Consider the following 144179-nt stretch of genomic DNA (forward strand, 5'->3'; position numbering starts at 1 on the left):
GACTTTGCAAACATTAAAAAAATGGTCCTATCATAGAATTGTTTAAATTGTTTTCAGAGAAACAGTTTCTCATGTGAAATTGGACATAGTTAAATTAAAGTGCTCTGCTAAAGTATTAAAGAATGCACAGAGGACAACCTTCATTTTCAGGTATAGGCTATTGAACTTGGCCAATATTTTCTACAAATAAAATCATATTACAATATATTCACAAATAACTGAAAAAAAAAAAAAGACTGGAGCAAGAAAATTGAGAAACTGGGAAATGGTGGGGAGTTAGAACGTATTTGCTGCAAATGAAGTTAAGAGAAAGCCCTTCTCCTCACTAGCATATGAAATTAAATACAATGTTTGAAGCATAGAATAATTATATTCCCAATTTCAAACATACCATTTGAGAATAAGTCAGGACAATATGCATAATCTCAATTTTAAAATAATGGTAATGGCCAAAGTAAGTAAAACCTCTCTTAAGATTCACTAATTTTTCAAGCAAATTGACACTTTGTCTCTTTATACTCATGTAATAAAGTCTAAAAACCTTATTAGACAGTATTTTGCCTGGAACTTGAAAAAAATTTCTTCTTTTCATCTCGTGGCTAATGTTTTCCTATTATCAAGACTTTGCATGCTTTTAACACCCACCCAACCCCATCACATTATTATTTAATTTTGGTTGAGGTCTGAGTGACAAGTACATTGATACAACTGAATCATCCTTCTGCTGGCATGTTCTTGTTATCAGATTGGTTTTCAAGTAGATTTATACATTTTAAAAGTGCATCCGTTGAACAAGATTAGTCTTTGCAAGATATGACATTTATCCTAGCAATGGGTAATAGAATTTCATACTTTAAGCCTGTAAAGCAAACGAGATAGTAAGCTGACATATTGTTAAGTAGTTCCTTTCTTTCTGGTTATCAGATTAAACCACCAAAATGAAGCTGAAAGAGTGTTATCATGAAAGTTCATTGGATTAGGGCCAAGTTTCCACCCTCCTATGATGCCAGGATTTTCCAACAACCAAGTCAAGTTAGGTCTTGCCCTATTACAAAGGAGAATTTAGAAAAAGTGACAGCTGAGAGATGAAATGAAGAAGCAAGCAGAAGCTGATGTTTTCTTGGATTTCTATGGTGAGTCCAAAAAGCATTCCAAAGAGAACTGTGTAAAACACAAGAAAAGCTAGACGTTGTTTTCTATCATGCGTGTAATTTTAGGCAAGATAACACATTGCTATATAAAAACGATCGTATTAAATTATATTCTCTAATTAGGATGCTCTGTAAACATATATTAATAACATAATGGAAGATCTAAAATGTTAGTGTTAGGCAAAATGCTAGCAACTTCCATTTAAAGAGTCCTTTTGAGGGATATAAAGAGTTTGTGGACTTTCAAAAATCCAAGAATCCCATGATACCACATAGTGTAATAGTGTGAACAACTCTAGACAAGTTTTATTAGCTTTTAAAGAAGTAAAATGAAGTATGATTTCCCTCAAACAGCAGAGGATTTAGGTAGGGAGAATGAAATTATTTGACTTGGAATTTGACCAGGTTGTGGGGATATTAGCATACATTCTTCTTGAAGTAGTGTGTAATCTTTAATAAATACAAATGTGCAAAGAGCTCAAATTTTACTTATTTTCTGGGAGAGAATTCCCTTTCGGTTGATGGAGAAGTAAAAAAAAAAAAAAAAAAAAAAAAAAAAAAAAAAAAGAATTACGTGTAAATTCTGCAGGTCCTTTGTAAAGCTCTCTCCTTAACCTTCACTCACTAAACTCACATCTCCCTTTCGATATATTTTTCCCAACTTCTCATCTTCATGTTTCTCCTCCACTATATCTCATTGGCCTAAATTATGCAAAAATACATGGTCAAGGATTTAGCCCATGTCCTGGTCTTTTCCTATCTAAATTGCTACAATCCTAAAATCGTTGGATGCCTGACCTAATTTTAGCACTGGGTATGGTGTAACAGTTATTATCTACCCTTTTCTATGGCATCAAATTGACTTTATGATTTGTTTCCTTTCTCCTCTTATTAATCTGTCAACTTCTGGTTGCATTTTGGATGTAGGCCCCAACCCTCACCGTGAAGGTCAGTGTTATGCCTGGCTAAATCTATTTACTCATCTTGTCTTTTTTTATTCCATACTCTGTTTTTTTTGCATAATTCTCCATTTAGAAACCTATTACTTTCCCAAAACCAAGGTTTTTTTCAGTGTTTATTTATTTTTTTTTTGTTTTTTGTTTTTGCTGAAAATGTTTTCTTGGCTTTGTTTACTATTCAATTAAAAATAGAATCACAGACTAGAGATACATTAGCTCGTGCAAGGACATGTAGTCCAATCTCTTCCCAAATGAAGAAATATTCTTAAAAATTTCCCAACAAGATATTTTCCATAATGGGAAATTCACTGTCTCTGAAGACACACCATTCCATGGTTGGAAAACATTGTTTAAATTGTACTTATACTCAACTGAAACTTTCCTCTTTGTAAATCCCACCCTTCTAGGGCAACACAAAATATGTTGATCTGTAACCTACAGGGCATTTCTTAACATATTTGAAAATAGCAGTCATATCTTCCTTTGGTCTCCTTTGTCTAGGCTAGATAGCTTCAAGCCATTCAATCATTTTTTTCTAAAGCATAGTATTCACATTCTTGTATTTAGTCCCCAACTGTCTCTCAGTCTTCATGGCCCCTATGTATAATCCTGTGATCCTCATGTTTCCCTTTCATTAATTTCCAGAAAGCACTTATTTCAATATTATTTGATATTGAATTTTGATATTGAATAAATTTAATATTTATTTGGTTGTTTAACATAATTTTTGTGTTTTACTCATGTTCTAATTTGTATGTATTGACTACGACCAATTGTAGAACAGGGACTATACTGTTTTTTTACATTTCATTTGTATAGCGTATATTAAAAGACAGAAATGGGCAAATTTTTCAATTCTAAAATCATTATCAAGGTGGATAATCAAGATGAGACATTTCAAACAGCTTTTTATACGTGGAAATCAGTGCATTAGTATTTGCTGTAATCTATAAGGATGTCCTCATAGAGTTATCAGGACATACCAGGATTAAGCATTAAAGCTAGAAACTTGCTCTTATGTTCAGATCTAGTGAAGAACACTATATATATGCTTGTTTTACACTCAGAGATGACAGAAGTTGTTGCTGTTATTGAAAAATCGTAGAAATGTTAAACTGGAAAGAAACTTAGAGGTCATGTCATAAAACCTACTTAAACACAAATAAACAAGGGAGGGTAAAGTGGGTTACCTAAGATGCACAGTGACCTTTGAGTAATTACTGGGACAAAAGCTCCTAAAGGATGGTAAGTTATTCTTTCTTTGCACCAAGTTGCTCCTTAATAGGAAGCACAACAAAGGAGTCTCCCCATGCATTTCTTCTTGACAAAGTTTTCTCTAGTCACTGCTTATATTGATAAGTATAACATATTGATAAGTATATTGATAAGTACTGTACGTATGTCCCCTAAGACCCATGTTAAATACTGGGAATCTGCTACAATGTAAAGGACTCCAGAATTCAGTTCTACCACCGCTCAGGATAATCTAGTTTCTTTCTAAATCCCCCATTTATCACCTACTCTAGAGTGCCAATAGGAAGGCACATGAACTATTTCTAGATATCTCTCTTTCTTAAACATCTGTTCACTCCCAAAATGTTTTTTTCCTAAAGCAGAAGGAGCCAGCCAGAGGCAAAATCTCTATACAAGCTCAGAATTTAACAAGCCAATACCCCTGGGTCCAATGCTGAGAAGAAGAAGACAGAGAGGCCAATGTAAAGATTAGCCAGTATTTGGCCCTTTCTGTTGGGCTTGTTGGCCAAATTTTTTTAAAAATCATAATTTCAACATCATTTTCCTCTCATGCTTTTTATTGTTTTTCTCTTCTTTTTCATTGACTGTTATCAGGCTATGATTTACCTATATTTACCTATACATTAAAACAAATGTCTGTATACTAATATGTTCTGAGTGTGGGAAAAACATGATCTCACTTTCTGCCTAATCTAAAACACCTGGAAGGGGACAATTCTTTTTTTTTTTTTGTTTTAACTTTTTTTAATGTTTACTTATTTTTGAGAAAGAGAGAGACAGAGTTCAAGCAGGGGAGGGGCAAAGAGTGAGGGAGACACAGAATACAAAGCAGGCTCCAGGCTCTGAGCTGTCAGCATAGAGCCTGATGAGGGTCTCGACCCACAGACCATGAGATCATGACCTGAGCTGAAGTCGGACGCTTAACCGATTGAGCCACCCGGGTGCCCCAGGGGACAATTAATTCTTTTTTTTTTTTTCCAACGTTTTTTATTTATTTTTGGGACAGAGAGAGACAGAGCATGAACGGGGGAGGGGCAGAGAGAGAGGGAGACACAGAATCGGAAACAGGCTCCAGGCTCCGAGCCATCAGGCCAGAGCCTGACGCGGAGCTCGAACCCACGGACCACAAGATCGTGACCTGGCTGAAGTCGGACGCTTAACCGACTGCGCCACCCAGGCGCCCCATGGGGACAATTAATTCTTAAGCATCTTGAAGGATTAAAAATAGTCTTACAGAGAGTATTGTGTATTGAATTTTATTAAGACTCTCTTGGAGGTGTGGTTAATTGTATGCTGCTTAATTTCCTGCCATTCTTCTCATTCACGAATCAAAAAATGACTTAAGGAACAAACAGTCCTTGAGATAAATCTGAATAAATTATTAACACAATCAAAATGTAATAATACTGTAGAAATATTGTTTAAAAAAGCATGAATGGCCCACGTTAATATTACTTGAGAAAAAGACATTTTGTCAAAAGTTTCTTTGTCGAGTTGTGGTTTTTTAAAAAAGCATAAACCTTTGAATAAAATATTTGTTCCTTAAAGCTTTTCAGGCAATTAATGTGTTGGGTAACATGTTAAAGAGTGGAAACTACAGAATTTCATAACATAAATTTTCCAGTTAGAAAATCAAGTCTTTGTTACACTAGCCTTCCTAAATAATTTTAGTATAAATTATTAACAGAATGGAATAAAACGATCTTTTGTGATTATTCATGGTATACCTAGGAGGCAGCTTTCATAATTGTGACTAGTGACAAAAATTAAAAAAAAAAAAACTCACTTAAAGCAAACTTTCTAAACTTTTATTCTTTGTCATAGAAATGATCATAATCAATAGTGTTTATCATTAATTTTATTTAAACACCATTAGCATTTTTATAAATTATGAGAGTTCCTAGGCATGGTGCTCTTTTAAAAAAACTTGGAGATATTTATTGATGTCTCCTACTGAACTATTTTTGGGGTGATAATTATTCTGGCTATCTATTGCTACATAACAAATCACTCCAAAACTCATTGGCTTAAACAAAGACATATATTTTTGTTCATAACTCTGCAATGTGAGTAGGATTAGTGAGGACAAGTTTTTTCTATTTCACTCAGCATTAGTTGGGGTAATGGAAAAGCTGGGGACTGACATCATCTGAAGCTTCACGGTTGTGGATGCAGGCTGTCATCTAGACTCATCTCAGGCTAATGCTGGAACACCTACCTACACGTGGCTTTCCCATGTGGCTGGCTTCTTAACAAAATGGTGGCTGGGTTCCCAGGGTGAGCATCTCAAGAGGAACAGGTGGAAGCCTTATGACCTTTTATGACTTAGCTTGGGAAGACACAGAATGTGGCTTCCACTGTAGTCACAGATCCATCCAGTTTTAAGCAGGGAAATATAGACCCTCATCTTTCAATGAAGGAGTGCCAGCATCACATGGTAAGCAAAGCATGCTGGATGTGGAATACTGATGTGGACATCTTAGGAAAATATAACCTACCACAATGGTGATGAGAACTCATGAGAACTAATTGTTACTCAATGTTCTACTTGGAAAGGACTAGTGCTTATGCTGTTTATGTAAATGCAAATATGGGTATAAATCCTGTAGTCACACCAATGTGATTATGTAGATCTCAACCAAAGTCAAAGGAAGTCTTGCTTACTTAAATCATATCTGAAAATCACAAATCAGTATATAAGAAAAATGTTTAAAAATAACCAATCACATTGAATGTTTTCCTTAGGAGCCATTTAGGAGACAAAAGTCTTCTAAATGACCTTAGGTCAAGTTACACAAAAGTAATCAATATTAAGTGTCCTCTCTCAGTGTGATATTTTTCAGAACTGCCAACAAATTTTATGGGATAGTCTACAAAATTTGTGGTCCAAAATACTGGCAACATTGTTGTGTGATTGCCCCATATCCTATTTTCCAAGATGACCAATGCCTCCAGCCCTACACCTATAAGGAAATGAGGAAGAGAGAAAAGCTTCCCTTCTATTTTCCTCATTTTCCACCTTTCTCCTCTTACGGAATTCTAAGAAGAACTATCCCAAGTAGTTTAAATGGTTTGGATTTATATTGTCTTAATCTTGTCTTCTCAGAGTTTTTCCAGATTTAGGTTCCTAAACAATATATCCCATCTTCTGCCTTTCCGAAGAAAACATAGTATGACAGGTCAAGGAAGGGAAATTCCTCAAGCAGTTCACTGCTCTAAATGACTTGGAATGAGAACCTATTTTACCTTGTCAAACCCTACCTTTCATGTTTAAGCTTTTTTCTCCTTTACATTTGATTTGCAAATTTTCTTTGCTTTGAATTTTCCCTTGGCATTTAAAATGCTTTGCCCTTTGATTTGCTATTAATATTCCGTTGATGCCTTGGAGCATTTTGTATCATGGATCCATCTCTTTCCCATGGCTAAGGAGCCATGTGTATCCCTAAGTTAAAAAAAAACACGGGCAGCATTCAAGATGATACACAGAAATGGACAGTGCATAGATCCTACAGGAAGTTGTGTATACACTAACAATGTATGTCCAGCAAGCCTGGATTTAAACCAGGATGGACAAATCCACATTGCATCTTTTCACTGAAATATTCCCACCCAACATTTTTTTTTTTCTTTTCCAACGTTCTTCAACGCTCCAATCCAAACGACTACATTTCCCTTGGTCATGCTTCTTCCAAAAAGACAACAATCGGGTACCATCTCCCTTTTTTTTTATTTGGTAGATCCCCTACTACTTCCACATTATTCCTTGCGTAAGAAACTGCATCCTTTTAAACTGTAGCTGCTGACTGATGTTGAAGGGGAGGAAACTGGCATGTTATTTCAGATTATTTACCTGTGACTTTTCTCACTAAAGTAGATTCAGCTTTGGTGGAGTCTGTACCTTACTTAATTTGGGGGTCCTTCTTTAAGAAAAGAAACATGAAATTATTACAAAATTATTTCAAAAAGTAAGTATGTATTTAGATTGAGGAAAAGAATCTCAAAAAATTTGTAAATTTATATTAAAAGCTGACACATATCATGAATAGAATAAAAATCCATAAAAATAAAAATAACATATTTAGGAATTAATGGTCTATCATGCTTCTGTACTGCTTTTCCCTACATCTTGGCCTGCCTATAATTTGATCTCTCCTTCCCCAGACAATGATTTTATAATTTTTTGTAGAAGGAATAGAAAGGTAATTCAATAAGCATAAGCTGACTGAATTTTCTCTTTTTAGTTTTTTTGTTGAAGATCCAGAAAAGTTTCTTTCAGTTTCACATTGCATAGTGGCAATGTCACATGATGCTCCATGGCACTGGCAACATCATGGAAAGTTTAGGACTAAGTAAAATCTGGGAAAATTGAACTCAGGTTACTTTCATGCATAAGCTGAAAGGTTTCAGTGCATTTTGTGACTTCTTGACTGATCTTCAATATCCTTTGAAGTGACGATACAATTCATCACCTTATTGTATCCTCCTCGTAAAGTAGAGGTGAGTGTGAACAAAATAAATACGTTTCACAAGACTCCAGTAAAGCTATCCCCGTCTCCATTTTCCCTTAGCCAGAACCTAAAAATGTGTGTGGCCACATCATTGACACCTAACATGAGAGGAGTTGTGTTGCAAGGAAAATTGAAGTGAAGAGACACAAAGACACCAAGTGTGAGTGTACATGTTAGTTTTGAAATTTCACAGAACGCCACAGCTGTGTGAACAAGCTCATGGGGCCCCTCCCACGGCCTCAAGGGAGGAGTTCATAGAAGTTAGGGCTTCTGAAGCTTAATCTTACTGGTTTCATGGTAAACCCACCTCTGTTCCTCTTCTAATACTTGTAGGATTTTTTTTCAGTAAATATTTAAAAAAGTCTATAAGGTGCCTGGCATCGTGGAACACAAATACGAATTTATAGCTTGGGTGTGTTCAGACTTCTTCAAAACCTACTTTAAATCTTGATTTGTTGGCATTTTCGGGATTCTTTCAGCATGCATCTTTCTTTTTTTTTAAGTTTTTATTTATTTATTTTGAGACGGGAGGGAGCACAAGCAGGCGAGGGGCAGAGAGAGGGAGAGACAGAATCCTAAGCAGGCTCTGCAATGTCAGCGCAGAGCCCGATGTGGGGCTTGAATGCACAAACTGCGAGATCATGACCTGAGCTGAAATCAAGAGTTGGGAGCTCCACGGACTGAGCCACCCAGGCATCCCTCAACATGTGTCCTTCAAATGCATTTGTGCTTCATAGTGGAATCCCACAGGTCTGATTAAATGCATCCCCCTGTCATAAGCCAGTGAAATACACTTATTAACTATTGAATACAAGTACAAAATAATTTTGTGTAAAATGCATTTAAATACTAAGCAAATACCATTGGAAAGTGAATTTACATAAGAAAAAAGTCTTGGAGTTGTTGTAAGGGAAGTGACAGGCATGGACCGAAGAAAAGGGTTGAGGATGATGGGAATGAAACAAACAAAATACTGCAGAGACAAGTTTATCAAGGCCTGTTATGCATTTGAAGAAATTGGAGTCCTCAGAAATCAAGTTACTTGCTCAAGAGTCTATCACTTCTAGAGAAGGAACAACTTCTAGCAGCAGTGTGTTACTATGTGGTTTTAAATGTCTCCAATGTGGTTTATTAAATCTGAACACAAGCTAAACCAATGACATTGTATAGAAAAGCAGTGAATGGTAAAGGAACTATTTTTTTCTGAGGAATAATTGATATACAACATCACAGTTGAGCCTTGAACAATGTGGGGGAAGGGGTGCTGATACCCCACACAGCCGAAAATTCATATATAACTCTTGACTCCCCCAGAACTTAGTTACTAATGGCCTTGCCTTGACTGGAAGCCTTGTCAATGACATAAACAGTTGATTAACACATATTTTGTGTGTTTATATGTATTATACACTGTATGCTTACCATAAAGTAAGCTAGAGAAAAGAAAGTGTTATTAAGAAATCATAAGGAAGGGGAGCCTGGGTGGCTCAATTGGTTACGCTTCCGACTTCGTTTCAGGTCATGATCTTGTGGTTCATGAGTTTGAGCCCTGTGTAGGGCTCTGTGCTGATAGCTCAGAGCCTGGAGCTTGCTTTGGATTCTGTGTGTGTCTCTCTCTCTGCCCCTCCTGTGCTTGTGTTCATGTTTGTTCTCTGTCTCTCTCTCTTTCTCAAAAATAAATTAAAACATTAAAAAAAAAAAGAAAAACATAAAGAAGAGAAAATACATTTATAGTACTGTACTGTATTTATTGAAAAAAAAAATCCACATTTAGGTGGACCCATGCAGTTTAAACATTATTTCCAGATGAGCAATATAATTATTTTATAATTATTCTATATTTGTGTATAATGTGAAATGATCACTACAATAAGCCTGGTTAACATTGGTCACCACACATTGTTACAAAATTTATTTTCTGTGATGACAACTTTTAATATCTATTCTTTTAGCAACTTTCAAATATGCAATACAGTTATTATTGACTATAGTCATCATGCTGTACATCACATCCCAAAACCTTTATATTTTATAAGTGGAAGTTTGCACATTTCAACCACCTTCATTCATTCCACCCCCTCTTCCCTCTGCAACCACCAATGTGTTCTCTGTCCCTATGAGCTTGGTTTCTTTTTAATGATTCTACATGTAAGTGACATCATACGGTATTTGTCTTTCTCTGACTTATTTCACATAATATAGTGCCCTCAGGGTCTATCCATGTTGCTGCAAATGGCAAGATTTCATTCTTTTTTTGTGGCTGAATAATATTCTAATGTATAAATATACCACATTTTTTAAACCATCATCTGTTGATGGACAATTAGGTTGCTTCCATGTCTTGGCAACCATAAATAATGTTGCAATGAACACAGAGATGCATATATCTATTGGAGTTAGTATTTTCATTTCCTTTGGGTAAATACCCAAGAGTGGAATTGCTGGCTCATATAGTAGTTCCGTGTTAAATCTTTTTGGGAAACTCCAGCCTATTTTCTATAGTGGCTGCACAATTTACTTTCCCGCCAATAGTGCACAAGGGTTCCCTTATCTCCACGTTCTCAGTAACACTTGTTATAGCTTGTCTTTTTGATAATAGTCACTCTAATAGATGTGGGGTAATATCTCATTGTGGTGTTGATTTGCATTTCCCTGCTGATTAGTGATGATGAGTGCCTTTTCATGTACCATCTACATGTCTTGTTTGGAAAAATGTCTATGCAGATCTTCTGCCCATTTCTAATCTTTTTTTTTTTTGCTCATAAGTTATATGAGTTCTTTATTTATTTTGGATATTAGTCCTCTATCAGATACAGATATGCCCACTTTTTGGGAGCTTCTTATTATGCCACTTTTATGAAAGACCTACGTTAGTACCTGTTTCATTAACTGAAAGAAATAAGAAGAGGATTTTCGTTTTCATGAAAAAGGTGAAATGCAAAAATAGTGATCAGTGTTTGTTCTGCAACAAGCCACTAGAGAGGCAGAGCACATGCCCAGCAGTGAGAGTGACACCGCCATGCTGCTTCCCCAGGAACTATGCTCACCATCTTAGGACCAAGCCGCCATAATTTTGAATTATGTCTGTGAATATCTGTGCTTTATCTTAATTTATTTTATGTATTCATTAGCAAGATGTGTCCTAAGGTATCAGAAAAGCCTAAGGGAGGTTTTTGGGTATGAAAATGTTCAAAAAATTTTCCATATAAATGAATGGCATTTTGGCTTACAAAAGTTTTCATAGGAGCGCTCTACTTTGGGATAGCAGAGGAAAGTGGTATATAATTTTGCAAATATTGTCTCCCATTTGGTAGGTTGTCTTTTCATTTTGTTGATGGTTTCCTTTGCTGGGCAGAAGCTTTTTAGTTTGATGTAGTCTTTTAAAATTTTTGCTTATGCCGCCTTTGCTTGGTATCGAATCCAAAATCATCACCAAGACTGATGTCAAGGAGCTTACTGCCTATGTTTTCTCCTAGGTAAATGGTGATTTCAAAAAAATTTTTTTTAATGTTTATTAGAGAGAGAGAGAGAGAGAGAGAGAGCAAGCGGGAGAGGGGCAGAGAGAGAGGGAGACACAGAATCCGAAGCAGGCACCAGGCTCTGAGCTGTCAGCACAGAGCCCGACATGGGGCGGGGGAGCTCGAACCCATGGACTTCGAGATCATGACCTGAGCCGAAGTTGGATGCTCAACCGACTGAGCCGCCCAGGTGCCCTGGTAAATGGTGCTTTTAAAGCACATGTTGCAATGTCTAAAATATGGCAGGTGTTAAATAAATGTCAGCTATCTTTATTTCACTGATAATTAAAACAATAATTCTATCATATAACAAAAACACATTCAGAATATGTCCAACTTCCTTGCTAACTTTATGGTCTCATGTGTCCTTTCAAACTTTGTCCATACACATAGATAATATAAACATTATTATAGTAATATTGACTAAATTTTTCATATGAAAATTAGTTTGGAAGAACAATGAATATAAATTTAAATTTAAAACCAGAAACCTATGTTCAACAAGGATTGTTCTCTTCAACTTAGTGGGAGCTGTTACATTCAAGATTTCCAGATGGATTGGATAAATTCAGGAATATTGGGAGCTGTGCTCTGATTTTTTTTTGGAAGATAGTCTGGAGAGGCTGAAAATCCCTCAAGAAAGCCTCCTAGACATTGTTCTGAACCCAATGTTGAAAGTTGAGTAGCAGATGGTGCAGTATTACCTTGATGGGGACTAAGAGCCCTGACTGAGGACAGACATACTGAGTCTCACCTGCTGCAGCACAGAGCTGAGAAAACACATAAGAGTCATTAGCCCCGCCAAAGGACCAGAAGTACTAAAAGTTCCGATGGACCAAGAAGACTGAAGTAAGGATGGGAAGGCCTCATGGAGGCCTTACCATTGGAGGCAGTGGTAAAGTTCAAAAGTGTTGGTGGTGGATGTCAGCACCAAGGCACAAAACCATACCATTGCCATCTCAGTGGGGACCAACACAGCATTCAAGGGCCAGATGGGCTCTGTCCCTTCAAATTGGCTGAATATTTATTTAAAAGAGATAGAATTTCACCAAAGGAGCCTCTTTTTTTTTTTTAATAGCAGCCTTACTGATATATAATTAACATATCCTATAATTCACACATTTAAAGTATATAATTTAAAAAGTGGTTTTGGTATATTCTCAGAGTTGTGTAACCATTACCACATACATTTTAGGCCATTTGCATCATCCTCAAAAGATACCCCCTGCCCATTAGCAGTCAGTCCTCATTTGTCCCCTACTTCCTTATCTCCATAGGTTTATCTATGTTGGCATTTCATATAAATGGAACCATGAAGTATATGCGTTTTGTGCGTGTGTGTGACCAGCTTGTTTCAGTTAATGTAACGTTTTCAAGGTTCATCCATGTCATAGTATATCAATACTTTGTTCCTTTTTATTGTCAAATCATTTTCCACTTTATGAGTATACCACATTTTATACATCCATTTACCAGTTAATGGTCATTTCATTTGGTCCTACCTTTTGATTGTCATGAATAACGCTGCTATGAACATTTGTGTACAAATTTTTGTGTGAACATGTTTCATTTCTTTTGAGTTATATAAAAGAGACCGTTATAGTCTGGAAATTTCTATGCACATCCTGTCTTTCTATATTACCCACCCTTTCTCTCATTCCTTGCAAACAATTTTTTCAGAATCCTGTTGATAACGAGGTCTGCAAAGTCATGAAATTCTTCCACCTTACAAATATATTTTATATATTATAAATTTTTCAACAATCACTCAACAAAATATATTTTATTTATTCCAGCTTTGTACTAGCCACTAGTTTGGATGTTGAAGATACAAGATAAACTAAAGAGTGTCCTGCTTTTAAGGAATTTATATTTTGTTAGGGAGGTGGAGGTTATAGGCAAACAGATAATTAGAATATTATTAATATATTTTATAGCTGAGACTACAAAGGGTACTTTGAGTGCACACAGTAGGGGTGCTTATTCTGTTAGAGTCAAGGAAGATGTCACAGAATTGTGATGCTATTGAGGCTGTCCTTGAACAATATGAGAGAAGGTATGAATACAGAAGGACATTCTAGGCAGAAGGAATAGCGTGTGTATGTGTCTTTGGGCAGGAAGAGCGTGGCTGGACTTGAACTCCTAACGGTAGGAGATGTGGTATAGAGTACCTCAGGTAGGGTGGCGGACGGGTGGCAGATAAGGTGGGAAACCAGGCAACAGTGAAATCACAAATGGATTCCTATATCTTTCTAAGGATCTGGACTTATTTTGTAAGTAATGTGGCTACACGATTTTATTTTATTTTTTAAGTTTATTTATTTCGAAATAAAGAGAGAGTGCAAGTGGGATGGGGAGAGAGAGAGAGAGAGAGAGAGAGAGAGAGAGAGAGAGAGAGGAGGGAGACTCTCAAGCAGGCTCCACAATGACAGAGCAGAGCCAGATGTGGGGCTTGATTTCACGAACCGTGAGAACGTGACCTGAACTGAAATCAAGAGTTGGACTCAACCAACTGAGCTTTGGTGCCCCGAAACTCAAAGATTTTAAACTGGAGGATTAGTCACTACTAGGATATTTAAAGCAATATGAGCTCTTAAAAAAGTGAATGTTATGAAGAACACTTGAACCACAGTTATTATTATATTTCACGGTAAAATGCTTGGCAGCCAGACAGCCCAGGATAGGCGGTTTAAAGAACTTACCTGTGGAGGAAGAAGGTTTCGCCCAGGCACTATTGTTTTGCGGGTATTCCCCCGTTTAGTAGTTCATATCTACATATAGAGTTCTTTGACTTCTATTTTGTTCTCATAGGGAATTATTCTGCCTTATGAAGTTCATGACCCCACCATTACCTTTCCAAGGTTTTGATATGTTCTGCATTAAGCTCCATAATGCCACACAGGAATTAAAAACCAACCACTGACTCTTCTTTGAAGATCTGTCTCAGCTTCTCTGAATACCTTCTTGTTTGTTTAGTTGTGCTCTCAATACTTCTGTCAAACATGGAATCCCGGGAGGGCTTCAAGCTCTCTGGGGGCAAAGTTTTGTCCTGATGAAGTACCTATTCACTAGATCTTGCCAATTTTCACTCAACTAACTTTATGCCTTCAAAATAAAAGAAGAAAAAATGAAAACAGAAAGAATAATATATGAGGGAAGTCAGGGGAAATTCCATAGAGGAGGGTTAGAATATCATTAAGTCAGACAGAGGGTTCTAGAACTAATTTAGGTCAGGAGAAAAATTAAGTAACCTCTTTACATATGTTACAGATATATGGCAATAATAGTCAAGATGAATAAATTTATATTATTAGTTTATGATCACATTCATAGAATTGTGAAGGACCCCAAAAGTATCCTTCCAGATATCAGTGTCATTTTACAGTTTGTAGTATAGGCCACATTTTCTTAGGCATTTAATTAGAAAACTCCAGAACTTTTCTTATATACTGTGTCTAATGTCACAATTACAACTCTTTCCCCTCCCTCTTCTTTTCTTAATGATTATGCCCATTTCTTTCATTTCTGTTTAAGAATTGTGGACTGCAGACGTCACCATAATTTATTGACCAAAACTCCAGAATAGCTGAGTATTCAACTGCCAAAAGTAGTGCTATTTCAGCAGAAAAAAAAAAAAAAAATAGTCTAAATGGATGGGTAATTGCCCAGTTTGGAATAGGAAATGGAAAACAGATTACACTCCAGGAAATACTGATACATTGCTGAGTGAATTCTAACCCAGATATATGAGTTCTTAGCTTTTATTTATATCCTTAAGACAGGACATTATGAAGATTTCTTAAAGGAAACACGTGAAAACTATGTAGGTTTTCTTTTATTCCACATCAAAGATAATCTCGAAAATTCCATGGATTTCCCCCTATTTTTCTTTTTATTTATTTTTATTAAGGTATAAAAGCTGCATGGATCTTAAATGTACAGCACAAAAAATTTACACATGCATAAAATCTCCCTTGCTGCTTTTCAATGCTGTGTAGCTTCCTATTAAATGGATATGTCACAACTGATTATTCTGCTGTTCATAAATATTTGGTTTGTTTACATTCTTGGACTATTATGAAGAAAATTACTACAAACATTCTTGTACACAAGCACTAATTTTTGTTGAGTCTATACCTAGGAGGGGAATTTCTGCGTTACAGGGCACATATATGTTCGGTATTTAGTGATACCGCCAAACGTTTTTCAAAGTGGTTGTCCCAGTTTGCACATGCTCTAGTTGTTCATGAGTTGCTCTATATCCTTGCCAAACCTACTACTAAGTTTAGTCATTCTGGTAGGGATATACTCATTATGATTTTATTTGCATTTGTTTTTGATGATTAATAGTGTTGGGGACTTTTCAAATGCTCAATGCCCATATGGTTATTCTTTTTTGTAAAGTGCCTATTTGGGACTTAACCATTTATAATTTGGGGGGAGGAGCAAATATTTTGAAGGGGTGTAGAGGTTTCTCTTCATGTTCTAGACATGAGTTCTCAGTGAGACACATGTGCTGTAAGTATTTCCTCCTAGACTGCAACTTGCCTTTTTCTTTCCTTTAAAATTTTTTTTAACAATTTATTTTTGAGAGAGAGAGAGACAGAGTGTGAGTGGGGTGGGGCAGAGAGAGATAGAGACATAGACTCTTAAGTAGGCTCCAGACTGAGCTGTTAGCACAGAGCCTGACACAGGGCTTGAACTCACGAACCACTAAGTCATACGCTTAACCAACTGAGCCACCTAGACACCCCCTGCCTTTTTATCTTCTTGATGTTGTCTTTTGACGAACAGAAATTCTTAATTTTAATAAAGTTCAATTTATGAATATTTTCTTCTGTGGTGAGTGTTTCTGTACCTTGAGAAACTTTGCCCATCTCATGGTCATATAGGTATTTTCCTATGTTGTTTTTTTTTTTCCTAGAATTGTGATCAAACTATTTATTGACAGGGCCATTCTCTCTCCTTGTGAGCTGCAGTGGTATCTTAGTTGTAAATTGGATGATCACATGTGTGAGCCTGTTTCCAGACTGTTGGTAGTGTTTCCGTGGTGTCTCTGTCTACCCTTGTACCAATATTACACTGTCTTCCTTACTGTTACCGTTCAAGCAAGTCTTAGTGAGAGTGCAAGTTCTTCAACTTGAGAAGGACATTCTTTGTTGAGATTGTCTTGATTATTCCAGAATCCCTGCAGTTCTGTTTAAATTACAGAATCTGATTGTGAATTTCCAGCAAAGAACTGCTAGGATCTAACTGGGATAATATTGAATATAAATTCATCTGGGGGGATTTGACATTTCTTCCAGTTAACATGACATGGTATATTTCTCCATTTAATGTGATTTCCTTTATTACTCTAGGCAATGTTTTCTGGTTTCAGGTTAGGCCTTATACATGTTTCCTTATATTTATCATAGGTATTGAGGATATTTTTATGCTCATGTAATTTACTTTTACTTTTTATTTTTCTACTTTGTTCTTATCACACATAGGTACAGTGTCTATGGCACTATTAACTTATTAATTTTAATAGTGTAATTATGTACCTTTTCCTTGAAATTTTTAAAATTATTATCTTTGATAGAATAAATATACATGGAATAATTAGAATTAAATTATCAAAAATTGTGCAAGACTAGTCACTGCAAAATGGCAAGCACTATTATTTTTTTAATTATTATATTTTCTTTTTTTGAGAGAGCAAGCAAGCAGGGGAGGGCTAGAGGGAGAGGGAGAGAGAGAATCTTTTTTTTTTTTTAATATTTTTTAATGTTTTATTTATTTTTGAGAGAGAGAGAGTGTGAGTGGTAGAGGAGCAGAGAGAGAGGGAGACACAGAATCCTAAGCAGGCTCCAGGCTCTGAGCTGTCAGAACAGAGCCCAACACAGGGCTTGAACTCACAAACTGTGAGATCATTACCTGAGCTGAAGTCGGATGCTTAACCAACTGAGCCACCCAGGCACCCCTAGAAAGAAAATCTTAAGCAGGCTGAGTGCCCAGCGGAGCCTGACTCAGGGCTTGATACGGGGGAGGGGGGAGGTGGAGAGGAGTTCAACATGGGGCTCTATCTAACACCATGGATCATGACCTGAGCCGAAAATCAAGAGTCGGATGCTTAACTGATGGAGCCACCCAGGCACCCCTTAAGGGCAAACATTTGAGGGAAGTTAAAGATCTATGTAAATGGAGAGACATATGATGTGCATGTGTTGAAAGAGTACATATTTTTAGCGATGTTAAAATATCAATTGCCCCCAAATTGATCAGTAGATTCAGTAAAATATCAGCCAAACTCCCAGCAGGAATATTTGTAGTAACTGATCACCTCATTTAAAAATTCATGTAGGGGCACCTGGATGGCTTAGTTGGTTGAGTGTCTGACTTTGGCTCAGGTCATGATCTCACAGTTCATGGGTTCAAGCTCCACTTCGAGCTAGCTAATGTCAGCACAGAGCCAGCTCTGTCCTCCTCTCTCTCTGCCCCTTCCCTGCTTGTGCTCAAAAAATGAAAAAAATTCATATAGAAGTGCCAAGGACCTAGACTAGCTAAGAAAACTGAAAGTAAGTTGGAGGATTAACACTACCTAATTTGAAGATTTATGAAGCTACAAGTATCATGATAACATGGTATTGATGTCAAGCTAGATCAAAAGGATGGAGAATCCAAAAATAGATCACACATATATGGACAACTGAGTTTTGATAAAGACACAGATGAAATTCAGTGGAGAAAGGACCTTCTTTTCAACAATGGTGCTGGAACAAGTTAAAATATATATGTAAAAAATGAACTTTGATCCAAACCTTACGCCATACACAAAAATCAACTGAAAATGGTAAAAAATATAATTGTAGAATGCCACACTGTTAACCTTATTTAAAAAATACGAGAAAAGTTTTGTGACTTTGGGTTAGGCAAAGATTTCTTAGATACAACATCCATAGTATAATCCATTAGTTAAAAAATTGATGAATTGAGCTTCATCAAACCTAAAAACTTCTGCTATTCAAAAGACTGTTAAGAGAATGAAAAGACCAGTTACAAACTGGGAGAAATATTTCCAAATTGTATCAGGTAAAGAAGTTCTATCCAGAACATAAAAACGACTCTCTAAAGTAACAAATAAAAAAACAAACACCTCATTAAAGGTAGATGAGAAGATTCAAACGGATCCTTCAGCAGAGAAGCTATAGAAATGTCAAATTAGCAGGGGCACCTGGGTGGCTCAGTCAGTTAAGTGTCCGACTTTGGCTCAGGTCATGATCTTGCGGTTTGTGGGCTCTGTGCTTATAGCTCAGAGCCTGGAGACTGCTTCAGATTTTGTGTCTCCCCTTCCCTCTGCCCCGCTTATGATCTGTCTCTCTCTGTCTCTCAATAATAAATAAATGTTAAAAAAAAATTTTTTTTTAGAAATGTCAACTAAGTACATCTTTAGACCATAACAAGTGACCAGCAAGGATGTGGAGAAAATACAACTTCCCAGATGGCGGGAACATAAAATGTTACCACCACTTAGGAAAATAGTGGCAGTTTCTTAAAAAGCTAGAGAGAACCTGTCATATCATCCAGCCATTCCACTCCTAGGTATTTATTAATCTAGGAGAAATCAAAGTTTATGTCCATCCAAAGAGTTGTGCATGGATAATCATAGCGGCCCTATCTGTAGTAGCCAAAATTGAAAATGACCCAAATAGCTAACAATAGGTGAAGAGAAAAACAAATTGTGGTATATCCATACAATGGAATCCCCCTCTGCAATAAAAAGGAACGAACTATTGATTAGAGCAGCTATACGGATGAATCTCAAAGTTATTATGCTGAGGGAATGAAGACCTATAAAAAATACATATTATATTATTTCCTTATATAACATTTTAGAAAATACAAACTAATCTATAGTGACAGAAAGGAGATCAGTTGCTGTCTGGGGCTAGGGTGAGGAAGCAGAGAGGGGCAGGGGAGGATTATAAGGTACTTGAAGAAACTTTTGAGAATCTAAGTATGTTCATTATCTTGTTTGGGTTAATGGTTTCACTGGTAAATACATTATGTCAAAACATGTCAGATTGTATACTTTAAACATGTGTAGTTTATTGTTGTCAAGAATTTTTCAATAAAGGTATTAAACTTTTCAGTAATATATTTATTCTATTTTCATTTATAACTTTCTTCTTAAATTTTTTAAAATGTGTATTTATTTTTGAGACAGAGAGAGAGAGAGAGAGAGAGAGAGAGAGAAACATGAGCAGGGGAGGAGCAGAGAAAGAGGGAGAGAGAATCCCAAGCAGGCTCCATGCTGCCAGTGCAGAGCCCGATGCAGAGTAGAACTCATCCACCTAAGCTGCAGTCAAGAGTCGGACACTTAACTGTTGGAGCCACCCAGCCGCCCCAAGAGGCTTTAAAAAAATTATTTTATTTGAGTATAGTTGACACAATGTTACATTAATTTCAGGTTTACAACACAACGACTCAACGTCTCTATACATTATGTTGTGCTCCCAACAGAGTGTAGCTACCATTTGTCACCATACAACACTATTAGAATATCACTGACTGTAGTCCCCATACTGTCTGTGCCTTTAATTCTGGTGACTTTTTCATTCTCTAACTGGAAGCCTGTGTGTCCCACTCCCTTTCACCCATTTGCCCATCCTCCCTACTTCCCCTCCGGCAACTCTCAGTTTGTTCTCTGTATTTACACATCTGATTCTGCTTTTTGTTTGTTTATTCATTTGTCCCCTCCCTATACCAGGAAGAGAAAGAATCCTTATCGTCAGAGACTGGAAATTGATGCTGAAATGGATCTGTACAAATTTACTGAAATAACCCTTATCTTCCACTTGTTTTGCATCCCTTTGCCCCTACCCTACATTTCCTAGTTTCTTCCCCACAATTTACTACCCATAGCCCATACCCTTTTTTCTTAAAAATTCTTGACAAGTTGATTGATTGTTTTTTTGTTTAAAAGGTATCAAAACTTCCTGCTCTGGTCACTTAAGATATTCACTCTCTCGTGAAGGCTCCCATGCACGTGTAAGAATTTAAAACGTGTATGCTTTTCTCCTATTAATTTGTCTTATGCCAGCGTAAGTGAGACCCAAGGATAGTAGAGAATTTTTCCTCCCTTACAGAACTTATTATTGAACACCTACTTTTTTTTACATCCATCACTTACTTTTCACAAAACAGAAGACATATCTTTTTATACCCATTTTACAGATGAATAAATTAAGCCCAAAGAAGTTAATGGAAAGTGGCAGAACTGGCCCTGAAATCCATGTTTGACTGATTCCAAAATTATGGTACTTTCCATCAAACCACAATACAAGAATCACAGGTAAAGAGTTTGGGGAGGGGGCACGTGGGTGGCTCAGTCGGTTAAGTGTCCAACTTTGGTTCAGGTCATGATCTCACAGTTTGTGAGTTCAAGCCCCACATCCGGCTCTCTGCTGACAGCTCTGAGCCTGGAGCCTGCTTCAGATTCTGTGTCTCCCTCTGTCTCTGCTCCTCCCCTGCTCGTGCTCTGTCTCTCTCTGTCAAAAATAAATACACATTAAAAAAAAAAAAAAAAGAGTTCTGGGGGCAGAGAATAAAATCCCTAACTCTTTCTGAGGAAGTCACTGATGGCTTTGCTATTGAAGAAACCCTATTACTTGAGAGGTAGTCAAGGCTCTCAAGTATTTAGAATGTTGAGAGTGCATTATTGATGAACCAAAGGCAAATTATATACTATTCCTCAGGCAGAAGTAATGTTTTCTTCCCGATTGCTTCTGTAGTGCAATTTATAACTCATCTATTTCATATCTCAGTGAGTTACACTGAAGCTTGTAATTGACAATTACAGTGGACTAGAAGCTGCCATTTGTATTTTAATAATGCCTAATATTTTAAAGCACCTACTGAGATCTGTGTGAAATACTCTTAAAAAGATACTTTATTATTTACAACTCCGTGAGTTAGATACTATTAACTATCTCCATTTTAGAAGAAACAGACTGCAACATAAAAATTATCTACAAGTGTAAAATAAAGAAAACCCTTAAGCCATATAAAATTAGCAACTATTTTTGTGTATAATTTCGTCTTGGAGCTACATTAAACATCAGTGATAGTTAAGAACAAACACTTGGCAGTTAGACACACTCAAATGCATGTGTAAATTATATTTCGAGCCACTTACAAATACGAATTGCACTGGTATTATTATCTTTTTATTATGTATAATAAACTTGAGTAAGCTTTCAACTCATTTCTAGAATTTGATGTAAAGTAACACCATTTCAAAAACACAGGTTAAAACAAATGTAGTTTGTTCGGTACGATGTTAGTTTTTTTACATGGCCTTACTTTGTGTTCTTGGAGATGAGGATACCTAAAGCCAATGTTATGTCTAAAAAGCTATATTTAATACTCTTAGTATGCTGCACATGATTACGTGTTCAATGAATGCTTACAGAATTCTTCATGATGCTGATCATAATCCTCTGCATCGCTAAGGGCAGACAGCTGTTTACTAGAGATATTAATGCAGGACGGAGCACATACGTGAAACAGTAAATAACACACGAAAGTATGGTGACCTCTTGTTCCAGGTTCTCAACTTAACCATATATATTCATTTCAACAGTCCTTTTTTCTGCCTTCTGAATCTTGAACTAATTCTTAAACCAAACATGTACAAGTTTGGGAGTGTCTATCATGTCCCTACCTGGGCCTCAAAGATGAAAGCTACACAAGCTTCCTGCTCTTATTGGGCACACAGTCGGCTTCATTAGCAGAAACCAGTTTGGGAAATAACCTGGAACGCTGGCGTAGGTCACGAACTCACGCTCCAAATTGTTGTTCCAAATCGACAAAAGGTAGGCGCTGGGATACCCGCCCCCTGAAGCCCCTGTCAGTCAACCTGTCTGTGGGCGGGGCACGCCCAAGAGCTTTTTTTCGTGAGCATAACTGCGCATGCGCTCCGGGGAGGCGGGTGACCCTGAGAAGTTGCTGTCGCGCAGTGCGCGGCTTAAGACGTAGCGCGTGCGCAGGAGCTCAGCGCAGAGGCCTGCCGGAAGCTAAGATGGCGTGTGTGTGTTGTCCAGGCCGCAGTTGGCGCCTTATCAGTATCTAAGCCGTGTGTTTTGTGAGGGGCTGTGGCAAAGGCCCGTTCTCCCGCCATGGCCCGGCATCGGAATGTTCGAGGCTATAACTACGATGAAGGTATGTGGCAGGGTCTTGCCGGGACGTCATTGTCGCCGTTCCAGCTGGGATTCCAGCCCGTTGGCATACACTTTGATCTGTGAGTTTCTCGTTAGTGGTGCCAGGGTGGAATTCACAGCAGGCTCAGTTGGAGAAAATAACAGTTCATCTGAATGCCAGCGAGTGGCGTTGTTTTATGTCGTGATTTCTGCCCTCTGGGATTGGTTTTATTTTAGGGCAGGAGAGGTGCTGCACGTCGTCCTATGGGGAGGACATTTGCGGAGGTTGGGATTCGGTGATGTTTGTGCACGTCACCTCTCCCTCCCATTGTTTCCTCCCAGGTCGGGTACACAGTTGCCTACTTCTAGGTATTTTCTTCCGACCCCACTTTAAAAAATGCCCACGAAATGATGCTCGCTTGTAAAAGACGGATTGATTTCATGCTTACCTTCAGTTGTTAGGCTGTAACTATTAGATATACATGGTGAATCTTCTGTGTTTGTTCATGCATACATTTTGTGTAGAACCTGGCTTGAGCTAATTGAACTTATGTTGTATGAGTTTCAAGTTAAATTGGAAACTTAGGAGACGATAAAAAAGATATTAAAACGGCCTAATTAATAAGTGGATCACATGATCTTGAGGTGTATACTCCGTTCTTGGTTGATAATGCTCAATATAAATGTTTTTTGGAATGGGAAAAAAAGCAACACTAGAAGCAAGGGGGCTCCGGAAAGTACTTACTGATTTTTAAAAATGAAATAAAAAAATGTGCATATGAATGTTCTCTAGGAGTTTAAAAGGAGTTAGCATTAGTTTAGGATAAGTGGATCATCTCCTTGTAGTCAACAGTTCTAGGCATCACCAAGCATCATACAAACTAAAATTATAAACAAATATGAAGGACTGCAAAAAAGGAGTTAAGACCTGTTGCTTTTTAAAGTGCTAATAGTCTAAGTGTGCTTAATATGTTAGTGGTTGTTATTGGCACTGTCAACAGATTATTCTAGAACATCAGTATGCATAGCTAACCATAGTGAAGGGTAGCTAACACCCTGTACTGCATTTGGAGATTCACCTCGCCAGCCTGGCACATGTTAGGTTCCTGGTGTTCACTTCAGATTGGAGGTCGTTTTAAGTGTATGCAGTGGATTTATTGCATGTGGATCGCTGCTACCTGAGAGATGACTTTCGGCCCGAGAGATAGTTTTGCAGTTATGACAGGAAAAGTATGGATAGGCCTAATTGCAATGTACCCATTTCTTCAATAAGTATGCATAATCTCTTCAGCCAACATTAATTGAGTGCCTATTCTTCATTAATTGGGTGCTTGGAGTACTGCTCCAAGCTTTGGGGAAAAATAGTAAGATGTTTGAGGGACTGTAGAGGGGGAAATACACAAGTAACCGATGATTCGAGTATGACATGCTACAAAAAGTACTCCCAAGATGCTGTGGGAGCTACTGCTTAAGTGAGAACACCTTATTCCCGAGTGGGTTGGAGGAGTTTAAAGCAGGATTTCTGTGTGAAGGAAGGCTTCCTGGTTGAGAGGTGCGGGGCCTGTGGGAGTGAGTGCTAAATATCTTTTCACCTGGGCAATCCCAGGTCAGGTTGGTTTTTTTGGTCTTGTTTCTTTGGAACAATTGATGACGTCATAAACAAGCTGTTCCTGTAGCATGGGAGGTTCCTCCCCATTTCCTGCTTATAAAAGTTCTACTCATTTTAAGGGTCCAGTTTATTCCTCTTTTTTTTCCCCCTAGTTAATGTTTCCTTTGTATTACTTTCAAATAATAATTTGAAAATTCTCAAAAGTAATATAACTTTATTAGAGTATGTGCTTTAAAACCTATTGGTTCCTCAATTTAACTCTCACTTTGTTCTTCTCTGTTGTTTGGATAGTACCTTACATGACTGCCTTTAGCTAATGCTCAATTAGCTACTAATTTTTAATTTTTTTTTTAACGTTTATTCATTTTTTGAGAGACAGAGACAGAGCATGAGTGGGGGAAGGGCAGAGAGAGAGAGGGAGACACAGAATCGGAAGCAGGCCCCAGGCTCCGAGCTATCAGCACAGAGCCCGGTGCCAGGCCCGAACCCACGATCTGTGAGATCATGACCTGAGCCTGAGCCGAAGTCAGACACTCAACTGACTGAGCCACCCAGGCACCCCTCAGTTAGCTACTAATTTAAAAGTGCCAGGAGGGCATAGTCCATTCTTTATTGTTCTGTTTACTCTGTTACATTTACTCCACTAGCTGGTAAAATGCTTTATGTGCAGTAAATATTACAAAATTTTGTCAAGGAAAAGAACCACTTTACAAAAATCCTAGGACAGAATTCTCTTCATCTTTATTTTTTTATTGGGAAACAGAGTGCTAGCGGGGGAGGGGGGGGAGGGAGGGGGGCAGAGAGAGAGAGAGAAAGGGAGAGAATGAATGAATCCTAAGCAGGTTCCACCCTCATCTCACAACTGTGAGATCTCTTGACCTGAAGTGAAATCAAAAATCAAGAGTCGCAGGCTCAACCGACCCAGCCACCCAGGTGCCTCTCTCTTCATCCTTTTATATTGTGGCACTGTTGGGGCGCCTGGGTGGCTTGGTCGGTTGAGCATCCGACTTTGGCTCAGGTCATGATTTCGAAGTCCATGGGTTCGAGCCCCCACCCCATGTCGGGCTCTGTGCTGACAGCTCAGAGCCTGGAGCCTGCTTCAGATTCTGTGTCTCTCTCTCTCTGCCCCTCCCCCACTCATTCTCTCTCTCTCTCTCTCTCTCTGTCAAAAATAAATTAACTTTATTTATATTGTGGCACTGTTAGGGTCACTTTCAGTTGGAAAACTAACCTGGTAAAAAAGATTCTTGCCTTTAATGTCTAATTTTTTTTTTTTTTTGTAAATGACTCATTTATAAGTTGCTACCTTAGGATTGTGATCTAATAATTTATTGACTGGTACATATTTTTATCCAATAGTTGTATTTGTCTAATTTTTCTTTGCCATAAACATTTGGTTTCAGCATTTGAACATGCTGTTCCTGATACATAAATACCCTGAGAAACTAGGTACCTATCCTTTGGAGTTAGTTTCAATACTACTTTCCTGGGGATCTTTCTCTAGCCACCGCACTTCCAGTTCTGTTTTTGTTGTTCACGTGTGTGTTCCCAAATCAGTCTGTATTTCTCATGTCTCAGACACTTGTCATATAATTTTTTAATTGCCTGTTTTTTGTGTTTGGTTCCTGTTAGAGTTTAGGTTCCTATAGATCTGGGAATGTACCTGTCACTCACTGTCGCCCCTCAGATATCTTTATTAGTCCCTGGCATAGTCTATCATGTGAATAAATACCTTTATGTAAATATATTTATGTTTCTTGGAGGTTTTAGTTTTAAATTGTTTGATTCATTACTTTATAATAAAACAAGAATTAATTTAGTTCCAAACATGTGCTAGGTAGTTGGCTAAGACAAAGCCTTGCCCAGAAGGAGCTTGTAGTCTCATGGAATGACACAGATGTATAGTGCTTTGAAGACAGACAGTTGGAGGAGTGTGCTAGAGAGTACAAGTGGTAGGGGGCTTGCTGCTCTACAGGAATGGTCAGGGAAGGTAGTTGTCAGGGAAGATGTATGCAAACAGGTGACATTTGAGCTGGAACCTTAACTAGGAAAAAGAAGCAGCTTTAGGAAATCTGGGCAAAGTGCATATTCTGGTCACTAGGAAAAGAAGTCCAATTAGCGTGAACAGAGCACAAGGGAGTTTAGGATAAGATGGTTTTTATAGAAATTAGCTTGACGTGAAGAAAATCTGTTTTCATGGTCTGATTGTATACCCTGTGCTAGTCGATTGTATGGGAAATAAATGCTTAGGTCATAGAAAGCACTTGGTGAAAAAAAAATGAATGGATGGCTTATTTCAGGTTTTAACACCAGAGAGACAATTCAAATTTGTGGCCTGTGGTGTTATCATTTTTTGATTGCATAAAGTGAAAACTTGGAAAAGTTTTAATGAAACCCAATTAGCTTAAAAAAATGAAGAACTGTGTATGTCTTTTTTAAAAAAAAAATTTTTTTTAATGTTTATTTCTGAGACACAGAGAGACAGAGCATGAGTAGGGGAGGGGCAGAGAGAGAGGGAGACACAGAATCCAAAGCAGGCTCCAGGCTCTGAGCTGTCAGCACAGAGCCCGGCGCGGGGCTCGAACTCACAAACCATGAGATCATGACCTGAGCTGAAGTTGGTCACTCAACCAGCTGAGCCACCCAGGCGCCCCAGAACTGTGTATGTCTTTATGCATAAAGTCAGTAAGTACCTACTTTGTGGATAAAATTTTTAGAATTTTTTGGTAAAGCAGACATTCCAAGTTCCTGTAATTTTGAGGGATAGTTTAGTTTGGAGAAAGTTCTGATGCTTCCTTGTTAATAACTAAGAATATAAAAAGAACTTGTAAATAAATTTATCTTTTGTGTTTTTATTATAGATTTTGAAGATGATGATCTCTATGGCCAGTCTGTAGAGGATGATTATTGTATTTCGCCATCAACAGGTATTTGATTTCCATTATTTGGGGGTTTAAAAATGTTAAGTAAGTATCATTGTCATTCTAGGACTAGAGTGTTCCATAAGGCTATAATATTATGTAATGTTTAAATTGTATGTTAACTTTTAAAGGTGTGTAAAATCATTTCTTTACCTAAGAAAAGAATTTAAAGTATTGATTTCATCATTTAGCTTCCAACAACAATTTGAAGAAAACTTTGAAAAGTATGTTTTTTCCAACATTCTTTGTAACATGCAGTTAATCTAAATTGTACTGAAATGGTAGTTTAGGCAATAATGAAAACCTAAAACTTTTGAAAGCAGATAGCAATTAACTTTCTATACTCAGGGATCTCTTGAATATTAGAAACATTGAGGTGTTACACATAGACTACGTTTCATATAGTACCTCAGTTTACTGTTATATAGTTTGTTAAATAAACCAAATATATGTAGTTCAGACTTCTGATGGAGCCAAAGAGTCATGTAGAGTTCATTTTTCAGTAGGACTGGGCATCAGTTTGTATCTCCTGCCTACCTGCTGAAAGAGGTAGGCAAAGTGGCAAAGGCCACTGTATAAAGAAAACATGAAACATTCATATATTCTTTTCAGCAAATACATAATGTTCGACCAGACCTTTTCTCATAATTTCCCTAATAATATATTTGTCTTCAAATTTCATTCTGTTCTATAAACAGTTAGTTAAAATGCCCTGCTAAATTTTACTATGCTGTGAAAGGGTAAAATTAAATACAGTTAGGTACAACATAAGTATAATTCACAGCACTCATTCTCTACAAGTTTAAGGGCTCTGTATTAAGGGCTTAATATAATTAACATTCTATCAAAATCCACTTTGTCTTTAATCCCATTTAGTCTCTGAAGCTGCCCTGTAGACCTGTACCTGCTTTAATCTCACTTTCAGTCTCTGATGACCAAATATGTCCCTTCTGACTTTTTAGAATTCCTCTTCCCTATAAAGCAGAGATACTCCACAACTTGTCTTAGCACCTCTCCTTATTCCTCTGAAATGCATCTAGCTCTTGATTTCTGCTTTCCTCATTTAGCCTTACTACTAATCAGGGCCTTTCCAATCTTGCTCTAGTGTTACACACTTACCATTCAGGATCCTGTTAGGAGATAGAAATTGTACCAGTCATTTTGCCAGAGAGTATTTATTTATTTATTTATAATGTTTGTTTATTTTGGAGAGAGAGAGAGAGCACAAGCAAGGGAAGGGGAGAGAGAGAGAGAGACACAGAATCCAAAGCAGGCTCCAGGCTCTGAGCTGTCAGCACAGAGCCTGACGCGGGGCTGGAACCCACGGACCATGAGATCATGACCTGAGCCGAAGTCAGACACTTAACTGACTGAGCCACCCAGGCACCCCTGCCAGAGAGAATTTAATACCAAAAATTGTTAACTAGGTTTTAGAGAACAAAAAAGTGCAAAAAGGGCGAGCAAAGTGTCAGGGAGGTGGTAACTTCAGGAAACATTTACAGTTCTGAGTTCCTGGAGGAGCACGTGGGCGAGGTCAGACCCAACCTTTTAGAAGCTCCTGGAGGTGCTTCTAGCTGGAACTTAGACCTGTGACAGGAGGGTGCTGCTTTGCTTCTGAAGTTCAGAGGAGGGGCTGTGGAACGGAGACTCAGACCTCTGAGGAGGGGGACAGTGCATGGTTGGTACCGGTGCCTGCAAAAGGACCTTGTGAACCTGGGATTCAGCCTTTTCAACAGAGAGTTCTAGTCAGCAGGCTGGTCAGGGTGTCTGAGGGATGTGGGCAGGGGCACACTGAAGCTGGTTCTGGGAGTTTTGGGAAAACTGCTAACTGGTACTAACTGCTGTTACTGCAGCGTGCAGTGTTGCTGGGCTGATGGGGGATGGACAAGAAGCAGAAAGGAAAGGAGCACGTGTCTTCCTCTTCTGACCTTCCAGTCTCCCTCTAGCATCTCCCCATTGGCTGATCCTAAAAGGGAGCCAGCTGTCAAAGAAATGAACTTCCTAGAGACTGCAACCCCAGCATCACAAAGCAGAGTAAAGAAGACTGGGTTACAAGCTCAGAGATGGCTTAATCCTCATGCCTTTAGAGCTCCGTTGCTGGGATTCAAGACCACATTTTGTAGGGATGAAGGATAAAAGAAATTTCATTTTTTTCAAGGTACCTCTGAGACACTTGCCATTTGCAGTGTTAAAAAAACTTCGTGGGTTAACCCTTTGGGGTTCCTGCGATATACTGTCACAGTCGACTAGGCGATAAAGTGATATCTGGTAGCATTAACTTTATCACTCATGTTTTAAGTGCAGTGGAGAGCATGGCATGTTCATGAAACTGAGAAGATGATGTGGGTGATAATTAGATTGGAGTATTTTATTTTATTTGAGAGAGAGAGAGAGAGCAAGAGCGAGAATGCGCACTTGAGCAGGGGAGAGGGGCAGAGGGAGAGAGAGAGAGAGAGAGAGAGAGGGAATCTTAAGCAGGGGCTTGCTCCTGGGACCCTAAGATCGTGATCTAAGCTGAAATCAAGAGTCAGACACTCAACCAACTGAACCACCCAGGTGCCCCTAGATGGGAGTTTTAAAAAAAATCTCTTACATAGTAGAGACTGGATTGAAGGTAGTACATTAGGGGATGTACATAGATTAGCTTGGAGATGGGTTTATTAATCTAGAGGAGATGAGGATATTTGAGGACAGTGTTCTCAAAGTGTGGTCCAGGTACCATCAGCATCACTGGGGAATTTATTAGAAAAGTAATTCTTGGCCCTGTTCAGAGGGGGGCACAGCTGCTCTTTTATTTAATAAGCTCTCCATAGTCTGTTGATGTTTGCTTTGAGAATCAAAGTTTAGGACGAGGGTGGTAGCATTCGATTTGGAGATAGATTCAAGAGATACCTTACAGGAATTAAGGGCTACAGGATTTGGAAGTTGGTTGAATCTGGCTTGCACAGTGTGGAAACCTTTGTAGAGAGAGAGACTGCCGAAAGACATCTTAATCTTGCAGGCTAACACATTCATTTATCTAGGCTTATCTGGATAACGTATTCTTAATCTCGTGTAAGGAACTGATGGCATACCACGTCAGGCATTCAGAGGGTGTTTTTTTTTGTGTGTTCGTGGCCTCGCTTTCTTGAGGTCAGAGTTTATCCCTTTGTCTCTCATAGGTCTTGACGGTGTGTCTTGTGTGTGGTTCATTTTCAGGATAGTTTTACTCCTCGAGTTACTTCTGTACTATACGCCAAGAAGTCAGTGACTTTATTGAAGTGGGAGGTACAATGAAATGGTTTTGAGTTTTTTCTGTGACAAACTGTGTTTTTAACAAATGCATGTGGTTTGGGGACTTTTAGTTTTTCAAAACATGTATGCAATAGTGATGTTAGATCAGAAACTTATTTTTCTTTTTTAGTGATATATTTTCCAAGTGATTTTCAATAAAAAATGAATAGTGTTAGAAGGATGCTCTGTTCTTTTTTTATTAATTTTTTTTTTTTTCAACGTTTATTTATTTTTGGGACAGAGAGAGACAGAGCATGAACGGGGGAGGGACAGAGAGAGAGGGAGACACAGAATCGGAAACAGGCTCCAGGCTCTGAGCCATCAGCCCAGAGCCTGACGCGGGGCTCGAACTCACGGACCGTGAGATCGTGACCTGGCTGAAGTCGGACGCTTAACCGACTGCGCCACCCAGGCGCCCCTAGGATGCTCTGTTCTTAAAGAAGCAGCCAATGTCATTGAAGAGCTGATCATATTCACGGTCTTATGAATTCTGATAATTGAGTGATTTTTATCAATTAATAAGAATTTTTCTAAAATTCATCAGCACATGTACATTTTTGAACTCTAGGTAGGCACCGTTGTCCTGATGGAAAGGGAATTTCTAAATGTTACAGCTTTTTTTCCTTTGGAAAGATTGACTTTGATATTGCGTGTTGAACATAGTCAAGGAATTGAGGATGGCAAAAAGAGCCTATATATACAACTTTATTTGAACAGTTGTGGGTTTTGTTTTGCCTACTGTAATTGGAAGTGTTAAAGGATAAACTGAGGCATATTGCAATTAGTAAGAATTTATTCGAACAAACACCAGTTTGAATCAGGCAGCTCCAAACTGGAAGTGGTTATAGCCCCCCCACCAGATTGGACTAAGGGACAGGGTTTTTATAGAGAAGATAGGAAACAAAGCAAGGAAATTATTTGATTGACTATAGCTTAAAGGTTGCATTATTTGAGAAAGCCTAGTTGGATTTTTGTGATTGGTGGTTCTTTTTAAAAATTTTTTTTAATGTTTATTTATTTTTGACAGACAGACAGACAGACAGACAGTGCAAGTGGGGACAGGGCAGAGAGAGATGGAGACACAGTCTTCAGTGACTGTGCCTCTGTAGCACTCATCTGTACTACTCATTTGGCTTTTAAAATGCATCATTACGTTTTTTTCTTTGCTTTTACTACTAATCTCGAAGGCCATCGTTTATATAGTCTATGAATAGATAGCACTTATGCCACAGCTCTCTGAGTAGGGGTATTACACATAAGCCATAGCATTATCTAGTGTTTGTATGTGCATTATTTATATGCGTTGGTTATAGACTTTATGGTTAGTTTCTCTTTCTTTCATAGGTCATGCCTTCCTGAAAACATGCACAAAGGTTCAATGTGGGAACACTAAGCAGTAGACTTAAGTGTTATGTGCTCTTCCAGAAAGCTAAATACTATAAAATCCCTAGGAACACTTTGCGTGTAGAATACTGTATTTCTACCCTCTGTCTTTGTAACTTTCTATCTTTCTTAACTTATTCTCTAATTATATTTCTTCACAATTGAACACAAGCTGCAGGAATTGAGGTCAGTGGGCATCCAGCTGAGGTGGAAGAGTCAGCCCTGGGGGCGTTCATGATGATTTTTCTTCTTTGCTCACTTATGTTTGGTTGATGATACGCAGACATATATTGACACTTTCATACTTTGGCTTTCCTCCTTTTAATGAAATATACAATACCAGTTACACATTGAGGGATGACACTGAGTGCTATAGAATGGCACAGGCTGATGTCTGAAAGTCAGAGTTAGGTATGTGATGCTATTATGCAGTGTAGACAATGCGTGATTGAAAGGAGGTTTTCAAAAATTAAGGTCTATGATTTTGATCAACTGTTGGGTTCAGACAAAATTAGCGATTCTCAGAAAGTGAAGATTAAGTTTTTAGTATTTTCTTTTTTTTAATTTTTATTAAAAAATTTTTTTAATGTTTGTTTATTTTTGAGAGAGAGAGAGAGAGACACACAGAGCATGAGTGGGGAGGGGCAGAGAGAGAGGGAGACACAGAATCCAAACCAGGCTCCAGGTTCTGAGCCATCAGCACAGAGCCTGACATGGGGCTTGAACCCACGAGCTGTGAGATCATGACCTGGCTGAAGTTGGATGCTTAACTGACTGAGCCACCCAGGCACCCCTTTAGTATTTTCTTAATTGTACAAATAAGCAAGTTTGGTATGTGGTTTGAAATATTTGTTCCAAAGAAGAGAATATGGCAGGGAAGATGGGGTGGTAGGCAGGGATGAGGTGTTAGGAAAGGTAGTGTTTGAAAACCGTGGCGAGTCAGCTTGGTGAAGGTTTTGGAGATAAAAAGGAGGATGATTGTAGAGGCCAGTGAGTAGTTAGTAAGGACGTCTGAGCAGGATTTGGAGTATGGTGTGTTTTGTCCCTGTTTTGTTTTTAGCTATTACTACAGAATGTGGGTAAATAGCTGTAGGTGGTTGGTCAGCATCTTTTGTTTTTATTTTCACTTTAAAAAAAAAAGACTTACTGGAAAGTGGCTGTGCTACAGCATTCTTCCATCATTTTCTGTTCTAGCTGCTCAGTTTATTTACTCGCGACGTGACAAACCTTCACTTGTTGAGCCTGTAGAAGAATATGATTACGAAGATCTGAAAGAGTCCTCCAATTCTTTTTTGAACCATCAGCTAAGTGGAATTGATCAAGGTATAGTAAAAAGTAGTTTATCCGTGCTTCGTGTTTGAAAATGATTGGTAATCAGTATACCAGAATTTTTCAGTTTTCTTGTGATTGTTCATGATAGTGATGGTGGGAAGGAATGGTACAAATATATCTTGTCTCGTCAAGGGAAATTTACATTTTATTAAGTATATTTTATGAGGAATGTATGGTTAACTGTATGGCTGAAACATTGGTTGTGTGGCTATTTAACTGGAATTTTTGACTGAGATCTTTGTTTTATCTCTTCAGGAGAGAAACTTCAGTGATTTGTTTTCTTGTAGCAATATTTATTATTTCATAAGCTCTAATAGGGAAAGAGATATATTGTGGGTAAAAATATAATCATTATAAATAATTTTTGCCAAGGAAAGAGGAGAGTTGTACATCCTAATATAGTTTCAAATCCCTTTTTTTAGTTTTCAAGATTGAGTGTTCTTCCATGGCACCATTTAAGTACAGCCTTTTAATTATTTTCTGTTCTAGCTCGTCTTTATTCATGCCTTGATCACATGAGAGAGGCACTTGGAGATGCCGTGCCAGATGACATATTGGTCGAAGCAGTTCTGAAGAACAATTTTGATGTGCAGAAGGCCTTGTCACTGGTTCTGGAGCAAGATAAAATGCAGAATTTGAAGGTCAAGAGTGAGGGAGCAGCATCCACAGGGAAGACTGCAAAAGGTATGCTTTTCCTTGTTCTCCTTTAGTGGTTTTACAGCTAATGTTTTAAAAGAGGCACTGATTTGCTCAGGCTGTTAAGAAATATGGGCGGAACATTTTGCATGTTACAGTAATCCTGATTTTCATCAATGGATTTTCCACTTTGTGAATTTTTAAGCTGAGCGCTTTGTTTTCTTCCCTCTGTTACAGCTTGTTTTTTCATAATTTCCCTTTGTTTTGTAACTAGCAGGATATAGGGGAAATAAAATCAGACAAAAACAAGCCACTTGTTGCTTCTTGTCAGTAGCTTAGAGAGCTTTTTAATTATTGTTGTTTTTCTAACTCTAATGGGTCAGGAGGTGGAAATTAATAGCCAGACGATTAATTACAGAAATCCCTTTATTTTTATAGTATTTATAAATATGTTAGTTTTATTGAAATACCATAAGTATCATACTACTGTTTCATTTCAAAGCCAGATCTTTAATTTTAAATTTATAGAATTTGGGGTTAAGCTTGGAAATTGAATTGGCATAAGAAGGGAACTGAGGTACCTCTGTAATAATTGGTATGGTATCTGTCAGTACGACCATGGTGATTTATTAACTGGGCTGGTATTTCCTGTAACCTGAGGACTAGATTTTTTACCACATCAAAGTCGTATGCAATCTGTTACTATGAAACAAGGATGGGTTTTATTATCTATTTAAATTAAAAAAAAATTTTGATGTGGAGGCATTTGTAACTGACCCTATGAAAATGAGTCTTTAATATTTCATCTTTATTAATAGTTTATCCCAGAGATGACAGGATGTTATTTGTTTGCTTGTTTTTAACACATTAAAAATATAGGAGAAGATAAACCTAGTTCTTTTCATTGGTCTTTTAATTGTTTTGAATTTGAGATAACCATGACGATAATTTAAGTACATTAAAACCTCACATTATAAAATTTGTGAAAAGTAGAATATTGACTAACTTGATATTTACGTTTGTATATATTAGTGAACAAAGTATGAAGGTCACTGTAGATGGTTAAAGGAAGGTAAAATTCCTTTATTATTGTTTTTTTTAGAGTGTTCACTTATTAAATAATGATCAAATATTTGATCGCTTTATTCATGCTGTAATCATAAGAAACATTTAGTAATTAAATGCCTCATTTCATGTTTCCTTTTGGTTGCTGTGACTGTCTTCTGCATATGTCAACCTATTCATCTGAAAATTAATGGCTTTTGTAAGGTAAGGAGTCTTATTATCTTCCTCTCAAGTTTCAGCTGATAATGTTCAAAGCTCTTGTCCTCAATCCGCAAACCATTTGGATTGTAGTAGCAAACCCTCTGATTTTTCTGGCCCACTAGCAAAATATGGATTATATCATAATTCCTCAGTTGTACCAAGTCACTCTTTACTCCATAAAAAAAAGAAACCTGACAGACCTAAAAGTGAAAAGAAACTAGAATCATGTAAGTTAACAAAAGAGCTTTCGCTAGCTGACCTCATTGATGATGCGCCAAGAGATTCTTGTAAAAGTCAGCCGTCAGTCAGATTATCATCCACGGATGGTCTGGAAAGTCTGTTTTCAAAGAATCTAGGTGCTGATCTGTTTAGACCTCATGAATCGGAATGTATTTCCAAAGATGATTCTGCATTCAAAGAAATACCAGATTTAAAATCCTTAATGATAAAGAGCACAACGCCTAGTAACTCTTTATGTATTCAGAATAATTCACTTCCTGCTATCCATAACATTCCAGTACAGAACAACTTAGGAAATTTAAATAGTCCTTTGCTCTTAACTAGCTCATTGGAAAATATAGCTCATGATAATTTAAATACTAGTAAAATGACTGAAGTTGGAAGTGTTTCTTCAGTTGAACAGAGTGCCAAGAATTACATTTTAAAAGATGACAGTCTGCAGTTTGCCGGGTGTGAAAGTCCATCCCTAGCTGAACTGTTTCAGGAACACAAAGAAAATAATCCAAGCCAGTGCTTTACTTTATCTGATCTTTGTAACCAGTCATCTGCCAGTTTCACAGATCTCAGTTTGGGATCTTTTCCCTTGTCAAGGCTAGCAAATCGGTATCCATCTTCGACTGGAATATCAGAGTTAACAGGATCTCTGTCATCTTTGGCATTTTGTAAAGCTTCTCCTACAAGAGACCTTGAGAATTTGTCACTTTCTGATTTGATTGCAGAAACAATTGATGTAGACAACTCTCAGTTTAAGAAGGATTCCTTTAAGCTCAGTGTATCTGAAATGAGTTCACCTGGAATAGATTCAAATATTGATCTTAGTGTCCTTATAAAAACCCCTGATTTTGTTCCAAAACATGTAGTAGACCAATCAGTTGCTCCAACATCAGGAACTAAAGTTTTAAATTCGAAGTTAGGGAAAAATTTCAATTCTGCTAAGGATAATAAGAGAACCAATAAAGGCTCTTTGACTAGGAACCCACCTTTTTCTCTCTCTTGGACCAAGGCTCTTGCTGCTAGACCTTCAGCTTTTGCTTCTACACTGTGTCTTCGTTACCCATTGAAAAGCTGCAAGCGACGCACCCTTGACCTCTATAAGACTTTTCTTTATAGTAGACAAGTTCAAGACATAAAGGACAAAGAAATAAGTCCTCTTATAGCAATAACACCATTTGACTTCAAATCAGCATCTCCTGATGACATTGTAAAAGCTAATCAGAAGAAAGCTTTCACTAGAGAATAGTAACAGGAGAACTTGATAACTGTTGTAGAGTTTTTGTTTTAATTTAAAATCTTTATAGGATTACTGTATATTATGGGATGAGAGTTGTGGTTTTATATTAAAATTGTCTTAAGTCAGTTGATAACTTTAGTTGATAATGTATTTTTGCACTGAAAAAAACTTTTTTTTACTATATTTTCTTTTAGTGATAACTGGCTTTATTTAAGTTGATAGCCTAAAGTGGGTGTATATGTTTACAAAATGCATATGGAAACTTGATATTGTGAAATCAAACCTCAGATATTTTTGTTTGAAGCACTCAACTTTAGAAGTTTTTATAATGAGACCTTTTCTTTTGTAAAACATTTTTGTGCTTCATTCTTAAATGAAAATGCCACTTGGGATTATTCTAGTTTAGAGATAAAGATTTTTCTTCTGATATGTGGCATAGCATAGGTGAGACATAATTATATTTTAAAATATTAGTGATATCATTCCCATTCATTATTTTTCTGTAGGTGGATAAAATTTTTCTATTAGAAATTTTAAAAACCCTGACTTTTAAGAATACTGTGGAGGTTGTTGAAATACATTTTTGATGATAATAAAATGAAAATCCTTTAAGGGACCATGTACATATTGAAGTTGGATTAGTACATAAATTATTTTTATACATTTTCGAAACCATTTGTCCTAAATGCACACTTTGAAATAAATATGTAGAAAGTGTTTTCAAGTATGGTTGCATGCTGTTTGAATAGATAATTTTATCAGATCTCTTTAGCTTTTTCTTATGTAAGTAATAAAATGTGTTTTCCTCTGATACTGACAGTGTATGTGCTACCATGACCAAGTTTCAGCAGTGTCAGACCAAATCAGAGCTCTTCTAGGCAGTAGAACAAGTATGTAATTCATCCCTGAAAGCAATGGTCCTCAACTAGCGATCAGAATCGCTAGGGGAATTTTTTTCAGAACAGATGCCGTGGCTTCAATCCAGACATGGTCAGTTAGTCTCAGAGGGATGACATTTTGGGACTGTGTATTTTTAAACAAGTCCCCAGGTGATTTTGATGTGTTACTTTTACTTGAGAACTATTGCCTTAGGGGAAGAAATCAATAGAATGGAAAGAATTACTAATGCTAAGGATAGCACCTGACCAATGTGAATTTATATTTTATAGTTTTTCGTAATCAGAAATACCAAGGAAAATTGCTAATTAGGAATTATAGTCTTGCATAAGAGGATGCTGATACTGTATCATTAGTATTTCTTGCAGAAAAAAGTAGGATCTAAAATGTTATTTCTTAATGAAAATAAAATAGCTGGCCTTTTCCTAGTAAAGACCTACTTTCTCTGGCAGCTACTTCAGAGTGCTTTTTATAATTTTTCTTTTTTGTATTTCTTGTTTCAGTTTATTTTCAGAATGACATTCCAATATTTTTAGCTGTGTATGGTGTTTTTATATCCACTGTTTTGGTGGGAAATCTTAAGCTAGAATTATGTTTTCCTTATTCTTGACCAAACACTTTTTTTTGTGATGCCTTCAGGTTTTGTTTTTAATTGTGTATTTCAGTGTATATCATACTGATACTTACGAGATGATATAAATTAGGTTATATTTTATGGTCAGTTTTAAAGTTTAAATTACCCCAACTGCTGATTTTGTTTTCCTAGTCTTATACCTTGATGAAACATTTTAGTACTTTTGCAAAATTAGTGTATGACTCATCAGCTAGATTTATATATGGGCCCTCTCCAACTTAGAAGTGAATTGTATTCTATGAGTTTGGAACTGACAAAATTCCTGATAGATTAAGTGTTAATGCAAGTGTACCCACTTTGCACGTGAATCCACAAATATTTATGTAACTCATATTAAAGTTGAACAGTGGTACTATTATTTTACCATCTTTTATAACAGATTTTCAAGTGGAAATGTAATACTTTTAAGCCATTAAAAGTAGATTTTGTAGTGAACTAGATTTCCCTTTGTTGGCTCATTAGGATTGTAACTACCATTTATAAGGTTATTTCTTTAGGGAAAATCCTATACTGCAGGATGATAGGAAAGGCAACAATTTTTAAATAGGTCTCCCTGCCATTGTCATGGCTCCTGGTCCATCAGGCAAGTACATGACATGTACTTGGCTTTGTTGAGTAAGGAATTGTCAGTCTCTGAGATTCAGAGAGTGGAGCCGAGAAGACCCTTTGCCCTTTCCACCCTTGGCCTTTGGCCCTTGATAAAGCGACCAGTGCCTGTTTATGGATACACCTCAGTGACGATGATTTGCTCGCACTAAATGCGTACTCTGCACCAACTGCCCGTTTTTGACTGCTGTTTGGTAGCTCAGGTATGCTAAGTGTTTTGATTTATTTTCCAATTCTAATACCAGTTTTGTAGTGCAAAGTCATTTTTATTTGCATTATGATCAAGTGCATTAAAATTTTACTTTAGGAATAGATATAATGTTGTAATTATGTTCTAAATGATACAAAATACAAAAGATATTTAAAATTACTAGTTTTGGTCACGTTTTTTGTCCTTAAATGATCTAATGTTCATGGATGTTTTGTCCTTTTGCATTCTCAAGTCTTTGGTTGGCTCTTTTGGTTATGATTCTTCTTTCCATTAATTGGCAAGAACTAGGGTTTCACTTCCTTACAGAACACTTTGCTTAACTTTTCTTTTTTGTTTTACCTTTTTCCTATTTCCAGTTTAATAATTGGCATTCCAACCTCCTTCCCTCCTTTGGCTTTTAATTCTTCTTTCTTGAACTTTCCTTTCATCCTATTGTCTTCTCATATAAGTAGTAATAAATAGCCCAAGTGTGTTATATTTTGTTTTTAGTGTTCGGTGGGAGGTCATACAACTGATTTTCACATCAGAGATAAAACCAGTATAGTGCTTTTCTTTGTATGTAAAGGGAAGCACTGTTAAGATAAACACAGTTGAGAGAAAATAATGGGTTCGTATGTGATTACTTACCTTTTAAATTGATCCTGAATTTATATGTGGACCACTACAAATAAACAAGTGCACAGTTATACATGGAGGAAGAACTGTGTATCAACAAGTTTTTTTGTCTTGTATTCCTACAAGTATGTATTTGCTTATAGAGTCAGATTTGTAGTAGCCTAAAAATTGTTTTCTATTACTTGTGTGAACAAAGAGAATGTTGACTAAACAGGGAAGGATTGATAGTAATTTCTTTACTAGTTTTCTTTTAAAATTATATAAGACTCAGTATATGCAATTATACATTGTATTTTTAATTTTTAAGGTGTAAAAGATGTCATTTTGAGTGTATATATACATTTTTGTAAAAGCGACGTTGAAATAAATTACAATTCTGAGGTTCTCCAAAATCAAGTAAGAAAACAACACAGTTTATCTATAGGGATTTTTAGATAAGCTTGAGCCTTCAGAATGGAATTTTAATAATTTATGCTGAAGGTACTACTTTTATGTTCCTGTAAACAAATTAAGAAAAAAAAAAAGAACTACCTGTTTGTAAAGAATTTCCTCTAAGATATTTGCCATTTCAAATTCTTGCCTTCCAAAAGGTAAAATTTCGTATGTATTTACTTTTGAGGACTTAACATAGAAATCCTATTAAAGTATAGGTTATAACGAATATGGGTATTGTAATTGCAAGGATGGAAGTAGAAGGGGAAAGAATTGACAGAGTGCCCATTTCTGATGTTGACGTGCCTGGTTTATATTATATGACCGAAAGGGAAACATCACATCATTTTAGTTGCAAGAGATATCACAAGGTGAACAAAGCAATGATTGTTAACCTCAGATGGGAGGGGGGGTTGTGGGTACTTAAACACATAATTATATTGATTGTAGTGTGGTAGTTACATGTCTTTACACTCTCCAAAGCTGACATCTTTGCCCTCCTGATCTAAGCTGCTGCCTCCTCTGTTTCCTATTTTTCTTAGTAGTGTCTCTGTCTTCCAGTTGCTTAACCCAGAAACCTAGCTAACATCGTCCTTGATTTCTCTCCCTCATTTACTTACAATTGATTACCGGTCCTATTTTTTCTGCTTTACAAATAAGTAAAAACATCTGTGTATGTACAGTTGATTGTCGTTATTTGTGGTAGTTACATTGGATAAAATCACAAATTAGTGAACGCTGAGTGCAGTATGCCAACACTGACTTCTCAAATGCTGAAGCATTGCTCTTACAGGAAATACAGGGTTAGGTTCCTTTCATCTTCTGGTCACAACATTTTTGTCAGTATGTAACCTTACTTTATGTATCTATTAAAAGACATTTGTTTAAAATGTATTATTTACATATCATTAATTCATTAACATTGAACTCACAGCCAGTAGCTCTATAACTCAGGCCTGTACAAAGCTTATCGAACACATGGCTTTTATTTATAAGGCACGTCACAGCTGCCGTGTACTTAGGAACGCTAGGCAGTGCTTTAGCACTACTCATGGGGACCATTTTAAACAGCAAAGTAGCCAACTAAAATCACAGTGTGAAAAATGTGACACGAAATAGATCATAAAAAGGATACTTGTTTATGGTGTAAGAGCCAAAACAAGAAGGCAGGGTATCACCTTTTGACCCAGCAGGGAATGTGCATGTTGGGTGACTCAGATTTTTTGCTTCTCTGCATTTGTCTGGGAGTGATTGCAAAAGTGCCATAAATAGTGATTTGGGGGTTACCAGTAAACTTTAGTGAATAGGTGAATTTCTAAATATGGAAACCGTCAATAATGAGGAGGCATTGTACATTTTTTGACCCCACTGTTCTCCATCGTTACTGCCAGTTTACCTCTTAAAAGGCCATTAGTTTTGAGCAAAATTACTGAAAAATGAACTGGTTTCTTTACCTCTCATTTTATTTTGCCCAAAACACTTTCTACATTACAACCAGAGTAACTTTTCTAGCTCTAATATTCTGTCCTCTGTATAAACCTTTTAAATTATTTTATAAGACTTTTTCTGAATTTGTTTCTGTTTTGTGCGCCCTCTCTCCCTTCCCTCCCCCCCCCCCCCCCCCCCCCCCCCCCCCGAACAAACCTACCTGAGTTTCCTCTGCTTCTGTATAGTGCTTTGCCCCTACCACCACCCCCATTTCTCCTGGCTGATCATCCTTCGTGTTGTAGTTTATATATCACTTCACTCCCAGTCCTGGGGAGGGGAACCTTCGTAGGCACCCTAGTTCATTGCATTCCTTTTATTACCTCTCCATGTAAAATTATACCCCTCTGTACATATAGTCCCTTTCCCTTGTAGTCCTGTTGAATTGTCCCTCACAGCACTTAAATCATCTGACATTGTGTGTGCGTACAGAGTTATTTTTATTACCTGTCTCCCTACTGCTCCCCATGGCCCCCACGCAGCTTCTATGGGGGCAGGTATTTTTTGTGTTCACTGATGTCTCTTCAGCTTAGAGTATGTCTGGCACATAAATGTAGACAAGGGTTTAAAGTAGAAAGTGAGTCTTGCTCCCACAGTCTTGTTCCCTACAGGAAGCTGTAAATAAATCTGTAAACAAATCGTTTCTTTTGTATTATTCTTCTAGAAACTTTACTTGCATATCACTATGTGAACCTGCATGTATATATTTAGACAAATGGGAAGATGCTGTAACACTTCTCTATCTGTACCAGTTGTCAAAGCCTTTTGCAGACTTTACTGTTTATACAGAGATCAATCTCATTCTTTTCAGAAGCTGTGTAGGATTTCTTAATGTGGTTGTACATTAAATAGCCCTTGTTGATAAACATTTTAAGTGTTTTCAGTTGCTATCACTAATGACCCCAAAATGAACATCCTACATTTTTAGAAGTTGAATTTCTAGGCCAAAAAATATATACTTTAAATTTTTGATAGATGCTGCCTAATTATCTTTAACAGAGATTGTACTAATTTCCTTTCTCACAGGTTTCTGAGTATTTCTGTGTAGATTCTCACAGATATGGTTATTACTCTTTCTGGTATTACACCAACCTGATAATTAGAAAATATTTTTTTTCATTTATTTATATGTTTTTAATAGAGTGAGGCTAACTGCTTTATCGTATATTTAAATCTATTTGTATTTCTTTTTCTTGGAACTGTCTACTTTTAATCTTTACCCATTTTTCTGCTCGTTGTCTTTCATAATGACTTTTTGTGTGTGTATATATACAATGTATGTATTGTATATATATGTGTACATGTACTTAAAAGTAAAAAAAACATTAGTCCTTTGTTGTATGCCTGGAAAATACTGTTTTCTGATTACCAGCTTGTTATTTTTATAAGATAGAATTTTGATTTTCGTGTATTGAAATGCGTCAATCTTTTCTCTTAAAGGTTTTTGTTTGAAAGTTCCGTTCCAGCAAAAGATAATTTTTTAAAAAATCATTCATTTTTTCTAATACATTTGACAGATTTTCTTTTCTGTTCTGTTCTTTTCTTTTTCTTTTCTAATACCTTTTACTCTTTGATCTAGCTGCCATTACGGAGGAAGCTAGGAATGCAGTTTATTCACCAGCATCTTTTGTCTTTCCAGCAGTTGGATTTGTCACAGTACCTTTTGTTTAATTACATGTCCCTTTTCTCTTTTAACCTGATTTGAACCTGCCGTCTTTGACATACACTAAATTCTTTCCTATCTCTCTATATTTTGGGACTCTGTACTCTTCCATTTCTTTGTCTTGTTTTATGCCAGTACCAGATCGTTAGTTACCGTGGTAATTCTTACACAATTTTGATTTGGTTTTAATGTTTGTAGGCTATCTTGTTTCTTCTTTCCTTTTTTCGTAGTTTTCCTCAGTTATCTCTCTTGGTTTTTTTTTTTTCCACATGAGCTTTAGAAACAAGCTGGTCAAATTATCTGGGGGAAAAAAATCCAGTTCTAATTTTTATTGAGATATTTAGTGTTTTCAAAAATGTTTGGAGAAAATATATTGTCTTTATCAAAGGCAAAAGGCTTTAGACATTACATTATTAAACATTAAACATTATAATTTTAGTAGATTTTCTAGTAGACTTATAATGTGGAACAATCCTAGTTGATCATGGTAGTTTATTCTTTTAATATGATGGATTTTATTTGCTAATATTCTGTTGATGGTTATTCCATCTATTCGCAAATTTAATTTATACTTGTGTATATGTGTGTGTTCTTTCAGGTTTTAATTTCTCTTTGTGATGCTTTTTTTTTTTTTTAATTTTTTAAATGTTTATTTTTGAGAGAGAGCAAGCATGAGCAGGGGAGGGCAGAGAGAGGGGAAACAGGATCCAAAGTGGGTTCGGCAGAGCCTGATGTTGGGCTCAAACTCAAAAGTGGAGATCATGACTTGAGCCTAAGTCAGTCGCTTAACCAACTGAGCCACCCAGGCGTCCCTCTTTATGATGCTTTTATAGAGAAGAGTTTTTCTTTACCCTTAAGTAATTTAAAGAGCATTGAAATTATTTGTGTCATCAAAGGATTTATCTTTTTCAATAGAGAAATGTTCTAGAGTCAGTTTGAATGTTTTATTTTTCTTAGAAAACCATCCATTTCATTCAGGTGTATTTGTTTAGCATTATAGTAAACATTGTCATTATTTTTTTAGATTCTTTTATATTTAGTTAAATCTCCATTCTCCTCCTTCTTCTTTTTTTTTTTTTTAGTTTTATTTAATCTCTATGCCCTACATGGGGCTGGAACTTATGACCCCAAGATCAAGAGTTGATGTTCTTCTGACTGAACCAGCCAGGTGCCCCAATATCCATTTTTATTTTTTTATTAAAAAAATTTTTTTTAATGTTTATTTTTGAGAGAGAGAGAGAGAGAGAGCACTAGTGGGGGAAGGGTAGAGAGGGAAACAGAGGATCTGAAACGGGCTCCACTTGGACAACGGTGAGCCCAATATAGGACTCGAACTCACGAACTATGAGATCAGGACCTGAGCCAAAGTCAGAGGCTCAACTGGTTGAGTCACCCAGGTGCCCCTCCATTTTTATTTTGTTTTCTCCCCTCCACTTTCTTCTTCCCCTCTGCCAGCTTTGTTTTCTTTTGATTTTATTACTTTTAATTTGTTTCATTCTCCAAAGATTGGCTCTTGGATTAATAATTAGTTCTACTGGTATATTTTTTCATTAGTTTGTGAGTAATCTGTTTATTATCTAATCTGTTTTCCATTTTTTTCTCTGCCTTTCTGAGTGGAACATTTAATTTAACTTAAATGCATTTTCAATTCTTTATTATAGAAGTTAATTTTAATTTATGAGATTGCAAACACAGAAAAAGTAAGAAAATAATATAACAGATACTCATGGACCCACCATTTAGTTGCAGATCTCTCTCTCTGTTGTGCGAAATAAATTGTTAGATTGGAGTCCTAGCTCCACCTTTTCCTTATTTCTCCCCACTGCTTTGTAGTTGATACGCATTGTTTGCATTCTGTCTTATTTACCTAAGTCTCTGTAGTTCTATTTTTCCTGTGGATACTATATTTGCTCATGGGTTCTTTTAGAATCATTGTTATTTTCTGGGTTCCTTTAGAGTTACTGTTATTTTCTGGATAATTCACAATTTTTATTTTGATTTCCTTTTTAAGCCAAGAATCTGAAAGTCTTAAAATTTCCAGGTTATTGTGGGAGTTTCGTTATTTTTGTTAAGATTACTGATTTCACTGTACTGTTAGAGAATGTGGTCTGTGCCCTTAGAAGTTTACTGAGGTTTTTTTTGTTTTTTGTTTTTTTTTGTTTTTTTTTTTTTTGAGGCCCAGTGTAGTTTTAGAATGGTTTCATAGGCACTTGCCAAGAATATGAATTCTGTCTGAGGAATACAAAATATGATACATTTCTGTCAGTTACTTTTTAAATTGTTAGAGGGTTCAGTGGGCTGACTTAAAATCTGTTTCCTTAACTGTAGGCTGAGAGAGAGGTAAGTTAAAATATAATACCCTTCTATTTTATTTCATCTTATTACTTACAGATTTTACCTTATGCCTTTTGATATGTAAAGATACATGATCTTTCTGTGGATTTGAATTTTCCTTAATGTAAAGTTCCTTTCTGATTTGTTTTATGCTTTTTGACTTAAATTCAATTTGCTTAATGTCATGATTGCTTTCCCTAAATTGGACTTGTTCATCCTTTTACTTTCAATGTTTTGAGTCACTTTGGTTATTTGTGCCTCCTGTAGATATAATTGCGTTTGTCAGAGTCAAAGGATAGGCTAGGTATAATACCTTCTGTGATACATGGTCTGTATTTTGACTTGGTGTGTACTGTTTGGTAACTTGGAGATTTGTACTATCTTTGTAACATAGTAACATACTTTAATTTGCCAGCACTAAGAAACAGGTTGATCTCTCATTATGGAAGATGAAGAAATTAATTTATACTTCATCCCCTCCCTATTTCTCATAATTTTTGTTGATATTTTAAGTTCTTAGTTAAAATATTTACCTTTATACCTTTTATGTTGACATTTCTATTAACTGAACTATTAACTTTAAACAGTTAATTTAATGAGTCCTGGATTTAAAAGTTGAGCTCATCAAAGTTACAGTTTCTTATACTTGCCCCCTCTCTCTTTTTGTCCTGTATTTTTAGTCATATTATTTATTGCCAAGATGTATAGCATTTTTATTTTATTCTGTACTCAAAGCTTCCTTACTTTCAAAACAACCATAGTTCATTTTAAAATAGCATTTTCATGATTAGGCTTCTATTTGTCTCATTTGACTGTGACATCTGGTTTGACCACTCACCATCCCCTCCTTGCAAAATACACATGTGTGAAATATTTCCCAAGTTGTTGAATATTTGAAAAGGATTCTGTGGGCCTATATTTGCATGACCAGTTGACAGGTCATGGTTTTAGGTCCCTCTTGCTTTTGTGGAGGGCTTTGCAGATACTGGTGTACTGCTCTCTATTATTGTATGTTGCTAGCTAGTCTGATAATGCTGCGTTTAATGTGGCTTTTATTTCTCTAGTGTTACTCCCCGGCCCGCATTTCTCTGGAGTTCTGCTGGCTTACTTTCCAACTTTTTCTCCTGGTGTTTTTATCATTTTCTCTTTTGTCCTTAGTTCTCTTTCTCCCCTCCCCACACCCGCCCCGTGTATGCGTTTTGGGAGAAAAATAGGGTAGAAAGTGTATAATTTGTCTTAGAGCATTTGATCATATTAAACACCCTCTTTTCAGCTGTAAAACTAGACTGATTTGAGAGGCTTGTCAGTAAGGCAGACTGTAGCAAAGGTTTAAATGCTTAGGTATAATGATTCCACTATCCGTATCAGCCTGACTTAATCATGACATAACACTGAACAGTATAGAGAGAAATTTCTTCTATTTCTCATTTAGAGAATTTTTCAGTGTTTTTGTACTTTTGGAATTTTGGACTGAGAACTTAATACCTATGTGAAAATTAGCCTTTTATTATGGCATAATTAACTAGAACTCTGATGTCTAAAATAATGCATTAAATGTCAATGTGTCTCCTTAATTTAGATAACATTTTAGTTCAGTTTTTTAGCATATGCAAAATGGAAAATCAATAGCAAATACAAATAATCTTTGAACAGGTTATTGTGTACTTTTGTTACGCATTCATGAGCGGACTGCTAAAAGAACATATATTTAGGCAGTAAAATCCTGGGACAATCTTGTAGTTTTCTGATGGTGTTTTCCTTGCCACTTAAACCTACCAAAGGAGAAGATACTCCCCAAACTGAGTAACACAGACTCTTTTTTTTTAAACAAAAACATCCAGAAATTGAAATACATGTAGTATTGTTTGAAAGGAAAGTTCTTGGCAGAAAAAGTCTTACTATTTATGTTTATAAATGTATAGTCAACCTAACTTGGAAGAAAGTAATTTCCCACACAATGGATATTATGGTGTGAGGTGAGGTTTAATTCTTGATTGCTTTGGAGGCTTTTTCTAACATTGGGTTTATTTTGATTCTTGAAAAATAGTTGACCTAAAAAAAAGTAAGTATTAAGAAAAATAGTTGGTCTGCAAATCTGGAAAAGGAATCTTATGTAATCTAAATTGAACATTTTTTATAGTTCTTGAAATTGATACTGCTATCACCTTACAAGTAAAGTAGCCAATAATTATTTAAATTAATCAGATCATTAAGAGAACTTATTGTTGAGGGGGACCTGGGTGGCTCAGTCGGTTAAGTGTCCAACTTTGGCTCAGGTCATGATCTCACAGCGCATGGGTTCAAGCTCCACATCAGACTCTGTGCTGACAACCCAGAGCCTGGAACTTGCTTCAGATTCTGTGTCTTCCTCTCTTTCTTCCCCTTACCCACTTGTGCTCTGTGTTTCTCTCTCAAAAATAAACATTGGAAAAAAAAAAAAAAGAACTGATTGTTTAAAAGTTTTGGAGACTTTGGAGAAATATATTTTAATAGTATACTTTACAGTTGAGCTATTTTTGATAAGGTTTGTCTTAATATTGGCTTGCTCATACTGTTTAGAAATCTATTCATTTTCCTTTCCCTTTGAATTTCATCTTGTTTTCCCTTCATTTAGAAAATAAACTCTAATTGTACATAGTGAGGATATAGTTATTTTCTGTATCTTATTATTTTCTTAATAAGTCAATTAAGCAATCTTCATATATATAGTATATCTGTATTCTATTTGAATGTCTGAAATATTATAAGTATGCACATAATGATTTTCATATTCTTGAGTCTTAATGGTAGGTTGTTCACTAGAGAAGGTGTAGGGAATTGAAAAAAAGATAAAATTGTAAGAGTTGTAAATGCTTGCAACAAGATCATTTCTATTTCTTTATTGTGTTTTGTTTGTCTCTTAAACATCACCCAACGAAATGGAAGAGCAAATGACATGAGAGTTTTAGGAGGAGATGCCACCCTTCTTTCTTCTCAGGTAGAGCGTGTTGTGAGATTTTAACATGTCCTGGAAATAAATCCCAGTATTAATTTGAAAAGTCTATATTACAGTGAAAAATTGTTAATATGAGAACACTTCTAAACACTTCTAAACATGAACTTTTAGTAAAGTGCTTAAAATATATTTCATTTTACTTTAATCCTTTTTTGTAAGGAGTTTAAAGTAGGCATATTTAATATTTTTGATGTCCCCTGTAAAATACCTTTCTCTTTGAAAAATTTTTTTCACTAATTTATCACTGAGTAATTTTATTCAAGCAATTAGAAGTATTTTATACTTGTACAGAAAACTTCAGAGTTCATTGACTTTCTGCTTTAAAATTATGTGGGCTTTTGAAAGGAAGTGGTTTATTTCACTGAAAAAACTCATCTGGTTCAGAACGTTCTCAGATGGGTCTTAAGATTCTCTTTGTATGTACACCTACACTGGAAAAACTTAAACACTAATTGCTTAATTTAAAAATAATTTGCTTTAACCTCTCAAAACAGCTTATCTTTTTCTTGCTAGAGCCAGTACCATATAAGAATTGCATGAATGCCAAATACAGAGTTTTCTTTTAGGCTTGATTACTTTTTTTTTTTTAACCATAGAAATTATAATCTGATTATAGCTATATACTTTCATGTTTCATTCCAAGGCAATTATAAGTTCTTTTGGTATATTTTGAGTGCTTTGTGTACATACTAAGCATTGTTAAGTAGTTCAACAAGGAATAGAGTGGAAGCAAATGACAACATTCATTTTAGTTATTTCATACTCACTTTTTATCAGAAAAACATGTGGTAGCCATTGGAGACCTAGATTGAGGTCACAGACTTTCCTGTAGAGCTTTATAGTAGCCCCTGAGGGCTACATATGATTTACTGGAAACACCATATGTAGCCAGGTGCTTTCCCTCTGAACATGTTACCTGTTTCTTTTTCTTGGCTGTATGTAGTGTTCTGTCTGGGAGCCGCTACCTCTCAAGAAACGATAGGGAATAGAATATATTGAAATGTAAACTGTGTTTCAGGCTTTGTATGTATTGTATTTAGTCATTCGGAGAATCTGTGAGTTAGGTGGAAGAAGCTGAGGCTTATATTAAATACATAAATTGACTTCTTTCACATGGGTGTTAAGAGGTAAATTGTAACTCAAATGGAGTTTTTTTGAACTCCAGTGCCCTTTTCATTGTTAAATAGTACTTGCAGCAAACTTTTATATTGTAAAATTTAACCTTGTTTGGTATTTGTTGATAAATACCTTAAGGATAAAATTAAATCCCTTGCCAGGGAAACCAGTTTTATCATTAGTGAGGTATTCAAAAATTACTTTCAAGCATTTTTTTTTTTTTGATAGTATTAACTTGGCAAGAGACTTGGCCTTCATGTATAGAGAATTGGTATCAATTTCCAAGTCCTTGCAAATGAGCAATCCTAAGAAATGAAGTCCTTTTCTAGTTTATTTAATTTAGAACTACTTTGTGGTCTTCCATTTCTTGAGCAACAGTTCGGTTTGGTTTTAAGTCTTGAAAAATTTAATTTTTTTTTTTTTTTAATAGTTGATAGCTTGGTACCATTTTAAGGCAAAAGCTTAAATAAATAATAGTGTTTATTGAGTAAAACTAGAAAATTCAAATGAACCAATGGAAGAAAAAACATGTACCTTAATCCTATTATTCAGAATTTAGAACTATAGCATTTTGATGCATTTAAGCAATAACAGTAGACAATATTAATGAACACTTATATGTCAGATATTGTACTAAACATTGTCTTTAATCTGTTATCTCCTTTAATATTCAATAATCATAAAGAGGAGGGATTATTTTTATCCTAGTTTTACAGTTGAAGGATCTGAAGCTCAAAAATGGCTAAACTTCTTGTCCTAGGCCACAAAACTAGTACATGGTGAAACCAGCATACAGAATAAGATGCCTCTAATACCAATGTCCTTCTTCTTATACATTGTGTACCTATTTCTGTATATATGGAGAATATTAGTTTTTTTTTAAATGGGACCACACATCACTTTTTAAATCTGTTGTAATTTTGTCATGTACTACGTACTTTAAAAGTTTCTTAAAAATTTGTTTAATTTTATTTGTAATTGTGGTAAAATACATATAACATGAAGTTTACCATATTGACCACTGTTTTATATGCACTCCCATGTTTATTCACAATAACCAGGATATGGAACCATTATTCACAGTAACTAAGATACGGAAGCAACTGTATTAACCATTTTTTAAGTGTATAGTTCAGTAGTGTTAAGTATATTCACAGTGTTTTGCAGCCGATCTCCAGAACTTTTTCATCTTGCAAAACTGAAACTCTATACTCATAACACCTCTCCATTTTCCCCTGCCTCTGCCCCTAACAGCTATCCATAGACCTTTATTGTATGCCAACAATTATTAACATAATACTGTTATTTAATCAGACACTTTGCAAACTTAAGTTTTTTAGTTGATTATTCCAGAAAATGCTACAGTAAATATTTTGTACATTTGTGTGTTTTTTCAATTATTTGATAAAAGATATTGTAGAGTAGTATTGGATAGAGTAGCTGGTTAAAAAGGTATGGGCATTTTTAATGCAATTTTAAAGCAATTGGATGGATTGTGCTAATTTACTCTTACATTTAATTGTTATCCATAATAACATTTGTAACATTTTATAAAGGATAATTATATTTCAGTGATGGATTTTGTATTTGTATTGAAGTTTTCATTCATTAATAGAGTGGATAAGCATCAAAGGTGGTGACTTTTTTATGTCATTTTTGGGTGGCTTGTTGAGGTGACAGTCACCTACGTATTTCTGAAAATTGTATCTGTGTGCTGCACTGTGTGTGCTGTTACAGAGGTTGGTATTGTCTAAAATACCAGTTACTCATGAGAAAATGGTACCTAACTTAGAAGTTTCTATAAAGAAGTAAAATAACGTATGTGATGCTGTTGGCAGTGTTTGGCACGTAGAAAGTGCTCAACAAGTGATAACTGAACTTAGTTCAAAGAAATAAAGTGCTCTTTTACTACCAACTAAGGAACAGGTGCAGTTAAAACATGATTATATTAAAGTGTAATGCATTAGGGTGCTTATTAAATGAGTCTTGACTTTCTGAGGCCTATTTTAGTCATTCATGATGTTTTCTTGTAAGCCCCACGTGGCTCTTCTCCCCACTTAGCCATTTTTAGATTCGATTCTTCCATATATTTATTTATTTCCACATAATATATAAAAATAGACACTCATACAGGGGTTTTTCATTAATGTTTTATTAAAAAATACTATAATTTCACATTCTTATAATCCATTGTCAACTAGAATATTTTCAACTTATTCAACTTTTGGTGATTATGTAATATTCCATGATAATGTTATACTACAATTTATTAAAAATTTACCATATTAAAGGACATACATTTTATTTCCAGTTTTTGCTTTTATGAACAGCACTGCTTGTAGAACATCTGTGTATATATATCCTTACAATCTAGGGCTTTTGATTTATGAGATTGATTTCCTATAATGGGATTACTGTGTTGAAAGGCATATTGTTTGCTTTAAATAGATATGGCCAGTGCTTTATGAAAGTAATGGTTCATCCCTTCTCCAGCAGTAGGTATCATTATTTTTCTTGATTTTGGACAGTCTGGCAAGTGAGAAACTGATGTGTCATTGCTACTTTAATTTGCATTTTTTGTGATCATTAATGAAATCGAGTATGTTCATATATTCATTTGTTATTTGAACTTGTTCTGTGGATTGCTAATTGTATCCTTTGCCCATTTTTAATTAGGCTGTCTTTTCCTTATTAATTTGAAGTCTTTATATTATTGATACCAGTTAAAAGTGGTTATTGGAGTATAGTGGACATACAGTATATTAGCTTCAAGTGTCCAGTATAATGATCGACAGTTCTATATGTTACTTAGTACTCACCGTGATAAGTGTCATCAGCATCTGTCACCATGTGATATTAGTAACTTTATTCCCTGTATTGTGCTTTTCATCTCTATGACTTGTTTATTTTATAACTGGAAGTTTGCACCTCTTCATCCTCTTCACCTGTTTCACTTATCCACCACCCACCTTCCCTATGGCAGCCTTTGTATTTAAGAGTCTTTTTTTGTTTGTTCATTTGTTTTTTAGATTCCACACATAAGTGAAAACATGTCTTTTCTCCTACTTCGTTCACTTAGCATAACATTCTCTAGGTCTATCCATATTGTTGCGAATAGCAAGATTTCATTCTCTTATTATGGTTGAGTATTATTCTGTTTGTGTGTGTGTATATTTGTGTGTATGTCACATCTTCTTTATCCATTCATCTATTGATGGATACTTGGGTTGTTTCCATGTCTTGGCTGTTGTAAATAATGGTGCAGTAAGCATCATTTTGCATAAATCTTTTCAAGTTGATGTTTTTGTTTTCTTTGAGTAAATACCTGGTAGTGGAATTACTGTCTCATGTGGTATTTCTATTTTTAATTTTTTTGAGGAGCCTCCATACTGTTTTCCACAGTGGTTGCACCAGTTTCCATTCCCAAATACTGTGCACAAGGGTTCCCTTTTCTCCACATCCTCGCCAACTCGTTATATCTTGTCTTTTTGATATTAGCCCTTCTGACAGGTGTGAAGTGATGCCTCATTGTGGTTTTGATTTGCATTTCCCTGATGATCAGTGATGTTGAGCATCTTTACATGTGTCTGTTGGCAATTTGCATGTATTCTTTGGGAAAATGTCAATCAGGTCCTCTGTGTTTTTAATCAGATTTTTTTTTTTTTTTTTTTTTTGGTGTTATGGGTTCTTCATATATTTTGGACATTAACTCCTTATCGGATATATAATTTGTAAATATCTTCTCCCACTCAGTAGATTGCTTTTTGTTGATGGTTTCCTTCACTATTACTTTGGTGTAGTCCCAATAGTTTGTTTTTGTTTACCTTGTCTGAGGAGTCATATCTATAAATATGTTGCTAAGGCCAGTGTTTAAGAGAGAATTTTTTTAGTTCTACGCATTGTAAATAGTTTGCCTAGTCTTTTTCTTTATGATCTCTTTTTCTATAGAAAAATTTAAAAACTTTCACTCTATCTGTCTTTAATTTACTGGGTTCGAGTCTTGGAGTAAAAAACAAAACAAAACAACTCAACCTCTAGGTTATACATATTCTAAATTTTCTTTTGAGAGAATTATATGAATTTTTTATGTTTGACTTTTTTAATGTCTGACTTTTAATTCTTCTAAAATTTACTTTAGTGTGTAAAGAAGGGTAAAACTTTACTTTCTTACAAAATTTCAACGCATGGGCTTGTATGTATCATAGTATGTATCAGTAGTGTGTGGGATCAGAGGGGTGGTAGCTCTCAAATTAGATCAGTGTTTTGCAAACTAGCTCTGTCATTTGTTACCTGCATTGGCCTTGCTAAAGTGACTGGATTTGAGACTTCTTTTCTTCTTTAAAATGGCAATAATGCTATCTACTTCAAAGTGTATTCTGATTTACTTAACCCAGCTTTTATGCTATAGTAGTCTCTTAAAACCGTGTTGGTTTCCCTTATTTTCTTCCTTTTACTGATTGCTTTAAAGTTCATTACATTTGTTATTAGGGAGTTATTTCTGGATATGGATAGTGTTCAATATTTCCAGGTCTTTTTAAATCATTTAGGAATGACTCTTGGTCCCACATGTGAATTCAAGATGATATGTGCAGATAGTATATATGACATTTTGTGTGTCCTTTTAAAACTTAATTTTATTTATTTATTTTTTAGGATTATTCAATGCAATAGCCTCTTCCTGTCTTTGAGGCCATGTTCTTGAAGATCCCAAAGATAGAATTAAGGAAGGAAATTGGGGACTAGATGGAAATATGGATTAGGTTGACCTATGTAGGCCTGTGTCTGTGCGCATATGTGTGTATTTTACAGTCACTAAAATAAAAGTGTAAATGACAGCTAGATAATGAGAATATTAATGAAACTTAATGCCTTTTAAATTATTAATGCAGTTTAATTTTTATTTATCTCTTTTAAAGTTGGCACTCTTTCTTGAAGTTTTCAACAAGGTTCTTGTAAACTTTTTTTCTTACTTCAGCTCATGTGCATGCTATGAGCCTTTTCCTCTATGCCTTTTCTCTATCCAAATGTTTAGTGTTTCTCTGATTTTATGACTAGAAGTAGATTCTCACTGCTAGTGCCCACAGTAATTTGGAGAAGAGCACAGTTACTTGTGTAGATTGCTTGGATTTATATTCCAGTTGAACCACCTGTTAGCTGTGTGCCTTTAGCAAATTCCTCAGCATTGTGTGTCGCAAATTCCTCATTCAAAAAATTAAGATAATAATAGTTCTTATTTTTTAGGGTACCTATAATGTTAAATGAAGTTATATGTTAAGCCATTATGGCATTTCATGGCACATAGTAGGAACTCATTAAATTTAGGTTATCCTGCATTGTTGAGGAGGTGTTTCTCAAATATGCATTCATGCCTAAACAAGACATGAAGTATTAACAAAATTTGTTAGGAAGTTTCCAAGGGTGGGTAATCCCAAGGATAGGAATATAGACGAGATTTCTTCAGGGCGGGTTTAGAATAAACGAAACAGAAATCTAGGGAAGAATGGTAAGGGACACCAATGTAGTTTTTGAAGGGTTTGATATATATAATTTTATTCTATAAAATAAGAAGGTTTTGTTCCATTTCTGGTCTAACGAAATTTTTATCCCAGTAATATTAACAAAATGTAAATGGGTTTTTCTTAAAGAACATTATTAGTAATGTAGTTTGCCCTTGTTCCTTAACTCTTGAAATAGCAAGAATGTTTAATTGCTATAGAATAAGTTACAATACCATAATTTAAATTCATTACATACATTAGATTATAAATTTTGTGGATACTGCTTGAAGGTATATAATGTAATATACAGGTTGAAATCTGTTCATCTGAAGTTTTTCAATTTTTAAAGATTTCTGGCTCAGTAATGTCTATAAAAATTGAAATCTGATTCCAATGAAAACTTTTTTCTTCTGTGTCATAGCAAGTGGTGGTGCATGGTGGATTTGATGAGGCAAATTATGCTATATAAAGGATGTTTTAAAGTGAAAAAATAATTCATACTGAATAAATCACAGTCAGTGCAGCTGTAATATTGAAGGAAGTGGTTTATTCTCTGTAACCTAGCTGATGTACTTTTTGAATGTACATCTGGTAACTAGAATTTAAAGATGTAGTCAGATTCACTGAAATGGTTTCATATTTGAAGTAGTTGTTTTTCATTGAAAATTTAACACTGGTTTCTTTGAAATTATGAAAATCTTATTTTTGTGTGTGAATACCTATACGTACTGGGTATATTTGAAACATTTTTGCGAACAGTGATGATTGATGGCAAAAAGTATACTTACCTGGAACTCCCCTCTACCCCCCCTTTCTTTCTAAATAACCTTAAACGTTTCTTAAACTTAAGGTGTTTTGATCCAAATTACTTTAAATTGTAAATTTTTCTTACATTAAGAGTCTGTTGTAAATTTAGTTTGAAGGTTTTTATTTTAACCTTATAAATATTTTCTCCTTTTCTTTAAAATCACCTATTAACCTATTCAGTATCAAAGTAGTAATATTCTTAATGTAGAAGAAGGGGAAAATCATTAATGATTATCTTACCCAAAGACAACAGTTTTGTTTTTTGCCATATTTTTTCAACTTTTTTCCTATGCATATTTATTCTTTATCTCAAGATTTTTTAATACAATTATTATACATACAATTTTGTATCCTATATTTTTCTTCTTTATATTTTATACTTGTCTGTACACACATTTTTAAATGTAGAATCAATTTTTACACCCCAGTGTGTTTCAGAGAATACTTTAAAAACCTAGATTAAAGATGGTGAAAAGCATTTTAATTTAAAACAAAACTAGTGTTCTATATTAGTGTTTTTACATCTTTATAGGTATTATTCAAATTTGAAATTACTTTAATGCCATTAAGTAAACAAACCCATATTTTTGAACATCCCCCTTGTAATATTTCTCATGTGTAGTTATGAATTTTATATAGGCAAAACCAAGTACACCTTAGTTATTTTTAACTGGATTTAAGAGTATTATTTCCTAGATAACAGTTTTCACTAACTAGTACCCTATTTGATGTGGATGATAGTATTAACATGTTAAAAAAATATTGTATAGTTGATGTTATTTAGAAATTAATGGTATATATGTGGGGAAGAGATTCTCACTGAATAGGCTAACTGGTTATTTTTAAAAATAGGATTATGAGGGCAGGAACCTTAAAAGGTCATCTGAACTAATTTCCTGACTTGAGGCAGATCTTCAAACATCTTTTTAGTTATGAACCTGAAACCAGTCAACAAGAGGTAGGTTATAATTTGCAAAGAATGTTAATCTGGGTGGTCAAATTGTTTAACTTAGATGAACTTCACTCTTTCATTTATAAAAATATTTTTATACCAGATACGTCATTAAAAAAATTTTTTTTAATGTTTATTTATTTTTGATAGAGAAGGAGAGCAGAGAGAGAGGGAGACACAGAATCCGAAGCAGGCTCCAGGCTTTGAGCTGTCAGCACAGAGCCCGGCGCAAGGTTCAAACTCATGAACCCTGAGATCATGACTTGAGCTGAAGTCGGACGCTTAACCGACTGAGCCACCCAGGCGCCCCTATATCAGATATGTTATTTTGAGTTATTTTTCTGTCTCAGGACATCTGAAAGATAATAATGCTTTGTCAGCATCAGTATCTTCCAGTGACAAGGATTTTCAAAGGAAGAGAGGCAGAGATGGCCTTGTTTTTTTCATCTACCTCTTCTCCCAAGCTGAGAATCACTGGCTTTTTTCCATATATAAAATTATATAATCTTTTAAAATATTTGAGTGCCTGGTGTGTACCAGGCACTGGACTGGATGTTTTGGAAAACAAAAAATACCCTTCTGGAGCTTGTAGGTTGGATGGAGAGGTAAGGCACATACTTTATATTGAAATTTTACATTATAGTCAGAAAACAATATATGTTTTATGAGAATATACAATAAAGGTTTTTGACTTCCAAGTCATATCATTTTGGTCTGGAGTTATCATTGTTAAGAATTTGGGAGTATCATTTATGACCTAAAATTGATAGCCTAATGCTGTGATGCATGCCTTACAGTCTAAATGTCACTTTCCCCTCCTAAAATCAGCATGAGCAGAAGGTTAAGGAGTTAGTATTTATGTGTTTGTTATTAGGGGAACTTAGCCTACCCATCCAATTTCCCATTGGAAATTAAAATTGTGTCAAACAGAAACTTCTTTGGTAAGCAGAGACTGATGTAACTACTAGGCTCTAACCAAATAGATTCTTTGGAGATTTTGAAATGCAAATACTAAAAGAAATCATAATTATTGATTTTAACTTTAACTGTGACCAGAAGTATCCAAATAGGTACTAATGATTAGCCTCACTAAAATCACAAAATCATGATCTTGACAAAGCATTAACATTTTATAGAGACACTTGATTGAGCAGTTTTCGTATACATTTAACTTCAAAGTAAACCTGGTTCAGTAATCTTGAGGAAATCAGCCCCATGAAGTCTGGAGGAGGTGCAGACGGAAACAGAGTGGAAAGGGGAGTGTGCCTTGGAAGCAGCCTGGACAAAAGAAGCAAAGTTCCCATTAATTAAGCATGTGATCTTTAGAAATCTGCTTGAAATTTTCATCTGTAAAATGAAGGACTGGACCAAGTGACTTCTAAAAATACAGCCCACAAAATTGCATGATTCCATGACTCTAAATTCTTGTAAGAACTCTACAAGGAATGTGAATACTTATTTTCTGCCTGTCTCTTTATTAATCTGAGTTCCTCCATTGCCTGCCCTCTCAGCCTTCATTTTCGGTAAGCTACCTCATCCATTCCCAGGTCTTAAGTTCATGTGTTTTAATGGTGCTGTCATTTCTTTTCCTCTGCAAACATGATTATCCAGATTTCTATCCAATTTCTCTTTGCCTTGAAAGAATCTCAGACCCAATATGTTCTATATTCATATCTAATTTAGAGTCCTAGGGATTAAGATCTCTATTTTCTGCCTCTGTAACATTTAATTCATCATCATGATGTAAGAGTGTATTTTCCTCTCCTGCCTGTTTCCTCTTATTCCCTGTGCTACGGTTCTTGCTCATCTGTAGTCATAGCGCTGTCTCCTGCAAAATTCTCTTAATTTCCTTGCCTGTATTTTCTTTCAGTCTTGTCTGTCTTTATGTCTGTGTCTGAAAACAGAGACTGTTATTCATCTTTGTGTCCCCAGTGCCAAGAACATGTTATAATTTAACTTGCAAAACTCTATAGACCCAAGATTGTATCTAAACAGTGGTAAAAAAAAAAAAAAAAAAAAAAAAAATTGGTGGCAGTCCTCGTCTATGTACTGCTGTAATTGTGCACTTGATGAAAGGACCCATACAAAGAAGCAAGACCCTGACTAGCAGATTTCTCTTAGTTCTCTGGAATGTGTTTTCTATTTGGTAATGACTTAACCATCTGCTCATTCTTCTTTGCTGGAAAGTCCGGGAACTTTTACTTCTCTCACCTGTCTACATACATCTAGGTATTATGGATTCCTAATTTTACCCTGTAATAGCTTGGATATCCCTTTCTCTGTCTCTGTCGTTCATATCTTAGGTCAGCCCGTAGAATTTCTTACACGTGTTAGGACAGCAGTCTTCTAACTGCTCTTTCTCCAGTCTCGCCTTCAGTCTATTTTCCATGCTGTGGTCAGAGTAAGTTTTAAAAGCTCTGATATTTTACTCCAATGCTTTGATTCTGTTAGTGGTTCTTCTTATATTTCAAAATCAAGTTAAATGTCTTAATGTTGTACATGGCCCTAAATGCATTGCCTGCTTTTCTATTCTTATGTCTAACCTACTTACCCTCTTTGCTTGTGTCCCAGCCATGCCAATCTACTGGCAGTTGCATTGTTTCAGGCATTGTGTCTTATTTCCCAATCCCCTTATCCTTATTTTTCCCTCCAAGATTCATTAGAAATATTTTAAAGGAAACCTTGCCTAATTCTTCCAGTGTGGGTGGGTCAGTACCTTTCTGATGCCTGTCTGTGTTATCATAGTTCACATTGTAGTATGTGTGTTATCTCTAGTAGACTTCTGTCTTTTGATAGGAATTATGTCTTATTATTTGATCTGTTTATCCCAGTGCTTAGTACAGTGTTACACAGTTGGCATTTTTCTTCTCCCCATCGTGAATTAATATGTGATTGCCAGAGAGTAATTTGTAACTGTGGATTCCCTGGTGTCAAACGAGGAAAAGGAAGTTGGTATTTTGGTGATCTCAGAGACTCACAGACTATGCCGCTTTCTGTCATTACTGTGGAGCACTGAGTATTTAATATATGTCAGGTGTTGCTCTAAGTGCTTTACGTGTATTGACTTATTTAAATCTCCTAACATCCCTGTTAGGTAGGTTCTCTTATTGTTATTTTATAGATGAAGAACCTAGGCACAGAAGTTAAATAATTCACTTGAAGTCACATAGTTAGTAGCAGAGCCTGGATTCCACCAAGGCTATGTTGAAGGGGAGTCCAGGTATTACCTACTTTACCAAACTCTGGTGAACTGGAGGATTTTGACATGGAGTGATTATGGGGGGGTTCATGAAAGTATGCAAGTGTATCTCTAGGTTCTTTATTCTGTTGCCAGTTACACAGGGGGTGGGGGGGGGGTGGGGAGGACCAGTGTTTATACCTCACAGGCTCTCAGTAAATCTTTGTAGAATGAATCTAAAAGTCTTTGATCATAGTATATGGTGCTGAAGTTGACCTCTGTGATTCATGCATTATCAAGAAGCCTTGGCTTCCTTATATTAATAATTTGCATGAAAATAATGGGATTTTCATGAACATGGAAATAGCATGGGCCATGGCCACAGATGTGAGAAAACAAGAATGTGTATGCCAGAGAATTCCATTTCATTTATGGGAATGATAGGGAAGAGATGAGTCTTGAAAGGTAAATCAGGCATGGGGTTCTATGGGCTTGACCTAAGTAGATGGGAAAGGAAAGAAAAGGACAAATTTGAGGAATGTTTATGAGGAATAGTAAATACAATTAGTTTTAATTGGATATAGACGTTTTGAGAAAAAGGGAAATCAGAAAACAGTGACTTTGGGATTTTTTATGTTTGGACAAGAAAAAGCAATTGATCATTTTGTGGGCAAGAGGATGAGTTAGGAGATGATCTATACATTTGAGGTAGTGATTATAGGGTATATAATATGTATTTAGTGCTTTTTCTAATAACTGTAGAGCAGTCCTCAACTGGCGGTGATTTGGGGCCACAAGGACACTTGGATGTGTCTGTAGACAGTTGGGGATGCTGCTAAACATCCTGTGATGGGGAGTCCAGCTCCCCACAACAGAGAAATATCCTGCTCAAAACATCAGTAGTACCAAGGTTGAGAAATCGTGCTCTAGAGAATATGAGGCGGGCGGGATAGATTTTGCCATGACCTTGTTCAAAGAAGTTCACATTTATAGTTCCTTTTTAGTTTTCACCCTTATTATTAGAACATTGAAAGAGCTATCATGAAATTATTTTGTTCAATTGAGCAGTCATGTATCAATGATGTACATGTATCAAATATTTAGGTTGCAAAAATAGAGAAATCCAACACATGGCAGTCCTTGCTGTCAAGGAGCTTCAGAGTTTAAATAAGGGGGTTGCATAATCCAAAAACCAAAACTCTTCAGAGCATTACTTTCAGCTTCATAGAGCATGCAGAATATAAAGTTGTCATTGAATGACTGATTGGATGAACTTGGCACTCTTGTTTCCAAGCATGAACTTTTCAGTGGATGTTTTCAGTAGTATGTGGTATTCAAGATCATTGATGGGAAGAGTTTGGGTTGTGGTAAGATGATTCTAAGTGTTACTGTCAAGTAGTAGGATTTTGCTTTATGAACTTATAAGAAAAATCAAGAGCATCTCAAGAATAAAGTTGAGAGGAGTTTTTAGTGTTTTAAAGTGCTTGTTTTAATATGTATGCTTTTCACTTAAACATGTTTAATTATAAAAATAATATAGCATAGAAGTATATGAATTTTGAAAGTTATTTTTTTTCTTGATAGCACACTGTAGATGTAATCACTTTTAAAAGTTCACTTCCATTCCTGTGGACTTTTTAATGCCATTAATATAGTGATACAGCACCTTTACTATATAATATTACAGTGCTTTCTTTTTCCACTTAATGTGTAATGGTTTCCTTTTCATGCATGTAGGTTTACTACTTTTATATCTGACGTGAACTATTCCATTGTTTAGATGCATCATGATTTGTTACCATTCCCTTATTGATGTCCACCCACAATTTTTTTTTGTTTTTTTTTTTTTTTTGCCCTATAGGCAGCACCATAGTAAAGAATCTTGTTTGTATACTGTTGCACAGTAATGTTAATATTTCTGTAGAACACATTCCCAGAAGTATAACATACTTAGCATTTTCATTTTATCGCATTCCTCCCCACCAAAAGTTGAACCAGGCTGTGCTCTTGCCAACAATGTCAGATAGCACTCTCTTTCCCCTTTAGCTTGGCAACACTAGCTGCTAATAAAAAAGAAGTACTCCTACCTATTTCTCTGCTGGCTCTCCCCCTCTGTCCCTCGTCTTCCGCCACCTCCCTTTTTAGTCCTCCTTCCCCTATATCCCCCTCCCATTCACGTCTCCCCTGTGCTCTGCCACACCTTTTTTTGACTTGTGTAATTTGACTTGGGTTGTTGTTGTTGTTGTTGTTTTTAATCTCTCACTTTTTCTTTCTGAGTTGTTTTCTCTTAAGTGGTTTGTAGGAGCTCTTTTAAAATTTTTTTGTTTATTATTTTGAAAGAGACAGCATGAGCGGGGGAGGGGCAGAGAGAATTCCAAGCAGGCTCTGCACCGTCAGCACAGAGCTCAATATGGGGCTCGAATGCACGAAATCATGAGATCATGACCTGAGCCGAAATTGAGAGTCAGAGGCTTAGCCACCCAGGTGCCCCTGTAGGAGCTCTTTTTATTATGTAGATTAACCCCATATATATATTTCCCCAGATACTTGATGTTCGCTTGTGGTATCTTTAATCAGGGAGAAATTTAAAACTTTTATATAAAATTTGTCAGACTTCCTCACTTGAAGATTGTAAATATATTTTTATATGTTTCTCCTTTATGTTCATTTCCTTGATCAATAAGGAATTTATACATGATATACTTATGTGATACACCATAGACATAGGATAGAACCTTCCTCTCAAATGGCCAATATTCCCAATACAGACAGTATTGAATACCCCATGCTTTTCCTGGTGATTTGAAGCATCACTTTGTATATACTGAATTTCTATCTATAACTGTATGTGTATTCTTATGTATTTTTTCATTACTCAGTTCTTACTCTTTTTTTCTTCCCAATTCTTATGTATAACAAATACAAATACATCCTGTTGGTTCATTTGCAGATGCTCTATTCTAATTCATCAATCTATTCTCATTTTAGTTTACTCCAACTTAATAGGAGTTCTTGATATCGCCTAGTTTGGTTCCCCTATTATTATTCTTAATTTAAAAATGTTATTGGTCATTCTCACTTCTACTCTTCCAAATGAATTTCAGCATCAATGTGGCTTGTTTCTCCCCAAAATAGTCTCTGGATTTTTACTGCCAGATCATTCTTTTTGTTGTTGTTATGTACTCTTGAAACTTACTTGCATGACACTTAAGCAAATTAATAAAACGACAACGACAACAACAAAAAAAACTGGGCTCAAGCTAAAAGTAGGGTACGCTTTTGTGTTACTGTCTATGACTAGGCCCAGTTTTTTTCAGAATTTTTGCCTGGTTGACCTTTAAATATGTTTTTTCTCATGTTATTTTTCTTTCTTTTTCAGAGTCATGTCAGATCTCATTTCATTTAAATTTTTTCTAAATAGATGCATACTTCGAATTTTCTTCTTGTTTCTATAACATCTCTACCACTTTTGTAATTATCTCTCAGTTTATAGTATATAAACTCTCTGAGAATAGCTACCATGTGATTCATATCTTTTTTCTTTTTTTTTTTTAATTTAGTTATGTCACAGGCCAAGGTTGTATAGCCTTTGGAAAATCAACAAATTTGGACCTCAGTTTTCTTAAAGTAAAGTAGGTATAATTATACCTACTCTACACCTACTCTACATGGTGGTTATAAAGCCAGAAGAGCTTATAAAGCACCTGCCAGGAGAGCATACTGAGGTGCCCATAGCAAGGCCAACGTGGCGGTCTAGAAAAGCAGAAACATTGGGTGGCTGGTATTAAGTGCAAGAAGTAGGTAGAGAGTAAATTGAGGTTATTGTCCAAAGAAAAGGTGGAGGAAAACTTGCAAAAACAAGAGATCATCTCATGTTTTCAAAATGTAAACCTTTAGGGGTTAATCACTAAACTCTATTGAGTGCTTGTGGGCAGAGCACCATGTCATGTGCTGTCGAGTATGTGAACATATGTATACGGCAGTTTCTATGCTCCAAGAGCTAGTAGTCTAATATTGAAGATGCTTTGAGACCAAAGAAATGAATCAGAGATGGGTGAATCATGTGGATGGATATGCACGCTTAGGTTGTCATTAAATTCAGCAAGAGAATGACATTTGGGTGGTACTAGGGAAGCTGAGCTGTGTATCCTTTACAAAGGCATACGTGTTGAAAAAGATCTTCAAGACGAGGCCTGGATAGTTTCGTACTTAAGAGAAAATCTAGACACTGCTATTTAGATCTTAGCCAAGAAAGGAAACAGTGGAGCCCTGGAAGAAGCAGCCCATCAAGGAGTAACTGCAGGGAAAAAGGAGGCTTTGCTTGAGAGCCAGCTGGGAGTATGAGAAAGGTGAATTGGACAGGTAAGGTAAGATGATTAAGTGTTGGTCCTGCCACTTGACGTGAAGTCACTCAACTTCTTGTCTCTTTTTCTGGTCTGTAAAACAAGCAGGTTAGACTTGGTCAACTGGATAGCTGTCATTTCTATCCGAATGAAAAATCAAAATGATGATCGATTCTCCTCCACTCTACTAGAGACTGAACACTAGTCACTAATATGTGAATCTTCGGAATGCATATTTTTTTGGTAACCATGATTTGGTCGCTGGATTTTACATGACTTGAGAGAGGACATCCTTTTCCTCTAGAATGGCACATTTTACTTTTACTTCCTAGTGGGCTATTTGATTTAAAGATCGTGTTAGTGGTTTAGGAGTCATAGACATATACAGAACTAGAAATTATTTAATTTATTTCATTGTGTACAGATGGTTCCTCACTTACAATGGGTCTACTTAGATTTTTCGATTTTACAATAGTGCGGAAGTGATACGCATTTGGTAGAAACGGTATGTTGAATTTTGATCTTTCCCCGGGGATGTAATGTGGTGTGATCCTGTCTCATGATGCTAGATGGTGGCAGTGAGCTGAAGCTTCCAATCAGTAACCTGATCGAGGGGTCAGCAGCCAGTATGCTTACAACCATTCTGTACCCATATAGTCTGTTTTTACTTTCATTAAAGTATTCAGTAAGTTACATGAGATACTCAATACTTGACTAAAACGTAGGCTTTGTGTTAGGTGATTTTTTTCCCCAACTGTAGGCTACTGTAAATGTTCCGAGCACATTTAAGGTAGGCTAGGCTAAGCTATGACGTTCTGTAGGTTAGGTGTATTAAATACATTTTCAGCTTATGATCTTTTCAGCTTAGGCTGGTTTATCAGGACATAGCCCCGTGGTAAATGGAGGAAGGTCTGTAGATGAGGAAACGAGCTAGCGAGATTTAGGGAGCTGCGTAAGCTGGAAGGTAGGTAATAGCTGAATAGTTGCAGAGCAGGAACCAGAGTCCAAGCTTCTTTTTTTCTATGCAATAGAAAATTCATTCCATGCTGACGTTTTTTTGGACTTTATGAAAATTTAATGCTGTTTTTTGAGGTTGTTATACAGTGAACGAATTTCTAGTTGGTTAGGGAGGATGGGAGAACACAGTAAACATTTTACACTTTTCTGTGATGGATTTGAATACTCCTTTGAATACTCATGTCTCTTAGTGATCCACAACTGGTTATTTTAGTTATTCATTCACTTCTGACCTATTAGTAGGTTTTGTCTGCCATCTGATTATGAGGGGAATTTTGTAATGTGGTTGGATAAGTGGAAGTGTATCACATTGCTGTTGACAACAGCTCAGTGGAAAATTTGCTGAATGTATCTTTTTTCTTTGACTTTGGATAACATCAAATTGAAATTAACATATTTCCAAAATAGCCTGAGTCAAGTTTATCTCTCAAGGGGAAGGTTCTAGAGTTGGAATTATTAAACCGCTTGAAATCGCATGCAAAATTTTGTGTGTATGGTGCTTTTTTCTGTCAAGCGTGTCCCATTGTTTTCATGAGTTTTTTCAAAGGGTATGTGACCTAAATAAAAAGATTTCAGAACTACTGCCTTAATGAGTGATAATCAAATCTATAATACTGGACTCATTTTCCTGTTAGAAAAAAAAAAAAAAGACTTTCACTTAAATGACTGAATTGTTCAAATACTACATCTTGGGTTTGATGTCTGATAGATAAGAATCACCAGAAATGAAAGGGATATATATTTATTGCATCTGCAGAAATATTATAGGATCACATGTTGTGATTTTTGTGCTTAAGACTTTCTATGCCACTTTATGACCCACCTACTTAAAAAAAAAAAGTCAAAATTACAGTTTTTCAGTGTATTAAATGTGTAAGTGGGGTCAACGTTTTTTACATGCAAACCAGTTGGAAGTTATTAAAATGAATTGTAATGGGAAGTGGGAATTAGTCCTGTATAGCCCGGATTGAGACATTTCTGTGCTTTATGGGTCTTTCCCCTATTCATTTGACAGAGGCCAAAATTCACCATGCCTCTTTTCCATGTCTTAGGGTCACCTTCCAACCTACACACACCCCACCACTGCCATCATCATCATCATCATCATCATCATCATCATCATCATCAGTATCAGTGCTCTCAGTTTCCTCCTTATCCCTCTCTCATCTCTCACTCCTCTCTACTTTGCTATAATCTGAAACTATATCCCCCCCCCCCCCATAAAAGTCAAATGCCTCTGTAATCCTCAATCTGTTTTCCTAGTGGTTTTTCCACTCCTTGGCTTTACTCCACTTATAGTTTCTCAAACCTCAGGGTCTGGAATGTCAGCTTTGTTCTCTTTGCTGCCTTTTCCAACACCGTTATTCCTTCATCCTTTTTTTTTTTTTTCCTTATGTCTCTGCTCCTCTGAAATTCCTGTCTTTTGCCTAAGCCACCTGTTTGTTAGTCCTTAGTGAGCAAGCTCATGGCTGCTTTTCCTTATTCACTGGCAGTTGGTTTACAGTATTCTTCACCCTCAGCTTCCGATGATCATAGCTTACCTGGGCATCCGTGTGGAAAAACACCAACAAATACCATACCTGGACTTTGAGTTCATTGGCCACTTGATTTCCAGTAACTTTCACCTCATCAGCAATTCACTATAATCCACCTCCTCCAGAATCACATATTCACATCCTTATTCTGACCACAGCCACCTAGCTGTGCCTCTCAAATCATGACCTTTTCTTGACCTTTGGGCCTCTCTCCTTTATTCCCAGTGTATCGGTAGTCTTCCTTCTACATTTTATTTCTTTAATCCCACCTAGAATTCGTGATTTATAATTTCAATAACTCCCCCCCCTCCTTTTTGCGAATACCTTTAACTTCCTTGTTTCTCTGCTTTTTCTCTTTGCACCTGTTGGATAGAAAGTTAACACCGAATGAAGCAGTTAATGTCTTCTCTGTGTCTGTTCATACATGGCTGAGCATTGCTAGAAAAAGTCACAAAGAAAAAATTGATTCCTCTATAAATGTATTATCACAGATATTTATTTATTTGTTTGTTTATTATTTTTAAGGTGGACTTCATGCCCAGTGCGGAGCCCATTGCGGGGCTTAAAATCACGACCCTGATGTCGTGACCTAAGCTGAGATCAAGAGTCAGAAACTAAACTGACTGAGCCATCCAGGCATTCCTCATAAATCTTTTTATTTATTTGTTTATTTATTTTTAATATTCTTAAAAAATTTTTTTTTGTTGTTTATCTGTTTTTGAGAGGGAGAGAGAGCACAAGTGGGGGAGGGCCAGAGAAATGGAGACACAATTCAAAGCAAGCTCTGGGCTCTTAGCTGTCGGCACAGAGCATGACACGGGGCTTGAACTCATGAACTTACTGCAATGATTATTGAAAACTCTTTGCTTCGCCAGTTTTTTTACTTTCCTCGTTCAGTCTCAGTCTCACTAGGTCGCTGGCTGCTTTGTTATGGAGAGAATAGAATCTAACCATTAGGGATTTACATCTTCCAGCTCAACATACGTATCTGCCTCCTGTTACAGTAAAAACAGCCTTTTACCTATCTTAGTTTGGATTCTGCCTGTGCTTCATATCCCATCCCTTTCTGCCTTCTCAGAAATTCTAAAATATCTAAATGTGGTTCTTGCTTTTCCTAATACTGTCAGCCAGTCCATCTCACTTTTATCTTTTCTGTCAGCTGACCCTTTTGCTACCATTCTACCATAACCCTCCCTTTCCAGCCAAACTTTTTAAAGAGTCATTTGCATATATTCTCATCTAAAGCCCTTCAGACAAGATTTGACTCAGAAATCAGATTTTTTTTTTTGGATTTAGAAAAGCATCGACATGTACGTACTACCTAAGGTTGTGATAATCTCAGTGGGATGTGGGGCAGCACCCTGTAATCATCACCTTGTTGTTTCTGACCTGGACATGCATGGCTTTACACTTTAAGTGGGATAAGTAAGGACTATAAATAGTTTCATGTTAGTCCAGGTCAGGTTTTGTTTTTGTTTATTTTAAGTGTATTTATTTTTAGAGAGAGAGAGAAGAGCGTGGGAGGAGGAGCAGAGAGAGGGAGAGAGGGAATCCCAAGCAGACTGCACTGTCAGTGCGGAACCCGACATGGGGCTCCAACTCAGGAACCGTGAGATCATGCCCTGAGCTGAAATTTAATGACTGAGCCACCCAGGTGTCCCGGGTCAAGTTTTGCTTCCAAATTAAAACAAAACAAAACCTTATTTTTTCAGAGCTCTTGGTTTTGGAATTAGGAATAGATTGTGGACAGGTATTGCCGCCTCTGTTTTTTATTTAGCTTCATTTTTTTTTTTTTTTTTTTAACCCATCCCGGCTTCTCCTGTCCCTTGTCTCAAATGGCTCTTGCTAATTCTACCAGTGACCTTTATCCGAAGAGATCATGTCTAGAGGACTAGTGAACATCTTCACATCTTCAGTCCTCAGACTCTGGTGATGCCAGATCCGTCAAACTTCCCTTGGCTTCCTCGGCCACCTCCCCTCCCTGTCTCTTCCCTGTCACCCTTTTGCAGGCTCAGCATCCTCTATCTTGTGACCAAAGGCTGGGTTTCTCGCAAGGCTCTGTCCTAGTACCGCTTCTTTTCCCACCCCCGGTTCTCTCGTTTTGTGATCTCACTTATGTCTGTGCCTTCAGCTAATTCTGTGCTAATGAATCACAGACAGATGCTCCAGAGGAGACCTCTCCTTAAGCTTGACTTCTTATCTTCTCCCCTGTCTCTTTCCTCTTCTCCCTACTTGCTCACATCATTTTGGTGGCTTCCAGTTCTGTTAGGATGTTTGGCATGGCCTAAAGGCTCTGCATGGCCTGGCCGCTGCCCCTACTTCAGCTCCATTTAACTCTGTTCCTTTAACCTTGTGCTTTTACTTCCTCTGAGGTACTGTGCTGCCTCCCACAATGCAGTCACTGTACCAGCTACTCTCTCTGTTTGCAGTGCTCTTCCTTCTGGGTAGGTCATTCCTACTCATTTTTACATCACTGCTCAACTCTTAACTCTCCTGTGGAGGCCCTCTAATTTGTGTGCCCTATCACCATATCTTATGACACCATGTATGCTTATAGCACTAATAACAGTTTTATTTTTGTTCAGTTAGTATACCTTCTCCACTAGATGTGAGCCCTTTCAGCCCAATGATTACATCAACTTTTGTTCACCATCATATTTCCAGCATAGTGCTTGGCATCTAGTAGGCAAATAACAAACGTTTTATATGCATTCTGTACATTAATTTATTTCTAATTTTAAAAGTAATTTATGTATGTATATTTACCAGTGAAGCATGTGCAATTTCTGCAGTTTTAAGTGGACTCAATCCTAGTGGTAATACTACTAAAAATTATAAAGATACATTGTAGAGAATTCTATGAAATACCTGTATATTTTTTAAAGGATCAAATGCATGAAAGCCTTACTTTGATCTAACTCATAATTAATTTTGTTCTTCACTGTTTCTCTATTGATATCTTCCCCAATATTCTTGACAGAGATCAAATATCTTACCTAGCCTAATATTGTGCCCAAGTAAAATATATGCAGGGTCCAGCACAATCCAGCAGACTCTTAACTTGCTCATCAGTTTATAGGTACCATGGGATTAAAAATAGCTTAGCCATCTGCTAACTGACCAGACAATTTTAGTAGTGTGAAAGGGCGTGGTAGGAGAGAGGGATCTAGGGTCTAGGTGTTCTGTCAGAGCAAGGCTCAGTGCAGAAACCACCTTGTGACCTCTTAATACTGAAACTTAAGAGTCACTTCAAAATTAGGAAGAGATTTGGTAGAGGTTAAGCATAGCATAGTCCCAGTAGTAGGGGATTTCCCAGAATGTAGGGTGACAAAAGAATTTCAACATTTTAATGTTCCACTAAATTTTTTTAGAGAAAAGAATATGTTTAAAGATATAAATTACATAAAACTTAATTACCATATGATATATTCATATAATATGTAATGTGTAACAAATATTTCTAGAAATCAACTTTAATTAATTAGTCTTGTGTATTTATTCTCTAATTAGGAAAATCAGTAGATTCCCAGTCATCTCACAGTGAATCTGAAATTGTGCCAAAAGTTGCTAAAATGACCGTGTCCGGAAAGAAGCAAACTATGGGATTTGAAGTGCCTGGGTAAGGTTTTTAACCCTCCCCCACCTTTTTATTTGAAATTGGTACTGTCTTGTATTTGACTGTAAGAGAACTATTTTAATTTTGCATGATGTGTCATTAACATTGAAGTATCGTGCGTTCTCAGAATGGCATGGTACAAAGAAAAGGGATTGATTCTAAATTATGTATATGACTTAGTCTATCTCGTTGTCAGTGTCCTCATGTAAACTAAACGATTTTTAGCTACTTAACATAAAAAAGCATATTTTGTGAAATCTAACACTGTGAGATACGGAATCCTTCTGCCACTAGATGGCGTAGGTAAGCAGTGTTTGGGAATTCAATGTCATGGAATCATGAATTTAAAAAGTTTTTCTGACTATGATATTTAAACTCTTTTAGATTTTCAGGTTGACTAAAGTGGGCCACTAGAACAAGGGCATAAAATATGAAATGAAACATACCTAGAATTTCAAATCTGGTGAGAAATGATAAATCCTATATTAGTAGCACTCATTTATCACTGTCTTTAGGATTCTCCCAGGAGTTTTTGTAGAGAAGGGAAGTTGGTTGCTTGAGACTTAATAGCACAGTTTAAAAACATTAACTTTAATAGAGCCTCTTTAAAATTTTCTTAAATCTATTACTTATAAATTGTATATGTTTTGTCTGCCATTTAGATAGGTAAGATTTGCTGTTATCAAATGTAAACAAAGAATAGAGGATTTTTTTTTTAATTTTAAGAAATATAAACTAAGTAGCCTCAATTTTTTTCCCTTAAAACATTCTTCTATCTAAATTAATGGAAGTTTCATGAGTCTTAGTTGTGAAGAATCTTAAATTGATGAACTTATTCTAATTCAGTGCAGGAAAGAACTCCATATCTAGGACATTGGATGAATGAAAAAGTTACATTTTAATTTGGGTAACTTCAGTCACTTAAAATAATTTTGAATCCTGATTTAGTTACCAAAACCTAAATGTATGTCTTTTCTCTCTGCATTGGGGTTGGGTTGTTGGAATCATAAATTTCTTTTTTATCCTTATGTCTTGGGAACCATTTAATCCCATTATGGGATTATTTTCATTGAGAGAGGAAAAAAAAACCCAGAATATGCAATTCTTATTCTAAGGATTTTATAATCTTAATGCAGAATGTTTTGGAAGTCTTAGAAAGCAACATGTAAATAAGCCCCAATTCACATTAGAAGTAAATGCATAGTTATCTATGGGAATAATTAGAGGAAATAATGGATAATAAATGATCAAGAGAAAAATAGTAAATACAAGTAAATAATTATTGACAGCCTAACTTTGTATTACTTTACAAGTGTGATGCAAGCCTTTCAGACTATATGCTTCATGAGGGCAGGGCCATTAATGCTCATCATTGTATTTCTTTCATAGAATAGTTGTTTAAATATTCATTGATCAGAGTCCTTGGGGAAATACATTTTATTTTAAAAACAGACTTGGAAATACGTAAATATGTAAAGGTGAAAAAACAGCCTGTGAGTTAGTACTTTGATATAGCTCTATAAGAGACATCATCAGAACATGAAAGGTCTGTAGGTACAGATCAGGTTACTCACAAGTACATAATATTGCTTAAGGACCAAGCTATATTTGTTCAAATACTTATATAGGACTTGTTAGGGATAATACTTAGGCTGTTATTCTGATTTGATCTTGAGAAAGCGCAGAGAAACATAAAAAAACACTTCTGAGTCGAGATTTCAGCAGCATAAATATCGACACAGTGTGATTCCCAGTGACGGCTTGTAAAAAAGGGTAATGCATTGCTTAGAAGAAATGAGATAGCAAACTTTTTCTTCACTAATATTAAAGATGGTAAATACCTCTCTAGACAAAGCTTATTTAAGTATAAATGGTTTGAACCTTGCATAGAGGACAAATACTCTTAAATCTAAATTATTAGCTTCCTAGTCTCATTTAAATAACTCAACGAGAAAGAAAGCCTCTAGATTCATGTAGAAATATTCCCACTTTTGGAAAGATGGTTTAGGGAAAAAAAACCCAGAATAATCATATGATAATAATAGATAAGTTTACAAAATTATATCAGAAAGCACCTGAAAAAACATTCAGCCAACTTATTCTTTCTTTCATCAGTCAGTAGTTACAAAATTGGTCATTTAAAAAAAAAAAATTATTTATTTATTTTTGAGAGGGAGGGGAAGAGAGAGAGAGAAAGAGAGCAAACATGAGCAGGGGAGAGGCAGAGAGAGAGGGAGAGAGAGAATTCCAAGCAGGTTCTGCACTGACAGCAGGGCATAATCCCATCAACTGTGAGATCATGACCTGAGCCAAGATCAAGAGTTGGATGCTTAACCCACTGAGCCACCCAGGTGCCATCCAGAATGGTCATTTTTAAGCCTCATCTTAGAGATTTTTCAAAATCTTAAAAATACTGACTTTTACTTCGTGATAATAAACCTTCAGACGGTTTTCCTGAGCACAGACTTACCTAGGATGCTTTTCTGTTTACTTTGGTCACTTCCTTCTAACACTGTACGATTCAGTGACCTGATTTGCATTTTACCTAGGATTTACTTGAAAGGGACTGTTTTTGTGAAACCAAGAGAAAAGCAAACCTTTCTGTTACTGAATCGTAAAGGAAATGTTCAAGTCAGACCCATGTTTTGTGAAGCTCTTCCTGTGCTGGGCCCACTGAGCTCTGCCAGCCATAGCCATTCTGCTTGGATCTCTTCTCCATACAGGAGTTAACGTAAGCTTTCCTTTGAAGAAAAGCTTCTGTAACTACAAACAGAGATTTGAAACGAGAAATTGTGATGCACAGTTGTCATGTTTTGGTTTTAGAAGCTGTGGTCATTCAAATGTTTGCAAATTATAGTCTAAGATTTCACTTAATTTAGCCTGTTGGAATCCTTCAAAAGAACTGGAACCTTTTCCACAAACTTAAATTTTTTTGCTGTGGTTCAAGATGAAGCTAATCTTTCTAAGCAGTGTTAGCAAATGAACACCAGAATTGTTAGTAGAGATTTCAAAAGCAAGAGAAAGTAGGAGTGGATGCGAGGTTTTAGTAAAGTTGCAAATATAACTAATGTGACTCTTTCCTGAGGCCTAGGATGAAAGGTCAGCGTTGAGCATATAAAATTGCCCTGAGTCGTTTTTGTTACAGCGTGCAAGAAGAAAATAGATTTACTATTCTCACATAAACTGCTTACTGTGTATAATTCTTTGTCAGTTCCAAAGTGAATTGGATAGAGTTGGTCTCATTTTTAATAACTTGCAATTTAACTTGTTCTTGGTCCTAATTTTTATCTATGTCATTGAAAGGAACGTTAAGTATAGCGTAGTCTGGTTGATTAGATCGTGTTGCTTCTAGATGCCCATGGGATAGCACTGGATACAGTTTCTGTAGATAATGGTCAAAGAGCTAATGAACTAAGATCAGTGTTTACTTGTGAGGGTATCATCATTATCAAAGGGAAAACAAGTTATGCTAGGTGGCCTTGTTTCTACCTTATGTATTTGAGTCCCTCACTAGATGGTAAACTTTTGGGATTAGTAGATCAGTTTCTTATCTGTATCTTTTCTTTTCAACATCAATGCCAGTTGTGAGTTGTAGTTTTTAGAAGATCAGGTATCTTGTTGAATTAATGAATTAAAAGCTTCTTTGCTGAAAGTATTAAGAAAATGTAAACATTCAGAAACACCTCCTTTAAAGATGGTATTTGAGTGAAACAGATGGTCTCTGTCCTGTTGGAAGAATGAGTTAGGGATAAACCCAATTTTTTTTTTAATACTACTTTATCTCTAGGAATACATTTGATGCCAAGTTTTACAAAATATCTCCTTTATGCCATCTGTTTTGATAGGATTATATGGCCAAGGCTATGGGCTTGAATTCAGTTATTTTACAGGATATTTTCTTCTTACCTCAGTTTTTGATAGACTCTTTCTCTCCTGGGACCTTCCAAGTCTGTTTGTGGGCTTTGGGTCTAGCTACTTATCATTTCCACCTTCATTGATTGGCCACTTAGCGGAGATCATTTTTGGTCTCCAAAGGTAAGAAATGAGAACAGACAGCTTCTCTGCCCTTCTGACATTATAGGATGCCAGTTGAGTTGGTTTAAATACTTTTTTTCTGTCTCTGCTTTCTGTAGAGTAACTGAAGAAAATGGTCATAGTTTCCACACGCCTCAAAAAGGCCATCTTAGTGAAGAAACCGGCATTGCTCCTTCTGATGTTCTTGACACTGTTTCTAAATCAGTTCTTCCATCCCACACCATTCAAACATCAGAAGAGCAGAGTTCAGCACCAACACCAGTGAAAAAGTCCGGCAAGCTGAGGCAGCAAATAGACGTGAAAGCGGAACTGGAGAAGCGGCAAGGAGGGAAGCAGCTCCTCAACTTGGTAGTCATTGGTAATGCCCTTTGTTCCTCTGGATGGTTGGTCACCTCTGCTTCGGCCCGGCAGCTTTCTGGTGGCAGCGTGCAGACTCATTCCCAGTCTGAGTTTCTGTATGGGTGTAAATGGACCTAAGCAGGGAGGCATTGCATCGTAATGCTTGCTAGTCACCCCGGGTGACATAACGCCACATCACCAAGGAGGTCCTTAGACTTGCTTGTGGCACGTTCGTTTTGTGAACATTTTGAAAGTGGCATGTCTTATTGACAGTTTAATTTCCAAAAGTCAAGGAAACGTCCCCCCCTCTCTAAAGAGATGCTCTTTTTTTTTTTCTCCATTTATTTTAACTATCCTTTGATAAAACTTGGTACTTACTACTCTAAACACTGACATGAGCTATCGGATTACATATTCTTGCAATGCCTCTATGTGAACAACATCTGGAAATTGTACCTAGTATTAATCTTGAATCAATTTTCCTTAGGTCATGTTGATGCTGGGAAAAGTACTCTGATGGGCCATATGCTTTATCTTCTGGGTAATGTAAACAAAAGAACTATGCATAAGTATGAACAGGAGTCTAAAAAGGCTGGCAAAGCTTCGTTTGCATATGCATGGGTCTTGGATGAGACTGGCGAAGAAAGGGAAAGGTAGTCACTATATTTCAAAATTTTCAGTTTGAAATGATATACATAATCTTTTAAATAAGTATGCGATATGTGTTGAATATGTGTGGAAAAAAACATGAAATACTTTAGAAACTTTTTTTTAGAGAAAAGCTTTTAATTATCAGGGAAATATTTTTATGATAGCTTTCATTGTATCTATATACATTTTCTACTCTTCCAAATTCTATGAGAATAGTTTAAAAGGATGTTTATCAAAAAATTAAAAAGCAAACTCAGAAAAAGGCAGTAAGAACTCTTAGCTACTTATTCTGTGAGAGAAGTTTCAGTTGTCACTTCCCTCAGTATATGTCAAGTTGACTTGATTTTGAATTAAAATTATGAATAAAACTGTTAATTTTATATCAAGTGACTTTAAGGAAAGATAACTTTTTGTAGTAAACTGTCTTCTGTCTCAAATTAAAATGACCAGTAAGTTTAAATTGTCACTTTAATTCACTTTATACTTTCTGTACTATGTTTTTATGAGATAGAGTTAACAAGTAATTAAATCTATCTCCTACCTTGGGATGAGCACTGGGTGTTGTATGGAAACCAATTTGACAATAAATTATATTATAAAAAAACAACCTATCTCCTACCATATAGGTTTAATCTAGTCAATTACTCCTGTATCTGTTACTGTGCCCAATGCTAACTCTGCAGGAGAGAACAGCTACTCATAGACTTCTGGTCAAAGTATTTCTTTTGAACAAGTCTTTTTAGAGTAGTGATATTTATCATGTTAGAACTGTCAGGGATGAGGGGGCGCAGTGGCATCTTTTTCAGGAAAGAAAGAGGACACCTAATAATTAAGTGAAATGGCGAGATTATCGACTGTGTCAAAGTAATGACTAAAGACTTTGAAGTCCTCTGAAAGTCCTAAATCAACAAAGAAATTATTGCATGTTTCCTATCTTCCTTCTGAATATCAGAGGATATATTTAGATTTTCATACTTTAAAAAAGTGCGTATTTATTTTTTCGGAGTCTTGAATAGTATGTGTTATAATATAAGGCAATTCTTAATAAAAGGAGTCACAATATTCCGTAGCTCTTTTGATAAACAGAATTTTATACCATGGTGGGTTTGTTTTTTTTTTTTTCCTGGTAGGTATCTTTTTTATTCTATATAGGGTCATAAGCTTGTTTTCCAACCTAATAAGAAAAATTGGAAAATGAATATTGAAAACAGTGGCACTTTTGTATGATGTCAATGTTAGAAGACTAAATAATTTTCACTTATCAGTTTATGAAACATATTGTTAAAATATATGGCTTTTTAGTTGTCTGTTGCTCAGTATGATGCAATTTTAGAGTATTCTTTCATTTTATATGTAGATAGCGGATGCTTCTAGATACATAATGAGAGTTTAACTCACTACTGTGAGTTAAACTCTTAACATTAATAGCATTTCAAAAATACAGTGTGTTACTTATGCCACCATGTTAAATATTTATAAATCTTCTGTTCTGATCTAATATTGAACATAAATGAATTTTATATCCTTAGTGTGACAAATGCAGACCAGAGCTGGCTCAAAGGAGTGTATTCTGCTGAAAGTCTAGGCAGGAGCTCAGAATAAGTCTTGGTTCATCAGTATTCTAGGCAATTATTTGAGGATTATTAGAACTAAGCATCATTTTTACCACGTCAACAAGCCCATGGTTTCAGATTAGACTAGAATGATATGATCAAGGAGACCCACAGTTACCTTACTGCTATGCTAGGGTGGACATATAATTTATTATAATCGTCAGAACCCTTGGTAGTAGGGTAGTGCTCATTCATTATTCTGAACTATTTGGGGCAAACCAAGATGAATGATTACCCAGTTTATTGCCCACCTGATTTCCCTTTCCTGACATCTGGAAAGACTCAGTACCCACATAGACCCTCCATGGGCTTTCTTAAAATCTGAACCTACTGTTTTATAGCTAAGAGGCACCGTGTTGGTTTCCAAGAAGGATGAAATGTGATGTGAAACAAACTACTATTTATCTCTCTTGATTTTTTGAAAAAATTGCTATCTCCTTTGATATTTTCTTTTTTCTAAATGTGTAACATACTGACCTACCTACCTTGCAAATGAAAGTTTTATAAATTTATAATTAGTGAAACATCTACATTAGAAGATGAGGAAAACTACCTCCTGATAGTGGTCATTCTTAACTTTATCTTTTCTCCTGTTCAGTATTTATTGTTTCATTTTCCAGAGATGTCCCCACATATCTTTCTTTGTTCACAGTCTGCATTGTCTCTTACCAAAAAGGGGGTGGGGGCAGGAATGGGAAATACCCAGCATTTTGATTAAACTTTGCTGCGTCCACAACCTTATTTTCAAGCTATACAAGTGTAATTGTATTATAGCAGAAATTCTAGTCCCAAATGATACCTTGATTAGTCAAAATAATAGACTAGGTAATAAAATTCCCATTGTTACTTAGGAATTTAGACTGTCATTTAGCCTATATTATTAAATAATTTAATCCGTGGTAGCACTGATTATTTCTATAATGCATTCTAACCATTTTGATTTCTTTAAGGGGAGTAACAATGGATGTTGGTATGACAAAGTTTGAGACCACAACCAAAGTTATTACACTAATGGATGCTCCAGGCCATAAGGATTTCATTCCAAATATGATTACAGGAGCAGCCCAGGTACGAGATATTTCCTGAATTATAGTACACCGATTGTATATAAAATTTCCTGATGCTGAGGTTATAATTCTACACTCTCTTAGATATAGAGAACAACTGATGGTTATCAGAGGGGAGGTGGTGGGGGATGGGTGAAATAGGTGATGGGGATTAAAGAGTACACTTACCGTGATGCATGTAGGGTCATGTATAGAAGTGTTGAGTCACTATATTGTACACCTGAAACCAATATAACCCTGTATGTTAACTATACTAGGACTTAAAATTAAAACAAACAAACAAAAAATATTGTAAATTAAAAATTTTTAACTTTTGGAAAAATTTGAAAAAATAGAGACATACTGTATTTTTATGATCTTATTGGTACTATATAAAACCTTTTCTAATTATGATATAGAAGCAAGTGTATAAAAGCTGTGGATTTCTTATAGTAAAAATAATGATAAAGTGTTAATGAGTTATAGCTTTATATCATATTAATAAATTGGAGTGAATATTTAAGTATCTGCCTTTTTACTGTATTTATAGTCAAGGCCTGTATCTTCTTAAAGAGCTGATTTATGCAGAAGTACTGAAGCTTGGGAGTTTTGCCCTGCGGTTTATTTATTTATTTATTTATTTTTGAAGTTTATTTATTTATTTTGAAAGAGAGAGAAAACGAGCGGGGAGACAGAGGATCTGAAGTGGGCTCTGTGCTGACAGCAGAGAGCCCAATGAGAGGCTCGAACTCATGAACCATGAGATTATGACCCGAGCCGAAGTCAGACTGTTAACAGACTAAGCCACCCAGGCACCCATTTACTTTCTTTACAGGATTAAACAACCATTGCAATTTATAGAATTACATGGTTCTTAAGGATACTGAAAAAAATCAAAGGTAATATCTTTAAATAAATAATTAAAACATTGGGAATAACCCTGCACATAGAGGCCATCAATTTTTTTTAATAATAGATGATTGTTGGAAAATATGAAGAGTTCAGAAGTTTGCCTGTCACTTGGTAAGCATTTGGCCATTTTCTGAGTTCTTAACAGCTATTTAAATGGAATGTTAATATGAGCATTCGTCAACCTAAAAAGGATTTTATATGAATAAATTTGAATATATTTGAAGATAAATGAGAAAATACTCTGGTTTAGAAAGTTGAGATATAATTTCAGAATATTAATTTAAGGTCTATGGACTGAACAAGATAATGAAGATTGAAAAATAATTATTACTCTGGATTGAATACCAAATATGGGCTAGACACTGTATTAGGTGTTTTGTATGCATTTAGTTTAATCCTTACAATAAAAGTACACATCCTCCCTATTTTATATTATTTTTAAATATTTAATTTTTTAATGTTTGTTTATTTTTGAGAGAGACAGAATGCAAGTAGGGGAGGGGCAGAGAGAGAGAGGGAAACACAGAATCCGAAGCAGGCTCTAGGCTCTGAGCTGTCAGCACAGAGCCTGATGCAGGGCTTGAACTCACGAACTGTGAGATCATGACCTGAGCCAGTCAGACGCTTAACCAACTGAGCCACCCAGGCATCCCTTAAAGATTTTATTTTTAATTAATCTCTGTACCCACCGTGGTGCTCAAACCCATAACCTTGGGACCAAGAGTTGTATGCTCTGCCAACAGGAGTCAGCCAGTTAACCCCATCCCTGTTTTAAAGTAGTGTAGATCATGACCAAAGAATACAATATATTTTTCTCTTTACTAAAGGATACAATATATTTTTCTTTTTGTTTCAGTGTGTGTGTGTGTGTGTGTGTGTGTGTGTGTGTGTGTGTGTTTCTTTCAGTGCATACTTACTGAATGCCTACTGTGTGCCAAGCACTGTGGTAGGCAATATAGGGATATGATGAACTGCAAAGCACATTTTGATAGTTTAATGGGAAAGGCAAACATCAAAACAAGTGGTTACAGTAAAGTGTCTTTGAATCCTAGAATCTTGGAATCCAGAATAATCATAATGATCATTTATTCCAAGCTCCTAATGGAATTAGGATAGGAAAGGACTTCAGAAAGTATCTAATCGAATTCTGTTATATGACAAATGAAGAAATAGACTCAAAATATTAGGTAACTTAGTGTGCAAAATACTGGGGTCGGCTTTTAGAGATACAAAGAAAAATATGGGGTATGCTGCCTGTCCTCAAGGAAATCACAGTGTAGGAAGGTAAACTTTGTAAAGACAAAAGGCTAACACAAATGTACTACAAGAAGAATATATGCAGTATACGTGACGAGGGAAGATCTCTTTTTAGTGCTGGAAGGGCTTCCTTGAAAATGTAGGGGCATGTGAGCTCCCCAAAACAAGCTGTTGCATGAAAGAAGAGAGAAATTGCCCCCCAATTTTTTGGAGATATGTAATAGAGTGAATTAGGAAGAATACTTACTGCCTTAGATATCTTCATGCTCATTCAATGAATTTCAAATTTTAACCTAAGAAAACAAATAAAACTTGACGGCTGGTGGCAAAACCTGATTAGAAAGAGATTTACAGTTACTGAGCCTAGGATTTGGAAGGTCAGGGCTGGGTGCTTTATATATTACCCTTCAGTGTTTCTGTGAAGGGAGTAGATTTTTTTTTCTTTTTTTAAAGTTTTTATCTAAATTCCAGTTAGTTAACAGTGTAAAATTATTTTCAGGTGTACAATATCGTGATTCAACACTTGCATACAAGTAAATTGACCCTTGACAAGATTAGACAATGTTTGCCTGAGGTGGGAGACCTGTTAGTGAGTACAGATGAGTGAGAGAGCTGGTTTTGACATGAATTGCTCTGGCTTGTGCTCTTAAACAAGAATCCTTGTTCAAAGAACTGGATCTCATTGAAGAAATTATGGGTCCGTATTTTAAGTCATGAAGGATTGGAAATGAATGCTGCACTTGAGAGGAGAAGAAGGGCAGAAGTAGTTGGGTAGGAATAAAAGGAAGAAGAATAGAAATCATAGTGTAAATTGCCCCCACCAAAGTATGTGCATGATACTTCTAATTTCATTATAAAGTTCTGCTCAGAGCAAAGTATCTGATATATTTTTTACTCACTTTATGGCCATTTTATTTCTCATTGTGAGGATTATATGGCAGTTCATGTGAAATTCTTTAAAAACTGGGTAGCATAAACAAAGTGTCATTGAGGAAACAGCAAAGAGAAATGCTATTGTGGACTCTGTTCTGACCCAAAGGCCAGAGCGTTTCATGTGGACGGAGTGTAAGAGGACCCTCGAGAGAGTGCTTATCAAGTACCTGTCTGAGGTAGCTCAGGGGGGTACTGTCAGAGTTAGTCAGTCTATCCTGGGTTAGAGAAGACCAGATCTCTGTTAGAACAGGTAAGCCTGCAAAGGGGAAAAAATGAAAGAGTGTTCCTTTAAAGAATGTCCCGACAATGCATTGACAGAAATAATTGATGATAATGAATATGGAGGAACACCTATGATTGCACAGACTTTCCTGCAAATTTTCAGAGACTGCATCCACGTGATGCAAGTGGAGACACAGAAAGAAGCATCAACACAAAAGAATAGTGGGAACCTGTAAAACTAGTGTTAATTTAAAGCTAGAGGAAAAGGAGCTAAGGCTGAGGTTAGCTTTTTCCCTTTTTTTGTGTGTGTGTGTAAATGGCATATGAGAGGAAAAAATGTCTTTCACCTGATTCCCAAAATACTGCAGAAAGGTTAGGAGACTGTGCTAAGTCAAGGTTCTTTTTCTTGGCCGTAGAGGGTGAATATGCTATTTTTGGTAATGCGTTTATTCAGTTTTTCATCATGATAAATAGTACTCTGATAAATATCTTTGTGTAGATTCATAATTACTTCTCTAGGATAAATTCCTACGAGTGGAATTGGCAGGAAGCAAGATATATATAATTTTAAGGCTCTTGATACTTAGTGTGAAAATGCCCTCCAGATTGTTTGCACCCTTACACAGGCACTGCATAGGAATGCCTGTCTAATGAGACACCCTGGCCTACAGTAAATCGTTCTGTCTTATAAATCTGGCCTAATGTGATTTCTAGAAATAGGGAAGGAAATAATATATTGATGTATTTTTAAATGCCCTTTGTTTGTTTGTTTATAGTGAATCTGAATTAAAAATTATTATTATTTTTTAAATATTTATTTATTTTTGAGAGAGGGAGAGTGAGCGAGCCAGCAAACAGGGGAGGGGCAGAGAGAGAGGGAGATCATGACCTGAGCCAAAGTCGGACGCTCAACTGACTGAGCCACCCAGGCGCCCCTGAATTTGAATTTTTTAATGTTTCTTGGCCATTTATATTTCTTCTTTAGCAAATTGCTTGTATTCTTTACCTAGTTCTCTGCAGAGCTATGTCTTTTTTTTTTTTCCTATTTTAGTAAAGGCTTCATATTAAGATTATAATTTTTACCAATACCTATCCCTGTTTACTTATTTTATTATTTTTTTTTTACATTTATTTTATTTTTGAGAGGCAGATAGAGACAGAGCACAAGTGAGGGAGGGGCAGAGAGAGAAGGAGACACAGAATCCGAAGCAGACTCCAGGCTCCGAGCTGTCATCACAGAGCCCGATGAGGGGCTTGAACTCACAAACCGTGAGATCATGACCTGAGCCGAAGTTGGAGGCTTAACTGACTGAGCCACGCAGGCGCCCCTCAGTTTACTTACGTTTTAATTGTGCTTATGTTTTCCCTCCTTTGTCTAGATATTTTAATTGTTATATAATCAAATATGGGAATTTTTAAATTCTTTGTATCGTTATTTTTGGCCACATGCTAGTTTTTTTAATATTTAAGTTTTAATCCATCTATGTAATTCTTTCGTTTGATTTGCTTTAGGGTTTGGTGTCAGGTTAGAGTCTGCCATTAAAATCTGACCACAATTAAAAAAAATAAATAAAATCTGACCACAACTAATTGACTAATTTGTCCTTTGAATTAAAATGCTGTGACATTATTTCTAATTTTGATTATTTCTTTTTTCTTAGGCGGATGTAGCCATTTTAGTTGTAGACGCCAGCAGGGGAGAGTTTGAAGCTGGATTTGAGACCGGGGGACAGACACGAGAACATGGCCTCTTGGTTCGTTCTCTTGGAGTAACTCAGCTTGCGGTTGCAGTCAATAAGATGGATCAGGTATTTGAAGGCGACTGAGAATTCATTGTAGACGTTAACTAAAATGTTCTTCTGCTGTATCGATGACCTCGGATGTGGCTAGTGTACATCTTACTAGTTTGGTTACCATAGTTAAAAAAAACGCACGATCCTGGTATTAAATAAATGAAATACTAGTGATTTTTAAGCAAGAAGATGTCTTCTCATTTTCGGAGATAATTTTAAAAAGTTAAATTTTTAAAATTGTTTTTGGTTAAAATAATACACAATGAATTTAGTGTAAAGAAACCCAAAATAACCCATATTTCCAACTCTCTTTTTTTCCCCAAAATCTTTTAACTTTTCGTTTTGTGCATCCATCCAGTTTATTTTTATAGATGAAAATATTTTTCTTCATAACATCGTGTTATTTTTGTTAGCTCCTTTTTAAAAAAATTGATAATGTTCTTGTGCATGTTTCTAAGTAATTAATTTTTGTATAAACAGCTTGTTTTTATAGCTTTATTCTAGTCTATTTTAAAAAAATACTATAACTTGTTCAAATAATCCCCGACTTTTGAATATTTCCGTGTGTGTGTGTGTGTGTGTGTGTGTGTGTAGTGTATTTAGAAATTGTTTATTTTATGAAAATGTTTGGGCCTACGGGCATATGCATTTTTAAGACTTGCTATGTATGATCAAAATGCCTTCAAGAAATCTTCTGGTATTTACTCTTGGCACATATGGTGTAGTCATTTTCCCAAACTCTTATCAACACTGCTGTTATTAAATGATTATTTTCTAATTTGATATGCCAAACATATTTATTTATTTATTTAATCTTTATTTATTTTTGAGAGAGAGACAGTATGAGCAGGGGAGGAGCAGACAAATAGGGAGACACAGAATCCTAAGCAGGCTCCAGGCCCTGAGCTGTCAGCACAGAGCCTGACGCGGGGCTCGAACTCATGAACTGCAAGATCATGACCTGAGCTGAAGTCAGATGCTCAACTGACTGAGCCACCCAGGCGCTCCTAAATTTATTTTAATGCTTTTTTTTTTCTTTTTTTAAATGTTTTTGAGAGACTGAGAGAGCACAAGCAGGGGACAGGCAGACAGAGAAGGAGAAAGAGAATCCGAAGCAGCCTCCAGGTTCTGGGCTGTCAGCACAGAGCCTGACATGGAATTCGAACCCACAAACCTTGAGATCATGAGCTGAGCTGAAGTCAGACGCTTAACCAATTGAGCCACCCAGGCACTGCCAAACATGTTTTTTGTTTTTTAACCTACTCTTTAGTGAATGTTAATAATATTTAAATATACTTTGTATATTTATTAACCATTTATGGTTTTATTTTGGGAATTATTTATATAATTTGCTTATTTTTGAAACATTTTTTTCTTACTGATTTTTATGTATAATTTACTTATATAGATATTAATCCTTTATCTTGTCTTAGGTATTTTTCCCAGTTATTTTACTTTTCAACTTATTTATGGTTTATTTTTGACATATAGTCAAGTTTATAAGCATATTTTTTTTTTTTTATTCTTTATGCTTAGGTATTTTCTTACCTTGGGATCAGATACTTACTTACAATTTTCTACATGGTTCTTTTACAGTATTATTGTTACACATACTTTTTATTTTTCCCAGTGTTTTAGTACGAAAATTTTCAAATGTAAAGATTAGGAAAAAAATAGTGGAGAGAGTTTTACGATAAATACCATACTATACCCTCTACTTAAGATTCTCCTACTTACTGATCTCATCTTTGTCTTATCTACCCCTGTGTCTCCCTATTAATTCATCTTATTTTGACAAGAATTTCCAAGTAAGTTACACACGTTGTTACACTTACCTCTAAATACTACAGCATGCATATTGTTAGATAGAGTTCATATAACATACATTTTTAGTCTATTTGGCTTGCGGTGGGGGTGCATCAGTAATTTTATTTTACATCAGCAGTTGGTCTGAGCATAACTTAATGAATCCTTCACTCTGTCTCCCCAAATTTGAAATCACTTATAGCTATATACAAAAAATTCTATATGTCTTGCAGTTTCTTTCTAGGTTTTCTGTTGTAGGGAAAGTTATTTTTAGATCATATTAATAGTAAGATCTGATATTCCAAGTTTAAATTTTAATAGATTTCATATTTAATAGATTTTATATTTTTATTTTGTAGTCTTGACTTTTTAATATTTTGTTGCAGAAATTTAAATTTTATTTATAGCATAATCTGAAGCATAGTTTTAAAAATTGAATCTTTGTCAGGTTAATTGGCAACAAGAAAGGTTTCAAGAGATTACTGGAAAACTTGGGCACTTTCTTAAACAAGCGGGTTTTAAGGTAAGATAAATTTAAATTTATTTGGTACCTTAAGTCTCATTTTACTGATTGCTCTTGTCTTATTAAGTATGTTTAATTCTGTTTGTTTTTATTTCTGCCTGGTCTTTTGTATATCTTATATTCTTAGGATTACTTTGCCTTAGAAAATTGCACATATTTTATAACTTGGCTTGGATTTAACATAAGTAAAAGACTTTTCTCCAGCTATTAAATTAGGTGGATAGGTTTAGGGAGGTACCAGAGGAGTGGAAACCACACTTCCACTGCAGTGGAAACTAGTGGAGAGGAATTTCTCTAGCAAAGCGTTTGTTGCCCAACAAAAGTGCTTGAGTGTTTTGAACAAATTTGTAAGTTTCTTACAAAAATCAAAAAAGTTGAAAACTGTTGGATCAGATAACTTCAAGGCTGTAGTTCTGTGATTTCTATTACTAAATGTTTGAGTGAGAAAGAGCCAGTGCAGGCAGGGGAGGGGTAGAGAGAGAAGGGGGGAGAAAGAATCCCAAGCAGGCTGTGCACTGTCAGCACAGAGCCCATCGCGGGGCTTGGTCCCACAAACTGTGAGATAAGACCTGAGCCAAAATCATTTGAGCCAAAGGACATTTAAGTGACTGAGCCACTCAGGTGCCCCTCTATTACTTTTTAAAAAGTATGTTGTTGCTTTTACAAACTTGGTGCAGCATGGTAATGGTGGGTCTTTTACCTTTTGAAAACAGTGTTGTATTGTTTCATATATTCAATCTTTTTTAATAGGAGAGTGATGTAGCTTTCATCCCTACAAGTGGTCTCAGTGGTGAAAATCTAATCACAAGATCTCAATCAAGTGAACTCACAAAATGGTATAAAGGACTATGTTTATTAGAACAAATTGGTAAGAATTTAGTACATTATAAGCTTGATGTTGTCATTTAGAGTTCTGGATGGGAGACAAGTGATGTGTGTGAAAAAGCATAGGTTTTATAGTCAGAAGAGCTAGGGTAGTAGTTTTGAAATCCTCTGCAGTATTTCAACTAAATTTCAACTCCATTTCCCTTATTTAATTACTGAGGTTCGTGCCTACCTAACCAATAGATGGTTGTTGACATTAAATGAGATAACGTATATGAAAACATTTCATAAACCACAAAATGCTAGATGAATGAGAGTCAATTTGCTATTAGTAAGTATAAAAGAAAATTATTTTCTAGGAGACATGGGATGACAATGGGCCGACTAGACCTGAGTCAAGAATTACTTTTAAATTAAACCTTGGTTTTTACCATTTTTTTCCAGATTCCTTCAAACCGCCTCAGAGATCTGTTGATAAGCCTTTTAGATTATGTGTATCTGATGTTTTCAAAGGTAAGCGCTGCCTCCCTGGTTCTTCTTTAGTACGGTCCCTGCTTTTCCATTTTTCCCCTGACCTCTTTTCTTAGACGAAATCATTGCATTGTCTTCATATTCCCCCTTCTTTATGCCAGCGTAAGGATCAAGGCCCAATAAATCTTGAAGTGCATAGTTCTAGTTATTTAATGTCCCTCCCCAGAAAAATCTTCAGTTTACTTCAGCTTACATCGTTTCCTCAGCTCATACTCTTCTTCCAGGTGTGAAATCTCTTGCCCTTTATCTTTCTAGCCTCATGGTTTTTTTTCCCTCTCAATAGATCTTTTTAGTTTCTGTATCCTTCAACCAAACTGGATTGTTCACTATTTCTTAACCAATACAGAATCTTTGTTACCACTATGTCTTTCTCTTTTCTTGCCCATTTCGTACCTATCTGTAGCAGAGTCTGGGTCCAATCAGGAGAAAGATACCATCCATAGCTGAAAAGAGAAGTTTGAGACAAAGAATTATTAATATGATAAAAGAGTGATTATAAGATGTAAGGAAACTCTATATGGTACCAGAGGGCTGAGGAAGAGGATGCAAGGAAGGGCAAACTTAGAAGGCCATGTTGGAGAACGTGTTGTATTAAATAAATACCCAAGAGTACATCCAGTTTAATGTGTACAAAACCCTATTTCGAAAACTATAAAATAGAAATGAAATAAGAGATATTAATAAATGGAAGGGTATAACGTAATTGTTGGAATAATCATTACAGTAAAGATGTCAGTGGTCTCCCAAATCGCCATTATCATGGAATAGGCAGTGCAGAATGGATTTCGAACTGAGCAGCAATAATTTGGTAACTGATGGGCTCACCCATCATGTACCCTAAGGTGTCCTTCTGTGTTCTCAGTATCTTCTGTCAGTGTATTGTTCAGTCAGTAGTGTAATTGTTTCTGTGCTTTTTATTGAACTTAGATTGTGGAGTCCTTAAGGGCCAGTACTGTCTCTTCTGTATCTTTATCTGCAGGACCTAGCTCAGTGCAGACTAGTGCCTCCCACGTATACATGCTTAATAATTGTTTAATAAATGAAGGTGCTTCCCAAAAAATCATTCAGTGAAATTAAAATGAATCATTATTATTACTAGCTTTCCACATTCTAGTAGCAGAAGAAATACCGGTAATGCTTTTTAAAATGCCTGTTATCTCTTTAACACACAGAATACAAAAATAGTGTTTTGAATAACAGTGTTTGCTAACTCTACCTCTTTACCTGCTATTCTCTCTCTCTTCTCAGGCTGCTTCCTGGCTTCTGCCTACACTACTCCCCCTTAGCATGTTCCCGCTGAGGTTACCAAATGACCCTTTGGTTGCCACAGTCCCTACAGAGTTTTCAGTTCTGTCTTTCATCTTACTTGAATTTGGCATTACTTCTGAAGCTGGTAGCCATATCCGCCTTGAAACTTTTCTCCCTTGGTTTCTGTGACCCACTTTCTCTTACTGTCCTGTCCATTTCTCAGACCTCTCTGTATCTTCTCTGTGGGCTCCTCTTTTTCTGACTCCTAACTGATGTTCTGCCTCAGTCTTTTTCTTACTTGACGTGCTGTTTTCAGACAGACATCCATGACTCATCTACCTCCTGTGTCTTGATGCTTCCCAAGTCAGTATCTCCAACCCAAACCTGTTCTCACTTTCCGGATACATGTGGTAACTGCTACTGGACATCTCCACAGGGAGTGTGCTCCCAGGGTCCCATTCTCATGGAATTTGATGTGATTGGTGCCCCCTGGAATGCATTGTCTCCACCTGTATGTCTGGTAGGCACTTCAGATTCACCAAGGCTAAAATGGATCTTGTTCCTTAATTTCCTATCTCACATTTGATGCACCATCATCTTAGACTTCCCCTTTTTGCCTTTATCCCTCTTCTACCTCATCACCTTCAATCTGTCATAACTTATTCCCAAATTCTTGAGTTTGCTTCCAGTCTGCAGTCAGTCTCCCCTCCTCTCTGACACCGAAATACCATCATGTCACTTCTCTGTTCACATTTCTTTACTGGCTTCCTATTCCTTAACTGAGGATGAAATTCAAGCCCTGAGTATGATTTATGAGGTCCCTTTATTGTTTGCCCTTTGCCTCCCCCTGTTGCCTCATGTGGTGCCATAAGCATTCCTTATACGTGACACACGGGTCTTCGTACATCTCACATTTGGTTATGACTCTGCCTTTGCTTATATAGTATCCTGGGTCATTGGTGTTTTCCTTCTTTCCCTCCCCATATACACAAGGACCTTATAAACTCTTGTTCTTTCCCCGAGTGCCCAGCTAACGTGCAGTCATTCCCCCTCATCATGAATTCTTCGGTGTACCTCTTTCTGTTTTCATTGTACATCCTAAGTTATACTTGTCTCTGGACAGTGTAATTGTTTTTGTCTTTCTCTTCACTAGAGTAAAACCCCTTTACAGGTAGGGACTTATATTTTCATCTCTTTATTCCTAGAGGCTAGCACATTGCTTGGTACTTGGTAAACACTAAACATTTGAAAGAGGAATGAATCTCCCTTTTTGTAACATGAATATTTTTATTTGTAAGAAGATATAGAGTAGAATGTGGTATGTCTTATTTAGTAGATAATGTTACAAATTCTGAAATGATCATTGCTAAATGTTCATTGAACTACTAGTTTTATATAACCTACTAGGGAACAAAACGTAGCTAACAGCTTGAATCATTAGATAACGTGGCTACATGAGTTGTAAGATTTGGGTGTATTTTGCAGATCAAGGATCTGGATTTTGTGTAACTGGTAAAATTGAAGCTGGCTATATCCAGACCGGTGACCGACTACTAGCAATGCCTCCTAATGAAACTTGTACTGCGAAAGGTATTCCTCTGCAAGATTCTTTTGCTGAAAACCTTTAAGTTGAGACAGCAGATTTTTAAAAGTAGTTTAGTTATTAACTCCTAAGTAAATAACCTCTTAGTGAAATTGTAACTGACTGTCAAAATGATACTAACTGTTGAAGATAAAAATGTGAAAACATTAAACGATTTTTTCTGTTGTGACTATGTGTGTATAAATGTACACAGAACATTCTAACTGTGGTAGCATTTCTTTTTTTTTTTTTTTTTTCCTGACACTGATTCTAAAAGCCTGGTTAGGATCTAACCAGATGTATAGACACCTGACAGATACATTGAAAATAGTATTCAGCAGCAGAAATTAAATTTAACCCCATCCTGGCACTAAACAGTCAGTAACTAGTTGTTTTGAAATTTGTATTTCAGAATTACTATCAGTTAACAGTTTAATCATGCTTATACCAAAAAAAAATTGTTTTTTGCAGAAAGACCTAAGAAAATAAGATGCAAATGCAGAGAATCCTAATGTTAAAAAGAGAAATTGAGCTAACGTGCCAGAATTACTGCTTTCCCACATGTAATATGTGACCTTTCACACTGACCAATAACTATTTCTATTTTCTAATCTTTTGACTTTACAAGTGTACTTGTTGTTCTGAATTCTGCTTAAAAGTTTATAATTCTGTACTTACCTTAATCTAGTTTCCAGCTAAGCCTCCAACTTCAACATAGACCTGACATTCTGATTTATACTTCAAAGTAACAATTTATAGCAATTTTAAATTACAGTATACTGAGAATGTTAAAAGTTGTTACATTTCAGTACTTTTCTCTGTTACTCTTATTATAGTTTATATCCAGAGTTGTACCTGACTGGATGATAAATTTGAATGTACATTTTTAAAAATTAATTTGCTTACTTTAAAAGCAGATTTCTTAGAATCTAAGAAATTAATGAATATCTGTTTAGGTAACAATTTAGAACAAATTTAAAGATGAATAGGGGAATGAAAGCCAAAGTTATTTCCATTTTGCTTCTTTCTTTCTGCTGGTTTAGGGATCATGAAAATTCTATTTAGATGACAAGTAATGCACGCTTTTTTAAAAAGAATCCTTTTCCATTGATCTATTATTTGCAAGTTCAGATCTCTTACTGTTTTTTAAAGTGATCAAGAGCAACAACACTTTTGAAATACTAATTTCTTTGTAGGTTAATGAGCTTTTTTGAGATAGGAAGTTTTAAAATAATCAACAGACATGAATTAAAACTAAAACCATGGTCCTAAAATTATCATGGACCTTACAGACTGGCTCTTTTGTGACCTCCAGAATCATAATTTACATCTGTAAGTCCCACATTCTTTCCCTCTCTTCTTCCTGTCCCTTCCCCACCAGAAAAACTCTAATCATTTATCTTTAATCTTAAAGGAAAGCTGTGTAAGAAGTACCTGAGATCATACCCTACTCCTTGATGGCTACTCTTGTAACCCAACTTGGAGGTTCTCAGTCCTCAATTTCTTTTCTTTTTTTTTTTTTTTTTGAATTTTTATTTATTTTTGAGAGAGAGAGAGTGTGAGCAAAGGGAGGGCCAGAGAGAGTAGGAGACACAGAATCCAGAGCAGGCTCCAGGCTCTGAGCTGTCAGCACGGAGTTTGATGCAGGGCTCAAACTCAGGAACTGTGGGAATCATGACCTGAGCTGACGTCAGGTGCTTAACTGACTGAACCACCCAGGCGCCCCTCAGTCCTCAATTTCTAGCTCCGTTGCTTTTGCTTGATTTACTTAATTGTTCAGTGCACCCTTCTATCTCAACAGTTCTATCACTAACCAGTAACATCTCCTAAAAAGAGAGAAGTGACTAAATCTGCTACCAAGAAATGGAAGTTCTAAATTGTGTTTTCATTTTATTAACACATCGAGTTTTTGGAGTGTTAAAAAAGTACTACTTTGTGTGATGTCTGTCTCATGAAGAAGGTCCTTAAGAAGATGAGTATCATATATAGGACAGTGTAACATATTTGGAGGGAGAAAATCAGATTATAGATTGCCTCTACAAAATTTTATATTGCGAATTAAAATTCTAGTATGAGAGCTCTTCAAAATCCTGAACTAAAGGCAATCTCTTTGTAAGTGGCCAGCTCCTGCCTTCAGTTCCACATTTCATAACAAAAATCAGATGTGATCACTTTAAGTTTACATTTAAAAAAACCTTTTTTTTAATGTTTATTTATTTTTGAGACAGAGACAGAGCATGAACGGGGGAGGGTCAGAGAGAGAGGGAGACACAGAATCCAAAGCAGGCTCCAGGCTCTGAGCTGTCAGCACAGAGCCCGGTGCGGGGCTCTAACTCATGGACCATGATACCATGACCTGAGCTGAAGTTGGACACTTAACCGACTGAGCCACCCAGGTGCCCCCCCAACCTTTTTTTAAAATTTTTTTTTAATAAGTTTACATTTAAAAACTAAATTTAATTAGTTGAAAATTTAACAAACATTCCTTAATATTATAATTGTTAAGTTTTTGGAGTCAAGAACCTCTTTGATGCCTTGATAAAAGTTATGGCTCCTCCTAGACTAATGCAGGTATATACATACATAAAAATTTCAAGTAAAACTAGGTTGTCTCAGAGCTTTTAAAGTTCTCTTTGAACTCATAAAAAGTCTAAAAGAAACTTAAGAGTTTCTTAAGTGTATGCTACATGGGAAAAAAATAGTATTTTGAGAAAGATATGGGTGAGTTATCATTTACTAAAAATATGTCCATCAAGAACTATTTCACAGTGGTTGGCCTATGCACTGTCTTCATCAAAAGGTTCAAGTTCTAGTGGAAAGGAGCTTACTATTAGCCCATTAATTTGCCCCATAGAATCAGAAAATATGAGATACCTTTTAATAGCTTTTGAATAAGGTAGTGGAGTAATGCCCTTTGTAATTGTTCTCCAGGATTGTCCCTCGGTAATAAAGGTGTATAGCAACACCTGGGATCATTTTTAAATTAAATTTCCTTACACTTTTCTTATAACCAGTTAGCATTGTGGATCTCTCTCTCTTTCTGGGAAGCATTTCTTTTGAGCCAGGAATAGTGAAGGGGCCTGTCAAGAGTACCATCTGACTGAGCACTGATGCCCTAAGGGTTACTGGACACCTCCCCTAGTCCCATATTTTATGTTATTAAGTGATTTGAACTGCGTTATTATGCCCGCATCTATTAATATAAGAGAACTGTTTGAATGGGGGCATGTTTAATAGCTGTATAAATGAGTTATAAAATGAATTGTATAAATGAGTTTTAAAACCTTGATTAAATAAGCAGAAATCAGCCTTTTTTGGACAAATACAAGTCACTTTATGTTTAGGGTGGTGTTCTAGAAGAGTCAAGTCTAGAGGAAGTGTGTTTTCCTCAACGCTCACAGTTACACTTCTCATTCTCAATCCATTCATATTGAAAATGATGAGTAGTGACTGATGAGGCATAAATCAGCCAAGCTCTCTTGGTTGTTATGGTTTGATATTGAGGTGTTTCACTGTATGCTTTGGTTCTTACTCATTTCCAGGAATCACTCTGCATGATGAACCTGTTGATTGGGCGGCGGCAGGTGATCATGTTAGTCTTACGCTGGTTGGCATGGATATCATCAAGATCAAGTGAGTGAGAAAATGAGTTTAAGCGACCCTTATTTTGGATGTAGGACCTCAAAACATAGATTTTGCAACTCACCTACTGAACTGAAAGAATGAGTATTAATTTCGAATTTCATTTGGCCAAAAATAGGCACTTGTAGAAATGTAAAAATGATGAGCAAAATCTGCTTAAAACTGAAATTAATACATGTCAGCACGTGTACTCAACACGTTCTTTGAGTGAAAGCTGTAACGTATGAAAATGGTGGAAGGTTAATAATGGTATAAGCTTTGCCTTAACCCAGAAGGGAGTATTTAGAAAAGTCCCCAATTTACTTGATTGTTTTATTTGTAAATGGTTTTAGAGATACTCCTATTTGATGTGTATTTATTTGTTCTTCAAGTACCTTCTCTCCCCCCTCCCCCCCACCCCGTCTCTGTTTTTTTTCTGTTACAGTGTTGGCTGCATATTCTGTGGCCCCAAAGAACCCATTAAAGCTTGCACTCGTTTCAGAGCTCGGATCCTCATCTTTAATATTGAAATTCCTATCACTAAAGGATTTCCTGTAAGTTTCAAAATGTTTGTTATTGTTTTTATAAATTTAAAGTAACTTCATCTTAAAAAGTGTAACTTACTTTACAAGCGAGAATGCTATTATAGTTATTTTCAGCTAACCTCTTTCTACCCTAATCCAGAAAAACATGAAATTAGACTTTGAAAGTCATTTGCATTTTTTCATTTTGGTCCTTGAGTCTGATGATTTTTTCAGGGAGGCATTAAAAAGAAATTTTGTAATCAACAGGATACAAAGTAAGGATAATAGTAAAATTCATTTAGGGAAAATGGTTGATGTTTTTTACTGTGTTCTAGAGGCTACCTGACTAATCTTAGATTATGTCTTCTGTTCTGGTTTTAATATGCTTATTTATAGTGTTTTTGATTATAAAAGTAACACATTATTATAGAAAACTTTGGAAAACACACACATAAAAGATAAGAATACTCTGTAATTGCATACTACATAAATATCTCTACACTTTACATTTAGTGTATTTTTATGTGTGCGTGTTGTCCACCCATTGGTATTTATGAATACGTTCTGGGGATGCTTGACACAGGGTTAACTTTAATTGGGCTGAAGCAACACATTTAGACCCTGCAGGCTGTGAGGTTTGTTTGTAGGTTATCATTTACCAGCATCATCTGAACATGCACATTTATGGGAAGGAGAGGAGTTTTTCTACTCTAATATTACTTGGCCAGAAGATACACTGCCTGTGAATTGCATGGGTTTCTTCTTTTATGTGTAATTTTTTTTCAGATGTTTGGGGCCATCCTGTGTTTAGAGTTTGATACTTTGCTTTTGCCACTTAACAGATGAAGTTTTTCCTATTAGACTTTTTTTTTTCTTTCTTGGTCAGCTCATATAGTACAGATTTGCACGACAATAAAATATTTAGTGGAATTAAATGGCTTGCCTTTGAAAATATAAACAGATCGTTTTCAGCATTTAATGCATCTTTGAAATAAAAATAAGACAGTAGTAGTAATTGACCTTTAAGCTCAGTTTAGTTAGTGATCATGTTTTAGAGGTTGGGAATAAATTTATTTAGCTTATTTAAATTCATTTTATACTTACACACCTTTGAAATAACCATGCACTTTGATTATAACTCTTTGTAATTATTGCTATGTAAATTTGGTCATATAAAAAATATAAGATACTGTTCAAGAATTTTAGTTTTAATCATATACCATTTCTCCCAAATGCTAAAAAAAGACTAAAATTGTTTCTCCAAAATAGTTGTTATAGTTGAAAATATTTAATTTTTAAATATTCAGAATTCTTCTTTAACAGGCAAGAAACTGTAGCTTAATTGCTGTGAATGAATGGCACTCGTTCTTAGAAAGCAGTATGTCCAGTGGGGAGAAACTGGAGAGGTTGGTTACGGCGAGTTTTTACTCATGCAGCAATAATTTTTGCCATTGGAGAGGTAGAGAGGTCAAGAGGTCAGTAGTTACTTTGAATAGTAATACTGTCTTCCTGTCTACAGTAGTTTCTTAAAAATAAGTATGAATTGAAAGTTTGTCCGTGTTCCTTTATGAAATTACACCGCGTATATTGATTCACGAATACGAGGATGAAATTTGTTTTCAGAATAAAACAGTCGTGTTTTGTCATTTAATCTGCCCCTTGTGGGAAGGAACCTTCAGTTTTTGTTTGTTGGTTTATTTGTTTTGTTTTTAAACCGAGAAGAGGCTTCCCAAGCAATTAAAATTTTGCTATTTGGGGACTCATTTCTTAACACTACATAAAGTATTTGTGTCTCTTTGTATGGTAAACTCTATTTAAGAAGAAAAATAGAAGAATGGGTTCGACTTTAACTAAACTTATGCTTTTTTACTGTAAAATATTTTGTAACATAAAATTTACCATTTTAATCGTTTTTAAGCGTACAGTTCAGTGGCGTTTAGTACACTCACGTTTTTGTGCGACCGTCAACACAACACCATCCATCACCACAACTTTTTCCTCACCCCCTACTGAACCTCTGTATCCTCTACACAAAAACTCCGTTACTCCTTCCCTTTTTCCCTTGGCAACCGCTATTCTACTTTCTTTCTTTATGAATTTGCCTATCTTACGTCCCTCATAAGTGGAATCATACGGTTTTGTCCTTTTGTGTCTGACTTACTTCATTTAGCATAATGTTTTCAGAGTTCATCAGTATTGTAGCACATGTCAGAATTTCATTTCTTTTTAAGGTTGAATAGTATGTGTATGCCATGTATCGTTTATCCGTTCATCCGTTGATGGACCTTGGGGTTGTTTCCATCTTTTGGCAATTGCGAATAATGCTTCCTTGAACATTGGCATACAAGTATCTGTTTGACCCCCCCCCCTTTCTTTTTTCTTCAGTTTTTTTGAGTGTGTATCTAAGAGTGGAATTGCTGGATCATGTGGTAATTCTGTGTTTAACTTTTTGAAGAACCGCCAGACTATTTTTCATAGTAGCCGCACCATTTTATGCTCTTTCTAGCAGTGTGCAAGTGGCCTCTTTTCTCCACTTCCTCACCAACACTGGGTAGTGTGTGTGTGTAAGGGGCGGGGGGGGGGGGGCGGTGTGGGTGATTTTTTTTAAGCTTCTTTATTTTGAGAGAGAGAATCCAAACAGGCTCTGTGTGCCGTCTGCGCAAAGCCCGATGTGGGGCTCGAACTCACAAACCATGAGATCATGACCTGAGCCAAAAATCAAGAGTAGGATGCTTTTAACTGATAGGCAAACTAATGGTTGTGAAGTGAGTGGTATTTCATTGTGGTTTTGATTTGCATTTCCCCTAATGGTTAGTGATGTTGAGTATCTTTTCAGTACTTTATGTATTTTGGATATTAATCCCTTGTTAGATATGTGATTTGCAGATATTGTCTTCCATTCTGTGGGCTGTCGTTTTAATCTCTTAATAATGCTGTTTGATGTACAACAGTTTTTAATTTTGATGAGGTCCCATTTATCTTTTGTTGCCGATACTTCTGGTGTCATATATAAGAAATCATTGCCAGATTCAACATCAAGGAAACTTCCCTCTCTGTTTTCTTCTATGAGTTTCATAGTTTTCATTCTTTTGTTTGGGTCTTTGATCCATTTTGAATTAATTTTTGTACATGGGTAAAGTAAGGCTTCATCTTCGTTCTTTTGCATGTGGATTACCCAGTTTTCCCGGCACCATTTGTTGTAAGGACTGTCCTTTCCCTAGTGAGTGGTCTTAGCTTTCTTGTTGTAAACTAATGGACCATATATGCCTTGATAGTTTTAAAATATAGGTCACCTGGAAGTGTAAGGAAAATGATAATTTGACTTATTTTACCACCTAACAGATGATGTAGCTCATTACAGTCTTATAAAACACTGCATAATTTTATTTTCCCAACCCCACATGAAGTAGAGTCCCAACCCTTATCTGAAACTCTTCAAGCTAGTGTGTTTCAGAGTTCAGAAATATTCAGATTATAGAAAGGTGATGTGATGCATGCATGTTATGTAAAACCCCTAACAGATGATGGGGCAACACCCTGTAAGCAAACATACTAGTAATTCTGCGTCACAGCTTGTCAATGCTAAGTAGAATAAATAAGGACTGTAAATTGCCTTACTTCAAGTCCTCTTTTGCTACTTAAGTGGGTTATCGCAGAATTAGGAACAACTTAGGTTTTCAGTCTTTTGGGTTTTTGAATTGCAGATAAGATCGTAGACTTGTGTTAGTGTTGTCTGCACTTCCAGGTGAGGAATTGGAGACTCGGGTGTGGTGACTGTCCGAATAATGAGTGATTAAGCCCGGACTCGTAGTCAGTACTTTTCACTTTGAGATCCTTTTCCTTTTACATTATGCTGCATACTGGTTTGAATTATAGATGACTTGGGTTATATGTAACATGAACTAAATGTTAATATAATATACAATTACTTTCCACTTACTTGGCATGTAGATTTTTTCACTCGTGTTCCGCAAGGGTTTTTTTTGTTTTTGTTTTTGTTTTGTTTTCCTGAGCTACTTACCTGTAAGATACTGTGGACATAAAACACACACACACACACACACACACACACACAGACACACACGCACACACTGTACCCCAAACTGCTACGACCCATTCTTCATCCACCTCATTGGGTGGAACCCACACATAGCTCACAGAAGTTAGAAGAAACTTAAGTGGGTTCGTGTGCCTCTGTTCTTTCAAATTTGGCGAGCCTTGGATGGAGACTGGTATTGATTTCTTAGTCACACCTGAGCCATGTAAGGGGCTTTCTGCTTATTTACCTGTTTGTTGCAAAAGAAATGTTTCTTAGATTTGTAGAACTACGTTTATGTTACACATTGGTGCTCTTTGACCCCTGACTGTGTCGGATACACAAATGTAACTTTACCATGTGTTGTGGAAGGTTTTTTCCCCTGGTAAGAGTTGGTCATTAAATTTTTCTGGAATGTTTCCAGTTTATAATGGTCAAATGCCATTGATAAAAAACAAAACAAAACAAAAACTAATTTGCCTTTGTAGAATAATGGAGGTTCGGTTGTGCCTTTTAAAAAAACAAAGAAACAAAACCACATGACTGATTTCTTCTTGCATGTGTTGTAGGTGTTCTTATTCCTTCATTCTTACATTTATTTCATAAATACTTACTGAGTGCTGGTTAAATGTCTGGTACTGGTATACATAGTTCCTTGTGTCACAGAGTTTATATTTACATGGGATGACAGACACTTAAAACAGCAGCTGCAATAAAAGTGAGAGGTTATGTCGTGGGATTAGGGGACCCAGAGGAAGGTGTCTAGCTCAGACTAGAGGTCAGGCTTCTTGCAGGAGGGGACGCTTCACGCTAAGAGGGTTGGAGTAGCATGAGTAGGAGTTAGCCCAGTGAGGCTGCACAGGTGGAGGCTGTGTTCTAGCCAGAGGCATCACATGTGCAAAAGCCTAAAGCTTACAAAGGGCGTGGTACATGTAGGGAGTGGAAGCTCTGTGTGCCTGGAACGGAGAATGGAAGAGACGATGGAGAGAGATGAGGCTGGAGAAGTGAGGGTCACGTTGAGAAGGGCCTTGTGCCTAGTAGTGGAGTTAAAGTTTCCATGGTTTTAAAAAGCAAGGGTGTATCATTAAATTTTTCTTTTAGAAGATCAGTCTGGTAGATTCAAGAAGACTGGCGAAGGGAGGGACAAGAGTGGTGGCAGAGAGACCAGGAAGGAGCCTGCACTTTAATTCAGATGAGAGAGGATTGTCCTGGACTGAGGGCAGCATTGTCCTGGGGAGAGAAGTAGACAGAATAAACAAAGTGCTGGTTGAAAGACTTGGGTTTTTAGAAAGTTACAGAGTCCAGGATTGTGCATCCACAAGTCCCCCTTGTATTTCTCTTTTCTGAATGTGCCGTCCCAGCCAAGAAGTCCCATAGTAGAAGTGTCAGTGTTTTTTCAAGCAAACAGCATAAAATGGTCAGACCACTTAAACTTTGCCAGCTTTGCCACTTGCTGAGTATTTGGTCTTCCCACTATACCCAACTATAGACATATTGAACATTTAGTGCTTGTCATTTGAATGAGGATAGCCAGTGTAACTCTTACTCTAGTTGATCCCAGCATATAAAATTCACCTCTGAGGGGCGCCTGGGTGGCTCAGTCGGTTGAGTGTACAACTTCGGCTCAGGTCATGATCTCACAGCTCGTGAGTTTGAGCCCCGTGTCGGGCTCTGTGCTGACAGCTCGGAGCCTGGAGCCTCCTTCAGATTCTGTGTCTCCCTCTGTCTCTGCCCCTAACCCACTCACGTTCTGTCTGTGTCTCTCTCAAAAATAAACATACATTAAAAAAAAAATTAAAATTCACCTCTGAAACATATCACCATGGCCACATTAAGTTGCTTAACCTTTTTGATATTAAACTTCCTTACATATAAAACACGAACAATAATAGCTAAAATTTAAGATCATCAATTAACTGAATAGTCAGCACTTCAAAATAACATTATCTGATTTTTCTCATTGATAAGGAACCTGAGGCTGGAGGTGTTGGGGATAAAGGGCTTTAAAAGGACTTGCCCCAGATCACACACTTGGAAAGTGTAGAGTCAGGCCTGAGTTCAAAGACTGTCTAATAAAGTCCTATATAATATTTTATTCTCATTATCCAACAATGAATACATTAACTACTGCTGAATATCACATGATCCCCCTTCCCTCATTTTTGTGATGGAACAGTTTGCATCTGATGAACATCTATACCAGGCACTGTCTCTGATCTTGTTCAGTTCTCATCACGACCCTGTAAGGAAGGTTGTGTGATCTACTAAGGTTCGTTAAGTTAGTGGAGGAGAGACTCGAACTAGCTCCTGTGACCGTTTTCCCTTAGTAAGTGAAGGAACACCCTGATCGGAATGGTAGGACTTAGGAAGCAGCTGGAGACCCCGAAAGCTTCCGGCAGGAGTGCCGAGTGCATTCATATGGTGGAATGTGACACCAGGATAAACAGCCGCGGGTGCACGATAAAGAGTGTTTTGACAGAACCATTTTTTGTTTCAGGTGCTGTTACACTACCAGACTGTCAGTGAGCCTGCCGTTATTAAACGATTGATTAGCGTCTTAAACAAAAGCACGGGTGAAGTCACAAAGAAGAAGCCAAAGTGAGTATTTTAAAATTTAGCAAAGGGGTGCCTGGGTGGCTCGGGCGGTTGGGCGTCCGGCTTTGGCTCAGGTCATGATCTCACTGTCCGTGGGTTCGAGCCCTGCCTTGAGCTCTGTGCTGACAGCTCAGAGCCTGGAGCCTACTTCGGATTCTGTGTCTCCCTCTCTCTCTGCCCCTCCCCTGCTCAAGCTCTGTCTCTGTCTCTCTCAAAAATAAATAAACATTTAAAAAAAACTAAAATTTAGCAAATTTTTTACTGATTAATTCATTTTGACAGTATTTCTCTTTGTGATAAATGAAATCTAAATCTAATTTTACTTGTTCCAGAAATCTTTCTTTGCGCAGACTAGATTAAAATAAACACAGATCATATATTTAAGCTTCCGTCTAGGTATGAGTGCCGCTAGATATAATTTCTGTTATGGATGGTGGCAGTGGGGTGTGGATTGTGACTAAAGATATTAATGTAAATTTGCATATATGTGTCAAGCCCTAGGTACTGATGATGTAAAAATAAAGGCACGTAAAAAAGTCCGTTCTACGTTTTAAAGAATGAATTTCGATTATGCCTAGCCACCAGTTCCAGATTACGCCTGAGTGTTGCCCTTCACTTTCTTGTCGCCTCCTTAATGAGAAGCGTTCCGTACTTTAAGAATACTCCAGGCAAAAAGTGTATTGCATACCCTGTAGCTTCTAGTTTTTTTCCCACCCAGAATTTTTCTTTCTGTTCAGAATCCACATGGAGCTTTAAGCTGAGGTGATCACCACCATGTCGTTTCCCTCTTGATTATCGTTAATATCCAGGCCTCAATGGGGACAATTCCCTTTGGCTGGGACAAGGTTGGGATTTTTCAAAGGAAGCGCTTCCTGAGAACCTGAAGTTTTTTACCCTAATTCAACTAAAGGCTAACTAACCACAGTTTGGCTTGGCTGCTTTAGCTTTGGGGTTTTCCTCGTTTCAACCCTATGGGGAATCCCACCCAAAATCCCCTTTTTTTCAGTCTTTGGGTGTTCCTCCTCATTTGCACCTGGGTAAGAGGCCCAGAGGTGGTTAGTGGGCTAATAGGTAGGGTGCAAGTGGAAGTGAGTCTTCACTCTGCTCTATGCCCATGCCCGCTTCTCCATCAGTTAGGAAGAAAGAGTTACTTAATCTCTCTTTCGAAGATAGTTCCTTAATAGTTCTTTTTATTTTATTTTTTTAAGATGGATTTTAAAAATGTATTGAAATATGGTTGACATGCAATGTTATATTAGTTTCAGGTGTACAGCATAGTGATTTGACAGTTCTGTGCATTATTCAGTGCTCACCACAGTATGTGTAGTCACTGATACTTCTTGAGGTTTAACCTGAGTCTTTAAAGTCCATGATGCCATAATGTCCCGAGAAGTGTAAATAATGGCGAACATCTGAATGACCGCTATTTCCTAGGCTCTCTCAGGACTGCTTTCACGTGGTTTATATTCTCAGCAACCTTACGAAGCACGTACTATTTCCCCCATTTTTCAGATAAGGAAGCTGAGGTTTAAAGAAGTTATAGAACATGTTCAAGGTCACAGAGCTAGCAAGGGGGCAGAGTCAGGAATTTAACCTAGTCAGCTGGTTCACATAAATTATAGTATTTTTGGCAGGATCCAGGTTGTTTGACCCACACAAGTGATTGGGAGAATTCTCAATCTAAAATTGACTCATCATATCTAATTCTGAATTTTCCCCTCCCTGCTTCTGCTCCCTGCTCAGTGATTCTGGGTTCTACTATATTCTCATATTAATTTTTCCTGGCACCTAATTTGTAGCCTTTCTCTTACTTTACACCAGGACCATTTGGTCTTTCCTTCCTTTCCACCGCTGGCAAATTAGACTTGATTGCTTCATATGGATGGAATCAAGCTTTCTAGAAACAACATTAAGTACAAGTTATGAATATATTAGATACTCTCCTTTCTAAGGAATGGGACTTTGGACTGAAATTGTCCAAAGCCAATTTTTGGAAATTTTGGAATACTTTTTTAAAAACTTTTTTGGCTTATTTTGTCTCTGAACTAATCTTTCAGAAGGAGAGTTTATAATTGCTGTTTTCTTTCTAGAATACATCAAAATTAAATTAGAGAATGTTATCAAAATTAAATTAGAGAACATTTTCAAAATATCCCCTTTTGGGATCTACTCTTCCCGTAAGTTTGGGAGGGCCCATTGCATGAGGATTTTTGTTTATATTTGTATGGAACTGTTTATATGAAGGCTCCTGCCCCACCCTGTTCATTTCCTACAGACATCATACGGTGGGAAAATCTTATGTGATTTTATTTTGAACCCTTGTTAAAGAATTATTATTCCTATGTGAGAAAAGAGAGAGGAGGGAAGGAAAGAGAGAGGTTTAGAATAGTCTGTTGGCACTAGGAGATTTTGTCCCCTTTATACATAACTTCCTAACATTTCGTCCCCCCAATTAGAATTTTATATTATGTTCCTCTTTTAAAATGAAAATTCTTTACTTTCTTTATTAGATATTGAACCTCTCAGTTGCATGAGGGAATGAAAGGAAGGCTTTGGTGGAGGGCCCTTGAGCATTTTAGGTTATAGGGTCCTTCAAGAGTTGTATTTGGAAGATTGGTAAAAAAATACACACACACACACACACACACACACACACACACACACACACACACGTATATAAAATGTAGCTAATATTTCTTAAATCTAGAATTATTCCTCTCATTTCTTTCAACTGACCCAGAAAAATTCAAAGGTATATATTTTCATTTTAAAAACTCTTTAAGTTTTTGAAAGTTGATCAAATGTGAAATATACATTTTTTGGTTCGTTACCGCATTATTCACCTCTGCGGGATATCCGTGTCGTCCCCGCTCCCCCTGTCCTGACAGGTTGCTGACCAAAGGCCAGAACGCCTTGGTGGAGCTGCAGACGCAACGGCCGGTGGCGCTGGAGCTGTACAAAGACTTTAAGGAGCTGGGGAGGTTCATGCTGCGCTACGGAGGCTCCACCATCGCCGCGGGCGTGGTCACCGAGGTACCGTGAGGGTGGCTACCTGTCGTGGCGTCTCTTCTTTACCTGCTTTGTGAGAATGCTCACTGAGACTTTATGGCTTAAGGGGAACACAGTTATGGTATGAGAACAAGATTTTAAAATTTATGTTCAAGTCTTTTTACATGATGGCAAGAAAATGTGTGGTTTTAGAACTTTTCACAGTGAGACTTCCAAACTATCTTCCCCATGAGTGATATTCCTCAAAATTAAGGTAACTTTTGGGACGCCTGGGGTTGGCTCAGTCGGTTCAGTGTCCGATTCTTCATTTCAGCTCAGGTCATGATCCCAGGGTTCATAAGATCGAGCCCCCACGTGGGGCTCTGCGCTGGCATTGTCGAGCCTGCTTGGGATTCTCTCTCTCCCCCTGTCTCTGCCCTTCCCTTGCTTACACATGCTCTCTCTCTGTCTCTCTGTCTCAAAAATAAATAAACGTTTATTAAAAATTAAAGTAAATTCGGGGCACCTGGCTGGCTCAGTGGATTAAGCATCTGACTTTGGCTCAGGTCACGATCTCACTGTTTGTTTGAGCCCCATGTTGGGTCTTTGCTAACACCTCAGAGCCTGGAGCCTGCTTCAGATTCTTTGTCTCCCCCCATCTCTGCCCCCCTCCTACTCCTTCACTGTCTCTCAGAAATAAATAAATGTTAAAAAAAATTTTTTTAAATTAAATTTGTTGAAAAATAGATTTGGAACTATGCAATCCAAATTATGAGAATACAGACTTTAAGAGTCCAATGAATTTGGGGGAAGTGATTTCATTTAATAGAAGAGCCATCATTATTGTTTTTTCTTTAAATAACTGGTTCTCAGTGTTCTTTGAAATGATTCATTCAGAAAGTTCAATTAATGTTAATGAAAGGGACCTATTGTATAATGTAAGGTGCAGTTGAATTTTGGAGAAAATAGCCAGAACTGGGCCAGAGAACTTCAGTAATTTAAATGTTCTTCCACACAATCATGATTAATGTAAATCTTAGGAATATTATTTTTTTAAAGGGAACTTCATTACTTCATTTGATCGTTTTCCGCATGAAAGTTATTCAGTTCATCGAATGGAGTGTCTACTTTGAACATGGGGCTTTCTGTTGCATCCAAATCCAGTTATACTCGCATCCTGCAAAAGGCTTTGGAGTCCAGCTGCCCAAGTTTGTTACTACCCCACTGACTCCTAGCAGCACAAGCACATTTCTCCTTCAGTTTATTCACCTGTAAAAATGGGGTACAGGAACCTACCTCCCAGCGTCGTGAAGTGAAGGTCTACACAAAACACTTGGCACCGTAATTGGCATTCAGTAAATGTTATCTAATGCACTGTCAGCAACGTTACACATAATCCATCAAAGCATTCTTTCTAAAAGAGCATTCTAGAAATAAGACACAGTGTCTTGTGGAACATAATGGAGAGATTGTAGTAAATCTCAGAAATAGCATGACTGGGGAAGGGGAAAAGTTGCAGGAAAAAAGAAAAGTTTCATCTTGATATAATGATTATTTCACTGTCATTTTCCTTTTGTTGTTGTTCTTAAAATGTGAATGAATAAATTATAGCGCCTTTTTTTGTTTTTTTCTTTTACAGATAAAAGAATGATGGGTCAGAATTTCTACCATGTTTCCAAATGCAGTGAAATAGCTAACCTCTGTTTTAAAGAACCCAGTTGTTCAGTTAAAGGAACAATGTGCAATTGATATTTTTTTAAATGAGAGAGAAACTTAAAATGATATAATCAACTACAAAGAAGTATTAATCAGCACTCCTGCGAAAATTTCAAGTTGCCAAATGGCAAAGAAAGGCTAATATTGCACTTTCATTTAAGAAAACAACTTTCCCTTTGAAATGTTAGTGAATGGATTTACTTTGCTGAGGTTTATGGAAACTATCAGAAATATGTATTAGAAGATGTTCAGTCATCATGAAATGAACTCTACTTCCAGCCAAACCACAAAATGTTTACAGTGTTCTCTTTTGATTTTCAACTCTCCTGCGCACATTTTGATGGAAAATAAACTAAATTGGTTGTTGAGGTAGTTAATATTTGACCTGAGCAATTTTTTTTTTAGTTAACTCTAAGAAAAGATTTGCTGAAAGTTATAAAAGAGGTATTTTGTGTGGAGCATAAGAATGTTCTTCCTCCAACAATGAACTTTTGAAAGCTTAGTTTGGAATTAGTGGAACTGTCCCTGTAGGTAACCAAGAGATTATTTAAGGTGTAAAGCCAGCTAATAAATTGCCTTAGTTTGAGCATAACAGCAGATCGTGTTTTGTTTCTTAGAGTCTGTTTATGAGGTTCTCTACCACTCTTGCTAAAAATGACTTGGGGATTTTATGGGATCTTTTTCACCTAAGTTTCCCGACACATGAATTCCTTTTTTTTTTTTTTTTTCCCTAACAGATTAAATTTCAACTCCTCCATTTCTAACCATAAATTTATTTCTCCTGTTCTCTGTTTTAGAATTACATACATGATGACTTTATCTTGCATACTTTATAGACTGTAAGTCCCCTGTGAGTAAAGCCATGTTTTTCTTTAAAGTTGCAACAGCAAACTCCAAGGTAAATTTAGTTAACGGGTATTTGTTGTGCTGCCTCCTGAGTATAAGTCACTTTAGGGTAGAATTCATCCTCAGCTGGGCCTGGGACTCTGATCTGATGGACTGTATGATAAACCTTTTTATTGGGAAATAGTGTGATTTGTATATTGGTGGCTTACCTTGTGTGACAACATTTCTTTTATTCTGTGGAAGAATAACATCCATGTGCTAAAATGTACAGAGTGTAGATGTGCTGCTGGGTGAATGATCACGGAGCAAACACACCCATATAGTACATTTCTTTACTGAAGAGTGTTTGAGTAGTTGTCACTCCAGTGTAAACTTGCTAAGCTAAGAAAGTGTTTTATTTATGCATTATAGTAATCAGGAATTTAACAGATAGATCTGACAAAAACCTAACTTAAAGTGATGTAAACCAAAAAGAAAGACTAGCGGTAGCCAGACATTGACTCCATCTAGATGGAGCAGCTCAGTGTCAGCAAAGACTCATTCATCTATACTCGCCTTCTCCAGTGTTGGCTTTTCCCTCTGACTCTGTTCAGAACCCCCTGCAATTCCACACCTGGATCCGCAGAGCCTTCATCAAGGTCAAGGGCAGGTTTAAAGAGCATTTGTTTTCCAGAAGTTCTAGAAACAGCTCACCACTGACTGTAATTGAGTTTAATTTCTTTGCTTGGGGCACCCTTGTAGTTGGGTGTGAAGTGGTTATCACGCACAGCACGTGGCTGAGAATCATGGGAGGGTTGGATGGAAACTCAGGGTGATTTTAGGCAGGAGAAATGGATTGGGACTGGGCAGGGGTGCGGCCAGAACAAGAGACGTGCACTCAGTGTTGTATAAGGCCTTGATAGAATTAACTGTTAAGAATTTAGCATCGGGGCACCTGGGTGGTGCAGTCGGTTAAGTGTCCGGCTTCGGCTCAGGTCATGATGTCACAGCTTGGGAGTTCGAGCCCCGCATCAGGCTCTGTGCTGACAGCTCAGAGCCTGGAGCCTGCTTCCGAGTCTGTGTCTCCCTCCCTCTCTCTCTGCCCCTCCCCCACTCATGCTCTGTCTCTCTCTGTCTCAGAAATAAATAAACATTAAAAAAAAAAAAAGTTTAGCGTCAAAAAATAGTAGCAACAGTAGTAGAAATGAGTGTTTATTTCTCCCTTCTTAAATTGTGATAAAGTGCAGTCTTCTTATTTGCATTATGTGTACAATTGATTGTTGTTTAAGGGGGTGGAGACATTAAGGGGATGCACCCAGCGTGGGAGAGGTGTGGTGGCAGTAGGAGGTTGGGGTTAAGTGACGAACAGCAAGCATACACCAGCTTGGCTTTGGTGGAAATCTTCCCCCTGAAACTTCCATCCATACTACTAACAGTGCATCCATTTGGGGGCACTTTTGCTTCCCGTGCTGTTTTTCTTCTTCCTATTTATGGTTTCTCTGTTTCTGCACACAAGTGGCTTCTTTGTTCTCTGATCTCAGCTCTTTGTGAATCTCCACCGCTCAATTGCCTGTAGAATAACTGGCCTTAAAAACATGATAGATCCATATTTTGACTTGTTAGTGTTTTTTTCCATAGGTACATTATTTACGACAGTATTTGAGCCCTTCTATTTTGAGAGGTATTTTAGAAAACAATTTCTAGACATAGACTTTTTTTTCTCCTATGGATATGCAGATGAAAAATTAACCATTGTTAAAATATAATCTTTCACTTTATAAAATTTATAAAATACAGAAAAGTGGAGGGAAGAATAAAATTCACCCATAGTTCCATTGCCCAAATATTGCTGCTGCCAATATTTTGATACATTTCTTTTCTGCCTCTAGCACATATTTTTTTTATTTATTTTGAGAGAGAGTGCATGTGTGTGCACCCCTATTTTTTAATGTAGTTTTGATCATTACTCAAGATCTTTTTATTTTATACTGCAATCAAGATTTTTCAATAGAAGTATTAGTAGCTTTTAATAAATGATGTAAAGGGGCACCTGGGTAGCTGAGTTGCTTGACCTTGCAACTCTTGATTTCAACTCAGGTCATGATCCCAGGGTTGTGGGATCGAGCTCCCATCAGGCTCCGTGCTGAGTGTGGAGCCTGCTTGGGATCCTCTCTGTCTCTCCTTCTGCCCCTCTCCCCTACTCTTGCTTCTCTCTCTTAAAAAAAAAAAAAAAAGATATAAAAATACAGTCATTTGAATGTCCCCAGCACATTCCTGATTTGTAGGAATTCATCAGGATTACATGGCTAAAACACATACACACAAACCTTCCAGATAAGAAGACCCAACAAAAATTACTGGGTCATCATTTTCCAGTTTTCCTCTAAAATACCCATAGAAATACATGAATGGAAAAACATTCCTTCCTTCCTTCCTCAACATGAGCCTGCCATATTCTAGGCACAGGAGAGAGCCCTGGAGCACAGGTCTTCCTAGGGCTGACAGCCCAGCCCAGGGGGTTCTCTGAAGAATTAATATGGAAGCATCTAGCAAGAATGTACCTTAAGGACAATGCAGGGGGACTAGGTGAGGAGGGGAGCCATTATGATTCTGTTGAATCTAAGTAATTCAACTTGGAAATCACAGTCTCCCTCCTGCAAAATTAAAAATTGGGGGTGGGGGGGCGGGGAGAGGGAGGCAGGTTTTGCTTTGGCAAAATCACCCAAGAGGGCAGCTTTTGGCCTCCAAACTAGCAACATTTTAAAATCCCACCAACAGTGAAAACCATTCTTTAGAACCCACCTACCTCCAGTAAGAAGAGCCACACCGATGAGCATCTTAACAGTGGGACCAGAGCTGCCACAAGCCAGCAGAACAACGTGCTGACAGGAGGGATGGGGTCCAGGGGCAAGATGAACCCAAGAGAAACCCTTGATGGAGCCACTGAAAGCCCTTCTGTATCAGAGGTCTTAGGAAAAGTAGAATCGTTGAATAATTTACAGTCTGGTTCTTTGAAAATGCCAAAGCTATTCAAGATTTTTAAAATAAACATTAGGGATGAGATGAGGCATATAACTACATGATGAGGATTGGTGGAAAGACCGCATGTAACATGAGGTTCAGCTCCCGCGTACCAGCTCGTTGTCACTTTCCAGGGAACCCGTGGGCTCTGATTACAGTAGATAGGATTACTGCGTGCTTTCATGGACCTTGTCCCTGTCCTTGGAATCCTTTCATGGCTGCAATTTCATATTTCATTTGTATAATTCGTCATTTTCTCCTATTGAAATGTCGGTCCCAAGAGGAAAGAGACCTTTTCTGTTTTGCCTACCACTATTTTTCAGCAACTGGAACAGTCCCTAGCACGTACGACTGTTGAGTGAGTGCAAGAATTAATGCCGGTGGCAGCAGATGACTGCTTTCCATTTCCTTATGTGTGTAGTGACCGAAAATTACAAGCTTTTATTTCTATTCTAATGCTGTGTGTGCAGATGGCTACTTTTATAGTGAAGGAAAGAGAAAGAAAAGCAAACTTTAGCACTGCTTCTGTCTGTCCTCTTGTCATTAAACCACAGCCCCACTTTGGAGTCTTTCCTGACCTGGGGTGAGCCTCTTGAGCTGCGGAGATTGAAATGTGCTTGCGTTTCAGAATGCGAACAAGAAATCAACTGGCTGCCAGAGATTCTACCAGGACGCAAATGGACTGTGAGGTGGCTGAGGGCACGTAATACACTCTTGCTTTCTAGCACTGGGCTCTGATAGATTTCTTTTAAAGATGATTGTGAAACACAGCATGAGGGCTGTGGAAAAATCAGCCCTACATGTAGAGTAGTGTTCTGAGCAGCTGGAGGCAAAGACCTTTCAGGTGCATCCTAACAAACATGAGTTTTCTTGAACTGCTGCATGGTGTCTCAGCAGGAGATTTTGCTGAGTTGAGGAAGGAATCAGGATAGGCTGGAAGAGACTGCATAGGAACTGACCTAAATCATAACAGCAACATCCAAATACTCGCTGAAGACTGAAAACAGGTGATCATTATAAGTTTGATGACCTGTAAGTTTTCCTTCGGAGCCACTCCTAGAACACAGATAGATGAAAATGGTGGACAGAGAGATCCCAAGATTGCACGTGATGAGAGCACACCATTTTTGTGCAAAACATCACAAAGGGATCACAACCACATTTTTCTGTCAAAACGTTGACTTTTCTAAGATTAAAACAAATCTTGGGAATAAAGCAAGCCTCCCCCAAAAATGTCATCTTCAAAGAAATGAAAAATTAACCCCAGTCTTTTGTGGAGCACCACATTTTAGAAGACAAAGGGACACAGGTGCCAAATGTGTAAAACTTTTAGAGGGGGTGTAGGCCACTAATTTCATTATGCATTTAAAAAAATTTTTTTTAACGTTTATTTATTTTTGAGACAGAGACAGAGCATGAATGGGGGAGGGTCAGAGAGAGAAGGAGACACAGAATCCGAAACAGGCTCCAGGCTCTGAGCTGTCAGCACAGAGCCCGATGCGGGGCTCGAGCTCACGGACCGCGAGATCGTGACCTGAGCCGAAGTCGGACGCTCAACCGACTGAGCCACCCAGGCGGTGGTGTTCAGAGGTGAAGGTAAGGAGTCCTTGTGGGAGGGGGTGGAGAAGTGGGGAGGCAGGATATACAATACTCAGGTCATAGATGTAGTTCAAAACTTCCGGGAAGTCATAGTAGAAGAATCTGCATCAAGCATATGTTGGTGCCCATCATTTGTTGGTGTCATCAGTCAAAGACCACCAGGACACGACTAGTCAAAATGACCGATGCTGGCTGCAGCAAGAGAGGCCATCCATGATGGAGACTAGGTGCTTCTGAGTAAGAAGGGGTACAGAGGGGCTTGTTAGAGAGTTTGGCACACATAGGTAATTTTGAGGTGGGCTGACCGATGCTGGCTGCAGCAAGAGAGGCCATCCACGATGGAGACTAGGTGCTTCTGAGTAAGAAGGGGTACAGAGGGGCTTGTTAGAGAGTTTGGCACACATAGGTAATTTTGAGGTGGGCTCGAGTGAGCAAGGGTTTCTTCTGGACTTGGTGGCTGTCAGAAAGTGGAAGTAATTCTGCAACTGGGTACCCTTTGAGGGAGGGGCAATGGCTGCAAGTAAAGCAACAGCAGTCACTCAAGTTAGCCACAGGAGGGAGTCGTTCAGTCGTTTTTATGGTTTGCACAGTGCTTTTCGCTCAGCGGTTATAGGATCTCACTTCAGGATCACAGTGACCTTGTCTGATGTCAGAGATTTAGGAATTGTTAATGTTTGATAGAGGAACACCATGGCCTACCCAAGATGGCCAAGCCAGCTTTCAGCTCTCAGACGCAACTTTTTCCTTACTTGGAAACCACTTAAATAGGTAGAAATAATAGTGTAAAACAGAACAAACAAGTCAATTAAATTATGCCTCCAATATAGGGGCAGGAGGTAGCGCGTGGCGTTTGTAATATCAATTCGGTACCCCATTAACTGGGTTTAATTTTGTGATTCTCAGAGCAGTGTTCTCGTGCTGGAGAAGATACACATTTTCACTTTATCAGCTTCTGTTTTCCTCCATATAGTCACATGATACAATATTATAGTAGAGAGACTTGAGCCCATTAAAAGGCTGCAGAACCAGGAGAGGGGAGAAGGAGGGGGCAGAGAGGAGAGTGTCTTCTGGTCAAGGTTCTTGTGGAGACAGAAGGATGGTGGGGTCCTCAACAGGTCTTGCCTCTGCCTGGAATTACCCACTTCTTGTCTGCCTGTTAACTTCCTCCCCGTCCTTCCTTATCCACCTCCAAAGTCCCGTCCTCTGGTCCCTTCACTGAACTCAGGTGGAGCTCTCCATTCCCCGCCCTGGGTTTCTGCCAAGCATAGTGCCCGCCTTCGGGGTACCCACACGCTACTACATTGTGACTTGCTTCGTGCTGTCTCCCCTAGACGAAGGTGAGAGAGAGAACTGGAAGGTACCCGTATCTTCCCCTATGGCTTCTGGAGATGCTTACGTAACAAACACACCGTTTACTTCTTGGTACTGCGGCCCACCTGGGTGGTTCAGAGTTCCAAAAACACTCGAGAGGATCGTGGAAAATCAGGGAATAATTCCAAAAAGAACAATTTGTTGCCTATGAGGTGAAAATTACCCTGTCGCCTTCTGAAGTATTCTAGAACTACTGATGTTCAGAATATTGCACACCTCATGTTCATAATTTTGTCAGTTGAACTTAAAGCCTTGAGTCCTCTATTCTCACTGTGCAGTCCCTGGCGCTAGAGCAACCGCTGGGGTGCGGCAGGGGCAGTTGCTGCCAATGGGAGTACACTTGGACGCAGTCCAGGGGTCTGGGCTCAGCAGGACGAGCACTGCAGAGCAGGTGGACCAGTCCGCAGGATTTGGGAGCAGGTCACATGCAGAGGTACAGTGAGGCAGGTGGAACCACAAGGGAGTAGAGTCTCTACTCCTAGGCTTGGGTATCGGATTTTAGTCTCCTTAAGGGAAACAGGCAAGAGACGATTGGTCCTGAGTTTCAAGGGAAGGGCATGAAGACCCATTAGGGCTCAGGCCGAAGTGAGGCTGAATGCCGTGTCCTCGGGAAGTGTCTCCCACTTCACCTGCGCTCTGGTTCCAGAGTCAGGCCTGTGGCTGAGCGGCACGTGGGGATCAATGTTTGCCGTGTAGACAGGAAGGGGCTGCTAGGACGGAGGGAGAAGGGAAGTGAAGGGCCACGGCACTATGCCCAAATGGACCAGGTCAAGCTTGAATGACAAGTGGCACAAAGATGCACCAGCTAAAGCTAACTTCATGTCTGCTCTGAAGCTGGGCCGATTTCCGTGAGAAGTTCTGAGAAGCACCAAGTGCACGTTACAAGTACTGGGGCCAGCTTCTCACACTATTCTGCTTCTCTGTGTCAGAAAATTCCAGAAAATTCCCCCCCGGTGTCCTTGGAAAGTCCCTTCTGTTTAAAAGATCTCCCTTAGGTAGTCCTCTAATTAGAATCTTTTGGATTATTGCAAACTATACAAAAAGACAAAAACCTTGATTAAGCAATCCACATTAGTCTCCGTTGTTTCTGTCGCACAATCAGATCTTTTTCTCAATAGCTTGGGTGAGAGAAATCTCAGTGAAGTGGGGGAGGGGAAGGGAGGGTGATGCATATTTTTGAGCATGACGTGCTTAGGAGAAAGAAGGGTGGGCTTCTAGAAGGTTCGGAAGGAGCAAACAAGACACTGGAAGCTGAGTGGGAGAATCAGGGACTCAAGCTAAGAAAAGTCTGTCTGCTCTGTCTCTCTCAAAAAAATAAATACATAAATACATAAAAATTAAAATAAAATAAAATAAACATTAAAAAAATAAAAGAAAAGAAAAGTCTGTCTGGGCTGGGTATTTCCCTGCCAGCTCTCTGCTCCAGGCTCCCTCCCTGGTACTTTGAACTGTGGGGCCACAGCTGGGGTCTGCAGACCCTATCGCTCAGATCCCTTGCCAAGTGGCTTTTTGCCAACGGGAGGCACTAGGAAGAGCCTGGAAGGAGGGGGAGGGAAGAGACACTCCCTGTCTCCAGGCCCTGTCAGCATCTCTCCAGCGACAGCTCGAGCTGCAGCCCCCAGCTGCCCTTGGCCCAGCCCGCTGTGGCCACGCCACAACCCTGCAGGAGCTCCCTCTACCCACCTCTTCTTGTGTTCCTGGGGCTCAGACATGACATCTTCTCTTTGATGTTAACTATCGTCTGGGCACTTCAGCCGGACTGGCCCCTCTCTCCTCTCTCGGCCTTCCAACACAATGTAACCATTTCCCTGCATTAGACTTCGAAATACCCACCCTGGTTTCTGGGTTCCGGAATGGACGCTGGCTGCATGTAGTGTTGTATTTGTCCCTGCACGTATGTTTCTATTTATATGTAACCAGGTATCCAACAGAAGCACCTCGAAATGACCCCACGTCAATAACACAAGATAAAAGAAAAGTCACCTGGAAAAGGAACGTTAAGAATTTTAGGCCGGGAAGAAAAATGTTTGCCTTTAAACTTCTTCCCTGCTTCCCTGCTTCTTACTGGGTGAGGAGAAGGAGCCTCGAGAACGTGGCTAAATTAAATAAGATGAGTAGTAATTCCCAAGTTTCTGCAGGGGCTTTGAGCTGCAAATGAGAGAACACCAGGAGGTTGGTCCTTTGTTCATCAGACCATCATCAGAGGTCACCTTTAGATCTGCAGAGAGGCCTGAAGCTTAGGGAAAGAACAGCCTCTCGCTTTGCATCACTGATTAGCAAGAATTTTGGAGATTATTTAGAGACCAACAAGGGGGGAGCAGGGAAGCCCTAAGGATCTAAGGTTGTGCACAGCCAGGAAACATCCCAAATGACCAATGAATTTAGAATATTGATATCTCACATTTGACAAAATTTTAACTACAAAAGTGGCTTATTGATAAAGGTTCATCACAAAGTATTCATGAAATTTAAAACTGTATGGAGTAAAAAGAGGAAAAAACCCTCACTCCCCCTGCCCTTTCCAACCCCTCAATCAAATAGGCATCCAAGGAGATTATATAGGACATATTATCCACTAGCTCTCTTTTTTCACCTAATTCCACATCCTTTCAATGGCTACATAATATTCCTCACTGTGGGTGTCACAACTAATTACCATATTTGTCAGTTGGTAGACATTTCTATGGTTTTCACAGTTTTTTTTTTTTAAATTTTTTTAATGTTTATTTATTTTTGAGACAGAGAGAGACAGAGCATGAACGGGGGAGGGGCAGAGAGAGAGGGAGACACAGAATCAGAAGCAGGCTCCAGGCTCTGAGCCATCAGCCCAGAGCCTGACACGGGGCTCGAACTCACGAACCGTGAGATCGCGACCTGAGCTGAAGTCGGATGCTCAACCGACTGAGCCACCCAGGCGCCCCGTAGTTTTTAAATGACCATACAAACAGATGTCCTGTGACTCAGCTACTTGCACCAGAGCAAGAAATTCTGTGAGAGAGATTCCTAGGCTTACCAGACTCCAAGTGGGCACATTTAAAATGTTGACGCTTCCGGGGCACCTGGGGGCTCAGCGGGTTAGGCGTCAGACTTCAGCTCAGGTCATGATCTTGAGGTCCGTGAGTTCAAGCCCCTCAGGCTCTGGGCTGACCGCTCAGAGCCTGGAGCCTGCTGCATATTCTGTGCCTCCCTCTCTCTCTGCTCCTCCCTTGCTTGTGCTCTGTCTCTCTGTCTCCCCAAAATAAATAAATATAAAAAAAAATGTTGACAACTGCCTGGTTGCCTTCCCAGGTGTGTTGTAAGCCCTCCCACCCTGGGAGCCCACGGAAGAGTACATGCTGCCCACGGGGGATGTGTACTGTCTCTCAATGGGGAGACAGGGCATCTCTCTGTCCTTCACGTCCTTTGATTAACAGTGTGGCCGAGCACCTCTCATACCTTCATTAGCCAATCGTGTATCGCATCCCTTTTGCTACGAATTGTTGTTATCTGGGTTTTTTTTTTTTAGCCTTTGCTTATTTTTTTCAATCGGGCTGTTCATTTCCCTCACCAATTTATAGAAATTCTTACACACATCACAGATATGAATCCCTTGTGTGTTACACACACCATGCATATATTTGGCTTGTGTCTTTATTGCCATGGCACATCTGGCTGGTAAGCTGCTGGTTTTGGGATGGAGGGACCGGTCAGAGAGAAGGCAGGCAAGGTAAAGAGAAACACAGATGAGTGATGGAGAGAGGGTGTCTGTCTTCAGTTACCTCTGTGGGGTGAGGGCAGCGATGTGTGGAGGAAAAACATGATCAGGAGAAAAACGGATTAATGGTCATTCCTTACTAACTGCGATTTTGGACAAATTGACTTCTTTGAGGCTCGGTTTCTTCTACAATAGAGGGGATTTAATGACACTTTATATAGGGTTGCTGTGGGGAATAAATGAGTACATTCGTGTCAAGGACTTGCTTCAGGGTCTGGCCCTCAGTGTTTGAGCAATAAAGCTTATAGTGTGAATGCAATAAAAGGAGATACACAGATACCTTCTGACATTTCAAAGGGCCATGAACACATAAGCTGATGTTAGTTTACCAGGTTATTATCCCCTTCTCAAAATGTACCGGAAGTCTGTGAAATATTCCAGAACTCTCTTCACTTAGAGTTGGGAGACTGGAAGGCTCCTGAGTGTCAGGACGCCTCCCACATTCCCTGATTGGTAAATGAGGACGTCGGGGCTGGAGGTGAGGACAAGGCAAACTCAGGGTAGGGAGACTCCCTCACCGGTGGGGAGAAAGACAGGAGTTGTCTCCACCATGGCCGGAACAAAGGCACTTCTGACGCTGGAGAACTTCATTAATGGAAAGTTTGTACCTTGTAGCTCATATATCGATTCTTATGATCCGTCCACGGGGGAAGTATACTGCAGGGTGCCAGACAGTGGAAACGAAGAGGTGAGTAGTTCACTTAGGGAGACTGAAATGTACTTGGTGTCTGGATGATTACACGTCACTTACTTTTTTCTAGGAGCAAGGGGAATTGGGAAAAGGTGCCCAGTTGTTAAACATCGGCGGACAGGAAGATTTTAGTTCTGGGAAGGTTTGCTTTGTAATCGGACTCCTAGGATGTAGGTTTCCCCCGCAATCAAAAAGAGAGCCTTCCTACGACACCTGTGGAAATGGCATAAAGTGCAGAGTCTCCTCCACTTACTGAAAGTTCGTGTCATGCAACTTTGCTTTTGGGAAAGAAGTACAGACTATGGTAATGGCTCTTTTCCTAAAAGTGAAAATCCTCTTCGGGTTTCTTTTGGTTAGTGAAAACAGGTGCTAAGGTAAAAGCGAAGCAGTGTCATGTGACCTTTCAAAAGGGGCTACCTGGGACGCCTGGGTGGTTCAGTCGGCTAAGCTTCCGATTTTAGCTCAGGGTGGTCTCACGGTGCGCGGGTTCGAGCCCTACATCGGGCTCTGCGCTGACAGCACGGAGCCGGCCTGGGATTCTCTCTCTCAGCCCCTCCCCCCAATAAATAAATAAATAAACTTAAACAATATTCTTTAAAAAAAGGGGTGATATCTGTGCACGGAACAAAGCCCAGGTGACTCTGCAGAAGCAAGTTATTAGTCTAGGCAGCTTAACACACGGCTGCATTTCTCAGACATTCCTTAATAGGTGTCTACTAAAAACTATTAGTTGTTAAGAATGATCAGTATTACTGTGTCCTTTTTTCTACCAAGTGTTGCCTAAACTTGCCACTGTATTCATGGTTTTCTGAAAAACTTATTTCTCTAAAAACAAGCAAAAGTAAAAACCCAGGGATTTATTTTAGGTTATCCTTTAATAATTCCTTATGTTTTTAAAATATCTGGTAAAGTAAAACTGATCATTTGAATGGTGAAATGCAAAATCAAATTCCCATATAGTTTTGTGTTTAAATTTAATACCATCCTTTTTCTTACTCAAAGTGCTTAATGGCACACACGTTAAAAATTTTTTATTGATATTGAATTAATTTTATTTGAGAAATTTTATAAAATGGTGGAGATACATTTGATTAGATATCACTTATTGTATTGAGAATGTAAATGTGTCTGGGGTGATAAATGTGGCTGATGTACCTATGCTCATCTAATGCCTAATGGATTTTATTTCTTAAGGCACAAAGAACTAGATTATTTAAAGGATAATTGTAACCTTCATATATTAATAAAGATATATAAACAAGCCTTCATCTATACTAAGCTATTATTTCTCATTTGTTAATAATATTTTAAATCTGTCTTTCATTAAAAAAACCTTTAGACTTGTGGATTAAAGTCTGCAAATACTGGCTAATCTATTGGTTAAACTGTAACCCACAATTTTGTTTGTTTCAAATGACCTGGGATAGATGTGGGAAATCCAGCTTTGTGTTTTCCAGTCCTCCTGGTCTCAGGGTGTTTTCTAAACTGAAGTTAAAAACGACAAATAAGACAAATTCAGTTGAAATATTTTCTGCAGCTAACGGCTCATGCCTTTTCAGAAGACAGAATGTACTATGGAAGCACCTGCTGGTAGAGGAATAAACATTTTGGATTTCCCTGCAAATATTCTCTCTGATCCCCATAAATCCCAGCTTTTTCTGGCTTGAAAACTATGGTCCACATACAAACTACATGCCCGATTTTACAGAAAGTCACTCACAGAAAGTGCTGCTGGTTTTGCTAACAGCAGAATTATCCCCAATATGAGTCGTAACAGCCTACAAATAAGACTTTATCATCGTCCTTTATTCCACAGATGACAGACAGTGAGCTAACATTCTCATCTCTGATGCTTAGATCAGTGGCCACACACACACGTATGGTGGCATTTACATGATAGCTTTGCAGTCATCAGCACAGACTGGGGTCGGACCACCTAGCTTCAAAGACCAGCTGCACAACTTAGTGTGTGTGGTCTTGACTTAGAGCTGAACTTCCGTGTTCCTCAGTCGCCTTACCTGTAAAATGGGGATAATAATAACACCTTATAGTGTTGTTCTAAGGATTAAACAGACTGGTATATGTAAAGCCCTTAGTGTTTGGCAAATAGTAAATGCTTCCTAAGTCTTAGCGTATGCTCATGTTATATTCACATGTATTCTAAGACAACTTAGAAAACATGACTGTACTTGAGTTCTCTGCATAGTGAAAAGCTTAGCTTTTACACTGACAAACCTCAGGAAGAGGACGTTTTGTACTGACCACAGCAGGAATGAACCCTCCTCCTGTTGGCGGGCACCCAGGCCTCGGCCGGACGGCAGCTTCTGGTGCCCACATTCTTCCTTCATTGTTTCTGCGGATCCACATTAGAGATTCAGCTTTTGAAATGAAAACACCATTTTTTTCCCCCAGAAATGTATAATTAAAATGAGACTCATTTTATCCTTTATTCAGCCCCGCTGAGAGGGACTCTGTTTGCATAAAGAAAGCAAAGGAGGAATGTACGTCGGGTTTGGGGGGAGAGGGCAGCAGAATTGTCAGATCATGTGACATGAGAAAGACGCTCGTGGTGACCTGAAGCCTGTGGAAAAGGATTCTGAGGCTGGGTCTGAGCCCAGGGGTAGAAGCACGCGGTGAGTTATTATAGTCTTCTCGTGTGTGAGAGGGGAGAGGGGTGAGACACAGGCTATAGATTTGCTGTCTCTGGAAAAGATACTGCTTAGACTTTGCTAAGGGGCAGACAAAGGCAGCCCAAGACCCGTTCCACCTTGCATGAATTGGCCTTGCCCGTACCTTCCCCTGTATATTTTTGGATTTGGCTCCAAAACCAGGTCTCCAAACTATCTGTTCAAACACAGATATCCTCCTCCCCAACAGGCCTCTTTTACTGGGCAGAGCCCGGCAGGGGCAGGGACTGAGGCTGTGCCACAGAAGGCCAGCCATGGTCTCGGGGGCCACAAAGATCTGGGTTTGAATCCTGATACTGCCACTTATTGGCTGTGTGACCTCTGCTAAGTGACTTGAGCGCTCTGTGCCTCAGTTTCCTCATCTGCATAATGGGCATAGCAATAGGCACGGTTTAGAATTTTAGAACAGGTTAGATGAAATAATTTGTGTGTCTAACATTCCTTTATACAGAAAAATTAGTAAATGGCTATTATAATTAGTCATTCAGAGGGGAAAGAGCTTGTAGATATGATTTCAAGCAAAATTTTAGACTTTCTCAGATGTGTTGGAGCTGGATTAAAAGTTTAGAGATTCTACATGTCTAGATGAGTTTCCCCTCCCTATGATATTAAAAAAATGTGTATTTTGACATGATTGAAAACGTGCATCTGTTAAAATTAAAATGGCTTTTATTTTTAATGTTTATTTAATTTTGAGAGAGAGAGAGAGAGGGAGAGAGAGCGAGCATGAGCAGGGGAGGGACGGAGAGAGAGAGGCAGACATAGAATCTGAAGCAGGCTCCAGCCTCCGAGCTGTCAGCACAGTGCCTGATGCGGGGCTCAAACTCACGAACCACGAGATCATGACCTGAGCCGAAGTCGGGTGCTTAACTGTCTGAGCCACCCAGGCGCCCCTCAAACAGCTTCTTTTTAATAATCTGATTGATTGCCACATCTGCACACCTTGGTCAAAACGGATCCCTCTTCTTTGTTTTTGTGGTGCCCTGATTCACCGGTCACAAAAACACCACTTTGCAGGTAACTCGGCACTAGCAAGTGTTGCATATTTGAAACTAGGCTGAAAAAAATTAGGCATGCGTGGAGCTGTGGTTTCTGGATTCCTCGAACCTCAGGAGCAACAGTCCTAAGGTGATTGTCTTCCTGATGCTCCTCAAAGATCGAAGCTGCAGTGGAGGCCGCCAGGGCAGCGTTTCCCGGCTGGTCGGCCAGGAGCCCCCAGGAGCGCTCACAGGTGCTGCACCGGCTGGCGGATCTGCTGGAGAAATCCCTGGAGGACTTGGCCCAGGCGGAATCCAGAGACCAAGGTGAGTGCAGCCGCCTCTTAGCAGTGCTTTATGGCAAGTGCCGTACCACTACTCAGACGCTGGAGATTCACACCCTCGTTCCGGTTGGGCAGGGGACCTCTTGCCTCTTAACCACAATGGATGGGACTCAGGGCACCTTCTTCCCATCGGGCTAGCCTGCACGACGCTTCTCATGGCAGAGGTAGAGGTGGAAAGCAGAACCACCTGGGAGTCTGGCATCTGGCCCACGTCTGCCCTATTCTGATGGCCACAGCAAGTCAGAGCTGAGCCCAGGTTCCAGGGCAGGAAAGCAAATACATTTTGTCCATTTGGTGGAAGGCACGGCGGAGATGCTTGGCAAAGGGCACGGATATGGGGGGAGAGGAAGAGGAGGGCTGATCCTGCAATTCTCCAATCCTAGGCAGAGGGGTTCTAAGCGCGGGTAATTGAAGAGCAGTTACAGTCAAGTTGTTCAGAAAGAGTCCGACAGGTCAGCGTTCCGCTCCCAAAGCAACTACCGTCCCAGAGGTGTGGATAATGGAGTAAATGCCCATAAATCCTTGGAGGGACGTCTGTTAGGAAAACCCAAGATCTTTTAAAATGGTATGTGTGTTATATATCAGCTTAAACTTAGGAAGCAGCTTGAGTCTAAGCCCTTAAGAAGGAGATGTTTCCTGCTGGTGCTCCTGCTGCGGGGAGTCCCCCGGAATTGCCAAAGAGAATAAAGGAAAAGTCCGGAATCTCTTTTTGTTCCGTCCAGGAGCTAGGTGGTGCATGGGGCACATGGTGAGCGAGCATCACATGCCAACCCCCGGATGCCATTGGTCGCTCTGTCACGTGCCCATCTGAGGGTCTCTGCCACGTGCTGGGGGACATTTCATGTACAGCGTATGTCTGTCCGAGGGGTTTTATGGTGTCGTGCAGATACAGCTGTCCTAACACCCATTACTCCAACCCCTTTGTAGCCTGCACAAGGCAGGGTGATTCTGAATTGAAACAGCTGATGTGAGCGGAGTGGTAGCATCTGGCGAATTCATGATCGCTATCAATTGTTCAACCCTTCCCCCACCCACAAAGATTACTTGACTCCGTTTTAATTCCCCCCCCCCCCCCCCCATCTTATAACGTCATACCTAATTATTTCACAGCTTTATGAAACCATGATCAGCTGTCCGTGTAGTCAAGGGCTGGGGTCCGGGGCTGGAAGGCACCAAGGCTACGTGAGCGTGAGTTAGGATGCAGGTGCGGTGGTGTCTCCACTGCACTGACTGTGCCTCCTGTTGCTGACTTGTTACAGGGAAAACCGTAACGTTGGCAAGAACCATGGACATCCCCCGGTCTGTGCAGAACTTCCGGTTCTTCGCCTCCTCCATCCTGCACCACACATCAGAGTGCACACACATGGACCACGTAGACTGTCTGCACTACACCCTGCGGGCCCCCGTGGGGATCGGTAGGTGCTGCTGGGTGAAAGCCTGCACTGGGTTGGTGCCGAGGGACGCCCCGTCGGTCCTGCAGCACCGATCGAAGGGAACAGACCCAGAAAAAGGAAAGAGCTGATTTCTTCTACTTGGACTGAAAATTAATGGGCCACAAAAATCTATTTCGAGGTTATTTTTCTTTGTGTCAAATTCCCCACTTATTCCGAAAACATCGTTCCTGGGAAATTACCAGGAAAGGAATAATACCGAGAGGAAATTCACGTACAAAGATTTTCCCCCCATACACCAAAAAAAAAAAAAAAAAGTTTCTTTCCAGAGAGGCTTGTCCTTAACAGCATGGATTTTGGATATGTGCAGGGTCAGTTTCGTTAACATTTGTATATTTCACGATTCTTATCTGAAAAACTGAGAGAATAGTTTAATTTTATACTTATATATTTTAACATGGATTAAATGAATTAGTAAGTGTAGGGCACTTAGAACAGTGCCGGGTAAGTGAGCCTTGACTGAACGGGCCGGGCCGCTTCTTGCTTCCTTTTGGAGGCCATATAAATATGAGCAATGTCTCAAAATATCCACTAGATGTCACTGTTCCTCCGAGGAAAAAACCCACCAACCTCCCATATTTATTACATTTTATGACAGGATAAAATAAATTAAAAGGAAAGAAAATGGGATATTTTACCACTTTGATTATTTGAACCCTTTGGAAATCACATTTTGAAGGCATTTAAGAGAAGCTCAAACCTTCCTCTAAGAAGCATGATGATATACAATGCTGAAAAAATACTGTTATCCCCTAAAGAAAAGATTTTCCAACGAGAAATATAATAATATAGAGTGTATGTTTACTTTCACAGCACAGGTTTGAGGGAAGAGTATAAAATAAAATGAATCCATTTACTTATTCATAAGGTAGGTTGTGTGTGTGTGTGTGTGTGTTTTATGGTTGGAAGCCTACGCATGGTTTCAGTATCGCATGGGAACAAATTCTAGATGCTGGTTCTATCACTTGTTTAGCAATCCTATCTGCTCATGATACAGGTGAGAACCTAGAGAGAATTTTTTATTAAAAAATCCCCTGGCTCACCAAAATGGATTTCGCAGTCTATGCATCAGAATTCATCGGCCTTACTAGTAGGAGGCCCCCACAGGGCACGCTCATTACTGATTTGTTCTTATTTTACAAATGATTCTAAAAAGCTTGAGACTTTATGTCTTAATCCACAACAGATTAGAAACAGTGATGGAAAACCTTAAGTAGGAGCTAGACAATTTGATGATGGAGAGAGAGGTTTAAAAAAATGTGAACATCAGACTATAAATCTCAAAACTCATCACAGCTGGAACTGTTTAGTGACAAGTGACAGCCTCTTGGTCCTAGAACTTATATTGCTGTTTGTTCATCAATACAATTGTTACGACATCAAGAAAAGAGTAAATTGTATCGATTTATAGTTTGAAGAGGCACAATGGCATATGATACGTTTCAGAATTCTTTTCCTGAAGGTGGCTACCAATAGCAGAATTGGGGACTTTTAGAATAGTAAGCTTCACTTTGATGCGGGAGGGAGGAGCTCCACGTGAAGAAACCCAGTGTGGCCAGCCTGCTTTGAGGGGCATGCCATTGCTGAAGGTGCTTCTGTCCTCTTGCAGCTGGTCTGATCAGCCCCTGGAATTTGCCACTCTACTTGCTGACCTGGAAGGTGGCTCCGGCCATTGCTGCCGGCAACACCGTCATAGCCAAGCCCAGCGAGCTGACGTCAGTGACCGCCTGGATGATGTGCAAACTCCTGGAGACAGCAGGTGATTTAGCTGCGGGTTCCAAGAGGCACGGGATCGGCTTTGGGGTTGCGAGTTTTGCGGGCTGCGGCCACCTCTGCGTCGCTGACGTTTGAAAAGTTATTTTGGATGGAAATCCGCTCAGAGCAAGATCGATTCCATCGACATCTTTGCTTGTTGTCTCCCTGAGCTTTTCCCGAGAAACCCCTTTCATCACACTGCTTCCTCTCTTGGCCCCGTGTACCGCGCTGCCGCAGGAACCCTTCCGCCAGCAGGGGGCAGGCAGTACAGAGACTTGTACAATCGGGGAGCCTCAAGCCCGACAGCAGCGGGCCCCAGAGAGTGTCTTCAATGGTCAATTTAAATCTGTTTGGACTACGTGTTAACCTTGATGAAAATAAGGCTACTGTTAGGCACTTTTGTGTATGGTTATAGAGTAACTGCTCAAAATAGCCCATTTTCAAGAGATTTGAATATATATCCCTCAGTTTCCCTAGCACTTGGAGCCACTATGTGGAAGCTGATGCAATATGGTTCCTTGTCCTTTTTTTTTTTTTTTAATGTTTATTTATTTCAGAGAGAGAAAGAGAGAGAGAGGACACAAGTGGGGGAGGGACACACAGAGAGAGGGAGACACAGAATCCGAAGCAGGCTTCAGGCTCTGAGCTGTCAGCACAGAGCCCAATGCGGGGCTCAGACCCATGAACTGTGAGATCATGACCTGAGCTGAAATCTGACACTCAACCAACTGAGCCACCCAGGTGCCCCTCGTTGCCCTCTTTTTGTGAATAGTGTAATGGTCACATTCAAGGTATGTTCCTGGTTACCTTCTGGGGTAAACTCAGCGTGGGCACAGGGTTAGAGGGGAACCATTGGGAGGCCCCAGCTTGTAACCCACAGGAAAGCCCCTCGCTATTAGGTCCCTCAGCTCAGGTCTCCATACTCACTCTGGGCTGGGATGATGGGTGATGGTGGGAAACAGGCTGTCTTTCTGTCAGTCTCCGCTGTGCATACGTCCTTCAAGCCCGCAGAGAAGGTAGCTGGGCTCACCCATATGTGTAAAGTAGGTGGTTGGAAAGAGCCCATCCCTCCCCCTTCTGGATATCTCATCTCTCCAAGCAAAAATATACATATTGGCTTCTAAAGAAGTTGAGCCAGTTCTTGACTCCAAGGTTTAGATGGCAGGTTGAACTGTGGCCTTATGACCCTAGTCTAGCTGCCCATTTCCCTTGTATTGTACAGAGGAATGAGGCCCTCCATCCTCAGTCTTTGAGGTGACATTTATGGATGCCCTAGGCTCCTGGAGGGTGTGTGATAGAAAGATGGAGACCTCTCCCACGCCCCACCTGTCTGTCATTCCTTCCTTCCACGAGGGATCACATTCTAATGCCCTTCTTTGCAAAACTAAGTGCCTAGTGTCTGCGGGGGTCCAAGGCAGTTCTTCCCTGCCTGTTGACTGTAGGTCCCCCGGGTGAACAGAAGTGGGACCTAGGCTCTGCTCTGATCCATGTCGGGGAGGGAACGCACGGAGGGGGCGTGGGCCACAGAGCTGTGTTCCCAGAACCGTGCTCTCTTGAAGTCAACTACGTCTTGATCTAGGATGATTCCTTTCCCTCAGTACTCTCCCCTTCCATACACCCAGAACCTGGTCTGCATGAGAGGTTTATGTATCCATGTATTTGCACAGCATTGATCTTCTTTCTTGTGAACAAATAAACTGACTATACCAAGGTGGTCCTTCTCTCCTTCCCAGCCTGGGCTGGCTTTGCTGAACTTCCTTCCTCTGGCCCACTGAGAGCATAAGGCTCAAATATCACCTTAAAAAAAATTATTTTAGAGAGAAAGAGAGGGCACAAGCAGGGGAGATGGGAAGAGGGAGGGAAAAAGAGAATCTTAAGCAGGCTTCATGTGCAACGCGGAGCCCGATGCGGGGCTCGATCCCATGACCCTGGGATCATGACCTGAGCCTACATCAAGAGTTGGATGCTTAACCGACTGAGCCACACAGGCACCCCTCAAATTGCACCTGCCTTAAGCCCTCAGTTTCTCCATTGAGACTATGTAAGAGACGCTTTTAATGGTGTAAGAAAAAGAAAGCTAAAATGACCTGCTGGTGCGTTCTGGATATTTAAAGAGCCAGTCCTCTAGTCCTGAGACTTCAAACAGACTTGGCAGATGACCTTCCTGTGAAGTGCAATCATTTAAAAAAGCACGCAGCGAGTAACTCTTTGCAAGTCCTAGAGTATTCGCTTCTTCTTGGGGGTACCAAATGTTTGCCCTTGTTCTTGGAGGGTCTACTGAAAGTGGATTTCTGGCCTTCCTATTTAAAAAAAATTTTTTTTAATGTTTATTTATTTCTGAGACAGAGAGAGACAGAGCACGAGCGGGGGAGGGGCAGAGCGAGAGAGGGAGACACAGAATCCCAAGCAGGCTCCAGGCTCTGAGCTGTCAGCACAGAGCCCGACGCAGGGCTCGAACTCACAGACCATGAGATCATGACCTGAGCTGAAGTCGGTCACTCAACCGACTGAGCCACCCAGGTGCCCCTGGCCTTCCTATTTTTGTTCTGCCCAATTTAAGCTTGTTGCCACCCTGCCACATCCTAGCATGGGAGGGACCTTGTGCCCTTTCTTATCCGTTAGCCACCTATTCTGAGGTTTCTCGAATTGGTATTTGCCGACTTGGCTGCCTTCTTCCTTTGATAACCAGAATATCTTAAGGGTAGAGGGCAGGTGTCTCTAGAAAAATTTCATTACTGCCTCCATCGAATGGCAAACTGGTACTGAGAAATAATGGCCAGTATGTAGCTCTTAACATATTAACACCAGAGCTCAAGGAAATGTAAAGTGTTTACGCCGTTGTGTAGAAGGCAATTGGCCTGGAAGAAATGAGCCCACTTTCCTGGATTATAAATGTGTGGTGTTTCTAAGTTTTCTTCACTCTTCGTTAAAATGCTATTGTAAACGTTAGAAGGGATTTGATCCATTTTTGCCTTCAGGATTTATAAAGCCTGACCAATAGCCCACCTTCTCTTGCCCCCAAACTCCAATCAGAAAACATCGGGCAGGGGCGCCTGGGTGGATACGTCAGTTAAGTGTCTGACTTCGATTCGGGTCATGATCTCGTGGGTTCGTGGCTTCGAGCCCCGCATCGGGCTCTGTGTTGACAGCTCAGAGCCTGGAGCCCGCTTTGCATTCTGCGTCCCTCTCTTTGTGTCTCTCCTCGGCTCATGCTGTCTTGTCTGTCACTCAAAATAAATAAATAAACATTTCAAAAGAAAAAAGAAAGAAAATATTGGGCAAATATTCACATGCCCAGTAATAATTGATGGAGATTAAGACCCCTTCCTGCAAATGATGGGGAACCTGTCCTTGTTTCTCTCCCATCAGCCTCCATGGGGCCCCCCCTCCTGAACCTCCTCTTTGTCCCAACGCAGGGCTCACCTGCATTCACATGGTGTCTGGGTCTGGGTCTGCCCTCTGTGGCAGTGACCTGTGATCCAGGATCGAGCCAGACTAGGTTTCGATAAGTGTGCACATGACTGTAACGGTGGGGCCATTAGAGGTGACGCTTTGTCAGATGCCACGTTGATTCTTCACACCTGTCCCTGAGGCTCACCTGAATGGGGCCTCGTTTGTCCCCTCAAGTGATCAGGCTAAGACTCTGGCTCTACGGGAAGGTGTTCGCGATGATAATGGATCATTGATGAGAACTTATTATTTATACTTTAAAAGCATATTCTTGAAGAGATGGTTGTAATCCCATGAAGTATGTTTCTATGAAGGAGAGAATGGCCAACCTGGACGGAAAAAGGTCCTAGCAGCAGGGTAGTTCAAGAACCTTACACGTTGGAGGTTTTCTGCCTCTGTTGCATTTCAAGGCTGAAGAAATACAGGCAATACATTCAGCTACCTCCAAGCAAACCTAAGAGCTTCCTGGACACATCACAATTGCACACAGATTTTCTTTCTGGGCACTTAAAGCTTTCAAACAAAGTCAAGATATTTGGATTTGGATAATGTATGCTAAGTATTTGTTCATTCATCCACTTAGTTGATTATTAATCTTCCACACCCGGTTTTGCCTCATAATGGTTGCCGTTTAACCTCACTTTGCCTCAGTTTGGGTGAGGTGAGGATATTAAATCCTACCTGCATCATCAGTTGTTGGGAGATGGGATGGATGTAAATCACTTGCAGCAATAACTGACCCGCAGTGAATGTGAGCGTTTAGCAGTGTTAATCTATATGACAAACTAGGCCATGGCACGGGGAACAGAGTGGGGAGCAAAACACAGACACCATTTCTGCCTTTAGTGTGCCTTCCAGTGTTGGATAGGTAATAAACAAGAAAAGCCATAAACACATAAAAAAAAAAATACACGCAAATGTAGGAAGGTAGGGTCTCATGATAGAAAGATTGGGGCACCCGTGTTCGGGTGTCCTTGGTGTTTTACGTCAGTCCAGGAGTGTAATGGTATGTCCATATTATGAGACACAGGACCTTTAACTCAATACTCACCTTCCCAGAGGAGCCTCCCTCACGTCCCTGGGCCAGGATAGTCTAATCTCTTCTTCCCTCTACTTAACGTGTTCACACTGCGTTGTGACTTCTGGATGCCAGCTAAGAGCAGGGCTTCTCTACCTTAGAGGGCCTGACCTGCCTGAGGATATCTCTGCGTCCTCAGCCCCTGATGCCTGGTCAATATTATGGAATGAATTAATTAGAATGTTCTAATCTTCGGGGCGCCTGGGTGGCTCAGTCAGTTAAGCGTCCCGCTCTTGATTTCGGCTCCAGTCAAGATCTCACGGTCTGGGAAATCAAGCCTTGGATGGGGTTCTGAGCTGACAGTGCAGAGACTTCTTGGGGTTCTCTATACTGGCTGGCTCTCTCTCTCTCAAAATAAATAAATAAACATTAAAAAAAAGAGAGAGAGAGAGAATGTTCTACTCTTCGTTTTTCTACGGCAAAGCGCATGGAGCTTTGTTATTAAACTAGAGGCGGCCGTAGACATTTCCTCCCACCCATTCAAGCTATTGGACTTTCCAAGAGAATGTCTGTGTAACAGAAGTTCTCAACATACCGAGAAGAATTAGTGTAACTGTCACTGTGTCCCATCCAGGTGTTCCACCAGGTGTGGTAAATATTGTGTTTGGAACGGGGCCCAAGGTAGGCGAGGCCCTGGTGTCCCATCCAGAGGTACCCCTGATTTCCTTCACGGGGAGCCAGCCCACCGCCGAGCGGATCGCTCAGCTGAGTGCTCCCCATTGCAAGAAGCTGTCCCTGGAGCTGGGGGGCAAGAACCCCGCCATCATCTTTGAGGACGCCAACCTGGAGGAGTGCATTCCCACGACCGTCAGGTCCAGCTTTGCCAACCAGGTACGTCCTCTGGGTTGCTCTGTTTGTTTTTATTTGGTTTCGTTTCATTTTTGGTTTGTTTATTTTTAAACTCTGTGACCCTGTCAGACAGGATCTCTTTCATCACAGTACAAAGCCAGGAGTGAGCGGGTCAGTCTGGTGCTATTTCAGTGAGAAGAGGTTGTTACATTGTGTTATTCTGCTGACTGTCTGTTTTATCTCGATGTCCATCTGTGGTCTTGTACAGTCACAGCTTCTGTTTAGCAAGCTCCTCTTTCTGAGTCACAGCTTTTTGTCAGGTACTGGCCATGGGCAAAATGATTGATTTTTTGTTTCTCCAAGCTTTTCTCTGCCTTAATTCATAGAGTCACTCTCATTCTCTTCTCGCTGTCTCAATGTCCTATCTCCAGTGAACCTTTGCTCCCCCAAAGCATCCTAAATGCACCACACACTTAGAAATAAATGCCTAAACCAAGCCTACAGCACCTTTCTTATGTTGGAGTCATGGGTGTCATGGAGTCGTGGCAACTTTTCATCTCCTGAAATTGTGTAAGCAGTTGTTTTTCTGGAGGCGACGGTTTTTAGCAAATTCTTCGATGGCATCCCAAAGGGTTAGGAAAACCAGCCCAGACAGACCAGACTGGAAGCATCACGAAGAGGACACCTGTACCTGCTTTGGGGGCACACTTGACCTTCAACAGGTATACGAAAATACTGAATGATTTTCTCCAAAGGGTCTGTTTTTATTTTATTTTTATTTTTATTATTTTTTTTAATGGTTATTTATTTTTGAGAGAGACAGAGTCAGAATGCGAGTGGGTTAGGGGCAGAGAGAGAGGGAGACACAGAAGCAGAAGCAGGCTCCAGGCTCTGAGGTGTCAGCACAGAGCCCGACGCGGGGCTCGAACTCACGAGCTGCGAGATCGTGACCTGAGCCGAAGTCGGACGCTCAACCGACTGAGCCACCCAGGCGCCCCTCTCCAAAGGGTCTGTTTTAAAAAAAAAAATTAGCAGAGGGCAAAGAATTAATGAAAGAGGACTGTCATAGAAGGATGAGTAGAATGAGATAGATCTTTATTTAACCTGAATAAACTGCAAAGCCTTTTGAACCTTTGTTTCTTTACCTGTAAAATCACGGAAGCAAGAATGATGCCTTCCAGTAGGGTTTTCATGAGTGTCGAGCGAAAAACATTCTTGACGGTGGTTTTTCAGGATCATTACAATTGTAATGATTTCTCTCGCAGTAATTCTTAGAGAAAGTGGTTTGATTACGTATCTCTGTCCGCACCTCTATATACAGATATATCTGTGTGTATAGAGTGTTTCTGAATCAATAGACTTCAATTTCAGATTTGAGAAAATAGACTTGCAATTTTATGATACAGCTATTTTAATCATTAAAACCAACAAGGATCAAAACGAACAATGAAATCGAGCATTTGGGTGGCTTAGTGACAACAGTGCGGTGGGGGGACAAACCGTGGCCTGAGACATAGTTGAGGGGGTGTTCAGTGGCCTCTGCATGGTGGCAAATGCACTCCCAGTGCACAGAAGGACTGTGCAAGAACTCGAAGTGCTCAGACAGCCTTCCTCTTGGGGGGAAGGGGGGGGCGTGTATTTTAAATGCCGGTGGGAAAGGACATGAACCCACCTGGCTAATTCGAGACAACAAATAGACTTTAGGCAAAATAGAGGGGCTGATTTCTTTTTCCTTGGCCGAGAGATGAGTCCCACATAGTGAGCACTTCCTCCTCAACTGGACACAACGGGCTCCTTCGAAACATCTCCACTGTGTGTACTCCCCTTTGGAGTGGGGCACACTCATACTTAAGACATGCCGTGGGACTCGGAAGAAACGAACGCGGACTTCAACATCAGTCAGACTGAAGTTGAAACTTCCTGTGCCTGGGGGCCTTGGGCCTGTGTTTGGTCAAACTTCATTTCCTAATTCTGAACTGGAAAAGCTAGTACACCACAGGAGTATCATGAGGAAAGCATCCCGCGCTGTGCCTGGGGCACAATGGGCACCCAATCAATAAGATTTCCCTTCTCTTATTTCCTCTCAAGTCATGCCATTAGGGACGCTAGTCTCACCTATGCTTTCCCGGCACTAAGTAGTCAGGAAAACCCTGACTGGTTAACCCCTCAGATCTCTTTACCACTCCCTCCCCTGCCTCCCGCACATGGCGGAGGGCACTCGTGTTGGGAGATTTCCCAAGCCAGGTGGGCAGATGGTTCCAACCGTGATCCTGGCTGGCAGAGAGAATTTATTGCTCCCAAACAGTGAGTGTTTAATTTGGACAGTGCATCTTTGCACAACCAGCGAGATAATTAGAAACGTTCTATTGTTAGGATTGTTGTGAAGGTCAAACAAATATAAATGGGACAAAAATAGTTGTTCATGCGTACGTGTACTTGTCAAACCTATATAATGCTTTGATGTGTCTAGAATGGTGTTTGCGAACGATTGCATGGCGTAGCCAAATGAGAGTAAGGATGACTTTTCATTCAGGCACCTGTTAGCACCTCAGCCCAGGACACTCAGTGCCTCTGCTTGGGTGACGATTAGGCGTCTGAGCCTTACCTGTGCGAAGCAGAACTTCCGGTTTCCCTCACTCTCCTTTCCCTGCAGTGCTGATCTTCTCCCTGCCGTGGGCTCACCTTCCCAGGGAAGAGCACTACCATCTGCTCTGTGGCTCCATCAAAAACCTGGGAGCCACCCTGATTCTTACCCTTCCTTTTCCTTCTGTCTCAATAACCCATCAACCAGTCTTGTCGGTTCAGTTGTTTTTTTTTTTTTAATGTTTTTGTTTGGTTTTGGTTTTGGTTTTGGTTTTTGAGGGAGAGACAGAGCATAAATGAGGGAGAGGCAGAGACAGAGGGAGGGAGACAGAGGGAGGCAGAGACACAGAATAAAAGCAGGCTCCAGGCTCTGAGCTGTCAGCACAGCTGTCCAGGCTCTGAGCTCCAGGCGTGGGGCTCAAACTCGTGAACCGAGAGATCATGACCTGAGCTGAAGCTGGACGCTTAACCGACTGAGCCACCCAGGCGCCCCGCAATTATTAGGATACATCCTGAAACCTGTCTGTTCTGCAGAGGATCTATACCAGTTTCCTTGCACTTTTGGGGTCCCATGTCCCTTTTCGAGTCTGGGAACGTCAGTGGATGCCTACCACTTCTCTCATGTCCACTGGGCCTGCCCTGGTTCGAGCTACGTCCACTTATCTGGACTTCTGGAACACTCTCTTAATTCTACTCTGATCCTGCTCGAATTCCCTTCCATTCTATTCTCCACACAGCTGCTGGGAGGATCCTTTCACAACGTGAACCCCATCACATCATCCTGCTGCTTAAAGCTTAAAGGCTTCCACGGTCTTTTCATGATGCCAGGAGCAAGGTGCAAGCTCCTTGTGAGCCTGTGAGACTGCATGATACTGCCTTGCTCCTCACCTCCTGCCCTCATTTCCTACCCTCCCCGACCCCATTCCTGCCTATACTCCCGCTCAGCCCTGCTCACGCTCACTGTCTTGCCTTGCCTCGCACACCGCACCACTGTAAGCTCGCTCCTGCATCCAGCAGCCCCTCTACACTTCCTGCTGGGAACTGTCTTCCTCGACATCCAGCCCCAGCCAGCTCCTTCACCCCAGTCAGTGTGAATTCAAATACTCCCTCTTCATAAGAGCCTTTTAGGACTCCCTCTACTAAAAGGGAGTAAAAGAGCTGTATTTTTCCATTAATTTCTCTTCCTAGCCTCTGCTTAGTTTTCTTGTATTGCTTTGGTCGTGACCTGAAATTATATTATTGATTGAGCTCATTTACTTGTGCTCTTGTCTGTCTTCCACACAAGACTCTGTGGCCCTCATGGTGGGACTTTCTCTGGTTTGTCACCATCTCCCGTTGCCTAGACCAGTGCCTGGCCACTGCCAGGTGCTCACAATTGCCGCGTTGACCTATCCACGAAGGAGGGTGTCTTGTCATTGTCCTCACATGTCATTCTTGGCAGGGTGAAATCTGCCTCTGTACCAGCAGAATCTTTGTCCAGAAGAGCATCTATAGTGAATTTTTGAAGAAGTTTGTAGCAGCTACCAGAATGTGGAAAGTTGGCATTCCCTCCGATCCATCGGCCAACATGGGAGCTCTGATAAGTAAAGCTCATTTGGAAAAAGTAAGTACATCTGTGCAATGTGAGTTTGGGCATAAGCTCAGTGTAGGACACAGCACACATCCATGGTTTGAAATGTTGTTAATTACTGCCTTATTCTTCAAGCATTCGGACCTGTATAGGAAATGGTCTCTGAAATATTAGATACGAATACACAAATGTAGTCCAAGTTAAAGCAGCATCTACACGGAATGAATGAATCTAGGAAGTCAGCATGGAGATAGAATCAAGAGTGAGGAAGTCAAATTTCAAAACATAAGGGTCACTAATAAGAATGATGTAGACTAAGGGAGGCAGGAGTTTCCATAGATAAAAGTTCCCAGTGGAAAGGATTCTGCCTCTGGCTTACAGCAGATGGAATTCTGGAAGGGCCAGCATGCATGATCCTAATTAGGTGGTTCGTAATTGGTAAGGTGAGTGGTGGTCCATGTGGGAGAAGCCATCGATGGTCTTTGGGTGGTTTGTGGAATTTAGGTCTTTAAGGTCATTTTAACTTATTACCTGATGTGACTCCCAAAAGAAGTCATAGAATTGGGGGCTAGGGGACCTTGTTTTCAGCTGTGGTGACTGAGGGCCACCAAGGAAGATACGCTCCCATCAGTTAGCCTCTGAGGGACAGGGCCTTTACCTAAGTTTCTGGAAATCTTTGACATTGCACAGATGTGGCAGATTAACTGCATTTTAACTTTGACTTTTACAATATTGTGAAGCAGAGATGCACATAATGGAGGGTGTAGTAGCTTGAGGGTCTCTTCTTATTTCTTCTATTTTCTCCAGGGAAGCAGGAAGCAGGGTGAGGAGGGGAGAATGTGTGAAATGGTTCTGCAGGAGAGATCCCCATGGCTTCTAGCGTAGCCACAGAAGCTGTGGACAAAGGGCAAGAACCCTAACCTAAGCCATACGTGATCTTTAGTTTGTTTTCAAGACTTGAGCCACTGACAAGGTTTTAGGCCCAGTATGGCCACCCAGAAATGCCATCTTCTGTGAAACCAAATTATGCTGGCAAGACGGGCATTTATTTAACGTGGCAGTTGGATTTTGTTTTCTTACTATCATTTCAAGGTAGTTACTGAGGTTCCATGAATAACCCTGAGAATGGTGACGGGTACAGTTACCAGTTTTTTCCTGACCGCATTCAAACATAAGCACGTATTTATCTTTCAAACAGAAGTTTTCGAACACTCCCGAATATTTTTACCCTCATGAATGTTTTCTATCTCCGTCAAATAACTAAGAAAAAAAATAAACTTTCTATTTTGGAATAACTTAAGATTTATAGAAAAATCTCGAAGAGAAGGCAGATGGTTTCTATATCCACTCACACAGCTTTCCCTTTGTTACCGTCTTACATGTCCACGGTGCAACTGTCCACACCAAGAAACTGACGTTAGCACATTACCGTTAGCCAAACTGCAGACTTTTCAGCCAACGTCTCTTAATTTTCTCCTCGATCCTTAGAGAAAATAATTTCTTAGCTACTTTCCTTATTAAAATAAAATAAAGTTAATTACTTTGCACTCATTTTAGAAAGTTCCATGACCCTACTGCTTTTAAGGAGAAAGATTTTGTACACACAGTTAGAAAGTTTTTAAAAAGGGGTCCCTGGGTGGCTCAGTTAAGCACCCAACTTCGGCTCAGGTCATGATCATGCAGTCTGTGAGTTTGAGCCCCATGTCGGACTCTGTGTTGACAGCCCAGAGCCTGGAGCCTGCTTCAGATTCTCTCTGCCCCTCCCCCACATGCACTCTCTCTCTCTCTCTCTCTCTCTCTCTCTCAAAAATAAACATTTAAAAAATTAAAAAAAATAGTTTTTTATCATTGGCCAATTTATTTTATTTTGATTTCTCTAGGGAAGCACACTAAAGATGTTATTCCCGTTACCCCACCACGTATCAACCCGCTGCTGTCTATGGAGTCTCTCGTGTTTGTGGTCCCTCCTTCCTCGTGTAGAGCGCCCCTCAGGTGGACTTACGTTTCCTCCCCTTGTGAACCCTTAGGGCAATCCTGCGGGGGCTCAGAGGGTTCCTGGATGTCTGCCATCGTCGCTGCTCCACGTGGAGCAAGTGTGCCCAGATGCAAGGAATCACAGCGTCCCTCTCTGACTCTCCCACCAGGTGGACCCCTGACAGGTGCTTTCAGATCACTTCTTGTGCGAAGGCCCTGGGTAACCTCTGCCCTTGACGGGGAGCTCATGGGAGCAGCTAGGGAAGTGTAAATGTGGCCTTTCCGGTGGGACTCTTTTCAGTCCAGTATGCCAAACCCTCCGGGACGGAGGAGGCAGCGGACACGTTCCACTGGTGGGCATCTTTCCTCGCCTCTCACTGGAAAGCTTGGGGGGCTGCGTGCTAAGGAAGGTCTGGCTGCCATCTTTGTTTTCTTCTGCAGTTTGTCTATATCTTCTCCGAATCAAATTAGCCCTGCAGCGTCTGGGGTCTTTGTCCCCTGCAAATTAGCCCCGCAGCGTCTGTGTCCATCTTACTTCTATGTGGCTGTCGCGATAGGTGGCGATTCAGGGACAGAAGAATCCCATTAGAATATGTCGAGGTTGTCCTGTAATGGCAAAGGACTCAGAACCCACAGAGACACAGCATGCTCCTAAGAGGACCTGTGACTTTTCAGGTTCCCAGAGACCCAGGGGATGCATAGGTAGCTGCAGGCGACTCTGTCCTCCAGGTGTGAAGAAAAGGCTCTTCGCCTATTGCACGGTGTTGCTTTTTGTTTTCACTTTTGTTTTTCTTTTTACCCCCTTGAATTCTTTTCCACTTGACTGTCTGGAGAATCTGCCTATATGCCAGCCTCCCCAAAGATGCGGGTAATTGGAGACGGAATTGTTGAGTGTTGACAGTGAGGCTGGGGGAAGCGCAGGGGATCCTGGCTGGTGCCCTCCCCCGACAGGGCCAGGCTTCAGGCCTAACAAAGGTCCACTTTGGCAGTTTCCTGTCTTCTTTTGTCAGGTTAAAAAAAACCCACCTGCAGGGTGGGAGCATCTCTGAAGTCTCTTAGCCAGTAAGCATCAGATCGTGTGTTACACCATCTCCTTCTTCACCAACAGCACCGAGAGCAGCTGGCATCCATAAGACTTACTGCGTATCGGGCGTCACGCTAAATATTTCACATGCATGATTTTCTTGAATCCTAGGAATGGGTGGGAATGTTAATCTTATTTTTCAGAGGGGAAACTGAGGCATAGAGCATTTGAAATCTCTCCGCGAGTAAGTGGAGGCCCTGGGATTTGAACATTTGGGCTCCCCAGCACTCCCATCTGCCCTCTGTGCTCTGATTTACGTGCAAAGCTACGAAGTAATAACTACTCTCTGTTCTCAAAAAAGTTCCGTAATAATAGTCTATTACATTTTATGGTATATTACCAGTCACAATGTTTTCTTTTTTCAGATTTTACTGAAAATCTCAGTTCCTGAGCTTCTAGTATAGATAGTCTATCATCCAGTAATACTTTCCCCAGAAAATAAATTCAGTTTAGTGTGAGTCATCTTATATATTAAATATCTTGAAAAGTTCACAGTTTGAAAACCGACGCTTTCATGTTTTAGAGCCAAGAACCTCTAAGAGATAGATAATCATGAAATTCTGGGTAGAGGAGACAATCTAAAGCCAGAACGCTCTGAGTTTGAATCACTGAAGAAAGTTCTGGTCCTGCGACCAGCAGGGGCCCCTGGGGACCTTTGCCTCAACTTCTCTTGTTCATGCAGGATGCGACCTTTGGCATGTTTTAGTTAATCTGGGTGGGTTGCTTCAAGAGGAGTAAGAGAATACGGGAAGGAGGAAGGAGAAGTCCAGACCTCATTTAGTCTCCACCCGCAAACTAGACTAGGGCTTTTCAGGAAGAACATTGAGATCCCTGCACGGGTTGGGGGGGAACCGTGTAGCAGCTTGGAATGCAGAGCTGCTCCAAATGTTCTATTTTTTGAAAGTGTTTGACTTCATGGCTTATTAAGTGTTCCATAAACTAGAGCGAAACGAATCATAGAACAACATTACCTTTTTATTTTTACAGAGTGAACACATAGCTCTACGTTGAATACAGTTCTACGATGAAATATTAATCTGATACTGGGGCAGAATGCTCAGATAGATAGGTGATAAGTAAGAAGCCAAAGTATGATTTCAACGTACCCAGCCTTTGATGGACCACCTCACTGCTGTTCTATGCTTTTAATTTGGGGGATTACTTTTCTACGGCTTCTATGCTTATCATACCCTTCAGGGGCAGGATAATGTTGTGACCGCAACAAGCCTTCCAGACATAACCATACGTATCATTTTATAATGAGTCATTTCTACAACCATTATTAGTAAACATCTGTCATTGTCCCCGAGTCACTGGGTTTACTTATTACATAGTTTATTTCCCATTATAGTTAGCTATACTTTATTGCCTAGATATATTTTTAGAATATAATCAGTAATGAGACTAGAAGTTAGAAATTATTTGTTCTGGAAGCCTAGCTATCTTGGCCATTAATGAAATCTTATACACCCTTCAACTTCCCATATTCTGCAGTGGACACAGTCCCTCCCAAAAGTGAGCAACTATTCTTTTGTGTATTTAACTACCGATTATACCGGAGTGTGGATTCTGGCTTTCCTGTTTATTCATTGTATGGACCATCTACCCTTTTTGACGCTCAATTTTGTCAGCAAAGAGGGGATAATAATACATAGCTAATAGAGTTTTGAGAGAATTAAGTGAGAATGTCTGAAAAGCGTTTATCCATGTGCCCAGCACGTAGACATTAAATAAATGACTCCTCTCCTCTAACGTATGAGGGCTGGATGCCCAAATGATGGTCAGAGCACTTCTGCCCTCAGGCTTAGCAGCTGAGCAATAAGGTAGTCAACTTTAGAGTTCTTTTTTTTTAAATTTTTGTATACATTTATTTATTTTTGATAGAGAGAGACAGAGCACAAGTGGGGGAGGGGCAGAGAGAGAAGGAGACACAGAATTGAAGCAGGCTTCAGGCTCCTAGCTGTCGGCACAGAGCCCGATGTGGGGCTCGAATTCACAAACCGTGAGATTGTGACCTGAGCCGAAGTCGGACGCTTAACCGACTGAGCCACCCAGGTGCCCCTCAGCTTTAGAGTTCTTAGCAATGACCTTACACGTTTTATGTAGATGATTCAAAAATATTGAATTTTCTGCTGCTTTGTGTAAAACCAAATGGTAAGGTGCTGCTAATCATGGTTTCTACCCACTTAGGTCAGAAGTTACGTCAAGAAAGCCCGCGCCGAAGGGGCCCGAATTCTGTGTGGTGAAGGGGTGGATACGTTGAGTCTCCCCCCCAAGAATCAAGCAGGATATTTTATGCTTCCCACAGTCATAACAGACATTAAGGATGAATCCTGCTGCATGAAGGAAGAGATATTTGGTCCAGTGACATGTGTCGTCCCCTTCGATAGTGAGGAGGAAGTGATTCAAAGAGCGAACAGTGTTAAATACGGGTTGGCAGCAACTGTGTGGTCAAGCAACGTGGGCCGTGTCCACCGAGTGGCTAAGAAGCTGCAGTCGGGCTTGGTCTGGACCAACTGCTGGCTCATCAGAGAGCTGAACCTCCCTTTCGGGGGGATGAAGAGTTCCGGGATAGGCAGAGAGGGAGCCAAAGACTCTTACGAATTTTTCACTGAAGTCAAAACAATCACCATTAAGCACTGACCTCGGCCAGCGGAGAAAGCTGTTATGGTCAATGCTCGGCTGTAGAGAATCAGTCATCCAACGTGGTGAGCAGACTCACCAGCATAAATTCTAGCCACATCTTGACTTAGCGGATTTTCTCTACCTTATCCTCGGTAGTTAGTATTTTTATCTGCTGTCAAAGAGATGCTGTCTATTTTCACTGTGGAGTCAAAGAAGAGAAGACTTCTGAACAGGAAGGCACAAAAAGGGAGCCAAGGGATTGTCAGGTTTCCTCTATGTTGTGTCTTCACTTTTTTTTTTTTTTTTCATTGTTTTGATTGAATTCTTGGTAATTTAAAGACAATCTTTTTCTTTTTTTTTGCTTCTTTTTTTTTAATTTAAGAGAGAGAGAGAGAGAGAGAGAGAGAGAGAGAGAGAATGAGCACAAGTGGGGGAGAGGGCCAGAGGGAGAGAGAGAAAGAGAGAATCTTAAACTGGTTCCATGCTTAGCATGGATGGATGCAGGGCTCCATCCCATGACCCTGGAATCATGACTTGAGCTGAAATCAAGAGTCAGATAGATGCTCAGGCAACTGAACCACCCAGGCACCAACATCAATATTGATGAAGCCAATGTTGATGATAAGCATAATATGGAATTTTGTCAGAGCAGGCTTATATGGTAGGTCCCACTAAATACATCTATATAAGGACAAAGAAAAATAACATAATGACTGCTTTTGGAGGGAATTTGGAACAAGAAGAGGAAATAGTTTGATCCATTTCTACTGTAGTGTCTAATTGATTACAGTTCTTCATGTATGCATCTCATTAGATTTACAACCTACTAATCCTAAAAGAATAAATGGTAAGCAATTTTAGTAGACAGTATGACATATACCTTTTTCTTGAATTGTCCTTTATTCTTCCTTATCCTCATCCTCTTAGGGGTATGGACTTTATACAAAGTAATAAAGGTATTTCTAGTGCCTTTTTTTCTGGATCCCCTAATGATCAAAGGGGAAAACCGAGCTTTACGGAGATTAAAGTAGCATGCTCAAGGTCATACATACGGTAAGGGGCAGAGGAAGGATTCGAACCCAGGGATGTCAGTCTCCAAAGCCATGATCTTTGACCATCTCACACTTGTCTTGGGTTCTGCTTTGGAAACAGCCACATAGTTATGGCTCATGGAAAACATCGCATTGTGTCTCCTTTCCATGTCTCCCTCCCCCTGCCCCTCCCTGGCCCCACTAGGCCATGTGACCCAGGAACTCCTCCAGCACAGCCCTTCCTGCACAGACTGAAACCACTTGTTTGCATATCTGACCGCCCAGATAATTGCTGAAAGCCCAGGCAGGTGCCACTGCAGGTGCGACTTTCCACTGAAGTCTCGATCCGAACACAGTGCCTGGCACACAGAAGGTGCTCGAAACAATTTCCAGGAATGCAGTGAAGGTCTTCCTGATACTCTGGGGTGTTTGTTTCATCGTGTATGGGGGGGGGTGGGGGTTGGGTCAGGGCCGGGGGACAGAATAGTCTTTACCATTTTGTGTAGTTTTTTGGATATGTCAGCGTGTTCACAAATGCTGGAAAACATAAACGCCTTTGAGGTCAAGCGATGGTGTGGGATTATATCTGGTTCCCAGCTTCCACCTCCCCTCGCCTCCCCTTTCCTCACCTGCCCTGTTCTCCAGCTCAGGCCCCGGCGTCTTCATTAGTTAAGTCTAGGACCAATCCCATGAATCAACAGGAAGAATTTCAGCAGCTCCAGTCTCGAAGAACCCACAGTTTTGTTCTTATACCTGGTCTAGCCCAAGCTCATCCTTATTTCTGAGACCTAAGCCACATCTTGATTCCAAATCTTGTCAGGGCTCTGGGTCCTGTATTGTTCAGGAGACTGCTTCTTGCTGACAGACATTCTGGATGTAATTTCCCAGCTTCTGGGTCTCTTTGGATCTCTAGAAGCTTCTTCTGGGCTCATGAGGCAGTCTCATTAATGCATATTTGACCAGATGCTGTTCTCTGTCACCCCAACACGGGCCCAGTTCTCCGTTGTGAACGCCAGTGGCTATGATGTCTTAGCACCCGATGGGCCTTTTTTCATTCGTTCTAGCCTACCACGGGTCACTTTAGCTCCAAGACCTTCCCCTCCCAGACCATCCTATACTGTCTCAGGCCCCACATCAGTTAAGGGCACCCTTTGGGTCTGTGCTGGCCCCACAACAGAATCCCACCAGAGGGGTGACTCTGCAGCTGTGTGCCTGCCGTCTCCCCTGTGTGCTGTGTTCAGAACTGATAATGAAAACACCGGAAGGGGAGGCACAGGGGTTTCAATTATATCTGTTGAGTTTTATTTCTGAGCTGGGTGACGGGTGCTTGGGTGTTTGCTACACTATTGCACACACAGGAAATACATTCCGAAAAGGGAAAGTGGATCGTGGTGAAGGACAGAGTGGAGCACGCACGGGGGAAGCTGAGGGGACGTAGGGCCACTCCTTCTGGCACGGCCCCAGAGGCTCCTGCTCGCGGAGGTGGCCTGGATGACAGCAGGACATGAGGGGGCAGGAGCAAGGACTTCGAGGAGCCGCACTTCTGAGTGTGCCTAGCCGTGCCTTTGAGTCACTGAGGTCTCTGGTTCACAGGCAGATTCAGATTCAGATGGTCCGGGGTGGGGCCCGGTTGCACTTTGAGTGTCAAAGAATCAGAGGGCCACTTCAGAAAAGCTCCCACTCTGAGCCTCCTCCCAGGTCTCCTTCCCAGGTCTCAGGAGCAGCTGCCTCCTGGATCTGGCCCCTCCCAGACACAAAGGAGGTGCTCAAACGCCAGTGTAGACCTTCCTGGGGAAGGCCTCCAGCGTGCTTGTTGGCACGGAGCCTGAGACAACTCAGGACCTTCACACGCAGCCCAGAGGAGGTACAGGAAAGGCAACACCTAGAGAGAAACCCACCAAAGAATTTCACCATCCGGGTACCGTTCTCCTCCCTTTGATAGGAGGGCACACACTGAACTGACCTCACAGCCTGAAAAGAAGCCTGTCTCTGACCCGCTTACACAGAAATGTAGTTAGTTAATTAACACCAATTAGTTAACACCATTCAGTGACAGGTGTTAGGGGTAAATGTTCCGCCAAACCGTAAAAAATAACTTTGCCGACTACCTATAATAATCAACCAGCATGCTTTTTATTAAGAGCTATCACCAGTCAATCGAGGATCCTCAAATATCTGGCTAAAGAGAAATACTAAGGTGTGCGAAAGAACAATTAACCATGGGAGAAACAGATACAAGAAAGAAGATGGGAAACACCGAATTTGTCTCAGAGAGATCTGAGGGCACAGCACATTTGTCCACAGCAGCGGGCTACTACGGACAAGGAGCGGGCAACGGACGTGAAGAGGCCTCGAAGAATTAAACGTTGGCGATAAAATGAAGTAAAATGAAAAATCAATAGAGTTGAATCATTGGTTTGGCTGAAAACTACGTACCGATCTGGAAGATAAAGTTGAGAAAATTGCTCAGAATAGAGGGCATGACAGAAAGGGAAAAATAGAAGATGGAGCAGAGATCTAGAAAGCTGTCGATGTAATTAGTCCAAGATGAGAGAACAAAGGTAGAGAAGCAAATAAATAATTAAAAAATAACTTTCCGATGAAAAACACTCACCATGTGCTAAGGACTATTCTGTTGAAATTTAAAAATTCTTAGCATAAGGCTTGCAGAGAGACCTGCCAGGATACCTACAAACCTTCCCCCCCCACCAAAAAACAAACAACAACACAACAAACAAACACACACACAAAAAAACCCAAAAACAAAAATACAAGCATAGGATTGTCATCATGTGCTTTTCATTAATAATACTGACTTTGGGCATACCTGGGTGGCTCAGTGAGTTGAATGTCAGACTTTGGCTCAGGTCCTGATCTCATAGTTCGTGAGTTCAGGCACTGCAAGGGGCTCTCTGCTGTCAGTACCGACTTCAGCTCAGGTCATAATCTTGTAGTTGATGAGTTTGAGTCCCGCATCAGACTCACTGTTGTCAGCACAGAGCCTGGTTCAGATCCTCTATTCCCACCCCGCCCCCCGTCTGCCCCTCTCCCACTTGTGCTCTCTCTCTCTCTCAAAAAAATAAAATACTGATTTTGGAAGACAGTAGAGCAAGATTTCAAAGTTCTGAGGAAACATTATTTTGAGCCTACATGTTATAGCCAGCTAACCTGTTACTCAAGAATCCAAGCCAAATAAGCTAATGACTCAGAGTGTTTCTCCTGTTTACTCTTCTGGGTGTGACCTGGGATGTAACTTAGGAGAAAGAAAAACAAATCCAACAAACAGAAGAACTGCTGAGGAACAAAATGAAAAGAAATGTCAAATTATCAGCAGTAAAACAGGCCTAGAAAGTAACTGGCCCAAATTAGAACAGAGTAGACCGGAGATGGTAACTGACGAACACTGATTACAAAACATGTGTAACAAGCTGGAAGATCTTAGATGTGTAAAAATGTCCACGTATGTCTCTTCTCTCCGTTAGAATAAAGGAAATAACAACTATTCAGAAGTGATGATAAGACGAAGTGAACCGAAGTGTGACATGACCTGGAAAAATAGAAAGGGTGTAAATAAAGGGAATCCATTTTTCCCTTATTTTTTGGATGGACATTTTTGTAAATATAAAATTGCATTTACATCTTCATGGGCCTTACATATTGCTGGGTTCTGCAATGAGTGTTTATATGATCTTAATGTTATGAATGTCTCTCACTGGTTTTCAATTTTTAAAGTCAAGCTGTAGACAAAGTACAGAAAACTAACTTAAAATGACAGAACAGAGTACAAAGGTTCCAGCCTGGATCATAGTAATCAGCTGACGAGTCGCACAGAGGAAAGGGTGTGGCCAAGGCTAGGCCGCGGGGATCTACTTTCTTCCTCTTACAGAACAGAGCGTGGGTTGAAGATGCCACAAATTGATGAATCAAGAAGCAAGGATCGAGGCAGATTATTTAAAGGGACGCACGTAACCATTCAAGATCTCAAAATGTTAATGGAATTAATAAAAGTTGGAAGGTGGAATGCAGGTGAACTCAGAGTACAAAGCGTATTAAGTGCACACACCTTTCCTCGTGGGAAGATTATGTATTATTCGAAGTTGATAAGGCCAGAAACACAGGCACACACATACCGATTAGTTCTGTAGTATAGACAGACCTAAAACCAGAACTGTTTAAAAATGGTTGCTTCTCAGTTGAACAAGGACAGGCGAGGGGTTGTTTAGTATAATGGAGAGAGTTTCATGTGAATCATGAGGTACCCTTTGAGTTTATGTTTTTTAACGTGCTATGAACAGTCTTATAAATAATAGCATATATATTTCAAAG

The 144179-nt window shown here is 38.8% G+C and overlaps 2 protein-coding genes across 5 annotated transcripts; both read left to right on the forward strand.

Moving 5' to 3' along the window:
• Positions 1-22366: 22366 nt before the first annotated feature.
• Positions 22367-105786, forward strand: HBS1L (HBS1 like translational GTPase). Of its 4 annotated transcripts, XM_019420507.2 has the most exons (18): positions 22406-22595; positions 27044-27109; positions 32954-33082; positions 33581-33775; positions 70293-70401; positions 74532-74791; positions 75260-75425; positions 77987-78104; positions 83068-83214; positions 85454-85528; positions 86279-86396; positions 86798-86866; positions 89618-89722; positions 93257-93347; positions 93781-93889; positions 100393-100493; positions 103379-103523; positions 105118-105786. In XM_019420507.2, exons 1-18 carry the CDS (start codon positions 22553-22555, stop codon positions 105127-105129), a joined length of 2058 nt encoding a protein of 685 aa, XP_019276052.1. In that variant the 5' UTR covers positions 22406-22552; the 3' UTR covers positions 105130-105786. The 4 variants fall into 4 exon arrangements, with proteins under 4 accessions (XP_019276053.2, XP_019276052.1, XP_053760441.1 ...); XM_053904466.1 differs by lacking the exons at positions 22406-22595; positions 27044-27109; positions 32954-33082; positions 33581-33775 and adding an exon at positions 34896-34996; XM_053904467.1 differs by lacking the exons at positions 22406-22595; positions 27044-27109; positions 32954-33082; positions 33581-33775 and adding an exon at positions 35202-35220.
• A 10453-nt stretch (positions 105787-116239) lies between these two features.
• On the forward strand, positions 116240-139692 carry ALDH8A1 (aldehyde dehydrogenase 8 family member A1). The gene is made up of 7 exons (XM_019420509.2): positions 116240-116452; positions 120299-120446; positions 121723-121878; positions 123524-123673; positions 128772-129028; positions 133011-133172; positions 138388-139692. The coding sequence occupies exons 1-7, from the start codon at positions 116315-116317 to the stop codon at positions 138838-138840; spliced, it is 1464 nt and encodes a 487-aa protein (XP_019276054.2). The 5' UTR covers positions 116240-116314; the 3' UTR covers positions 138841-139692.
• Positions 139693-144179: the final 4487 nt, after the last annotated feature.

Source organism: Panthera pardus, unplaced genomic scaffold (genome assembly GCF_024362965.1).
Source record: "Panthera pardus isolate Hobbes unplaced genomic scaffold, ASM2436296v1 HiC_scaffold_17, whole genome shotgun sequence".
Taxonomy (NCBI): domain Eukaryota; kingdom Metazoa; phylum Chordata; class Mammalia; order Carnivora; family Felidae; genus Panthera; species Panthera pardus.

Excerpts from the sequence above, each read along its gene's own strand:
- HBS1L (XM_019420507.2), top strand. The coding sequence starts at position 22,553 with ATGGCCCGGCATCGGAATGTTCGAGGCTATAACTACGATGAAG. Across the intron at positions 86,397-86,797 it reads ATGTTTATTAGAACAAATTG|ATTCCTTCAAACCGCCTCAG; the intron begins GTAAGAATTTAG and ends ATTTTTTTCCAG. Across the intron at positions 89,723-93,256 it reads TGAAACTTGTACTGCGAAAG|GAATCACTCTGCATGATGAA; the intron begins GTATTCCTCTGC and ends ACTCATTTCCAG.
- ALDH8A1 (XM_019420509.2), top strand. The coding sequence starts at position 116,315 with ATGGCCGGAACAAAGGCACTTCTGACGCTGGAGAACTTCATTAATGGA. Across the intron at positions 121,879-123,523 it reads GCGGGCCCCCGTGGGGATCG|CTGGTCTGATCAGCCCCTGG; the intron begins GTAGGTGCTGCT and ends GTCCTCTTGCAG. Across the intron at positions 133,173-138,387 it reads GTAAAGCTCATTTGGAAAAA|GTCAGAAGTTACGTCAAGAA; the intron begins GTAAGTACATCT and ends CTACCCACTTAG.